The sequence below is a fragment of the Cupressus sempervirens genome, chromosome 9 (genome assembly GCF_028749045.1).
Source record: "Cupressus sempervirens isolate cs-2001-9-10 chromosome 9, ASM2874904v1, whole genome shotgun sequence".
Taxonomy (NCBI): Eukaryota; Viridiplantae; Streptophyta; class Pinopsida; order Cupressales; family Cupressaceae; genus Cupressus; species Cupressus sempervirens.
In genome coordinates this window covers 543,317,589-543,461,767 of record NC_143126.1, presented here as the reverse complement: position 1 = coordinate 543,461,767, position 144,179 = coordinate 543,317,589, and the positions used below count along the sequence as shown (strand labels likewise).

General features: G+C 34.3%; 1 protein-coding gene across 3 annotated transcripts; it reads right to left on the bottom strand.

Annotated features, from left to right (window-relative positions):
* Positions 1-59,059: 59,059 nt before the first annotated feature.
* Positions 59,060-140,633, bottom strand: LOC149539784 (cyclin-T1-4-like). Of its 3 annotated transcripts, none has more exons than XM_089800975.1 (8): positions 140,280-140,633; positions 138,048-138,305; positions 134,326-134,694; positions 101,381-101,462; positions 61,933-62,067; positions 61,554-61,729; positions 61,279-61,430; positions 59,060-61,140 (listed from the first exon to the last, which is right to left on the bottom strand). In XM_089800975.1, exons 3-8 carry the CDS (start codon positions 134,562-134,564, stop codon positions 59,789-59,791), a joined length of 2,136 nt encoding a protein of 711 aa, XP_089657101.1. In that variant the 5' UTR covers positions 134,565-134,694; positions 138,048-138,305; positions 140,280-140,633; the 3' UTR covers positions 59,060-59,788. The 3 variants fall into 3 exon arrangements, with proteins under 3 accessions (XP_089657101.1, XP_089657102.1, XP_089657103.1); XM_089800976.1 differs by having other exon boundaries at positions 138,096-138,305; positions 140,280-140,550; XM_089800977.1 differs by having other exon boundaries at positions 138,052-138,305; positions 140,280-140,415.
* Between the last annotated feature and the right edge of the window lie 3,546 nt (positions 140,634-144,179).

Here is a 144,179-nt window from a genome sequence, read left to right as displayed (position 1 = left end):
TTTGTGTAAACCATTTTGGAGCCAACTTAATGATCTTTTTGCAATCTTAGATGATGAGAATGAATCTTTATTGTGAATCCCTATGCAGTATATGCATCTAATCAAAAAAAGGGAAGAGTTAAGTGGCTAGATGGATGAATCATAATCATTGATTCATACCTAACCCTAAGTCACCTAGGTCTTCTTAAGGAGGACAAACCCTAAAAGATTATGTGTGTGTGGAAGGAGAAAATAGAGAAGGTTTGCATGCACAAATAGATCTTTCATGGTGACTAAGGAGTTGTGAATTGAGATACATTACAAAATCAATTAGAGGAGAATAGAGGAAATAAATTAGAAGGTAGTAGAGATACATCTAATTAGAAAGGATCAAGTAAAAATTAGGAAAGAGGTGATTTTTCATCAAGAAACATAGTGCTAACCAAAGGATCATTGCTAAGACATTCTAACAAGTGAATTAGTTAAATCTCTTAATAGAGTATTCTTAATAGGATATTGTAAATCCTCTAATAGGGTGCTTACTTCATTGTAAGTTAAAGTCCTTTTACTAGGCACACTTTTAACAAGGTGTTAAAAATCCTTTATCAAGGTAAGACCTAATAGTCTTTGTAAGCCTTTAACAAGGCAGACCTTTCATAGGGTAGATCATGTCTCATGATCAAAACATTGTAACCTTCATTGGATACACTTTATTACTGTAGTAGTGAAGATTTGTGGGTGTCATCTTCACCCCAATTTTACCTTCTCCTTGGAGGGTTTCTAGGTAACCAAATATCTTGTGTCATATGTGTGATTGAATGTTTTTACTTTCATGTTATGGATGTATATGCTTAATTTGGTATTTCAATTTATATGCATAAATTGTGAGATGGATGTGTGGTAAATGTTTTGAGGTTGAAAGTTTTAAAAGCCAATTCACCCCCCCCCCCCCCCCAAACCCTTTGAGAGTTTACTTTCCTATTCTATTTCCAATAATTGGTATCAAAGTCAGGTTCTTTGGAAAGTAAAGCTTTGTAGCTTTGAGGAAAGATTTTGGAGATGGAAGTCTACAAGTTGGGAAGACTATTGAGAATCAGAAGATTGAAATACAACTTGCCCTACATCAGCTAAAAGAAGCGAGAGATAACTTAAAATCATCATTGAAAAGAAGGAAGGAAATAGCTATTGAAGAGAATGACACACATTATCAAGATATTGACACTACTAAATTGTTTGCAGATAGAAACATAAGTGAATTTGATGTAGTAGTTGCAAATATGATGGAAAAGAATGGAACCCTAACTGAAGAGGTCAAAAATATCAAGATAGAACAAGAAGTCCAATTAGTATTGCTTTGTGAAGTGACCAAATCAAAAAAGAAAGCCATAGAAGAAAAAGTCATGATTGAAGATGAGAAAAGGATTTTGACTAATAGACTGGAAGACAAAAAATCAAAGGTAAATAGCATTACTAACATGTGATTGGAAACTTTGAGTCAAATGATGATTGTCAATCATGAACTGAATGCAAAGGATATTGAGATCTCAAGACTAAAGTTGTAGAATGAATGACTAAGAAATGATTAGGAACTTGAGAAAAAGAGTTTCCTAAAAATTTCAATAAACCTAGTGAAGCTATCAAGTACTTTTAGCAATTTATGAGATCCCCTAGATCCAATAGTGATACTTCTAGATTAGGTTACACTAGTAGTGAAGAAGGAGAATCATCCAAAAGTGGTGAAAAAAGAAGTTTAAAAGGTAAGAACTCCAAACCTACTTATCATAATTGTGGTAAGATAGGTCATATTGCTAATGTTTATAGGAGCAAGACTACAAATCAAAATTCTAAGCAGAAGCTCTTGGGTCACTACCACAAATGGAACAAACAAGGACATCAAGAACATGAATGCAAAACCAAGACCATAAGCACACAGAGATTTGAAGGATACTTCTATAACTGTTATAAGTATGAACATAGAGCATATGAGTGTAGATCCAAGCCTAAATGGTCATTAAACAAGTAGACAAAGGTAAAGCACAATGGTAACTCTTATAATTGGGATTACAGTTGTCACTATTATCAAGAGTATGGACATGTTGTTGAAAATTTCATAAGAACACATTTCAAAAGTGACTACAAAAGATGGTTGAGTCAAACCACATGTTTTAGTTGTTTGAAGACTGGTCACATAAGCAGGTAGTGTCCAACAAGGTCAAGCACCTAGCAGTGAGTTCAACAAAAGAAAAGGAAAGACATGTGTTGAGAATGTCAGAGATGAGATTTCATGACATGGAAGAGAAAGGAAGATTGTAATACATCAAGCTTAGATAAGGTCACTTCACCCAATGGGTCAGGTAATCAAACCACTTCTAATTAAGCAATCAAGAGGTATGTTGGGACTAATATTTAAAAGGCATACTATACATTAGTTCCAAATATTTAATTCTAAAAATATTATATATGCATGAAGTAAGATGCAAAGTGTTGGTTACAACCTAGAAGAAATACTTAAGTTATGATAGTTTTCATGTTACTGACACACATGAAAAGTTTCACCTTAGTTACTAAGTAAAATGTTAATTGATGTTGAGCTATCATCTGGTAATAGTGTTGGCCAAGCTCATAGTGGTTTTCAAGAGTAAAGGGAACTTCATGGAAGCTGAGTGAGTTAAAATATCTATTGAAGGTGAGCTTACAATTGTGTAAGAACTTAGCATTAAATGCAAGGATTTAAGGTCTATATGATCAATTTCTACTCATTTGAAATCATTTGAATTTTAAGAGAAGCATGAAGAGTGAAAGGAAATTTGAAGAGATCATTCCAAGTGTCTACAAATAGGATTCAATAGTTTCTTGACATCATCTTAGCAGATTTACAAAGGTATTTATTTTGTGTCAAGCTACGTAGTTTGAATTTTTGCAAACCCTAGGTTTTCATAATGGCATCTAGTTCTTCAGCTCCTAAGGTTAAAGAAGGTAAATAATTTTTGAATGTACAGTTAATAAGAAATGAGATAAGAAAAAACAAATTTTAGAGTAATTCCTAATATTGCTTACAACCAAGATCCATCTGGTGTCTTAGCGATGATACCACCTAGATTTTTTATGATTCAGGATGTGAGATGTTACTACATGTGCAATGTGGGTAGCATAGGTGACATGGAGATTAGGGAAACCTATGGAAAATTGTGTGAAAATGGAGCATTGAGAGATGAATTTAAAATTGTAGAAACAAAAGGGTTAACCCATGCTCTAGATTTTCCCAATGTTTTCAAAATTGAATAGATAAAGATAGTCCTAAGAAGAATTCATGATAACTATATATGGTTGGATAATGGATTGGTGAAAATTACTAAGAATATTGTTCACACAATGATAGGGTATCCAACCCTAGACCAGCCTAAAACTATGAGGAGTGAAGCTAAGGAAGTTGTTAAGAAAAAAAAAGGGGTTGTGTGGAACAAACGAGGCATGACAATTGACACTATCATAGATCCCCTAATTTCTTTGCAGTGAGAACTATAGCACATAAATTTTATCAATCTATTAGGATCAATAATATACTGTGTATTGTTGTTGACATGGGCTACAAAATAGGTAAGAAGGATCATACCTATGACCTTCCTGAGTTGTAGTTGCAACAATTGATAGAAAACTTGGGAGCAATAAGGAAGACCAAGAGTGCACAATGTAAATTTGGATAAATTCTTGTGTGTATGTTCTTTTATGTATAGAATGCATTCTCTACTTTTGGTAAAGTTGTACAGAAAAAAAATAGATCTATTGCAATGCAAATAGGTGAATTTATTGAGCAACTTGAGAGAATTTTGATTTAGTAATGACTAGCTACTTTGAAGATTTCAAGTGGTCAATGAAGAAAAGACTAAGGATACCAATTTCACTAGTTAAGAAACATTTCAATGATGTTTTCTTTCTAGTTGAAATTGATTTTACATATTTTCAAGTTGCAGCTCCAAGGGAAAGGTGGCTAAGGCCACTAGGTTATGAAATCAATGTGGATGAGGCCTCTACAGCAATCACAATGTTACTTGAAAAAGATGTAGATGTTGTTGACAATTGGCTAATTGTGATATGTAATTATTGTCATTAACGGCAACACATGATGTATATGTTGATAGGAAACCTCAAAAACAAAGATACTTAGTAATTGGTTATCAAAAAATTGTCTAAGTATAGAATTTGGTTTATAGTAGTGTATTGTTTTGTTTATAACACATTGTAGACATCATATTATGAAAAGAGAAGTTACATGGAGATACTATACATGTTGGTGATGACATGTATAACCTCAAAAGTTTGTACAGATAGTATGGAATAGAGTTAATCATATTTTGATAAATTAGGACAGTGGAATTGAAGGAGAATTATTTTGGTTGCAAAACAATTACTTGTCCAATTAGGACCAACATCCTAGATGTTTACTCTAACTTGGAAAATTGAATTGTCATCTTAGTCAACCCAACAGTATTTTATGTAAAAGCATGGTACTTATGCAAAGGACTTCTTGCAATAAGAAGTGTGAAGTGCTATTGTGTGTACTTATGATTATGCTATTGTGCAAACTTGTAAGTGAACTTTTGTGAAGGTGATATATGTGAAGTTTTGTATGAACTATCTGGTGATCCAAGATTGAGCTGAAGATTAGAGATTAGTGAAGGAAGGAAAATAACAATAGATTACTTTCTTGAGAAATGAGATCTTCGTGTAGTTGAAATTGCATGTTTTGGTGATGGCTCATCTTGCATACATTATTCCACAACTCCTAATAGGGTTGGAATCTCCTAACATGGATTCAAAGTCTCCTGACAAGGACTATTATACTAAATTTTCTCATTGACTCCTAATAGGGTCCATCCTCTAAAAAGGAACATATATATCAATATATTATCTAGTGGGTATCATCTCCACCAGGGTTTTCCCATGGCCAAGGTTTCCCTAGTTAACAAAATATGGTGTCATGAGTTATCTTTGTGTATTCTTACAATTACTATTCAGAATTACTTTATTATTTTGTTATGCATGGTTTAAAGTAAGTAATAATATCCAATTGGTGACTAAAGTTTGCAGATTACTAATTCACCACCCCTCGCCCCTCGCCCAAGTAATCCCTATTTCTAACAATTGGTATCAAAGCATAGTTACTTTAAAGAGGCTTAACAGCTTAAGTAAGATCCCTATAGATATGGAATAGTTGATGAAGAACCTCAAAGAATCTCTTGAACAAACTGGTCTCCTTGCTGAAGAAAGAGATAAGCTAAAAGATAGATATGAAGACTCCAAAGTATATATTGGTTAGTTGAAAGAAAAGATTGAACGTCTAAATTCAAAGCTTGAATCTGGAACTACTAATGATGACTATTCAAAGTTGAAAGTAGATTACAAAATCTTGAAACATGAATTGAAGATTACAAATCTAAAGTTGACTTTGAGAAATGAGCCTAGCAAAATTGAATTTGATTTGAAGATTGAAAATGCAAATCTAAGAGCAAGATTGGCAAAGAAAACATCTGAGCTTGAAACATTGGAAGATGATCATGAATAACTCCTTAAGTACAATATAATTGTGAAAGGTGAATTAACATAATGCAAACAGTAGATTGAGAATCTCTATTCTAGTAGAGAAAATCTTGATGATTCTATCTCTATAAAAAGACCTTCTTATGAAAATATTGGTCTTGGTTATTTAATTAACATGTCTATGAAGAAACCTAAGATTAGATTGGATCCAAAAGAAAAAGAAAATTTTGATGATAAGATTGAGTCAAGTCAATATTTTGAGAAACCTAAAGAAGTCAAGAAAAACAAGGAAGTTGAAATCTTGGATGAACCAAAGCAAGTGGAGATTCCCAAGGAAACCAGGTATGAATTTAGAGGTAAGTGCTTTTTATGTAATGAAATAGGTCATATGAAAAAGGATTGTACTAATAAGTCATTTAATCATGTTAAGGACTTTTATTGTCATAATTGTCATGGTATGGGTCATAATTCATTTGATTGTAGGAAACCTAAGTATGATAATGATAGAAGAAATAATAGAATGTCTAGAAATACTAACTTTGTAGATACAAGAATATCCAATGAAAGGACATCAAGAGATAGAAGATCTTATGATGATAGAAGATAGATTGTGTTTTATAAGTGTAGCAACTTAGGACACATTGTTTAGAACTGTCATGCACCTGATGATCAGTAGAATCCTAGAAGTAGAGTACATGTATGTCAGTTATGTAATAACTTTGGACACACGAAAAAGTACTGCAAAATGGATAAAAAAAATTGGAGAAAGAAGCAACAATAGAAGAAACTTTAGGAACAAAATAAATGATGGAAGAAACTATGGAAATGATAGAAGCAACTAGGAAAGGAACTTTGGAACTAGTAGATGCAATGAAGAACAAAGAAACATTGTTGTGAACTTTGGGAAGAACTTAATGAAGCATTTGTGAAAGGAATAGATATCTCAAAGGAAAAGTTAGATGCTGATGATACAAAAAGATCGAAGTCAGTTGTTGAGTTTGATTCAATTAAGTTGAATTAAGCTTGTTCATAGCATCAAAATTTGAGAACTTCATGTAGAGACCAAATTAGAGGTAGAAAAGTTGGGAAATGGTGTATCCAATTGTGTTTAGATGGTACCTAAACTCACTTGTGATTTGGAACTTATCTAAATAAGTTATTATGAAATTTAGAGTTACTAGTATTACAGTAAGAGTTGATTCTATAATAGAAGATGAAAAGTACATTTTTGCAGAGAATTTCATGATATGAAGTTTTGAGGATGATTTTCATGGTGGAAGAAGGCTATAGTAAATCTTGGATGGCATTTGAAGATCAGAAAGATGATTTTGGATAGTTATCTAATTACATAACACAAATAGAAGCTTTTTCATATTTGCAAAGTATGCAATTAATGCAGTTTCAAGTTGATGCATAAATGGAGTACAGAATTGATTTTACTTCATTACAAAGACATTAGAAGTGAAAAGCATTCTAAAGTGACTTTTCAGAGTAATTTTCAAGCAAACCCTATTTTCAAATAGAGGTATTTTATCATTTTTCCGCAAAATTGTTCGGTAAAAGATATTGTTGATAAGAATTATGGATATGTTAGTTGTTCACAGTGTTGAGAATGAGGATAGACCTAAGTTTAAGGTAGTTTATGTAAAACCTAGTCAAGAAAACCCTAATTCTGCATTGTCTATCACCCCAAACAATGTAGTCTATTTGGAAGATGTAGAAAACTATTTGAACTACAAGTTTGAGTCAATTAGTAGTGAATACATGAATAAGGATATGGAATTGGTCTTTAACCATAACATGATAGTAAAGTATAGATTTGGACATTTGAGTGAATTGGACTTGTTTAGGTATCATTTCTACCATGAACTAGATACAAATGAATGGACTCAAATTATACTAAGTAGGATACATGATGGAAAGTTAAGGATGCAACATAATGTAGTAGACATTTCTACTGACCTTATACATGAGGTAACTAGTCTTAGAAAACAAGGTAGTGTACCCATAGGAGAGAAACAGGTTAAAAAGAAAGTAGAAAACTACACTAAGGTAGTTTACAAGGGAAGGCTATGGTAATCAGCTCCATCAAGAAGGATGATGTGAGATTTCTTAGTAGAATAATAGCTTATTCAGTTTGTGCAAGTTCTAAGATAGATGAACTTTTAGTAGGGTTTATGAATGTAGCCTACAAGATTTTTTTTGAGAAAGAACAAGTGAATTTGAGTGAAATTCTGAGAATGCGACTCTTGGAGAACCTTAAAAAAATTAAGAGGATAAAGAATGGAGTATTTAGATTCCAATCACTGATAAATCACATATTCTTACATGTACTAAAGAGATTTCCCTACTTGTTAGTAATAGATATAATGAGTAGTGATAGATGCACTATGGAGAAGATATCAGAGGTATGCAGAAGACACCCTGTAGATAAGGTATTGGACAGTGGAAATTTGATTATGAGAACATTCCAAAATGAGATGAAACAGAGATTTAGGATCTCACCTACAATTGTGGATAGGTTCAAGGAAGACATATTTATTTTATTTGATACTAACTATAAATACATTCAAGTAGTAGAATATCAGGAAACATTTTTGGATCCTTTGATATATGAGTTAAGTGATGATGTTGCAGTTGGCTACATAGATTTATTGTTGAATTTTGAGAAAGATAATTCTAAGTATAGATTTGGTACATTTGATGAAATCACACAACATGCTCATCAAGAAAACTTGGAGAAGGAATCTCACAAGAAGGTTGGGTCAATTATGAAGAAAATATTATATGAGGTCAGAATGACCAAAAGTGAATATGAGGCAATGAGAAAGACTATGAAACAAAGTTCATTGAATATAAAAACTTTGTCAATTTTAGTTATTGAGACAAATTCAAGATAGAGTATACCATTTGCAACAACATCTTATTTTTAGCCCAGTGAACATAAGAGAAAATTAGAAAGATTGGATAAAGCAGTGCCAATAAAGACTAAGAGAGTTAAACAGATGGCTTTAGGGCTTGGCAAGAGGTAGAAAGCATTGTTGACAATTGAATCTAGCAGTGATGAAGAAGTTGAGGAACATAAAACTAAGCAAGTTGAAAAGGTGATTCCACCTAAACAAGTAGTAGGAAAAGCTCCATATCCATGGAAGTCAAAGATTGAAAATATTAACACAGTGATTGCCAATAAGGGAAACTTTATTCAAATAAACAAATTTTATGATCTTTATAATAATTTTGAGAAGGATCAAATTGATATATCTACTATATGACATATCATTGCAAATGATTTAAGTATGAAAGATATCAAAGGAGTAGTGAACAAAAAGGTCTATGAGAGACTCATAGAGAAGAAGACTCCAACAAGGGAAGAAGACCTTGAACCTCAAAAGTCTATGCTAAGGAAAATTTGCAAGACTAATGATGAAGAGGAGATAAAGAGATTGTTGAATAACCTTGCACCATAATTGAGGAACAAGTTAAGGCCATTCTTATTTATGGTTGGTGAGAAGGACAAGTTGAGGAAGGAAATAGTAGTAGCCATTACTTAGATGTTGTTAAAATCTAGGACAACAACTCCTCTAATCCCTAGAACCATGGAAGTATTAGTTAGTGGTGATAGTATGAAGATTGATCAAACCAATGTTACAATCAACATTGATGATACCAATCCATTTGGTGGTTATGAACCAAATGTACCTAATATCAAAGATGTTGAAGAAAGGATAAAACAAATTGAGGAATAAAAGAGGCTAATAGAAATTGAGAAGTAGAAGATAGAGGAAGCCAAGTAGAAATTGCTTGAGGATGAAAGGAAAAGAAAGGAAGAAGAAGATAATAGGAGAATTATCAAAGAAGAAAGGAAAAAGAAAATAGAGGAAGAAGAGAGGAAAATATTAGAAGAGAAGAAAAAAAGAGAGGAAAAGGAAAGGAAAGAAGAAGAAGAGAGGAAAGCTAAGGAAGCAACAAAGAAATAGAGGGAAGATGAAACTAAACCATCTAGTTCATTCACTCCACTCTCTCTTGCTAGTTTGGCCATTGATGATGATGATAAAATTGATCCAAATTAATCCTTATCCAAACTCCTATAGAAAAACAAGATAGTGAAGAGTTTGCAAAAATCATTGATGGAAGTGACTAATAGATTGCACAGTACCTTGACAATACAGCATATTGAGTCAAACCCTGAATAGAGAGCACAAGTAGTTCTAATGTCTTTTGATGAAGAATTCACAAATTTTTTGAGTGTTGCAGAGGCAAAAGTTCATATTTCCCATGATGCTAATTTATTTAGCACCATCTGCCAGAATATCAAGAATAACTTAGTCAACCTTAATACATGCATCAAAGAACTTTAGAAGTGTTAGCTAGAAGGGAAATCCTTGCATGTTAAGTGTACCTTATCATACAAACTAGTTAAGGATTGGACAATCAAATAGAGTCTAAGATAAATGAACTTGAAGCTTTATCCAACCTAATCCAGCACCCATCAAGTAAAGTTGATGATATTGAGATTCAAGTTGCTAGTGTTCATAGCAAGATCAGGAAACTAGAACTTTGGAAAGAGTAGATATTGAAGAGAACATCTAATTTTAGAGAATCTATTGCTCTAAAGTTATCATTTCTTGAGAAACAGCTAGAAGAATTTGTCAAGGCTAAAGACACATATACAAACTTTTTGTATTCAAATTTAAATACAATTGAGACTACATCATATGCATTATGTGCAATTCTCATATCAGCAGAGTCTACCAAAGAAATATGGAACAAAGGTACAGATAGTTTGAAGGCTATTTTTGATGATTGTATGAAGACTATTTTAGCATAAAGGCAAGGATAGTAGTTTTGATAGTTTTGGACAGAATCTTGACATTTTGAGACCTTTGTCATTGATGTCAAAGGGGGAGAGATTCATGTGAATATTGTATACATTGTATAGTATGAAGTATGTTGTAAGGGAGAGCATATATATGTAAAGTTGTAATAGATGTAAGGTGTTTTTTAGATTGTTTTTGTCACTTAGCCAATTTTCCCTATTTTGTTGTCATCAATGCCAAAGGGGGAGATTGTTGACAATTGGCTAATTGTGATATGTAATTGTTTTCATTCATGATAACACATGATGTACATGTTGACTATTAGAAATGCTTTAGAATAACTAAGAGGGGAGTGAATCAGTTATTCAAGGTTCGAATGTCTTAATAAAAAAATTTCACCAAGTAAAGTGACCCCATTAAACTATTCATGCATCCAAGCTATACATTCATCCTAGCAAGTTACTAAAAATAAATATGTAGGAATAAAACATGAAATTTTAACACATAACATAGTGATTTATGTGGAAACACAATTTGGGAAAAACCACTGGTAACATGCTACTCAATTCTCACTCTTCTGAAGTGATGCCTTGTTCAAGGCTACAACACATGATCAAATGTGACCTAGTTAAAGGATTTAACCACCCTGTTAGAAGTGGGCCTAGTTAGAAGGCTTTAGAACACTCATTTGGAATGTCACCATGTTAAAGGATTGATAAATCATTGTTAAAACAACCTAAGTCCATAGGATTTTACCCTAACTGATACAATTGTTAGAGAGTAACAACAAGGACTTTCGATCTAATACAACTCACAACATAACTTGCAAATTTTAGATCTCAATTTAGCTCACCAATTTTGCCCGGCATTTAGTCTATGTAGCTCTACCAACTTGTTCTCCTTTCAAGCTTCGTCCCCTTGAGTCTCCATGCTTGATATACCAATGCAATCTCCTCTGTGGTCACCTATTGAAGCAAAGTCTCTGTACTCTATTCCTTCCTCTCTCTCAATGTCTTCACCTTAACATCCTACCAACCACTTCAACAACTCTTACTTCTTGACCTATAACTTTGTAAATAGAAGTCTAGAATACTTTTCTTGATTTTAATTTTAGTTCAAATGGATTAGGTAAGATTCAATAAATCTACCCATAATCTTTTTTCTTCCAAAAACATCATTTTATCATTGTCTTAACTAATCCTTGTACTTCACTACAAAACCATAACTCAACCTTTCCCTTAGGTTCTTTTGTTACATCTTATTGATTAAATCTTCTTCATCAATCAACTAAGTGATAACACTTGGATCGTATAAGGAGTTGTCATTCCAACAAATAGTAGGGTTGACATCAGTGATGAAACAATGATTGAAAACATTCTTTATCAACAATTGTCCTCTTTGCAAACAATCTCTCTTCTTCAATAATGATCTTTTCAATCATATCTCAACAATCTCCCTCTTTGGAATTGATGGCAAACCAAACTGATCAACCAAGTTATCAAAATGCTAACTAGGTTAAAACAGTAAATCAAATGCCAAAAAGAAAACTTTATCAAGAAATGTTAATTCTATCAACAACATAAACTAGCTTGTGACTCCCTTTGAATTCTATAAGTAACTCCCTCTTTTAAAAGTATTGAGAATATCTCTTTTGTTGATACACTATCTTCTCCTCTTTTGTTCTACTCTCTCTCTGATTGATTCTTGTCTACACTATTTTCTCCCTCTGAGCTACTATTTTCTTTTCTTATTTTCTACTATTTTCTTTTTACACATTTCTCCCTCTACATGTCTAATTAGTTTCTATATGACTCCCTCTTTTATATAGCTTACCACTTTGATCAATTTTGCTCTACCTCTTAGCTATTATTTCTCCCTTTACAAATTTGATTCTTCTCCCTCTAAGCTACTTTTTTTTTTCATGTTTTCTACTATTTTCCTTTTACACATTTCTCCCTCTACATGTCTGATTAGTTTTTGTATGACTCCCTCTTTTCTGTAGCTTACCACTTTGATCAATTTTTCTCTACCTCTTAGCTACTATTTCTCCCTTTACACATCTGATTCTTCTCCCTCTAAGTTGCTATTTTCTTTTCTTGTTTTCTATTATTTTTCTTTTACACATTTCTCCCTCTACATGTCTAATCAGTTTTTGTATTACTCCCTCTTTTATGTAGCTTACTACTTTGATCAGTTTTGCTTTACCTCTTAGCTATTATTTCTCCTTTTACACATTTGATTCTTTAGATTTGATTAGTTTCTACTATTTTTCCCTCTTTGAAAACAATGCCAAAGACATACTATTTCAATATCTTGTCATGCAAGTGTAGCATTTGCATGAACTCTAATGTCTGCCTCTATCACTTTGCTTGTGATTTGTTTGGAATTTTAGTACTTTGATTACTTCAAGGAAAAGCCTAAAGTGTCCTTTGCATCAACTTATAACATTTCAACAATCAACTCATTTGATGTATGGCAGTCTTGTTGTTGCTTAAATAGCCTTGGATAGGGGTATCACCCCTAACTTACCTCTAAGATATTCAAATGCATCTATAGGTAATGCTTTTGTGAAGATGTCAACAATTTCTTTCTTTGAGTTGACATATTCCATCTTCACTTGCTTGTCTTCCACCAATTCTCTTACATAGTGATACTTGATTGCAATATGCTTTATTTTGGCATGCATCACAAGATTCTTTGATATGTTGATGGCACTTGTGTTATCACAATAAAGTATCACAGGTTTAGTTACCTTTTCTTTCATACCTTTCAACAAGTGTTTGATCCATAAAATATTGGTGCAGTTAATACCAGTAGCAACATACTCAGCTTCTTTTGTGGACTGTGAGGTCAAAAAATTCTTTTTGCTAGTCCAAGTGACTGATCTTTTGCCTAAGAAAAGTGCTCCTCCACTGATGCTTTTTCTATCATCAATATTGCCCACCCATTCTGCATCAGTATAGGTTTTCAATTCAAAATTTTCAGTCCTCTTGTAATATAATCTAAATTCATCAATTCCTTTTAGATACCACGATATTCTTTTTACTACCATAAGGTGATTTTCTCTTGGGTTTGCAAAAAATATTGCCACTATTCCAATAGCTAATGCAATGTCTGGTCTACTATACACAACATATTGTAACTTTCCAATCATTGATCTATACATTGTCTAATTTACTTCAGCTGACTCATCATTCTTGGATAACTTATGTCATGTTACCATTGGTGTACTGACTGGTTTTGAATGTTCTAAACCAAATGTGTTGAGTATCTCCTTGGTATATTTTGATTGGGTCACAAATATGCCATGTTTCAATTGATGTACTTGCAATCCAACAAAGAATTTGATTTCTCCAAACATTGACATCTCAAACTCATGTTTCATTTGATCAAAAAAATCTTTGCATAGGGCATCTTTTCTACAAATATTATATCATCAACAAAGATTTTAGTTATTAAAATGTCTTTAACTTTTTCTGCCTTGATATACAAGTTGTTTTTGTCATCTGTTCTTTCAAATCCTATCTTCAAAAGATATTTGTGTAGTCTCTCATACCATGCTCAATGTGCTTGTTTCAAACCATAGAGTGCTTTATGCAATTTTCAAGCCATGTCTTTGTTGTTGTCATCAACAAATCCCTCTGGTTGTTCTATGTAGACTTCCTCTTACAATATACCATTTAGAAAAGAAAACTTTACATCCATTTGGTAGACTTTAAAACCTTTGTAAGTAGCATATGCAAGTTGTGTTCTTACTCCTTCCATCCTTGCAATAGGGGTGAATGTTTCCCCATAGTCCAGTCCTTCTTGTGCATATCATTTGCAAACTAGTCTGGCCTTATTTCTTGTGATCTCACCATTCTCATCTAGCTTGTTCCTAAATACCCACTTGGTACCAATCACATTCTTATGAACTAGTCTTGGAACTAAAGTCCAAGTTTTGTTCTTCTCTATTTGATTTATCTCGTCTTCCATAGCTTTATGCCAATTATCATCTTGCAGTGCATCTTTCTCTATTTTGGGTTCAATCTTGCTCAGCAGACATGATTCATTCCTTAGTCTATTCCTTGTCATTGGTCTAGCTTCCTTGTTACCAATGATTTTTTCTGCTGGGTGATATCTTCTCACGTACTTGGATAACCTTGGTTCTTTCGTCATTTCCAAGTTTGGTTTTTAAGCTTCAAAGTCAATGTGCACATCTCTTTCTGGTATTTCACCATCTCTTTTATGTGTACTAATTTTAGAATTAGAATGTGCATTATCTTCATTCTGCAACTTGGCTTCTAAATGTAGCTTAGCATTCACTGGTGTTGACTCGATTAATACTAAAACTTGTTGTTGATTCCCAACTTGACTGGCAACTTCTTCTTCAGCAAGCATTCTTTCATAAAAGTATACAAAGGATCTATACTCTTCTGATTTCTTGTTTTCATCAACTTGAACTTCTACATGCTCATCAAAGTTTACATTTACACTTTCCACTATTTTGTTAGGGTTAGTATTCAAACACTTATATGTTTTACTTCTAGTGGAGTATCCAAAGAATATGCCTTCATCACTCTTTGAATCAAACTTTCTATTTCTAGTATCTTTAAGAATATAGCATCTACAACCAAATACTTTGAAACGTTTTACATTGGATGAGTGACCATACCATAATTCAAAAGGTGTTGCATTTGTACCTTTCTTGACTTGTACTCAATTCAGGGTGTAGACAGTTGTACTTATAGCTTCTCTCTTATACTTTAGAGAAACATTTTTCTCCATCATTAATGTTTTGGAATAGTATATCACTAATCTATTCCTTCTCTTTGCAATGACATTTTGTGGGGTAGTTCTTGGTGCTATTGTTTGTCTTTTAATTCTTTTTTCATTGCAAAATGTCTCAAACTCTTTTGATGTGAACTCTCCTCCTCTATCTGATCTTAGGCACTTCATACTCTTTCCTATTTCCTTCTCAACCCTGGCAAAATACCACTTAAACATTTGAAATGCATCAAATTTTTTCTTTAAGAACATGGCAGTCATCATCTTAGAGTAGTGATTAACAAAAAGCATTATATATCTGTCTCCTTTGTAGCTTTGCACTTCTATTGGGTCACATAAATCTATATGGACTAACTCTAATACTTCTTTAGAAGTGTAGGTTTTGCTTTTGAAACTTGACTTGGTCATCTTTCCTAGCTAACATTGTTTGCATATTGTGTTGTCAGGCTCCTTCAATTTTGGTAGACCTTTGACATTCTTCATTTTGCTGATGTTAATCGGATTATCAAAGTTGACATGACCTAGCCTTTTGTCCCATAGCCACACATCATCAAATCTAACAACAAGACATGATGCATCTTCCATATCTAGGTAAAACAAATTACTCCTAGTTTATTCTCCTTTTCCTATCAGATTTCCATTAGTATCATAGATTTTGGTAGTTTTGTTTCCAAATTCTACTTTGCATCCTACATTTCCTAACTATGACACACTCAAAAGATTGTAATTCAATCCTTCAACATAGTATTCATTATCATATGAAATTTTCTCTATAAGTTTAATAGAACCTTTTTCTTTGATTAGACATGGAGCATCATTTCCAAATCTAGCACTATTTTCATCATACTAAGTAAAGGTAACAAACTTACTTTTGTCTCCTGTCATGTGATGTTAGCATCCACTATCTACGATCCACCTATCATTCTTGTTCACACAGGTTACCAGTGTTGTTGCTTCATCTTCATTTGATTCATCCTTCATGGCTATATAGACTACCTCATCATCATTTTAATTAGAATTATCTTCTTCAACAATATAGCACTTTTTTCCTTTGTCTTTGTAATCTCTATTATCATCTTCTCTTATGTTCTTGTTCTTATTGCCTTCTTTGTAGTTCTTCTTCTATGTGCATCTTGCAGCAATATGTCCTACTTCATTGCAATTAAAAAAAATGATAGGCAAATTACCTTTAAATTTACCTTTGCCTCTATGAAATCTTCTAGCTAGCAATGCTTCCAATTGTTTCACATCTTCATCTGTGCTGCTCTCACTAGTATTAGTCTAAAAATGGTTTTGACATTTGAGTGCCAACACACTTAACCACCTTTCACATTGAAGCTGAGTACACTATGTATGTCAAGCCTCAGCATGTGTCGAGTCAAGAAATTCAACAAGTGCCGAGTGATCTTTAGGTGTTGAGCAGTCTTTAGGTACCAAGTGAAGATCAGGTGCCATGTGAGTACAAGTGCCAAACATGATCTAAGTATTGAGCATTATTTAGGTGCTAAGTCTTAAAGGATGTTGAGCAAGATAGGAGCATATATAGAAGTTGAGTTACAGTAGGTGTCGAGCATCAGGAAGCAGTAAGTGTCGAGTAACTCAGAATCAGCATATGAGTTTGAAACTTCACAAACTCAGATGTAAATCATTTTCATAGCTGACATAAGACAAATCTTGAAATATTTAAATGATAAGATCAAATCATTTATATTTCCTATGCAATCTACATGCAGCCAATAAGAAAAATGGAGAAGGCATGCAACCAATAAGAGATGTGCAAGGAATAAGCAAAAATTAGAGATTAAATATGGATCATAGATCCATACCTAACCCTAAGTCTTTGAGTGTCTTTATAAGGAAGACAAAATCAGAGTTTAAAAAAAGGAGCATGAAAAAGTGTAAAAAGGAAGTCTAATATTAGAGAGAAAAGAATCAGATCATAGAGGATCAAGATTAGAGAGAGCAGATCAAATACCTATATTCAGCAATTGAAGGATTGTAAGCAATCAAGTTTATCATACCTAATGCTCTTTAGCCATTGTATTAGAAAGGAAATCCTATGATGATAGGTTAGCTTAGAAGCTATTTTATAGATCCTTTAACTAGGTGACCAAATCCTTTGATAGGGTGACACTTCATGTAAAGTATTTGTAAATCCTTTAACTAGGTCACTATTGATATAGTGTAAAGCCTTTGACAGGGCAAGCCTTTAACAAGGCAGACCATCAGAAGTGGTTAAACATTATTACTGTAGTGATTTTGTGGGTATCATCCCCACCCCATTTTTACCTTCTTATTTCTAGAGGGTTTCTAGGTTACCAAATCTTAAGTATTATGTGGTGATGCATATTTGTTTCTTATGATTGCTTAATATTTATATGCATGCATGTTCATTTCAAAAATATGTTATTAAGGATTTGAAATAGTAAAAGGCTAGTACTTTTGATTCACCCCCCCCCCACCTCTCATAAGCATTCTTTCCAATAATTTATTCCAAAAATTGGTAGCAGAGCCTAGTTTCTCTCAAAGAGAAGCCTAACAGCTTGGAGGAAAAGATCTAAGGATGGAAGTTTTCAAACATGGAAAGATCATTGAAAACTAGGTGAAAGATGTGCATCTCACTCTACAAAATGTAGAGGAAGCTAGAGTGGAATTAAGAAAATCTTTGAAAAGAAGAAAGGAGATAGCCATAGCTGAAAATGACATACACTACAAGAAGATTGATACCACACAAGTGTTTTCCAATGGAGACACTAAAGAATTTGATGCAGCAATAGCAGAACTGATGGAGAAAAAAAAAAGCTCGAGAAAATGAGATAAGATCTCTCAAGATGGAACATGAATCACAAGCCATAATGTTATGTGAAATCACTGAACAAAAGAAAAGAATAGTTGAGGACAAATTCATGATGGAAGATGACAAAAGAAATCTTGCAAACAAACTGGAAGAAAAGAGTACTGAATTAACAAGGATCTCAAACATGCAGATGGATACACTTGCTCAAATGATGAACCTTCATCATGAACTTAATATGAAAGATATCGAGATCTCTACTCTGAGGATGTAGAATGAACAATTACAGAATGAATTGAACAAAGAAAAGGAGATAGCAAAAAATCTCAACAAGTCAAGCGAAGCCATAAAGTACTTTGAACAATTGTTGAAATTCTCAAGATCAACCCATGATACATCAGGACTTGGATACAATAGTACTAAAGTTGGAGAATCATCAAAGAGTGTTGAGAAAAGAAGTGACAAAGGTAAGGATTCTAAACCCACTTGTCATTACTATAATAAAAAGGGACATACTGCTAATATTTTCAGGAGTAGAAGAATCAATCAGCCAAACACACATAAAAGCAAGAGTTGATATCACAAGTGCAAAATGCAAGGACATATGACACAATATTGTAGATCCAAAATCCCAAGAACACAAAGATTTAATGGACATTGTCATAATTATAAGAAATATGGACATAGGGCATTTAAATGTAGATCAAAGCCCATGTGGACATCAAATCAACCAGCAAAAGGGAATGAAAGCCACTACCATTGGAATTATAACACCAAGTAAAGTTGTCACTATTGTTAGGAATATGGACATACACCCCAAAATTGCATAAGAACACATTTCAAGCGAAACTGTAAAAGATGGTTGAGCTAAACTACATGTTTCAGTTGCTTGAAAACTAGTCGTACCAGCAAGAACTGTCCTACAAGGTTCAAAGCACCAAATACTGAAACCAACAAAGAAAAAGAAAAGATTGATGTCATAAGAGGACAAATGAATAAGACTTGGAAGAAGAAAGATGAGTGCAGTACATCAAGCAAAGGGATCACTTCACCTAACGGGTCAAGTGATCACACTTCATCAAACTAAGCATAAGGGAAATATATGGGACTAATATAGAAAGTTATATCATACATCAGTCCCAAGACAAAGAAGCATTGAAAAAAAGAATTAAGCATAAGATAAGATGCTAAGACTAAAATTCAAACAATGATGCCGAGTCATCTTTGAATGCTGAGTAAAACTACTTTGGATGCCGAGTTATCAAAAAAGTTAGTAGATATCGAGTAAGCATAGCTGCCGAGTGGATGCCTAGTTGAAAAACATTTGGAAGCCGAGTGACAGGTGGAGGTACTAAAATACATTAAATGCAAAAGTTTCTTTTGTCATTTAAAAGTAAAATTCGATTCATTCTTGAGCCATTCAAACAAAGAGTGATTATTTTGAGCATGTCTAAGAGATTTTCAAGCTTTCAACCAATGATTTGCAACAATTTAGCATCTACCCAAGCGATCAAAGTATCTATCCAAGTATTTCCTTCGAGTGCCAGGTTTTACAGTTTGAAAAGTTTTTCTTTAAATTGTTAAAACCCTAGTTTGGATATAAATGGCAACAAGCTCAAAAATGACTCAAGAGAAAATGAGTCATGAAATTCAACTTGTCAGCAATGAAGTTAAGCAACCTGAGTTTAGACCAATACCAAAGGTTGCATACAAAAATGATCCCGTTGGTGCCCTATCTGCCATCCCTGAAAAAGTTGTTATGGTTCAGGATGTGCAAAAATTCTATAATTTTAAAATAGGAGCCATAGGAGATTTGGAAATCTTTAATGCCTATGAAAAAATTTGTGATAACGGTATTCTAAAAGAAGAGCTTTCTATCATAGAAAAGAAGGGTTTAACCAAAGCCCTAGTTTTTCCAATCGTATTAAAAAGTGAGTGGATACACATTATACTCAGCAGAATCCATGATGGGTCATTCTACTTAGAACAAGGGCAAGTCAAGATTACCAAGAAGATGGTTCATAGGGTTACTGGCTTTCCAACCCTAGATCGGCCAAAAACCTTGAGAAGCAAAAAGAAGGAAACAATTGAGAAGAACACAGGAGAAAAGTGGAACAATAGAGGCATGAATATAGACACAATAACTAATCCCTTTTAGATTTTTCTGTAAGGATCATATCACATAAGTTTTACCAATCCAACAGGTTAAATAGTGTAGCACATAAAATTTTAAAGAAAGATCAAACTTATGATCTTGCAAAGCTCTTGTTGCAACAGATTAATGAAAATCTTGGAGCTATTGGAAAATCCAAGGGAGCACAATGCAAATTTGGTTCAGTGTTGGTTTGTATGTTCTTCTATGTAATAAAGGAATTCCCTTCATTTGGAAAAGTCGACTAGAGTCAAAATAAAACCATTGTTGATCAAATTAATGATTTCATTGCACAAATGGGAGACAGCTTTGATGATCAAATGTCTTATCTATTTTGAGGATTTCAAAAATGCAATGAAGAACAGAATGAGGATACCAGGCTCACTAGTAGAAAAGCATATAAATGACATATGTTTTCTTGTTGATATTGATTACACCTACATTCAAGCAGTCCTTCCAAGGACAAGATGGCTTAGACCATTAGGATATGAGCTTGATGTTGACCAAGCTTCTACAGCCATCACAGCTTTACTTGTAGAGGAAATGGACAAATCTACCAAGGCATTTGGGACATATGAAACTATAAAATCAAGAGTTGCTACAGAACTCAAGACAGCCTCAGCAGTAAAGAAAAAGGACAAGCTGGTAAAGCAGATAAAGAAGAAATTTGGTGTTGGAGAATCTAGTGCAGTAGGTGAAGAAGAAGAGATTAGTGGAGGAGAAGAAGAAGGTGAGCCAGAAAAAGAGCCACTTGAACTACCTCAAAGACAAGGAGAAGAAAAAGATGAGAGTGTCAAGGAAACAAAAACCAAGGAAGCACCCATCAGAGGCAGAGTCATTAAAAGGAAAAAAAAGACCTCTCCTACTTCTTAGCCCCCACCAAAGAAAGCTGCCATGCAAACACCAAAGAAGCCAACAACTAGAGCTACAACAAGGGCCTCAACCCAAAAGGCTAAAGAGGAAGCCACAAAGAAGAAAAACACAAAGGCACAAGAAGAGCCAAAGAAAAGGAAAAGATATGTGGCCCAACCTGATACTGATGAAGAAGATCAGACTGAAGAGGTAAGTCCTCCTAAATCTTCAATTGATATATTATGTAAGAAGATTAGGAATGGAGACTTAAATGAAATGAAAAATATTGATTTCAATAAGTTCAATAAAGAGGAACAAAATAGCATAGAAGAGTCAGTCTGTGCATTTATGGCACAGTTCAAGTATACACCTCTTGAACTAGATGGACAATTGCCAAAGGAATTGTCTAAAATTATAGAAGACAGATGGCATTTCTGCCTAATGATGGAGAAAGAGATGAGGGAATAAACCCTAGCAAACTTACTGCCTAATTTGACAAAAGAATAGGTAACTCAAGCAGTCAAAAGGCATAACAAAAGAATTACACCTAAATATAGGGCATTCTCCATCCTGCAAAACAAAATTGAAGAAGTTGTGCAGAGAACAACAAGAGTATGGAAAAACTTGTAGAAAATGTTTGAAGATGTTCTTGAAGAAATATACAAAGAAGAAGTTTCTACCAGACCTAAAGAAAGAAGGAAGAGGAGAGAAGAGAAAATAGAAGAAGAGAAAAAGGTTGAAGAAGAGGAAAATAAGAAAGAAAGAGAGGAGGAAAGAAAAGATGAAGACAAAGGAACTGATGAACAGCAAAATGTGCAAGGCACACATCTTTCACCTCCTAGCTCTCCTCACTCACCTACCACACCTGCAAAAATTATAAATATTAAGGATTTTGTTGATACTACATGTCAAAACATCAATCCATTAACTGCAACGAATCTTACTAAGATCCTTGACCAAACAAATCTACAAGCACAATTGTGTACAAATCCAATATTGGTCAGTGTGGATAATCTTCAAAATTCAGTAGATAAACTCAAAGAGGTCAAGGTGCCATCACAACAACCACCTCAAATCATTCAAACTACTGGGCTTACATTTCTACCACCTCCGTCACCACCAAGATTAGTCACTCAAACTCATCAAGAGCCGAGTGCAACAACAGAGGTAATCATAGGGACAATAGCTCAGACAGTGAATACACCTCCAGCAGTAGTAACACAACAAGAAGAAGACAAGCAAGAAGAAGAGGAGAAGGAAGAAACCCAAAATAAAGAGGAGTCTGCAATACAAACTTTGGTTGAATTACCAAAAACAGCAACTCCCACCAAACCCAGTCATGAGCAGAGTACTAAAAAGATTACATGTTAGTACACCAAGTTCAAGTTCTACAAGGGTAGCCAAGACCATACATTATGGTATTCATGAGCTTGATGAAGAAATCAAAATACCTTATTATGATTCAAGCACTCTAAATGAGGAAAAGATGAATGAAATATAGAGTGCATTGGATAAGAGGAGGAGAAATAAGGAAATGAGAAAAGACTACAAATACAAGTAGGCAATGAATGAAATAAAAGATATATTCATGGATGCTTTTAGTCTTCAACCTCCAAATGCAAACAGGCCAATACTTGAGCAATTATCTGATATAGTTGACCAAGTAAATAATGAAGACCATGATACTAATGTAAAACTAATGGAATGGTCAGAAAAGAAGTTTATAGGAAAATTCAACTAGAAGATAGCTAATAACATAATTTTGGGACAGGTTGACCTAGCCAAGAAATTGGAAAATGTAAAAAGTGTATTAGGGAACATATTTTCCCTTTACAGCAAATTGTGTGATTTTTCTAGGTTCACACATGAAATAAATTAAAAAATTTTGAACCTTGAGAGTAAATTAAAACTCTCCAGCATGCAAGTACCCTTAGATCGTGCACAAAGTGAAAAGAAATTTTCTCATACATTACACACTCAGAGGGAATTAGCTGCATTATCAGCAGAAGAGGCCACTATCAAAGAAAAGCTGATGCAAATTCAAGCCTCCATTACTCCTCACTTAGAAGTATTGCACAAGGAGTAAATGTATGCAGAAACAGTCCTGAAGAAGGATCTTAATATTTCTACACATGAAGGACTAGTTGATCTTGCAGTAGAGCTTGCAATCCAACAAAAGTCATTGGATATTGCTTTAAATAATTGGGATGTAGCTCTCCAAATACTCCTTGAGGTAAACAAGACATTTTTGGCCAAACATGGCATTACTATTTAGGACCCTTTGACATAAGTATCAAAAAGGGGGAGATAATACTCTAAGGGGGAGATAATATGTTGAAGACATATTAAAGAGAACATTAAGCATAACGGCACAAGACATTGGCATGATCAACTCAAGGGAAGTTATAAGAGTTATAATAACTTTGAGGTATATATATTGTAAGTTACACATTTTTGATAAAGCTCTGTATACATACCAAGTAGATCAGAAAGCGTACTCAAAACATCAGATAAATATTGCTTAGTTAAGTGTTTTTGACACTCATGTCAAAGGGGGAGATTGTTAGTCTAAAAATGGTTTTGACATTTGAGTGCCAACACACTTAACCAGCTTTCACATTGAAGCTGAGTACACTGTGTATGTCGAGCCTCAGCATGTGCCAAGTTAGGAAATTCAACAAGTGTCGAGTGATCTTCAGGTGTCGAGCAGTCTTTAGGTGTCGAGTGAAGATCAGGTGTCGAGTGAGTACAGATGTCGAGCATGATCTAAGTACCAAGAATTATTCAGGTGTCGAGTCTTAAAGGATGTCGAGCAAGATAGGAGCATATATAGAAGCTGAGTTACTGTAGGTGCCAAGCATCAAGAAGCAGTAAATGCTGAGTAACTCAGAATCGACATATGAGTTTGAAACTTCACAAACTCATATGTAAACCATTTTCATAGCCGACATAAGACAAACCTCAAAAGATTTAAGTGATAAGATCAAATCATTTATATTTCCTATGCAATCTACATGTAGCCAATAAGAAAAATGGAGAAGGCATGCAACCAATAAGAGATGTGCAAGGAATAAGCAAAAATTAGAGATTAACTATGGATCATAGATTCATACCTAACCCTAAGTCTTTGAGTTTCTTTATAAAGAAGACAAAATCAGAGTGAAAAAAAAGGAGCATGAAAAAGTGTAAAAAGGAAGCCTAATATCAGAGAGAAAAGAATCAGATCATAAAGGATCAAGTTTAGAGAGAGCAAATCAAGTGCCTATATTCAAAAATCGAAGGATTGTAAGCCATCAGGTTTATCATACCTAATACTTTTTAGCCATTGTATTAGAAAGGAAATCCTATGATGATAGGTTAGCTTAGCAGTTATTTTATAGATCATTTAACTAGGTGACCAAATCCTTTGACAGGGTGACACTTCATGTAAAGTGTTTGTAAATCCTTTAACCAGGTCACTATTGATACATTGTAAAGCCTTTGACAAGGCAGGCCTTTAACAAGGCAAACCATCAAGAGTGGTTAAACATTATTACTGCAATGATTTTGTGGGTATCATCCTCACCCCAGTTTTACCTTCTTATTTCTAGAGGGTTTCTGGGTTACCAAATCTTAAGTGTTATGTGGTGATCCATATTTGTTTCTTATGATTGCTTAATATTTATATGCATGCATGTTCATTTCAAAAATATGTTATTAAGGATTTGAAATAGTAAAAGGCTAGTACTTCTGATTCAACCCCCCCCCCCCCCCCCTCTCAGAAGCATTCTTTCCAATAGTTTATTCCAACAACTAGATGCATATTTTACCTTTTTCTTCTTCTTCTTTGGTTTCACTCCTCAGTATCTTTCAATGATAGCTTGGCTTTAAAAGAAAATTCAGGATTCTCAAGTTTGTAGTTATCAAAGTTGGACAACTCAAATGCAATGAGTCTTCCCACTATACCTTCAAGGGTTAGTGTGTTTCTTGATACACATCTCAATTCTTGTATGGCTGAAACTCTAATAGCATAGATGGGGAGAAATGCTCTTAATAATTTTTTATTAACAATGTCATCATCTAAATGACCACCCAAACTTCTTATTGTACTTAATACTTATTTCATTCTAGAGGCATATATTGAGCACTGTTCTCACCTTCCTCCATTCTCATGTGATCAAACTTTCCTCTGAGGCTTTCTCTTTTTGCTCTTTGAACATTTTGATCTCTTCCATAAATATTGGTCAAGGCTTTCCACATCTTGAATGCAGAGTCACATCCCTTGATGTCATCAAATTTAGCATAGTTGAGGGCAGAGGCAATCTCTAGCATTTCCTAATTGTGCTCTTTCTTTTTCTTCATATCTTCTATAGTGGGTATAGCTAGATCAACATGTTCTACTTCAATTGAGGTTTTTGCATGGTCACTTATTGATCCAAGGTGCAGTTTCATTAAACTTTTCCATTCAGTGAAGTTATCTCTATTGAGCTTGGGAACTTCTCTCTTGGACATCTTGATCTTCCTACTTATAGTACCTTTAAACCAAATCAGAAAATGGCTCTAATACCAATTGTTATAAATTCCTTAGAATAACTGAGAGTGGGGGTGAATTAGTTATTCAAGGTCCAAATGTCCTAATAAAACTTTTTCACCAAGTGACCCCATTAAACTATTCATGCATCCAAGCTATACATTCATCCTACCAAGTTACTAAAAATCAATATGTAGGAATAAAACATGAAAGATCAACACATAACACAGTGATTTACATGGAAACCCAATTTGGGAAAAACCACCAGTAACATGCTACTCAATTCTCACTCTTCTGAAGTGATGCCCTGTGAAAGGCCTGCCCTGTTAAAGGCTACAACACATTGTCAAATGTGACCTAGTTAAAGGATTTAACCACCCTATTAGAAGTGGGCCTAGTTAGAAGACTTTATAACACTCGCTTGGAATGTCACCATGTTAAAGGATTTAAAAATGGCTATTAAACCAACCTAAGTCCATATAATTTTACACTAAGTGATACAATTGTTAAAAAGTAACAACAAGGGCTTTCGATCTAATACAACTCACAACATAACTTGCAGATTTTAGATCTCGATTTAGCTCACAAATTTTGTATGGCATTCAATCTCTATAGCTTTGATAGCTTATTCTCCTTTCAAGCTTCATCTCCTTGAGTCTCCATGGTCAATATACCAGTGCAATCTCCTTTGTGGTCACCTATCGAAGCAAAGTCTCTATACTCTATTCCTTCCTCTCTCTTGATGCCTTCATCTTGACATCCTACCAACCACTTCAACAACAACTCTTGCTTCTTGACCTATAACTCCTCAAATAGAAGTCTGGAATACTTCTCCTACTCTTAATTTTAGTTTGAATGGATTAGGTAAGATTCAATGAATCTACCCATAATCTTGTTTCTTCTATAAATATCATGAAGAATCCACATGTATTCACCCAAAAAATGGTTTACCTAAAATTCTGTGCCACCAGCTCATCATCCTTATCCTACATCTAGTTCACAAAATTCAAAGTAACAAAATTGTTGGCTTAGATCTAGCGAATCTTTGACTTTTTAAATAATGCACCAGCTCAGCACTACTAAAATTATGATGCTTGACACACACTATGTTACTTGGCACCTACTATTTTTTTACTGATGCTCGGCACCTATTGTGGATTCACTCAACATCAACTAAGTTTTTACTGATGCTTGGCACCTATTACTTTCTCAACACTTGAAGTTGCTTAGCTCCTTCTATTTCACTTGGCACACACTAGATTTTTCAATTTGCTCGACACTTACTAATAATCTACTCAGCATGAACTGGCTTGCTCGGCACCCACTAATGAACTTAGTCAAGCTTTGCAGACAACTTTGTTACAAATTATTCTTCCAGAATTTCTAAGTATAGTCAACATCTATATCTTTAAATATATTATCAATACATCATTTTATCATTTTCTTAATTAATCCTTGTACTTCATTACAAAACCATAAGCCAACTTTTCCCTTAGTTGCTTTTGTTACATTTTATTGATTAAATCCTCTTCATCAATCAACTAAGTGATAGAACTTGAATCTTATAAGCAATTGTCATTCTAGCAAATAGCAAGTTTGACATCATTGATAAAACAATGATGGAAAATATTCTTTATCAATAATCTCCCTCTTTGCAAACAATCTATCTTCTTCAATAATGATCTTTTCAATTAGCTCTCAATAGTTGATAAGAAACCTCAGAAATAAAGATACTTAATGTTTGGTTATCAGAAAATTGTCTAAGTATAAAATTTGGTTTACAATAGTGTATTGTGAAATTTTGTATGAACTATCTGATGATCCAAGATTGAGTGGAAGATCAGAGATCGGTGAAGGAAGGAAAATAATAGTAGATTACTTGTTTGAGCAGTGAGCTCTTCATGTAGTTGAAATTGCATGTTTGGGCAATGGGCTCATCTTGCATACATTATTCCACAACTCCTAATAGGGTTGGAATCTCCTAACAAGGATTCAAAGTCTCCTAATAGGGACTGTTTTACTAAATATTCTCATTGACACCTAATAGGGTCCTTCCTCTAACAAGGAACATATATATCAGTATTATCTAGTGAGTATCATCCCCACCGGCGTTTTCCCTTGGCCATGGTTTCCCTACTTAACAAAATATGGTATCATGAGTTATCTTTGTGCATTGTTATTGTTATTGTTCAGCATTACTTTATTGCTTTTTTATGCATGGTCTAAAGTAAGTAATAATATCTAGTTGTGAGTAAAGTTTGTAGATTACTAATTCACCGCCCGCCACCCCCCCCCCCCCCCCCCCCTCTCTATAATCCCTATTTCTAATATATGCTAAGGCTACCACCTTTGGAAACTATGATGTGGAAAGATCTAAGATCAAAATGGATTTGAAGATTGCTTCAATCATGAGAAGTATAAGATTGTCAAGAAACTTAAGAAGAAATTTGGTAATGGATTAGGTGATGATGAAGAAGAAGAATATATTCCTATTCAAGCACCACTAGCCTTAACTCAAGGTCACAGGGAAGACCAAGTAGAAGAGGTTGAAATTAAAAAAGGTGCCAAGGGAGAAGAAGTCAGTGAAGCACCTAAGACAAAGAAGAGGAAATCAAAAACCCTAGTAGTTAGAAAACCAAGAAAGGTTGTAAAACCTAAGCCTATAGTTCAATCTACTCAAACTAGCACAAGAGCTACTACCAAGAAGGCTCAATAAGCATATAAGCTAAAAGAAAAGAGGGCCAGATAAGCCACCAAAGAAGAAGAGTTTGAGAAGAGACTGAGGAGAAAGTATATAGCTCCATCTGAATCTGATGAAGAAAGGATAGAGTCCTAAGATAATAGCCAATTTAAATTTGTAAGTCACAATTCTTCCTTAGACCTAGAAAATATGTGTGAAAATATAAGGAATAATGTTGATTTATCTGGTCTCACACATATTGAGTTTGGTAAACTTGGAAAAGTTGAGATGAACCAAGTAGAGGAGTTGATATATGTCATGATGGTAACATTCAAGCAGACTCCAATTGAGATTGCCAACTCATTAAAAAAACATCTATATGATAGAGCTGAGAAAAAATGGCAATATAGTCTCACAATAGAAAGACAAATTAGAGAGACTACACTTGCCCAAGTGATGCCGAAATTGGATAGGGTAACAATGAAAAAGGTAATAAAGAAGCATGTAGGGAAATTTATACCAAAATACAGAGCATTTAGCATACTGCAAAATGATATTGAGGATGTTTTACAGAAGATCACTCAGATTTAGATTTCATTATATGGTTTGACAGCACCCAAGGCAATAGAGAAGATGCCTATTGAGGTGGGTGAGGACAAAGATGAACAACAACAAGTAACTGAGGTTACTAAAGTTGACACTAAGACAATTGCACATGAGGAAGGCACTAAGACACATGAAGATACATAGGCTATAGCTGAGGATGAGCAGCAGATAGAACATAGTGTACAAGATACTGAGTGCCAATCCTCAACATGAGTTAAATATAGATATTGATACTATAAAGATTAAGGATGTTTCTCATATTATCACTCAGAACATCAACCCCCTTATAGAGGAAGACTTGAAGAAGATACTGGTAGAATCAACTACCCAGGCCAAACTTTGTGAAAATCCTATACTAGTATGATTGAAGAGTCATGTTTTTGCAAAACTTTGAAGTTTTTAAATTTTGTATATAAGTCAAATAGAGATATTGAATATATGAGTTATTCTTATAAGTGAAGGTTATTCATGCATGACCAAGTGTTTTTGTTACTCATGTCAAAGGGGGAGATTGTTAATCTCATATTGGTTTTGACAAATGAGTCCCTATACACTTTAGTCATTTATTAGTTATGTACTTAGTTCATGCTTAACAAGTAATGAATGCCAAGCATAACATGTCAAATAGTGCATGTTGAGTCACTCAAGTGTTAAGCAATAGAATATGTCGAGTGGTTCAAGTGTCAAGTCACCCAAGTGCCAAGTAGATAATATGTGACAAGTTATTCTAATGTCAAGTGACCAATAGATTTTGAGTCATTCAAAGGTCGAGTTACAAAATTGAAGTTATAGTTTATGTCAAGCATCAAGGACATCAAGTGTTGACTTATATTATTTTGACATAGTTGTTTGTAATGGTACAAACTTCTATGTAAACCATTTTGGAGTTGACTTAAGGATTGTTTTGTAATCTTAGATGATAAGAACAAATCTTTATTATGAATCCTTATGCAGTACATGCATCCAATCAGAAAAAGGAAAGAGTTAAGTGGCTCAATGGATGAATCAAAGTCATTGATTCATATCTAACCCTAAGTCACCTTGGTCTTCTTAAGGAGGACAAACACTAAACTTTTTATGTGTGTGTGGAAGGAGAAAATAGAGAAGGTTTGCATGCACAAATAGAGCTTTCATGGTGACTAAGGAATTGTGAATTGAGATACATTGCAAAATTAGTTAGATGATAATAGAGGAAAGAAATTAGAAGAAAATAGAGATACATCTAATCAGAAAGGATCAAGTATACATCAGGGAAGAGGTGATATTTAATCAAGCAACACATTACTAACCGAAGAATCATTATTGAGACATTCTAATAGGTAAATTAGTTAAATCTCTTAACAGAGTAGTCTTAATAGGCTATTGTAAATCCTTTAATAGGGTTCTTACTTCATTGTAAGTTAAATTCCTTTTACCAAGCACACTTTTAATAGGGTATTGAAATCCTTTAAAAAGTTAAGACCTAAAAAAATTTCTAAGCCTTTAACAGGGGAGACCTTCATTAGATACACTTAATGATGGAAGTATGAATATTGATAATACTTATATGGGGGAGTATTCTATAAAAATTATTAGATCATTATTATGATGATATGTTACATTCATGACTTTGTTTGTCATTGATATCAACGTAGTAGTTTTCTGTGGTATCTAACAGAAGAACGGTGATAAAGATTAAGTTGGTATGGATAAATAATTGAGTACTTTCACTAAGAGAGGTTAAAGGATGATAATACTAGGTGTCTAGCATATGCAGCTAACCTTGGAAGCATAAGATATTAAGTCTGGAAGAAGTTATGCAAGTTTCAATGAAGACTGTTTTGAGATAGAGTTTACAAAAGCATGTTATGGTAAACTTGTTATATCTCCTAGCAAATTTGTTATTCTAAGAAGCAAAATTTAAAGATGTCAAGAAGGCATTCTAGGGATAGTGTAGCTAAGCTTGATTTTCATAATGTTACACATATGAAAAGTTATTCAAGTTACAAGGTGAAAGATTAATGTTATCGCTAAGTGTAAAGTTTTCTTAATGAGGTTCTATTATAACTAATTGAGAAGGTGTAATAGTCAACTCAAAGAATTTTTTTATGGATTTGATATAGAGGGACCGAAATTTTCCTTTGTTATGTATGGAATGTATATGGGATATGTGAATTATTGCAAGAAGCACGAAGAGTGAAATGTGAAAATAAGCATAGCAGAGAGAAGTTGGAGAAAACTTCATTGCTGAGTTTTTATTATGAGATCTAAAGTTTGACATTTGGATCTAAGGTTTATGACCTAGTGTACAAGGTCTGACAATGATTGTTCTAGTTGATAGGACAGAGGAAAGAAGTTTCAATATAGTACAGATAATTATTCTACAAGGAATAGTTGAAAGATTAGTTGGACAGTGAGTTCAATGGTCTTTCCCTAGAAATTGTTTAGATAGTGGGTCCTTCTATCTTCCACAACTCCTAACAATATTGGCACAACTACTAACAAGGTTGACACAACTCCTAATAGGGTTGAAATCTCCTAATAAGGATCCAAAGTCTCCTAACATGGACTCATATAGACTAAATGTTGTAATAGAATCCTAATAGCATCCATCCTCTAACAAGGAATATTTATATTAGTACATCATCTTGTGGGCATCATTCCCACCAATGTTTTCTCTCTGATCAAGGGTTTCCCTAGTTAACATATCTAGTGTAATTGTGTATGTGCATCTTAGTATGGTTTTTTTTTTTTTTTTACTTTGATTGAATGGTTAAGATTATTTAAGATTGACAAATGTTTTAATTATTGGATAACTAATTCACCCCCACCCTTCCTAGTTATCTTGGTGGATTGGTGTTTCTAACAATTGGTATCAGAGCTTCAGGTCCTTGAAGATAAAGTTTAACAACTTTGCGAGATCCATGGAAAATATATTCAGAAAGCATAATCTAAAGTTTGATGGAACAAATTATGACAACTAGAGGGAAAAGATGAAGACACATTTATTTTGTATGGGTCGAAGATATTGGATCTTGACAAAATTAGAAAAGAAAATTATTGTTCAAAGTTCATTGGATACTTGTATCGAGGATGACACAAAACTTTTCATGTGCGACATGAGAGTTAAAGAAGCACTATTGTCTGCACTTCCTAAAATTGAGTACAACCAGGTAAAATCACTTGACGCTTCTCATAAGATTTGGAAAGCTTTGGAAAATAGTTTTCAAGGTGATGAATATTCTAAGAAATTTAGGTTACAAAGTTGGATTTGTGCTTTTTCAAGATGCTAAAATGATGGAAGATTGATCTATAAGAACATATGTAGGTAGGATATCAAAAATTACTGTAGGTATCAGATCTCAAGGAGGAACCAAGGAAGGTAATGAGGTGATCTAGAAGATATTGAAGAGGATAACACCACCATTTAAGCAAGCAATTCAAATGATACAGTTGTTGATCTCTTGTACGAAATATTTCATAAAGGATATGCTACATGGGAGACTTGAAGTAGTTGAGAATGAGCTTAGATAGTCTAGAGAATTGACCAGAATAGAAACAACTTTCAGTGCGCTAAATTTTTGACCTAGTTTTATCAAGGAGCACAAGTGCTAGAGGAGGCTTTGCTAATTGTAGCAGATCTGATGAGGACAAAAAGATGGAAGGAGTAGCTCTTCTAGTAAGAAGAAAAAAGGATGGTAAGAAAAAAATTTAATGTTGGACTTGTAATGAGTTTGGTCATTATGCATCTAAGTGTCCTAAAAGAGAAAAAAAAAAGTATAAAGGAAAGTTCAAACCTAGAAGATATAGAGAGTATTTGTATTCAAATGAAGAAGATGATTCTGATGAACAAGCAATAAGTGCTAGTGATGATGAAATAGGATTTGTAGCTATTAAAGAAGAAATCTTGGAGAAAATGGCTTTGGTATCATAGGTTGAAAACAAATCTGATTGGATAATTGATAGTGGTTGTTCACATCATATGACTAGTGATATGAACAATTTTTTTGACTTCAAAAGTCATGATGGAAGCATTGTCAGAGTTGGAAACAATGCAGCATGTCATGTTAAAGGTGTTAGATCTACAACTCTTGATGGTAAGACTAACACTAAGCATGTATATTTTGTTGGTGGTTTGAAACGAAATCTTCTCAATGTTGGAGAACTAGTGGATAAAGGTTATCAATTGCAATTCATAGAAAAGACATGCATGATCAAAGACAAAGATGGAAAGGTAACTGGAATAGGAAGTAAATCTAGAGGTAATGTATTTTAGTTGAATCCAACTAAAATGACATGTTTGGTTGCTAGGTAGATGATAGTTGGTTATGGCATAAGAGATTTTGTCATATAAACTTTGACAGCATTGTGAAAACTAATAGTATGTTTGCAGTTAGATATTTTCCTAAGATTGCTAAGCCTACTAACATAATTTGCTAGGAGTGTGTATTAGCAAAGCATACCAGAACTTCTTTTCCCAGCAAGAAGTTCATTACTATAGCAAAGTTGGAGATTGTATGTATAGATCTTAGTGGTCCTACGAAGACTAAAGGATTCTATGGTGAAAGGTATTTCATGATTTTAATTGATGGATTTTCTAAGATCATGTGGGTTGCATTTCTTAAAGAAAAGTCTAAGGTATTTGATAAGTTCAAGGTATTGTGATATTGCTATTAGGATTTTACTGTGTGATTTTGAGTCAAACTCATTGACCAATGTTTCATGAGTAGTGATTCAACATGAATCCATCTCTCATGAGAATAAACAGAACACTTAGCACTCATTGGATCTAGGTGATGCTCACAGGGGTGAAGCACCGGGACTTCTCGAGAGGTCACCCATCCTAGTACTGGGATGGGTGACCTCTCAGGAAGTCTCGATGCTTCACCCCTGTGAGCATCACCTAGATCCAATGAGTGCTAAGTGTTCTGTTTATTCTCATGAGAGATGGATTCATGTTGAATCACTACTCATGAAACATGGGTCAATGAGTTTGACTCAAAATCACACAGTAAAATCCTGATAGCAATATCACAATTTGACTTGTTGTGGAAATTATCTCCTACTTATCAAGTTCAAGGTATTCAAGAATAGAGTTGAGAATGAAGCAGGAATGAAGATTAAATTTTTAAGATCAAATAGAGGAGGAGATTTTACTTCAAATGAATTTAACGTATTTTGTGAAGCTAATGGAATCAAAAGATAGTTATCAGCTCCAAGAACCCCTAAACAAAATGGCATTACAAAGAGAAGAAATTGGTCAACAAAAGAAGTAACAAGAGCTATGTTAGCTGAGAATGATGTATCCAAGATGTTTTGGAGAGAAGATGTGAATATTATAGTCTACACTATGAATAGAGTACAATTCAAGAAAGAAACAAATAAGACCCCTTACGAACTATGGTTTGGTTACTCACCTACATTAAGCATTTCATAATTTTTGGTAGCAAGTGTTATATCAAAAGAGATGATGATATTGGTAAGTTTGATGCTAGAAGTGATGAAGGTATGTTTCTTGGTTATTCATTGAAAACCAGAGCCAATAGATGTTATAATCTGAGAACAAAGACTAATGTTGAGAGTGAAAATGTAGGAGTTAATGAGAAATTTAGGATACAAGAAAGAATAGTTGACTACAATTTTGATGATGAGAATGTTGTTACTAAACCAGGGAATGATGAAGTATTCTTTGACACTAACAATGATTTGTAGAATGAAGGATAGCAAAGGAATGAACAAAGCTTGGAACCTTCAACAAAGCTAAGAGTTGAGCTAAAAACTCCTACTTTTGGTAAGAATATGACAAAGAATCATCCACCAGAATAGATCATTGGAAGTAGAGATAAAGGGGTGATGACAAGAAGCAACATCAATGAAGAACTATGTTTGATATCTCAAGTTGAACCAAAGAATGTAGATGAAGCATGTAAAGATGACTATTGGAAGCAAGCTATGAAAGAAAAATTGGATCAAATAGTGAAGAATGAGACATGGGAATTAGTCCCCATACCAACAAACAAGAATGTGATAAGAACAAAATGGTATTTAGGAACAAGATCAATGAACAAGGTAAAGTTATAAGGAACAAAGCAAGATTGGCATGTAAAGGTTACTCATAGAAAGAAGGAATAGATTATGACAAAACATATGCTCCTGTGGAAAGAATAGAAGTGGTAAGGTTATTCTTAGACTGCACAACACATAACAAATTCAAATTATATCAAATGGATGTCAAGTCAACATTTTTGAATGGAGAACTTGAAGAAGAGGTATACATAGAATAGTCTAAAGGTTTTCCCTTAATAGATGATAGGACTTAGTATGTAGATTGAAGAAACCATTGTATGGCTTGAAGCAAGCACCTAGAACTTGGTATGCAAGGTTGGATAAGCATTTGACAAAGCTTGCATTTAGCAAAGCTCTGGCAGACAGTAATTTGTATTAGAAATAAATAGATGATGGATTGATGATTTTGGTAATATTTGTTGATGATGTCATACTTGGAGAAAATAAAGATGAAAGTGACAAGTTTTTAGATGAAATGAAGAAAGAATTTGAAATGAGTATGATAGGAGAGATGAAATACTTCCTAGGATTATAAATTGTGTAGGACAAAGAAGGAATCTTTATTTCTTAGACTAAATATTTGAAAGATCTTCTAAAAAGGTTTGGTTTGGAAACATGTAAACCAGTTGGAACACCTATAGTAATTGGACACAAGTTATCTACAAAGGATGAGATGCCTACTATTGAGCAAAAGAAGTATAGATCTATGACTGGAGGATTGCAATATTTGACTCGCACAAGGCCAAATATAGAAAATGCATTTGAAATTGTTGCAAGATTTCAAGCTAACCCCAGAGAAGCACATTATGTAGCAATCAAAAGGATATTTAGATACCTAAAGCAACACTAGAGTTTGGATTGTGGTATGACAGATCTAATGATTTCACTTTATATACCTATACTAACGTTGATTGTGCAGGCAATATTAATGACAGAAAGAGCACCAATGGTGAAGCCTTCTTTCTTGGAGGAAGATTAGTTTCTTGGTTAAGCAAGAAGAAGGATTGTATCTCATAGAGTATAGTAGAGGCAGAATGTGTTGCAGTAGCAAACAATTGTAATCAAGTTGTTTGGATGAAGCAGATGCTAAAGAATATAAGGATAGAATATAGTGAACCTATTGTCATACATTGTGATAACACAAGTAAAGTAAATATGTCTAAGAATCCAGTGTTGCATTCTAAGACTAAACACATTTCTATCGAGTATCACATGTTGAGAGAGAAAGTTACAGAAAAGGAAATTAGATTGAAATATGTAAGCCCCAAAGAGAAGATTTTAGATATTTTCACCAAGCCTCTTTCCAAAGAGACTTTTGAGTATTTGTAGGTATGCTATGGGTTATGGCCCTTCCTACACCAGAGTAGATGATGCAAGAGTGCATCAGTCTACTATAACAGAGCACTATTATTTTTTTGGATTGAATGTTGATACTTCCTGTATGGGGGAGTATCTGGGATGGACAAAGTCATCTAGGACACATGTTGGATATTATTTTGAATAGTGTCTTTGGACACTTGAGCAAGTCAGAGACATTTGTTGTAGAGATTGATGGTTGTTGAAACCTTTGACATTGATGTCAATGGGGGAGAAGTTATAATATAAAAAACAATTTGATACAAAAAATATTGAGATTCATCAATGGGGGAGAATGATTGATGAAGAGGATTTAAAAATTATTGATGAAGAGGATTTGAAAACAAAGATTAACAATCTTTTACAGTTGGTATTTCTCGAACTAGATGTTTTTCATCTATGTTTCCATCAACACCAAAGGGGGAGATTGTTGGAAGTATGAATAATGATGATACTTCTATGGGGGAGTATTGTAGAAACATGATTAGATCATTGTCATGATGATATGTTACATTCATGATTGTGTTTGTCATTGATGTCAACCTAGCAATTTTCTATGGTATTTGACATAAGAAAAATAGTAAAGATTAAGTTGGTAAGGATAGATAGTTGAGTACTTTCACTAATAAAGGTTAGAGGGAGATAATACTAAGTGTCTAGTATATACAGCTAACCTTAGAAGAATAAGATATTAAGCTCAAAAGAAGTTATGCAAGTTTCAGTGAAGAATGTTCTAAGATAGAGTTTACAAAAGCATGTTCTGGTAAACTTGTTATATCTCTTAGAAAAGTTGTTATTCTAAGAAGGAAAAGTTAAAGATGTGAAGAAGACATTCTAGAGATGACATAGCTAAAATCACTCATCATAATGTTATACGTACAAATTGTTATTCAAGTTACAAGGAGAAAGATTAATGTTATTGCTAAGTGTAACGTGTTGTTAATGAGGTCCTAAAAATAACTAATTGAGAAGGTGTAATAGCCAACTTAGGAAATTTTTCTATGGAATTTGGTATAAAGGAAGGAAAGTTTCTTTTTTTATGTATGGAATGTATATGGGATATGTGAATGATTGCAAGAAGTACGAAGAGTGGAATGTGAAGATAAGCAGAGCAGAGGGAAGTTGGAAAAAACTTCATTGCTAAGGTTTTATTATGAGATCTGATGTTTGATATTTGGATTTGAAGTTCATGACCTGGTCTACAAGGTCTGACAGTGATTGGTCTAGTTGACAAGATGGAGGAAAGAAGTTAAAGTATAGTATAGACAATTACTCTGCAAGGAATAGTTGAAAGATCAATTAGATAGTGAGTTGAGTGGTCTTGCCCAAGAAGTTGTTTGGGCTATGGGTTCTTCTATATCAATTGGACAGTGAGTTGAGTGGTCTTTCCCAAGAATTTTTTTGGGCAGTGGGTTCTTCTGTCTTCCACAACTCCTAATAGGGTTGGCACAATTCCTAATAGGGTTGGAATCTCTTAACAGAGATTCAAAGTCTCCTAACAGGAACTTATATGTACTAAATGTTGTATTAGACTCCTAATATGGTCCATCCTCTAACAACGAATATTTATATTAGTACATCATCTTGTGGGCATCATTCCCACAAGGGTTTTCCATTTGATCAAGGGTTTCCCTAGTTAACATATCTAGTTTAATTTTGTGTGTGCATATTAGTATGGTTGTTGTTTACTTGGATTGGATGGTTAAGATTATTTAAGGTTGAAAAATGTTTTAATTACTAGATAACCGATTCACCCCTTGCCCCCTCTCAATTATCTTGGTGGACTATTGTTTATAACACGTTATTACTACAATAGCGAAGATTTATGGGTGTCATCCCCACCTCAGTTTTACCTTCTCCTTGGAGGGTTTCTAGGTAACCAAATATCTTGTGTCATATGTGTGATTGAATGTTTTTACTTTCATGTTATAGATGTATATGCTTAATTTGGTATTTCAATTTATATGCATAAATTGCAAGATGGATGTGTGGTGAATATATTGAGGTTGAAAGTTTGAAGAGTCGATTCACAACCCCCGCCCCCAGATTTTACTTTCCTATTGTATTTCCAACACCTAGTTCAATGGTGTCTAATAGTGAAATGGTAAAGGATATCAGTGCACAAATCATTAGGAATGATCAGGAACCTCCACCAAATTTTAGAAATTTAGTTACATTGAAATCCCTATTGATGATATTGGAGCATTGTCATCAATTCCACCTAGAGTCTTGATTGTTCAAGATATCAGATCATGTTATCAATGTAAAATTGGAGAGATTGGAGATAATGAAATGAGAGCAACATATAACAAGCTATGTGTTGGTCGAATTTTGAAAGATGAATTCAAGATCGTTATTGACAAAGGGCTTTCTTGTGCCCTAGGTTTTCCTAATTTTTTCAAAATTGAATGGAGTAAGATTGTGCTTAGTCAAGTGCATAACATGGAAATATAGTTGGAAGGAGGACTATAAAGATAAATAAGGTAATCATTCAAATGGTAATTGGGTACCCCACATTAGATCGATCGAAGATCATAAGGAGCAAAACCAAGAATGAGATTGAAAACTTGACTAAGGTGAAGTGGAATGGTCATGGAATGTCAGTACACAGTATTGAGGATCCACTAATTGAATTTTTTATTCATGTGATTGTACACAAGCTCTATCAATCAAGCAGATTGAATAGCATACCTTATGTGGCAGTTGATTTGGGCTACAAAATTGTAAAGAAAAATCATTTATACAACCTTGAAGACCTATAGTTGCATCAACCTGTAGAGAATCTAGAAGCAATAAGGAAAGCAAAGAACACATCTTGTAAGTTTGCCTCCCTATTTTGTATATTTTTCTATGTATAGAATTACTTTCCTACCATTGGAAGGATTGGATGGGATAGAAATAGAACTATTGTGGAACAATTAAATGACTTAACAAATAGGTTCAGAGAAAATTTTGAGGTAGTGATTGACAACTATTTTGAAAAGCTTAAAGCTAAAATGAAGAATACAATGAGGATTTCAAAGTTTATTGTAGAAAAATATTATGATGCAATATATTTCATGGTAAACATAGATTTTGTGTATGCATAGGTAGTATTACTGAGGGTATCAAGGCTGAGGATAATGCGCTATGAGGTGAGTGTAGATGATGTTACAGCTATAGTTACTACACTATTGGCAGAAGATATTGATGCTATTGTTGAATAGTTTGGTACATACGAGATTTTTATTGCCAAGCTAACTGTAGACGTCGGCACACCTAAGGCAAGTAAGAAAAGGAAAATAAAATTTTCCTAGGCTAGTAGGATGGAACAAAGAGAAGGGTCTAGATAACCCTAAGATGTTGAGGAAGGAAAAGGAAAAAATATTGTAATTGTGAATCCTAAGGCCACTAGAAAGAAAAATGTTGTAATAATTGAACCTAAGGTGAAGGAAGACCTTCAGAAAAATATGCAAGAAACAGTGACACCAGCAAGACCAAAAGGCAAGATGATCATCACTAGAAGAAGGTCACTACAACCTCCTATCAAAATATTACTAGGAAGTCCATCAAAGAAAAGGAAGCAGATAGATGTGCAAGTCAAACCAACACAAAAACTGATCATTGCACAAGAGGAAGAGGAAATTCAAAGGTTGATGAAGGACTCAAGAAAAGTCTGTAAAAACCCAATTTTTTATAAATAACTGAATATCCAATGCTTGAAGTCAAGAAGACTGATGACACTATAGTCACACCAGTTATTGAGGTTATAAGTGACAAGCAACTTGGTAAGGCATTAATTGTATATATGCCACCAATCTATGTGAAAACTTTAAACAAGGATATAAATTTTGTGAAAGATTCATGCACCCAAATGATAGAGGATAAAGTCACACTAAAAGAGCAAGAGTCCATTCAAGCTCTTATTAAATTCTTGAGTGCAAAGGTTGTTGAACCTACACATGTGATGTCTATGCAACATGTGATATCTACACCAATGCAGCAGCTAAAGGAGAGATCAAGTAAGAAGGGGAAACAATTGCAACTATCAATGTCTAGTGATACACCCTTCAGATCTCAAGATGTGACTCATGTCGAGGAGAATGATGATGAGATAGTGAATCTTGATGAGGTAATTACATTACCTAAATATGATTTGAATAATCTTACACTAGATAAAATGCAAGAATTAGAAGTCTTGTTGAGTTGTAAGGAAAAACAAGAATAGTTGAAAATAGAACAGAAGAGAAGATGGGTATCACATATTTTCAAAGTCATTTTTGAAGATGAATTTGGAATTACAGATATAAATAATCAGCATCTAATTTTGGACCAACTAGTATATGTGGTTGAAAAAATTCAAACAGATGATACAGAGACAAATGAGAAGTTGTTACAATGGTCTAAAAGGAGAATGGAGTATAAAGTGTTACAGAAAGTCTCTCATGAACTAAAAAAAAGACAAGACAAGCTTTTTGCATCTATTACATAGTTGGAAATAATTTTGAACACTATCAATTCTTTATATGTAAAATTGTGTAATATTGATTTCTTTACAATGGATACTACATGCTCATTGGAGCTATTGCATGCAAGCATGAAGGATTTGTTGGGAAAGAACATGAATTCAAGATCTTCTTACAATGAACTTACATTCAATTAGACAAGCTTAGCTGAGCTCACAGCTAAAGATGCAATGATAAGGCATAAGTTGGCATTAATTCAACTTCAACTATTACCACATATAGAGATAATTTAGAAGGTAATTTTTGTAGTTGGAGATGTTTTGAAGAGAGCCAAGAAATTTAGACATTGCAATATTTTTTGGCCTAGCTTCGGAGCTAGAGATTCAATCTCATATTTTGGATCAGGTAAAAGAAAGATGGAATATTGGCTATACCAATTGTGGCAAGTCATAAACAATTTTTTGAGAAATATCTACTCAACCTAAGAGCCCCAAGTTCCATCAGTGACAAAAATGAGGTAGAATGAGAAATGAGGAATGATGAGAAAGGATGAAAGAACAAAGGGGGAGATATTCAATAATGCAAAAGGGAGAGATATGAAAAAATCTTTTGGGTCTCAAAGAGGAGAATATATTTTGAACAAAGTAAATTCATAAAAAAGTATTTTTGCCACTAATGTCAAAGGGGGAGATTGTTGATCTCTAAGCTTATGTTGTCAATTAGTGTTCCACCACTTAGTCATTTTCAAGTCATTTACTAGGCAAGATTACAAGATCATCATTGCAATGAAGTTATCTAGTAACAGTTGAGCATACAACACTTATACCAAGTGAGATAGTGATTGCCAAGCATTCAGTAGAGACTAAGTAGATATGTGAGCAGAGGAATATAGTATGAGCCAAGAAATATAATGAAGACTGAGCATATTGAAATATTATTAAGAGCCAAGACAATAGAAATATAGAAGCTGAGTAATAGCACGAAGGTTTGTGCATGACTGAGCATCAGAACATTCAAGTACCGAGTAATTCAGTTTTGATATATGAGTTTGTAATGTCATAAACTCATATATAAACCATTTTGACCGACATTTCTATGACATTTAATATTTGTAGAGATAGAATAGATGTTGATTACGTGTCATTACAAAAGGTAATGATACCTAGGCATATAATTCAACCAATAAGAAAAAGGGATGTAAACAGAAAAAGATGATGAAGTTTAAGCCATCGCTCAAGTTCTAGAAAATTCACATGGTGTCTATTTAAGGAGGATTCTAACACTAGAATCACACATTAGGAAATACAATGACAATGTGTAAGGGATATATGCAAGTGAAGGAGTGAAGAGAAGTTTCAGAAGGTGAATCTAGTAGAGATAAATTAGAGCAATGAAGTACTAAATAGACTTGTCAAATTAAGAGAATCAAATCAGAGATAAAGGAAAGAGGAGACCCAAGATCAGCTTGTAGAGAAAAATGAGGGTCAGGTACTGAATCAGTTATTTTTTAATTGAGACAGGGTAAATCTCTTTAAAAAGTGGTCCTAACAGGCCTATGTAAATATCCTAATGGAGCCCTAACAGAGTCCTTATTTTATTGTGAGTGTAAAATAATTTAGCAAGGTGAGACCTAATAATCTTTTTACCTTTTAATAGGGTAGAACCGTCATAGGGTGGATCATATCTTATGGTCAAACATTGTAACCTTAATTGGTTAACTTTATTGTTGCAATAGTGAAGATTTGTGAGTTTCATCCCCACCCAAGTTTTACCTTCATCTTGAAGTGTTTCTGGGTAACCAAATCATAGTGTTATGTTTTGAACTATTATGGATGTGTTGTAATACATTTATATTTCAGTATTACAATTTTAATGATAGATCTGTGAAATGATTTGATATAAACTAAAGGAATTTTTATGACAAAAGTTTAAGATATTGACTCCCCCCCTCTCAGTATCTTTTTTCCCATATACTTATTCCAACATTACCATGGAGGGTAGTATAAAATTACAATCCAATGATGATTCAAATTAAACTATTTAATCACTTTCTTGGACTCTATTGAATAAACTGATATCTAGAATTGTTAGCCATCCAAAGAGTCACATTGGAAGGTCTTTTCTTTATATTATGACATCTAAAGTTTGATTCACCCCTCTAATTTGGCCATTAGTTCCCAATGGTAGGTCATACCAAACTTGATTTGAACCAATAATCGATAATATAGTGATCAAGAATCTAGATGTTGACAACTTGTCCCTATGAAAAAAATATTATTATAGGTGTGCCACAAAATCTATATCTTTTATAAACTGTCTTGGAGTGTAATATCTTTATTAATTTCTCTACAACCACTACAATGTTTCCATGATAATCGTAATCTTTGGGAAAACTTGTAACAAAATCCATAGAAATGATTGACCATTTGTATCATAACATATTATTTAAGTACAATAATGTTTGCATGATTATTATAATCTTTGGAAAAACTTGTGACAAAATCCATAGATATGGTTGACCATTTGTATCATAGCATATTATTTGGGTACAATATTATTGGTGGATAGCAATGCCTAGCATTGACTTTCTAACACTCTCCACAGTAGGAAATAGATATAGTTACATTATTCATGTCAGATGAAATACAATTAATGGATCTACATAGCTTGGATACATCAAGAAATGTTTGATAACAAAATGTATGGCTTTCTTCAAGAATTCTTACCCTCAAATCTTATCCACTTGAAATAAACTCATACTTGAATATAATGTAGAATACAATCACCTCATAGGTAATATTCTATAAGTCCTTTGGTGGATACTTGTCCTTCATGGTATAGAATACTATCATTTATAACCTAGTTTTTTATGTCCCCTTCCCTTAAATATAGGATTTTAGGTTGATTTAATTAGTTACAGTGAATGCATAGAAGGTATTTCAAGAAAACGTATTGCTTTTATTACACCATCAATACCCATTTTTAATACTGATAAATATGAATTGCTCATAAAAAATCTGCAATTATAAAATGCACATGAACAAATCTAAATTTGAATACAAGTCAATAATACTTGAATTGTTTTACAAAATAGGGTCTATTTACAAATTGTGAAGAACAAAATAGGATATGATGTAGTTTGATGCAAAAAATAGCACGCCCAAATCACCTATCTAAATAGTTATAATATCCTAAACTCTAAAAAAAAAAAATGGGTATTGAGTTTTGTCTTATTTTAAAAATATTCTTTGATAAGTAGGAGATATTTTCCACAAGTCAAACTATGATATGGTTATCAGGATTTAACTAGGTAGTTTTGGATTCATGTTGACCCATGTTTCATGAGTAGTGATTCACATGAATCCATGTCTCATGAGAATAAATAGAACACTTAGCACTCATTGGATATAGGTAATGCTCATAAAGGTGAAGCACCAAGAATACTAGGATGGGTGACCTCTCGGGAAGTCCTGGAGCTTCACCTTTGTGAGCATCACCTAGATCCAATAAGTGTTAAGTGTTTTGTTTATTCTCATGAGAGATGGACTGATGTGAATCACCACTAATGAAACATGGGTCAATGAATTTGACTTAAAAACTACACAGTTAAATCCTAATAGCAATATCGCAAAATATGCTTTGTTTTCCTTGCACAATACCTAAACAAGGCTTGTATGACCTAGGAGTAATAAAATGTGGAAAAATAAATGTTTTCCAAGGTTCATAGTTGGATCCTAAGGGTTCATTTCACTCTTCAAAAGACCTGTTACATCCTATAGAATTGTTGAGGCCCAAAAGCCATAGGCACTTTCCCAATAAGTTTCTAGAACAAGATATCATTATTCATGAACAAATAAGGGATCTGTATAGATAATAATACACTCATGATTTTGATGTTATTTCTTGAAGATAAATAATGAAATGGTGTTTCTTGAGGCAAGAGCCTACAACACAATGGTAATTTGTGAGCCTCTCATGTACAAGGTCTTGGATTCGAGTCTACTTGAACTTAACATATGAAAAAATTAAATGAATACACATTGTTATGGAAAATAGAGCTTCTCAAGTTGTGATGGGAATAGATCATTATAATACAAAATTAACTATATGTATCATTGAGCAGATAATGAATCCAATGATTGAGAAAAAATCATAAAATAGTACTAGGAAAGTAGTGACAATAGTGATCATAAAGTATAGATCACCATTATTAATAGATATAGAGCATATAGCATGTGAATGAAAGATGGAATTCATAACAAAACCAGACTTTGAAGATCCATTTACTCACAAGCCACTAAAGTTTTACAAAAATCATAGAGGTCTGTCTAAGAGTATGACTAAGATAGAATCAAGCTTTTTAAACATTAAATACACCAAATATAATGAAATGCAACCAAGAGAACTCTAACCCAAGTGATATCATTTATGGGAGTGCATTATGATAGAAATGCATAGAATAATAAAACTATAATTTACAACCACATTACACCCAAAAAAAACATTTTCATTCATCTTTGTGCTCATAAAGAAGCTTAGGTAGAGCATCAGTATATGAAATAGATAGAGGAAAAACACATAAAATCACCAATAAATCCTTTGTTAGCACAAGGAGCTTCTAAAATCTTGATTAAAAGCTCCATTGAAACCTACAAAAGTGGGAAAGCATCAATGATACAAAGTGACAATGAGATTTGCATGGGTGTTTTTAGGATTTTAGCTTAGACTTGACCGATTAAGGATTATTTTTCCTTTATTATTTCAAATTAATTTCACTCAACTAATACCCCCTTGGGTATATTTTCCTATTCTATCTTGTTACATTTTACATTTAAATATAAAAAATATTTATTAAGTAATATGATATTTTATCAACGGCTCAATGGATTTAATTTTTTTATGAAAAATACTTGTATCAAATTTTAAGATTAGTTAAATTTATGTAAATAATGGGCTGAAAGTGATTGTAAATATTATTGAGGAGGAATACAAGAGTTAACAAGAATGATATCAACAATCAATCTAAACTCTTATTTGTACGATTGATACAATTACATATGGCACTAAATATTACAAAAATGATATCAATAAATCCTTAGATAATTAAATAGATCTTTAGAATACGATGAAAAATCTTATATTTTGAACAAAGATCTCTAAAATGAAAATGAAGAATCTCTAAACTTCAAGTGATGAACATAAGTGAATAACTAGTTCATATCACTCTAAAAAGAAGGGCATTGTAATAACTTGCATGGACAACTTTTTGCTTTCAAATTGAGAGAACAAAACATAAAAAATGAAAGGGTTTCTAAGGTAATTCATTGATGATAATGGGATCTTGCATTTATTTTTTAATAAAATCTTCTCCTTGTAAGGTATCAGGAATGTATATTGACTTTATTTTTCATATTGACCTAATATATGGTGATTATTAAGACTTGATTTATAAACTATTAAAAATGTCAATTGAAAGGTAAAAAAATGAGAGAGGGAATTTTATTGAGTCAATATCTAAAAATGGTTCAAGGGAAATTAAGTGCCATTCATTTTTATTATTCTTTTGCATGAACTTTAATGTAAAATATTTAATAAATGATATTTCATAGATTATTTGATTAAATATTATCTTTGAATGTAAAAATTAAAAAAAATATTTGGTCATAAGTCCACTAATGTAATTGAATATGTAAATGAGTTGAATTGTAGTAATATGAAGCCCGATTTCATGTAAACATGACATAGACCTCTCAATCTTACAGGGTGTCAGAAAGTAAAGGTTGTCTTTGAAAATGATTTTGTCTTGTGAGCACTAGAAACTTTATTGTATGATTAGTAATTAATAAATTAATAAGATTTATTTGAACTTTTAATTATTATTTTTTAATTTTTACTAATTAATTTCATTTTTATTAATTAATCATTATGATAAATTATATATTTAAATGATCTATACTATATAGACATAATTGGCGCTAGATTTATTTTGTCTTAATTTTTTTTCATTTATAAAGGTAATTAAAATATTTTAGCAAAGAGTTTATAAAGGTTCAAGAGGTAACTATTCTAAGTATAGTATTATTTATAATGATTTTATAATTCAATAAAGGAGACTTTTTAATGTATCTTTTTTAAACTATGAGTGTCTCTATAAATTGAAATTATACACCTAGGAATGAGTCATTGTCATTGATTATAACTTGATCACTTCTAAGGTTAAAAATGTGTCTATTAAATGCTTTGTATGGACATGTATTTTTCTATGATTGATCTGGCCAAATATTATTATACAATCTCATATAACAACCTCTTTTGTGCTTATAAGAATTTATCTTAGTTATGCAGATGCATAGCTCAGCCTTTGTTGCTCTCATTTTTATGTTTCATCTTTAGATCACATACTCATTGCTTAGATCCTATTTGAGATTCAACTCTATAGACCAATAGGATGAAGTCACCAATTTCTTGTTTGAGCTCTCATCATACTATTAATAATGGAGTTCACAATTTTTTGTTTGAATATTTCTAGTCCTTTATAGTGTTATCACATTAGTGAACAAACATATAATTCTATGATATTATCAAATGTCTTCTATTAAGGGACAAAAGGTTTTGAAGGAGCCTTGAAACCCAACACAAGGTAGGTTTCAAGCAATGGATATGAAACCTAAAGTGAAAGATATAGAATGAGCTCCACAAAGAGAAATGGAACAAAGATAGATTTGGACAAAGACAAAGAAAGGGGTGCCAAGCAATACCCAACCACCAAAAATACCAACTAGTGGTCAAGAAAGAAGTAGTCAAACAACAGACCACCCAAGAAAGAAAGACAAACAACATAATTATGATTTCCTCTTAGGTCCCTTCTTGTAGGATCTAAGGGTCATGTCAAAAGAGGGAGAGAAATTATTTGAATGTTTTCATATAATTGCAATTCAACCTTGGATACAAAAACATGTCAAGCCAATGAATACATAGAACTATTAGAACTATCAATGATAGGCTTACCCAAAGAAGTAGAGCCAACACCATCAGTGATAAGCTTACCCAAATAAGAAAAGTCAGCACCAAAAGAGATAGTGAGCTCTCCAGGAGGGGTGGAACCAATATCAACAAAGGACACAACATTACTTTTTATTGCAAGGACAATAGGCACCTTAGAGGTAGCAGAAGTAGAGACAACCACAATAGTAGGATCAACTTAGTCTTTTAGTAGGGGAAACAATCACAAATTTAGTTTTGCCATTAGACAGAGCAACTGCAACAACTAAAGAGTTAGTAATTATGGTGGATTCAAGAGGAGAATCGCCATCTATATGAGGAGGGTCTTCAAGAACTATGTAATGAACATCAGAAGCACCCTCCTACCACGAGGAAAAAAAATTTGATTTATCTTTCATTATCCCATAATTAGTTACAACATGCCCATTTTTGAAATAGTTTTTATGTCTAAAAGGAAACCCTCATTGTCTAGAGGTTGGACCTAAGTACCCTTTGGAGACTTTAACTCAATCTTTGTGGGTAAACCCTTAGAAGCATCAATGTCAACAAGAATGTGAGAAAAAGTAGAGTGGAGTATATCAAAGGAATTCCCACCAATCATCAAGAAACCTCTAAGAGTATCACCTACTTCTTCTAGTACCTGATCCACCCAAAGATGAAGAGGGAGAAAAGGGAGTTAGACCCAGATAGGCACCTTACAGAAAGCTTCTGAAGAAGGGTTGAAATATGTGTGCCATGGCTCCGTCATCAAAGGGAAGTAATTCTCTCGTGTGAAAAATGCTTGCAAAGAACAATCTATCTACTAGAAGATTTCTCAAACTTAGCAAAAAATTAAAAATCCTTTGGATAAAGGGAAAATGTGAACTACATATGATATAAGAGGCTTCTAGTGATTGGAAATCTATTGGTGAAGTAGATGAAGAGAAGGTCATAAATTCCTAAATTTGCAAATGATAACCTATGTAAACAAATTAGAAGCCATAGTATTGGTCTCCTCCACATACTCCTTATTCAAAGTGATAGAAACAGAGCGGCAAATAAGGAAAGAAGAAGCCATAGATCTACCAATGTCATTCACAACTTTCTCAACATAAGAGGTACCATTTGGGGGACCACCTCCAGCAACAAATCTCTCATCTATAGGGAGGCCAACAATAGTATCTTCAACATCACATATCCTCAAAATTAGAGCCTTGGCCACCTCATCATTAACAGCAGATAAAGGGGTCGTAGAAAACTTAGCAAGAACCCCAACTGGAAAAGGTTGATACATAGAAGCATCTACATTGGAAAATGGTAACATAACATGCATGGTATTGTTGACGAGGATAATGCATAGGCATCCTTAGACCTCCACAAAGAAGCCCCACCCCTAGTACGAACATTAATAGATGAGGACATAAACATTGCAAAAGACCCATTAGTAGAGACCCATGAAACATTCCTAACAATGAGGGAAGAAGGTTGAATAGGGACTTCCCTAGCAACAGGGTTTGAAGAAGCATTCAGACTAGCCTCCGATAAAATTGAAAATGAAGGGAAACCCTATGAACAAGCGGGAATCAAAAGGTTTGAACTGAGAGGATTGGCGAGAGAACGGATAACAATAGACATAATATCTCGAATCAATCATTATGATATTATCAAATGTTATTGTAAAAGAGTAATAATAATTCATTAATTTAGTCGTCTTTGTTTAAGTGGCTAGTTATTTAGTCATTTATTTGGTCACTTGTTTAGTAACTTTTTTTGGGGTGACTAATAATCTAGTTATTTAATTAGTCATTTGTTTTGTCATTCTTATTTGTTTAACCTTGTAATTTTACCCAGTGACCCAATCAATCAAGAAAACATCTCCATTGTTGCTCAGCTTTGCATCACGAACATTCATCTAATTTATAACAATCTATTAAATGAGGCCTCTACCTTAGTTCAAAGGATCATAACTTTTGCATAAAATTATCCTATCAGTTTATCTTCAATCATTTAGCAATCATTTTCATATAACTTAATATCATCTTAATTACTTTTCTTCATTTGCATGCATTTAGCTTAATTTTTAACTTAATCTATCTCATTGCAGCATTACTTGTATTGCATTCAATAGAAAGATCTTATATGTCTATTGCAATCTATCTCTTGATTTTTTCATTCTAGATTGCCCTTTATGAGATATCATTGTTGCAATCTAGCATAGAACATACATGCTTTATTTAGGAAGCCATAAACCAACTTTTGTGTTTATCTTAATATTCTTCTTAGATTCATTTTAATCACGGAAATAATGGTTTGTGTAAATGATTAGCTTAACATTCACATTTTCACAGACACACATACACCCTTTCTATCACCAACACCCAACTTGTGTAGTCATTCCTCTACTTTATTAATGTTCATCCAAAATAAAGTAGGGAGTAATGGGAAAACCTAATTGTCCCTAATGTCACTTCTAAATATTCTGATAATCTTTGTTTTGGTCAACTTTTGGCTCAAACTTATTTTGTAACCTATGGACAATGACTCTAGGATGTTCAGTAACTTCCAATTCTTGCATTATACTCCATAAATTTCTTCTTGGTGCCATGTCAAAAACTTTCTTGATGTCAATGAAGCTGTAAAATCTCTCCTCATTTATCCCAAATCTACTTAATCAAGTACCTAATTGTATATTAAAGAGTTGTTTTTAAAAGGGTTTTGCCTAAAGATTGATTTCCCTTTTTCCTTGTTTCCCTCCTTTGGATTCTAAACATTGAGTTTTCTTTCTCTCATCTCCTAAAAAAAATTCCAAAAATAGGATTTCATCATTACAGTGAAGTAATTTGAATGATAGTTGATATTGCTAATTTTGAGCAAGGAGATGAAAAAACTAGTGATCCAATTTCGTGGGATCTCATTCTAAATGAATCAATTAAATATCATATTCATGTGAAATATGATGATTTCCAAGCACCTTTTAAAGTTTTATACTTGTTCGCCATCTATGACTTGAGCCTTACCCACCACAAGCTTTATAATTCCTTCTTTAAATTATTTATTTAGAGGAGTTTAAATATTGAAATGATTGTTGAAGGGATGTGTTTATATTTTCCTCTCATATAATTTATTTTCATACTCTATCCAATCAATATATATAATATCTCTTTGTATGTGTCTTTTGATTGCAATTTGTTTCAAAAGCCTCTTGGGCTAAACCTCCCAAGGAAAATCAATTCTTCCCTTATAGCGTGCATTTATCTTTCACTAGTAAAAGCTTTGTATATTCCCTGTTATTCCCCCATGTTTTGACCATTTTTTCTGTTGCCTTAGATTCTTCATCATGCCACAATATTGTTCAAAAGTTGTTTTTGTTTCTTTTACGTCTAGATCGTTTGTATGAACTAAGAGCCTTTAAGATTATGGAGGTCGATTTGATATTGCCTATTACTTTCTTGTTTGAATTGCCATCCCATTGTCTCCTACTTCTTGCAGCTACATTATGAGGGATGGCTCAAAAGGATTGTACCCTGAGTAGCCTCTTTCTTTTGATTTTGTTCAATCTTCTCCTAGTATCGATTACCTTTTTTGTAGTTTGATCTCTGCATATATTGGATTTTGGTTTGATTTCATTTTTGTGGGGGAGTCCTTTGCCTCTAAGATTATTACGCTTATTATAAGTTTCTTTGAGCTTATATTATAATCCACCATACTTTTACCATTGTATGTGTAGCACCCAATGTTCCTTGAGCTTGGTCAAGCTTTCAAGTTGTAACACATAATCAAATCACACAAGTCGTAAATTGTAAAGTGTTTATTATTTTTCATCTTGAGATACTATTTCCCAACTTTGATATGCTTCCTCTTCCAAACATAAAGAGTAGTCTCATATTCCCTCTTTTCTACTGAGACAAAGAACCAAGCTATATTTTGTTTAAGCATTAATTTCTCCAATTAAGATAATTTATCCTTTGTGAATGTATGCATATATATCCATTTTCACAACTACATAAGGTCATTTTTGTCTAGTTTCCTCTTATTATGTAATTTTAAACCATAAGGGAAAAAATAAAATGCTACACGATAAATCATGAGCTCTTTATCCTTTATTTTCATCCATGCTTATTACTTATTTGGGTCTTCCTTTTCAATTTGGTGATTTTTCTTGAAGATTCTCTTATTAAATTTGTTAATCCTCCACTAACCCTTTCCACTTTCAATTATCTCATTTCATTATTATATCATCATGTATCCTTTGAAGTTTGAAACCTCACAACCTTCATGCTTGTGTGTCTCAACAAGGACAATTGTGTCCTTCCCCTCTGATATGGGCCTTAAAACAAGATCTCTCTTTCAAGAGTAATCCTCTACAATTACATATTGTTGTTGAGATGTGCATTGGGAGCGGGGAACCTTCCTATTTTCCATGTGTTATTTTATTATTGATATGCATTTCTCATCTATATATTCATGCTTTGGTACCCTTCATTTCTTGTTGCTACCATCATTTTCTTATGTCTTCTAATTTTAAGGGGAATAAATATCCATGTAGAATTGTGTACCTTTAGAAACCTTTTGTTCATATACTCTATGCTTTTCAATTTTACCTTACATTTCTAGTTATGGCATCTTGTAACTCTATCGGACCATTTTTCTTGATGACTATCCTATACGTTTAATCTTTTCTACTAAAATGTCTTTTATTAATTTATCATTGTGCTTACTTTCTTTGTGGTCTTGCAATCCTTTTATTATTATATTTGTTGCCCTATCATTTGCATGCATTTCTTCTCCTCTCTGCACTCTAATTCTCTTCTCTATGAGTTTATCTTTGACTCTTTTTAATGTCTACCTCTAGTTGACTTTTCATATTTGTTTTGCCAGATTCTATTAAGTATATTCTAAAATTATTAATACTTGGTTACCGAATTTGATTAAATATTATTTCATACTCAGTTGATTTATGTGTTGAGTTAGTTATTTCATGTGTTTAGGATTATTTCTATGATGATATATGTATGTTCATACATCGAGTTCAGTTATTTAATTATGTTAGTTAGATGAATGATTTATATGCAGTTCTATGGTTACTAAACCATACTTGCATGTGTGTGGTGTACGTGTATGTTTTATTTTATGATTGACGTTTCTAATGTGGTTGACAGAGGGAATCCTAGTCACCTGCTAGTCAGGATCTACACGATGCACCGCGTCCTATCATTGCCTATTTAGTTTAGAATATGAGTATGTACATGTGTGGATTTTATGCAGATTGCAGGTACCAGGTATCAATTTTCCTAAATTTCCAAGATAAGTGTACCCTATCGTAGTATATTAATGGTATAAGTGGGGAGATAACTCTTGAGTCCAAATCCTAACCTAAGCCTATTGTCCTAGAAAATAGACAAGTATCTAAGTTAGTTTCACCTTTCCAAATTCGTCAAGTGACGTGAATTCATCATTTTGACCCTAGAGTTTGATTGTGTTCTTTATCTTCAATTGAGTTGTTGTATTTAGTTTTGTGGGTCTAGTGTAATTTTCAGTTGTAATTAAATCATATTAAAAGATAATTTAATAAAAAAAATTATAAATAAAATTCAATATCTAATTAATTGAAAATTTAATTAAATAAAAGAATTAAATTTAAAGATATATCTAAATTTCTAATTTTGGCATAGTTATATTTATTTACTTTAATAATTATTATTTAGGAATTTCATTTCTTAAATAAACTCTAAATAATATTATTAGTTGAATTAATAAATATTAATTAAAATGTCTTGTGCTTTAATAAGGGAGAAAGGAATTAATTTAATAAAGATATTTTAATTAATGGCAAAAAGGTTGTGCATGAAATTAAAATATAATAATAGTTAAAGATCAACGAGTCTTCTTGTGTGATTGCACAATCAAAGCCCTAAATTTAGGGGAGAACTCTTTATTAGAGATTTAGAGTTCATTTTTCAATAACCAGGATTTGGAGGAGCAATTTTCGAGAAAGAGGTTTTCAGAGGAAAGGGGATTGCTTGTGTGCTCTGTGCGGTTGTCGTATTAGCATCAGATTCAAGTAGAATATTGTGGGTTATTTGCACAGTAGTTTTTCGTTCTTCAAATTCCTATCTTCTCTGTGTCTGTTGTGTTTTTGTTTTCAGAATTCCTCTGGGTTGAAAAGCTTGTTTGTATATTTATTGTTCTTCATTTTTAGAAACCTCTGTAAGCAATTTGATGATTTGAAAACCTTTTCGTGAATTTGGTTGTTAATCATTTTCAGAAATATCTGTATATGAAGTGGAATTTAGAAACCCTCGTTTGTGTTTTATTGCTCTTCATCCTCAAAAGCATCTATAATTAAATGGAAGGATTGAAACCCTTGTTTGGTAGATTTTACAATTTCGTAATTTGATAAATTTCAACCAGGAAAGTTTTGGAAAAGAAATCAAAATTTAATATACAACGTTTGATTGGTTGTTCGTATTTGTCCTATTTTGATCTATATTAGAATTTTATTAAAAAAATATGATAACAAAAATTACCACAGTAAAAATTTGTTGTGATAATTTTATCACATATCATAATATTGAAAATTGTGAAATTGCTTTTGATTAGGGAGGGAGGTGTTGGGGAGGAGCAATGTTTATATTTTTTTATAGAAAGCGCGTGCGCGCGCGCGCACACACACACACACACATACATATAATTAAAATGGGAGATCAGGGGCCATGACTTCACCCATCCCCCTTTCTCCTACGTTGTGGCCGCTAACTACAAAGGCAGCCAGAGCTACCGACAACAGTGTAGCTATTGTCGACAATCAAGTCTGCCTAAGTAATCCATGCTATCATGAGCAGCAAGCCGGCAAACCTTTATAAACACTTTTTTTTTATTTTTTAAAGTTGTTTAATAGTTTTTTAATAATATTTTAAATATTAGTTTTTTATTAATATTTAATAAATATTATATAATATCTTTTATTATTAATTATTAAGTGTTATAAGTATTTTGATTATTAATAATGATAATTCTTTTGTTAATAGATAAGAAATGTGTTTGATTAATAATTTAATTTAATTTACGTTATTAATAAATAAATTATTATCATTAGAAATTAATTGATTATTGTGAATTTTCATAATATTCTTTTAAAACATTTTGGAAAGTGAATCTGATAATTTAATATGTTATCATTTTAATGGTTTAATAATTATTATTAAAAGATTGGCTATAAGGTTATCCAATAAATTTTAGAAAATATAATGATATTTTGATTAAAATATTTTGAATAAATATTGGAGTTATTGAACTGATAAGTTCATCGTTTTTATATTGGAATGGGGTTTTAGTTTTTAAACAATTTCTTTTATGAATTGTTGAATCGTTTGAGATTTCAATGAACTCGAAAACCTTAGTGAATCTGGCAACTAGAGAAATGGAAATTGATACCATGTTTAAAATTGAAAACTCTATCAACTATAATACTTGGAGACGGAAACTAAAACCCTACTTTTATATCGAATTTTGTGTTTTGATAATGAATTGAACTATGAAACAATGTTTAAACAACTTTACATAATTGTTGAATGGCCTAGGACTCTAATGAACTTGAAAACTTTAGTGAATCTATAATACCTGAAAAACGAAAATGTAAACTTGAAACCTTTAGTGAAAATTGAACTATTGTGTTTTCAAAACCTAATGAATTATGAAAGTTACTTTTGTATGTACTCTTTATGATATGTGGTTTACTGTTATGGATTTTGAGATTTGACTTAGTACTTTGACCAGTTAGGATGTTTACTAGAGGCTTAGGATTTGTTTTGTGATGTCTTGATGACGTTTTGATTACGATCTTTTATACTCGACCATGGTGATGTGTCGTGTGTGTACTATGATAATTTTAATCAAATATTTTGATGTGCTTTTCAGTTCTTGTGTAGAACTGAGGTGGATGATGTCTTTCCTGATATAACCTTTGAGTCTTCAATCTGCTATCTTTGGATTGCTTCTCAGTTGCTTGTATAGGACTAAGGTGATTATGTGATTTGTTTTTGGTGATGTCATGTTATGTGATGGTTTGGTGTATGTTTATTTGACTTTGGATCAATCCTATTATGGTGAAATCTATGGTCATGATCATTAATGTTTTCAATATTTTTTTAGTTGTTTGTTTAAGAACTAATGATTAATTTATGGTTGTATGTGACCTACTTCTTTTACTAAGCTTAGGGTAGGTTATATGTATGTCATGTTGGGAAGTGGCTTGCAATGGAGGCCAAGGCCCTAAAGAGGTTGTTGGGTAACCCATTGTAGGATATTTTAATAAGTGACAATATTTCATTAAATGGGTTAAAATAAATTAATAAGATAAGGTGTCATATAAAGTCACTAGGGGATCTGGAGTCCTAAGGGACTATCAGGGTAACCTTAGAGTTGACTTGTTAGCATGTCTTGTTTGTACGAAAGGATATTGATGCTGCATAGAGACACTAGGGGGTCTGGAGTCCATAGTGGTTGTCAAGGTAACATTAGAGTTGGCTCATGCGATGACACTTGCCCACTTGCATAATAGATTTCCTATGTCTCTTTGTTGCCTCTAGGATTAGTTGATACTTGTGTCTTCGTACCCTTTGAGATAGTTTGCTTTTAGGTGATTCTTTGAACCTAAATGTTGGTTTTGACTTGTGTTTTGTTATCCTGTTTGGGACTTGTGCAGATGTTCCTTTCTATCTGATCTTGTATTTCTATGATGGATGGTTACACTATATTTTTATTTTATTTTATTTCACAGATCTTACAAGATGATGTAATTTATTTTATGATGTATATTCTTTTAGCCTTTCATACCATGTGACACGTATAGTGGATGATTGTGCATTGTGATTATTGCCAAGTGGCATTTGGGATAATTATATATTATTTAAGTGAATTTATAGTTATTCTTTAATGTGGATGTGTTATATATTGGTTTTAATATTAATTAAACTTAAATGTGATTCAACATCATAGAACCCTAAAAGATGTAATATGTTTATGATGGTTTTTATGTATGTGAGTTAATGCTTCTGCTACTATTTTATCTCTTATTGTTATTGCTTCCGCTATATTATATATGTTGTTGATTAATTGCTATCTTTTTAAAAAAAATGTTTGACAAACTTAATGAAACTTTAGGTTAATTTATTTTGGGTTCCCTAGTAGATGGTTACACACTATCAACCATTTCATTACTTGTGCTCTTGATTTCACCTCTTCTATTTCCTTTAGCTTAGCCTCCATCTCAAAAATTTCTATTGTTAATTGAAACTCATGTAAATGTGAAGTGTCTCTTTCTTCCATCACCTTTAAAATAATCCATTTCTAATATGATATAATATGTGCTTCATTGATGAGATTTCTCATTTTCATGTTAAAGTTTGAGCATTTCCTCTTTGATAAATATGTTTTCTTGGGTAAGTTTTAAAGTTGTGTCCATGATCTCTTACCATTTGATATATTTCATTTGTTTCAATGTTTATAAACCTTCAAGTCTCCTCTTGAGCACTATTAGCTCATGACATACACATCTAAAGACCAAGTTAAAGGGGTTGTGTTAAGGCTATATTGTGCAACTTGCCTCCACCATCGAGCTCCCCTTCCATCTCCACCTCTTGTTGCTTCATTCCCTTAGTGCATTTAAGTTGGTGATTTTGTAAACATATCTTTTAAACTCACTTTTCAAGGTTTTCATGGTCTTCTTGCAACTCTATTGATGACCTCGCTTGCTCTTGTTATACCTCATAAATGATTGGTGTTCTAGGTTCAAAATCTTATAAAAAAGAAATATCATATTTTGATGTTTGTACCCATATATTCTAGGTTCAATGATACTAGGGAGCTACCAATGTAAGTAGTGTATTATGTCCTAAAGAGTTGAAAGAGAGTAGATTTTGTGTGGTGTTTAAACCTTGTAACAAGCTTTATCCTTGAATTTGCATGAGCTTTGAATTGTACCTTAAAATATCAATTTATTTTAGCTAAGTAAGAAAAATCAAGTATGGGCTTTGAATTGTACCTTATAATATTAATTTATTTTATCCAACTCTACATAAAGTATTACATCATTGATTTTCTTCAACAAGCCACCTCTTTTCGATCACAATCCTAAAACATTGCTCTTGGAAAACAGGGGCACGATTTACTATAAATAATTATCTTTCTTAAATACAGTTCAAGTTTATTGTTGCATATTTAAAATTTAATTGAAAAAATAAATAAATAGTCATAAAATTTATGGGTCAAATATCAAATCAATGATCAAATTCAAGTTTTGTTGACCTACTTTCAATTATTAACTCATCCCCTTCAAAATTTATCAAAACTTTATTTTATCAGACCATCCTTATTTAATTTCAATATTAATATTTTATTTAATTGTTTTACATAAAAATCCAATTTAATCCTCTAATCAAATTATATCATTTCAGCAAATCTTATTCCCTCAATTTTCACCGTCTCCATAAAGAACAATATCAACCTACAAAATAATTAATAGACATTTACCTTAATTAGGATGCCCGATCCATCATCTAATATCTAATATCAAATATCAATTTTCAGTCTCCTTGTTTGAAAGATTTTACTAATATAGACAGAGATATGGCCATTGCTTCTGAATAATAGAATTCAGTCAATCTAATTGGCTTTCAATACATACATGCATAATGCGGTCTCTGTATGAGACAAATAGGTCCACTTGTTTATAAAAATGATTGTTCTCTTCCAATTTCATATGTAATAACTTAATACAATTTAAACCTATGAAATAGATCCTTCACGACAGAAATATAAATAAATTACTTTGGTTCTTAAATTTGCATATTTACTTTGAGACACTTAATTTTCAACTCGTTGGTTTAAATTATACTACTTTTTTTTTGATATTTTAGATTTATTTATTTATTTATAGACTTACAATTTTAAATCAATTATATTAACCAGACAATCAGTGTCAATCAAATTGCATGGTAGATGCCACTACTCTTTCCCAAGATTGTAGTTTGCATCAACAAATGCTAAATAGTGTTTGATTTGACGCATCCTTCCTAGATGAACTTGCAGTTCAACACTCTTTTTCGAGTCAGATTTGACTTTGTGATATAGAAACACTTGAATCCACTCTCTTATCCAAATCAGATTTAACTTACAAATATAGATTCGTGTAAAAATATTGGACACTCTTTTTCAACTCATATTTCAGTTTTCCACCATTCAGAGGAGAAGAAACTTTCATATCCAATCATAACAAGAGAGTTCGATAAATAATATTGAAGGTTTGGAGTTCAAGAAATAAAACTCAAGGTATGATGCCAAACGGCTGCCTCGAGAAAATGGAAATAGCCTCCAGAAATATAAATTATGCTGCTCATATTGATAGGCAATGCATATGGCAGAATATATCAGCACAAGGCATTACTCTTGAATGACTTGACGATCCATCAAAAGTCAAATACTCAAATTGACAGATGAAGCATGATACCGGGACTGCCTCAACACCCTCAGAAGGTCAATGATACCAATCAAATGCATTATATATTCAATTTGCTAAATAAAAGTGGCAGTACATGGGGTTTGAACAATGGCAACATAAAAATAGGAACTTGAAGACCTTGCATTGATCGTTCATGGTGTACAAAAAGGCTGCCAACACTAAACCACGGATAGATCATGCTCTTTTCGACCCTTAAAAGTACTGAACATGATGAGAGACAGATGTGATCAAACCTGTACATCATTCAAGATTTGAATAGTATTCAGCCTTCTAAAGAGCAGAATTCTCAAAAGAGAGATGAAAATGTACAAGTTTCTAGTTTGCTTCTAATATTCCCCAAAAACCATATGATATATGCTTCACGATTCAAATATTTCTCCATCTTCACGGCCATAGCTGCTGACCGAAAGAAGCGCAGAAATTTACAAGAATATATCATTCTTCCATCATCCAACAGATAAGGTGTATAGTTCAACCCTTAATCTGATGTATTTCTTTATAGGCAGTTACTGCCAAAATCTCTACAATATCAAGAATGCACTTAATAAATCTGCAAATAGGAGATTTATCAGCACTATACATCCATACTTCCGCGTTTCCTTCTTTGCACAAGCATGGAAACCCTCCCCAAAACTTCCTTAAGATAAGCCCATACAATAGAATACTCACCCATAGGCTACTTCTAAATGAATGGATATTTATCTTTCATTTTGCAAGTGGTTCTGAAAAAAACAGAGATATTTAGCTATTATTTTGCATGGTCATGCCTAACTCGTTTGTAGTCTCGTTCTTTGTAATGTTGACGGTCCTTGTCAGAATCAGTTCTGTGTTGGTGCTGTTGGTGATAAGAATGTTGATGATGATGATAATTATGCCTTTGTTTCTCACTGAATCCATCTTTGTATCCATGTTGATCACGAACTTCATAATCACGCCGATCAGCAGGGCTCCCTACTTTTTCAAGCTGAGCAGATAATGAAGATCGTCTGTCTGTGTATTTAGCAGAGTGCACCTGTTCATGTATAGTCATCACTGGAAGCTCACCATCTTCTGCTCGGTCATATGTAAATTCTGCCTGATCCCACTCGTGATCTCGACTAGCAGGATCTGTTGCATCAAATAGCGCTGCCCTTTTTCTCTCACTTATGTTTTCTTCGTTTGGTCTTTTCCGTTTTCCTCCATTATCCCCTCCATCTAAACGTTCTTTTCTAGTTCCACTAACTTCATGCTCCAATTTGGAAGAAGAATTAAAAGAGACATCCCTTCTCTCCTGTTTAGCCTTCTCTGCTTCAGCAGCTTCCATAACGCCAATTTCAAGTTCTCTTTCAATCAAATCATCTTCATCCATGTCATCAGCTTTTAAAATTGTAGGCTTTGAGTCTGTTAACTCTCCACGAGACCTTTTTCTTTTCTCCCTGATCGCCTTGAAATGCTCTAATTTGATCTCATAAGGCTTCTTCAGTTCTGTATCGTTGGAACCTGGGAAACCTCTAGTTTCATCCCCCAATTTGGTCTCTTGTAGTTCGTTAGCCTGCTCTTGTTTCACATCCCTTCTTGAATCTTCTGTTTCCTTGCTTTCATAATCATCAACAGAGTGCTTCAACTTATTCAGCTTAAAAATGTTATCAGCTTCATCAGCTTTATCCCTGCCCCTGTTGCTAGACGATGGATCTAAGTCATGTTTTCTACCGTCTTGAAGACTGTATTTTGTTACAGTGCTTCCACTAGCTTGATTGGCATTTACATTTTCCTGAGAAAATCTTTGGTTCTCACTGTAAGCCTGTTCAAATACTAAGTTTTGTTTTGCATTGGAGAAATTAGCAATATTTTTCTCTGTATTTTGAAAATCGCTACTGGCATCTCTTTTGTAGGCATGAATTGCACCCTCTACCTGAGGTGGTCCACTAGTAGCTTGAACTGCAGCTGAAGTAAAAACAGTTTGGGCATGACCATTTGCAGATGGAAATTCATCACTATTTAACTGGGTGTTGCCTGGCTTCTGATGACTACTGGCACCTATACTTCCATCCAGTTCACTCCCTCGAGATGGCGGAACAGTTCTGTTTTGTTCATAAAGTTCTAGCATTTGGTTGCTAACTTCTGCATTCATAGACAGTATTAAAAATCTGTATCAGAAAAAAAAAAGTTTCATGTCCATAACATCCAACTTGCAAATAAGACTTTTCAACTGTTATTTGAAGCAAATTAGTATTTCATTATTACTTAAGAGCTCTCAACCTTCTAACTGTCGTGGAGTCACATCAAATTCTTGCCACCACACCTTCTCCCCATCAGAGGGCAGCTTAACTTTGAGGAACTTAGCAGCAAGGAATATAGCCCCAGCAGCAATGTGGTGAGGCTTAAATTGCAGGCAAAGAGATGTACGCAGCCTGCATAGCCCTTCCACTGCTTCATTTTAATAGGCTCAAAACCAAGTGACTGGGAAGAAAGAATACTATCACAAACTTGAAATGCTAACTGGAAACATATTAAGTACAAGGAGAAAAGCCTACCCATCATTAACGAAATTCCAAGCCACCTGAGCAAGTGCATTTTGAGCAACCTTGAATTTCTTTATTGCCGCCACAAGAGGCTTGTAAGGATGATGCACATTGAGGTCAAAGCCCAACGTTGCAAGTACCACCCTTTCCCCAAGAAGTATTAACTCTTTTTGTTGTTCATATATGTCCTGTGTCACATATAAAAGCCAAATTGAAAGAGAGATCATTGCGTGAAACTGAAGAGCATTAAACAATTTCTGCACTGCAAAAATATGGAAAAGACCATAAAGAAACAATCTATTAGAACTTAGATCACTTGACAAGGAAGAAGTGAGTTAAGTAAATGCATACTCAAAAAGAATATATTACAAAATCAGTCAATTGAATCCACCTTTTGCTTAATTCTCTGTACAGCTGCTGGATCCTTTTTATTACAGATCTCATATGAAAGAAGAATCACATCCTTCAAGGGACGGGGAGTCTCCTCAACCTTTCCAGCAAGGAACATGCAAACCGTTGCTATTGTCTGGCATTCAAAGATAATTAATTAAGTGGTTTTGTAGTTTTATTTCAAAGTGCATTGCTCAGATGAGTAAAATGCATAACAGAATGACAAGAAGATCGATAAATATGGAAAAAACAATTTTTGCTTAGATAAGCGATAAAAATGATTAATTCTACATATAATCTTTCAGCCTACTGGTCTAAATGTGTATCCAACCAGAAATTTACGTTCTATCATTGTACTCTAAACTAATATGCATATACAAGAAATAAAACTGGTACTCCACAAACTGAGCCAACTCAATTTTCTAACTGTAAAGAATTTCAGGAAATTGAGAATAGCCATTCAGTCCATTATCCACAAAACGCTATTATCCAAGAATCCTTGAAGACAAAGAAATAAGACGGTATTTTTTATGGCAGTTGCAAGCAAATTGGAGACCAATATCATAGATTCGTAATATATATTACATCTACAAAAAATTGAAAAAAGAGCAGAGCGTAAATTTACAATTTAGGGATTTCAATGCAGTGCTTAACAAGTCAAACCAATTTTATACACAGCTAACTAATCAAGTCCAGTTTTGGGTGAGTTTAAGTTACAAGAAAAACTATACTAGATTTTACATCTGCAAAAAGTTGAAAGATAACAGAAACATAGAACACACAGCAATTCCATACACACCTAACTCATCAAGTTCAAATTTGGGTAAAAATTTTAGGCATACAAAATCCATACCAAATAATACATCTAAGGCGTAGATGTATAATTTTTATCCTTTCTAAACTGCAATAAAGATGTATAATTATATTGAAATTCAACATTCACAATGATTCATCAAAACGAAAAAAGCAAGATCATATCAGATTATGATCAACTTAGTCATTTGTTCTCTGATATAGAAAGTGTGATTGCAAGGGGTACACTTTAGAATCACATTTTATTATCAAAATTCATCCAAAAATCAGAAAATTGTTCTCTGATGCAGCATTGATACTGAAATTGATTTTGCTATGAATAATATGCCTATACTCCTACTTTAAATGGATTGTTCGGAGGAGTTTTCAGGGGTCATATGCTTGTTTGGCATACAAAATGATTATGCTTAGGTGTGGAAGATCCTTTCTTTATTAAAGAAATCAAACGAACCTCAGAGCAATTTTGGGGCCCTGATAACCTGGAACCAAAATGACTGGTAACTCAAAATTTGAGTTAAAGGGCATAATAACAAACCCAGAAATTGACTAACAAATCTCTACAGGCTACTAACATTTGGAAAGTAATAAATGACCAATTAGCAGTTATGAAAGAAACAAGTCTGTCAAATGAAGCTTCTGAAAAGAAAACAATTTCAGATGAAAGTTCCACTGGGGAATTTTTCATCGAACAGTTATAAAATAGCAAAGAAGGTTATAAAGCCTCTATAATCAAGGAAGAAGCCCAACTCAATCACATTCTGATCCTTTTCATCCATATATTGTTGTAAGAATCCAAATTACTTCACTTATTATAGCCCTCATATTGCTTTGGACTGGCCTTGTTTACAAAAAAAACCTCCTTCACCTCAGTCAAGACACACTTTTCACAATTCTTAATGTAACAGAACTTTTGAATTGTTTTGAAGAGAATAGCTTGAAAAACCTTATAAATTAGTTTCTTTTTAGAAATATCACATAGCAGACAGCAACACTACATACTTCAGCTAAAAGAATATCAAGTTTATTATTATTATAAAGAGCAGCACAACATATCCAAGGGAAATAAACAAGCAAAACTTACTTGGATCCTATAGTGCTAGTAGACATTTTCTTCTACCAAATAACTAATATTCCTCTTGGCTAACTTAAACCTCATCATTAGATAAAATCACATCATCTTTTCTTAAAACTGAATATTTTAAAAGAGAAACAGCAAATAACCAAAGATGATATCAAGAGAATTTGGATAGTCTACAATAAGCTTGCTAAAATTCAAAATGATATTGAAGAAGTAAAAACATAAAAACATAATTGAGTTAAAATGTGAAGATTACCAAAGATTTCATTTCTTTTGATAGGTAAATCAAAAAAGGATCATCCAAACCCAAGAGTAATCATTTTCTGCAAAAGTTTTTTAAAAACCAAGCATACAACCACTAAAAACTCCTTCAAACAACCCATTGAAGTAGGAGTATAGGCATATTATTTAAGGAAAAATCAATTTAATTATCAATGCTACATCTTACTATCCAAAATTTTATCTATGACCAGAAAGGAGCCATCTTCCATTCACACAACATGCAAATATATCACAAGAATACAACCAAAGAGAACTATACTGATATATATACATCAAAGCAGACTACGAGGCACGTCACATTGAGCTTTCAGCCAATCAGAGCGTCATGCCCCTACCTTAGTCTGCAGGAGGCTCATTCATCAAAAAAATTCTTCAACACCCAGAACTTGCACATTATATTTGGATCATATCACAAGCATTGGAACAAAAGACTGCAACTAACCACTTTTCTCACATTCCATCCTCTTCATGTTAACTGCTTTGAGACACCGTCAATATCACTCTCAGCTGCAGCATCTGTTGTGAGATTCTAGTTCTGCAGTGATGAGCCAAGTTAAAAAGAGAGCCCATCCCCTGCTTCCAGCCCATCCCCTACTTCCTAGTTAGAATCAGATATCATCCATCCCTCCTCTTGGGCTCAACTTCCTCCAGCTTCAAAAGTTTCAAAACTTCTTTAGGACTAATTACCTCCTTATTAAGGTAATCAAATTAGATAGTCTCAATATGCAAAGAGTAATTTTTTCGCAGATGGCATTTAGTTTGACACCTTGACATACAACCTCATAATTCTCCCTTCTACCATTTCAACATTTTTTCCAGCAGCATTGTGATTAAGAATTTGAAATGTTGAATATCTTCATGGATTCCAGGAGTACTGCTTGTCCTAAACAGCAGTGACTAAAATGTAAAACTAATTATATATGCAACCTTGAAACATTCGGCCAAGGTGTAGGCTACTCTGTTTCTTTTTTCCTGCATACATTGTGCACTGGAGAACCCTCCATGGATCTTGTGGATAATCTGACCTCTATGCATATTTGAGGCTACCCACTTGAGCAGCTTAGGGTTCTTGATCCCCTATGACAAAGCCTTTGTCCAATCTTCCATGGCCTACTTGGTTTTCTAGTCTAGTATTATAATCAACTAGCACATTCTCATACAATTACTGCTTGAATTTCAAATAATCAACAAGCCTTGCCAATACCATCATAGTTGAAAGAAGTGCAGAAAACATGGTGAGTTGTTATTAGCCTGTGAGTTTTTCTGCTTGGCGAGTTCTTGTCCCAACTACTCATTTTAGAAAAAGTTACTGAGTTTTTGGCATGTTTTTCAAAAAATCTTGGCAACTCCACACAAAAAAAGACTCATCTGCAATTGCTTAATAGTTAATACACCCGGGATGCCAAAAAGATAAATCTACTTTTTAATTCCATGTTAACAGATTTATTTTGCTCCTCCACTGGAAAAACACCGTCCCAGTCTTCTATGAGGTCATTTGCAGCAATTTTGTGCCAAGAAAAATTTATGAAATGAATTTTGAATGGATTTCCAACCAAAATTGGATTCCCTTTGTATTTTCTTTTTTAAGAAATCTTATGAAAATATCAACAATGGCCTTATGTAACTGCTAAATTGGTTTAAAGTCCAAAGAGCAAGATTTATCACCATTTTTTGAAAAAAAAAATTGTTTCATTGCTTTCTCAAATTTTTACATTTTTTTCAAACCCTATCGTGTTTTTCAAAATTGAATTCTTTTTTATTTCTTTGAAGAACATTTTTACAATCATAAATTATATTAAATTTATAACAATTTCAACTGGTCAAAATTTATTTAAACTAATATAGTTTGTTTGCTAAGTTTTTATTAAGATATTAACTTGTGCTTCCCCTTTGTATTTGTTGGTTGATTAATAATGACAAATAGAGAAGATTATTTCAACTTAAAGTCTGCCACATTAGTGTCAATGTCGCCATCATCATTTGTATGCACTTGTCCTAGAGGAGGTAGAGTCGTTGCTTGGAAATGACTATGGAGGCTATGAACCTGAGTCAACTTTTTGCATTAAATATGAAAAAGCATTTCATGGAGGCATAAATTGCCTCACATACCACCTTGCAGGCATCCTTAAGCATGATGTTATGGGTTGTCCTGAACCCACGAGGAAATAAAAAAAGAAATGAATGTCATACTTGCACCCATCTAAGGGAAAACATTGCTAAGGGAAAGAGCAAAGCTAGCCATAGCAAACAGTCCCCACTTTAGGTACTTCTATCAGAGCACCAGCATGAGTAACACTATCCATCAATAATTATTGTATTGGAGGCAACTAGGTTGACCGGGCGCATAAGCATGCAAACATTGCATGTGCTGATTTTTGGTACTTTAACATCCTTTAACATCCCTCTCAATGTGACAAATAGTCCTTATTGGCACAGTTTGGCTACTGCATCAGTGACTTTGGAAAAGGCTACAAGGCACCTTCTCGCATAAACTTGAGTGGGAGGTTAATTCAATTTATTTAACTTATTATGTTGAGTTTTTAAGTTTAGACTAAATTTATGTTCTTTAATTTATATTAATTTATGTTGAATTTAAGATAAAAGTTTAAAAACGAAAATTGTGTACTTAATTTCATTTCATACTTGTAGGTTGCTCATAAATGCATTTAAAAGGGTAAGAAAAGTAGTGGGAAAACAAAGAAAGGACAAGAAAACGTATGGCCACACTATTTTTTCTCATCGACGTGCAGATGGAAAAACCACACTATCAATAATTTTTTTGTTGCTTGCAAAACTAATATGATTTTCTTGAAATCATTGGAAGTCGCCATTGTCAAAGTGAGAAATGCGAAAAACTTCAGTTCTAATGTTAAGAGCAACTTGTCATAGAGGTGAGAATTGAGAATGTAGTGCAACTAATAACTAAAAAATGCAGCACCAAATATGGTGTCTAGTAAAATCTTTCAAGAGAAAAACAAGACATTTTTCCGAACACCTAGTACAACACGTCCTTGACCTTCTTTTGAAGAGCATGGGCAAACTAGATTGAGTGAAGCCAATTATCACTTGATGAGATAATATGCATCCAAAGGAAAGAGTTGGCAAGATTAGGTGTCACAAGGTTCACAACAATTTCCTTAACATTGCGAAGCATTCTTGGTTCATTGATGGCATTGAAACAAGTGTTTTGAGTCAAGCATGGTTGAACTCAATTTATCCCAACAAGCATGAAGAAGATGGTGTTGCATGCATAGTCTTTGTCAACCTAGTTACACAAAGAACTAGGAAAATTATGAAGATAACTTTACAACAAGATTCAAACCAAATTTTATTTTTTTCAATTCAACTATTTCATTAAAATTTTGTAACTTCAATCTTCAAATTTAAATTAAAACTGAAAATATATTTCTTTATCTAAAGACTTTCCTTAAGTGTTTCTAGCTTCAATGACAAATCTTTTCATATTTTTGAATTGTAGATGTTTGGACACTTGGTTAGAGTTTTTTAGATGGTAGATAAGGAACAAAACCCCAGTGGGGTATCTTTATCAAGCCAGTGATCGGACCTAGAAGTCTATTAAAAATTATTACAAGGGACCACCTGAATTTGATTCCATGTGGGAGATTATTGATAGGAGATGGAGCAATCAGCTCCATCAACCCTCAACCCTTGTTTTTGCTTCAAGGATTCCTTCTTAGATCCTAACGGACAGGTCATGGCGAGTCTCATTGCATGTTTTTGAATTATGGTACCCAAGGATGAGGTGAGAGACCGCATTGTGGCTGAGTTGGCAAACTATATGAAATCAAGTAGTAGGCTATACTCTTTAGAGCTAGCTATGGGAGGAAAACCAAACAAACACCTAGTATAATATTTGGAGTCTTTCACATTCATTATACGAGTTATAAATTTCAAACTTACATGTTTACAACTATTAATAATTTGATAAAACTTGTTGACTTCTCTTTCTAACTCTTCAATATTTATTTTGTGCAATCTGGGTGACGAGGCAAAAATACCCCAAATCTCTTAAGATTTGCCCTTTGCAACTTATGCTAACTTTTTAGTTAATTTAGTTGTGAGCTTGATTGGGACTTACTCAAGGTTGTCCACATGAGGAAGAGTAATAAGTCAACTCAGAAACACCTTAATGACATTGTATTTGGGCAATATAATATTTGGTTGCACATGAGGTAAAGGAAATCTCAAGTGGTTTAATTGATTTGGATGTTGTAGATTCGTAGAAGGATTGGACAATATTGGAACAACCTCCATTGTTTATTGAGGACAACATCCAAGATTTGTAGAGGCAAGCAATAGAGGGGTGGATTTGGATTCAAGTTGGATGACATTGAAGACCATAGTTGAAATAATAGACTTGAAAAAAAAAATTGACAATGCCCCAAAATGTGACTCAACAAAAACTAGAGTGTGAATCTAAATTCACAACCCCTCCAATTTCTACCTCTCAAAATCGTTGATTGTAATCCTTGAAGAACAATGGATGTTGGTCTTGTGTTGTCCTATCACTACAATAATCTATATCAATCATATAAATTGGACAACCTTTTATTTTCTTTATAACCGAAAATTACATTGCACAAAGACAAGGCCATCGAGGCATTTCTAAACTATAAAATTATTGTTCTTCATATGGATGGCCTCAAACAAGCTCCAATTGGACTGACAGATGGATGTACAAGGTTGGCATAAGATGCGAAGGGCTTTGAGTATTGACATATTTTCACCTCAAATATTGCATTAACATTCTGCAATATAAAATATTGAAGAGTTAGAAAGCAAAGTCAAAACATATTTATCAAATTATCAATAGTTGTGAACTTGTAAATTTGAAAATTTATAGCTTGTAACATGCAAGTCAAAGACTTGAGGCATTAGGGGTTGATTTGGTGCTAATAAGGTAATCCTTTACAACCTCTCCAACTGATTTGTGCTTATTATCTGGCTTAAGAAGAAAATTTCATAAGTAATAATTTTGTAATTCATTATGTTAGGAAGTTGTTTGTTTCTTGATGGTGTTTGTTACAAGAATGGAAGAAAATAGGAATACAAGTTAAGAGATAAAGAAGCTCTTATAGAAGAAACATTTATTATATTGTTTATTATGATGTAACACCTAGCCTGATATTTATAATAATGGCTAAGTGAGTAGCTTCTATAGGACAAACTTAAATTTCAATCCTCATGCATGTAAAAACATCTTGTTCTTACCTTTACCTATATGTCAGATGTGGAATTTGTAATTCAATGATAGTGCCTGAGGAAATTTCAAGCAAAACTGGACAGTTTCTTTTCTTTGTTCTTTCCTACCAGCGCCAGCACAAACGCAGATGTACCTTTTAATTAATTATTAGTAAAAAAAAATCAGCTACAACCCATTATCCATCGAAAAAAAAAGACAGACTTGAGGCATTGTACCTAGTGTTTGAATGGTTTTTCTTTTCTTAGCCACCTCTGAAGTGAAACGTATCGCTTGATTCCCTACAATTTTCCACTTCAACCACAACAAAGTCTCTCACCTCAACCTCGAGCGTCATTTTATAAATGCATGGAGTGAGGTCATCCATAACCTCTCCATTGGGCTACAAGAAAAAAATTGGGAAGAAAAAACAAGGGTTGACAAAGTATCCTTCAGCATGAATGGATTGGAGTTGATTGCTCCACCTTATATCAATAATCTCCTGCATTGGATCAAATATAAGGTGGTACCCCTTGTAATAAAGTTTTCTTAACTTCTTAGCCCTATCCATGGCCTCATAACGATTCCCCATCTACCAAGCAGAGAAATCTAACCAAAGGCCCCAACACCTAAAATTTAAAATACAAATGGGTCAATCATTAACATTACAAATTTATAATGGAAGACTTGTATTAAAAACAAAATACTAAATTTGTAGTTACCTTTACAATCTTCGTAACTCTTTGTGCAAATAGGTTGTCAGAGACTATGCATGCAACACCATCTCCTTTACATTTCTTCGAGTAAGTTGAGTCTAGCATGCTTGACTAGAAAAAATGGTTTCAAAACCATTGATGAACCAAGATAGTTTCAACTTTAAGAAAATTGTTGCAAACCTCATAACACACAATCTTGCCAACTCTTTCCTTTGGGTGTGTTAGCAATTGACAAACCCAAAGGTGATTGTAGCTTATATCCTTGCATATGCTACAATTCATGTCACCTAATGTATTTTATCAATGTCATTCAAAATAAAGCCTTGGATAAAGTACTCCAAGAAATTGTCTTGTGTTTAACTTGAAGAGTTCTACGAACAACCACATATGTTATTGTATTATCAATTATTATTTGTACCACACTTCCAATCCACATCTCCATGGCTGCTTGCTTCACCATTAGGGCTAAAATTTTGCATCTTTCCCTTTGTCGGGAACATCCACCAATTTTCAAAAAAACCACATTTGTACAATAAAAAAATAACGATGTGGTTTTTATCAACCACCCATCAAAAAAAATAGTGCAGCCATATTTTTCCATTCCTTTCTTTATTCTTCCACCACTTCTCTTGCCGTGTTAGTTGCATTCACGAGCAACCTACAAGTACAAAGTGAAATTAAGTACACAATTTTATTTTTTAAACAAAAAGTTGCTTAAATTCAACAGAAATTACTATAAATAAACGAACATAAATTTAGTCTAAATTATCAAATTCATAAATCAACGAGACTAACCTTTCACTCAAATCTACGAGGGAAGGATCCTTGTAGTCTTGTCTCAAAACTCTCAATATTGTAACCAAATTATGCCAATTAGGATTATGTGCCAGATTGAAATGGATTTTAGATTACCAAAAATTAGCACATGCAATATCTACATGTTCATCAGCAACCGCACTCCACCTACTTGCTTCCAGCAATGGTTGTGCTCTAGGTGTGTTCTAGGCACAAAATTTTTACCGATAGATGGTAGAACTAGCAATAGTGCTCTACTAAAAGTAGTATAAGAGGTAACCAAGCTGGCGGTGGATTTGCAGATACATAGGCCATGAAGAAAGAGCCCATTGCTCTCTTAAGTGTTGCTTCATTTGATTCAAGATTAACAAGAGCACCTTGAGAAGCAACTATGGACACTTTTGTCGCTAGCTTTGCACTCTACCTTTGCACATATTTCTCTTGTGTGGTTGCAAGTATGGTAGTTATTTCTCTTTTTATTTCCTCATTGGTCTCACAACTACGCTAAGAATCATGCTTAGTGATGTCTGCAAGGTGTTATTTGAGGTAATTTATGCCTATATGAAATGATTTTTCACATCTAATGCACAAAACCAACCATATTCCATTCCTTCCTAAGCACACTTCCAAGCAGTGTGTCTAGCTCCTTAGGGCAAGTGTCTAAAAATGATGATGGCAGCACAGTGATTGATAGGGCACACCCTCAACTTGAACCAGATGTAGAATTTTCTCTATTTGTCATTACAAATTAACCTATGCATACAAAGTGAAAACACAAATCAATATTTTAATTAAAAAAATTAGCAAACAAACTAAATTAGTTAGTTTAAATAAATTTAGATCAGTTCAATTTGCTGAATATTTAATCTAGTCTATGATTTTAAACATTTTCTTAAAGAAAATAGATTCAAAAAAAAATTCAATGGTAGGTCTTGAAACAAATGAGAAGAGTTGAGAAATCAAGGAAAAAATCAAAAAATTGCTTAAAAGAAGAAAATACTTGTTCTTTGGACTTGAAATTAATTTATAATAATTAGGTAAGGCCATCGTTGATTTTTTATAAAACTAAATGCAGCAACAAAGAAATGAAATGTTTTAGAGAAACAAAGATAAAAATAAAATTAAAAATCTACCTAGGAATCCAATTTTACTTTCAAGTGCACTCAAAATCTGCTTCAAATCTTCAGTCCTTCCTGCAAAGTTGTTGCAAACATCATCGTAGAAGGTTGGGAGGGTGTTTTTTCACTAGAGGAGCAAAAGAAATCACTCAAGATTCAAAATAAATATAGAATGACCTTCTTGGCACCTCAAGATGTATTAAGCACCTGTGGCCGAGTTTTTGCATGAACTGCTCGTTTTTGGCAAAAAGTTGACAAGTTTTTCCTGCAAGAATTTGGTGCAGAAAACTCGCCAAGCAGAAAGTCTCAAGAGTTTACAGAAACTCATTGGATTTTCTGTTAGTCTTTCAACTACGTTTAATACCACTAATAGTAGTTCATCACAGTTTTCTCATTGCTCATGAATTGCTCTTTCAATTTCCTCTCCCTTGAGATAGGCAAGGTCACAAAACCACAGTAAAACCCCAACTGACAACATAAAACTGGGAGCTGAGGAAAGCACAGCGCAAAGGAAGTAACCAAAAGAAAAAGGAGCAAACATCAAACCAAAGTTTCTTTTTAAAAAAAACACAGGAAATAGAGTGGGGAATAAACATTTACACAGTACATATTCAACAGAAAAACGGAGGCAGGAATGAAGAATACAAACCATATCATTACGACAACACTGCTGCAAAATGAATATATGAGATTAAGAGGAGTGGGAGGGAGTTCCTTCAGAAAGGCTGTCTACGAGAGGAACAGAGAAATGAAGACCTAGGATGAATATTTTGGAGTGCCCCATTCATCAGCAACCCAACAAAAAAAATTGCCAAATAATATGCTCTCCTGTTTCCATCTTTTACTATACAAAGACAGGAGATAATGGGAAGCTCTATCCAAATAATATCTTCTTTCTTGTTTTGTTTCTTCTTAGCCACCATTTGGTGCTTCTGTTTTGGCCGGCTCTTCTGTTTGTATGCTCAGCCCCAAAAACCTTGTTGGTTTTCGTGGACATTAATATTATTATCTTATCTTATCTTATCTATCCCCGGTTGTCTAATTTCAACCATTGCTTTTTCCAGCTGATGATGCTTATAAACATCCATTTTTACTGCATTAATTGTCAAATTTGAGTCCCTTTCACTGTAACCCTTTTCCAAAATTTTGTTTCACAAGGAGCAGTCCTTACCATGCTTTGGCCTCAGAGAAGTTGTTTGAAAAGTTTCTCAGAAGGTTCATAATAGAAATAGATTAGGAATGGTCTAGGCCTATGATCTATGGAAATGGTCCCCACAGCAAGTAATCCTACATTCCATAGTTACCAAGAAATTCAACTATAATGAGGATTGTAAATGTTCAAATTTGCACCCACTTGTAAATCTGCATCAGCATGAGAGATCTCCTATTTGCATATGACGCTCTTGCACAGAATCCAGAAACACAAAATAAAATGAATATAAACGCAAAAATGAGACAATCATTAATTTGGAAGAGAACAATTGATTAAGATTTCTGAATCAAGGCTGCGAAAGCAAGATAAAAGAGCGGAAATGATTTCACTAAGAAAATGAGATGAAGCCCAATTAAACAGAACATTATATTTCATTTGTTTAAACAATTTAACAAGCAATGCAGAAGGCCAAATGCACAGTTGCAAACTTGTTACTAACAAGTTCCAATGATTACAAAATGTTTTTCCTTAAAGGCTTGGTTGCCAAAGCAGCAGCACTTCAGTAGTGAAAAAATCTTTATTTTCTATATTGTTTTCAAATGAACTACATATATAGAAGAAAAATAAGAATTGTCTTATGAATATTCAAGAAAAAATGGAAAACTAATACTTCAATCTGCTTTATCATTTTCATGTTGGCTACCTCAGTAGTTGTGTATAGTCTTTTCACTTCAATTCCACTTTTATCTCGTCTTATTAATAATTAATAATTATTAATGCACAATCTTTTATTTTCCTGCATGGCAATCACTTTCCTCTCCTCTGCTTCTCTTTCACTTATATTCAAGGCATATCATAATATATAGTTCGCTTCATTTTTATTACAATATTCCATAGTTCCATTCTTCCCTTTTAAAACAGCCTATGTTACCTCATGGCTCCACTTATTCATTGAAGGGTTTAATGGAAAACCTTAAAGAGATTAAAATGTACTGTGAAAGTTTTTACACGAAGTAAAAATATTCTTTCAGGCTGACATACCAACTTCACCAAGAGTAACCCGCGGAATTCTCATTGAAACATGGTTCCACTGGGATGTATCTCCCCCCCACCCCCCCCACAAAAAAAAAGAGCAAAGCCCTACGTCCCCAATACAGGGCCGTTTCCCAGGCTTGAGGACTTGGAGTAAATGTCCCTCCGTAACATCACCATTTCCACTGAGCCAATTGCTATAGAATACGTGCAATTACATACTAATTGTAACCTATAACTTCATGAAGGCTAGACTGCGTTTCACAGGGTACTCACAGAGTTGTTATATTGCAGATTTTGCCTTGAAGATCTCAATTCATCTCAATTAGTATATCAACGCCCCCCCCACCACTACTCTATTGTTCTCCCCATGCCCATGCCAAATTTAGGCCCTTGGTCCACCCTCCTGGAAACCTAAGTTACTGATCCGCCCCTGGAGGCTTGGATGCACAGGGGATGTGCCCCAAGGCTATGGATGTCCTGGGATGCATGTCCTGGGCGCATCAGAAAGCCTCAGGGTACAAAAATGTCGATATTGACATTAAAAAGTAAAATACACAACTTGCTTGCACAATTTTTTTATGAGATAATGGTTGAGGTTGAAGCCATATCAAAGCAAAAGAATGAGAATTTAGCTTGCAGCCTTCAGTACTACACAATCTCCTCATCTTTGCTAAGCCACATTTACTCTTAGTTATTCAAGCTGATAAGCCTATATTCATGCCATCCCTATCCAAGAGACATCATCTTGATAATAATTCTGTTATCCTGGAGAAGCAGCATATGTGCAAGCTTTCTCAGTGCAACCAATCTTACTTCTGGCAAGACTGATCAATTGATTGGGTGTCATATATAAATGCTTCCAGTTGAACAAAACATGCATTCCCTATAACCAAAGATTCAATCAGTAATCTATAGCATTGCGTATACATCGAAATTATGACAATTTGAGGGTTTGTTATTTTAAAAGTTAGATTTGATTCAGATTTGATTCCTGTTGAATTTCTACTTCTGTTGGTTGTTAAGATACTTCTCAAGCTAGTTGATTTTTTACATAGGAAGGTGATCCATATCTAGAAATTAGGCAGAAAATTTGATCTTTCAACATACTGATGCCCTCTGATAACCACCTTTATATGGTAAATGCTTTCATCTCTATTTGATGTTTATCAATGATGAAGTGCCATACTATCAAATGATTTAATTTTGTATATTTCTTGCATTTCTTTGCATGTGTGTGTGTGTGTGTGTTTGTGTGTTTGTGTGTGTGTTTATATGTATATGTATATGTACATGTATATGTATATGTATATATATATAAACGTATCCAAAACCGCCAAAATAAATTTAGCACATCTGCGCACTCAATTCTTGCACCCGCATCAACAACTTTGCTGGAAACCCATCTCCACACTCCCTCTTGTCAGGAAACTCCGTGGAATTGCTTTGAAGGCAAGTGCTTTTGACAAAATATGAATGGTGTGCCATTTGTTTCATTGATGGTGAGATGATACAGAAACCAATGATGCTTCATTCATGCTGTACTAACTCTGAGAATATCAACAACTCCCACAACCGTTGATTGGGTTTTTTGAGCTACAATTGTTATTTAAAATGTTGGGCATTTAAAAAACTGCATTGGTTTTGGTATTTAAAGTTCTGCACCATGTTTGTTTAGCTGTGTGTCAATTTCACTTGGCTGTACACCATGTATTTAGAGATGATGCATTGGATTGGAGATGCACTGGTATTTGTGGTCAACTGATTACAGGATACATGTCTTCTCCAGATTTCCCAGCAGTTCATCCTACTTTGCTGCATCACGGGTTGCTCTGAACTCTTCTTTTCTCCTATTGCTGTAAATCACACTGCCAGTAGTTCATCCTACTTTGCTGCATCACTGGTTGCTATCAACTCTTGTTTCCTAATATTGCTATAAATCACACGGCCAGCAGTTCATCCTACTTTGTTGCATCACTGGTTGCTCTGAACTCTTGTTTCCTCCTATTGCTGTAAATCACACAGCTGATAGTGGAAGAATCAAACCACAATCACCATGACACACCCTTGTCCCTGTACCATAAATTCTGGAAACTACATGTATGTATAATATCCAGTCATGAAATTCGATCTGATTGCATCAAGATCTTGTTATATCCAGCTGGAACGAGATGTTTGGAACAGCCAGATTTATCTGATTTGATAGGTACTTTTCAGGTCCTGCAAAAATGTTACCAATCATTTCAATAAACTCTGGACTCCCATATTTGTTTGCAATCCCAAACGAATCAAATTTTCATACCCAGTAACAACAAGCAGAACCCTTGTTCCTAATTGAATGCCCGCCCTCCATCAATGTGCCTGTATCTCCACTTCTCCAAGTAAACATGCTAAGTTCCCTTTGGAAGTGTAATCCAAGTTCAGCTTTAGGGAATCTCTTGTTGGCAATTACTAGCTTTTTGTTAATTCGCATACCTTTGTTAAAGGACGACCCCATATGGCCTCCTTCCAATTTTCACATAATTTATAATCTTGTGATCTGATTGCTCCTTCAGGGGACACATACCTTTGAAAACAATTTCACAAAACCTATAATTCATGATGAAGCCCCTTCCCAAGAAAAATCAGTTCTTTTGTCAGCCAATACATTTTAGCCATAGTTACACCCATAGTAACAAGAATCGTGGTGATTCACACGATTTGGCTGTCTGAGTCAAGCTAGGCAAATTTTTCTGAATCAGTGAATCAAATCAATGATTTCTTGGCATGAATCACCATGAATCAGGCAGCCCAATTGGGCAACTTAAAAACATAAAAAAATACAACATTCTTAACGATTTTTATTTTTTTTCACATTTCTCTTTCTTATGACTCTAAAAGGCCTTCTATTTGTTGAGTATGACAAAAAGAGAGGAAAAGTGAGAGATGAACTTGGGCAAGCAACTTTTCTTTCCATTTTGTTTACAAATAGACATATGTTTCATGGATCTTCATCTTACATACATTAATGATTTTATGTCACTGGTTTTGTGGATCTTCATCATACATCATATATTATTTGACAACATTTATAATTCTATATATCTATGTCATGACTCATTATGGTCCTATGATTTCTATTTTACTTAAAACTAAAATTTATATTTTACATATGTGATAGATTTATCATTTATGTTCCTTGTTTACGTATGTTAGAATCTATTTGATGATGTTATAGTGTGTTTAAGTTATATTCAATAAAGGGTGCATGAAATAAGTTTTAAATTGTTAAAATCTCTAAATTTCAAGGGTTTTTTTAATCTGTTGATTCATAGCCGATTCAATTTTCATGGCCGACTCGTGATTCAATTTGGCCTTGCCAATTTCGATTCTCATCACTTTGGTTACACCGTCCTAGGAATGAGAGACAAACAAAGAGGCCTCAATTTGGGGACGGTGGCGACAAGGCCAGCAGGGCGGAATATAAAAATATAAGACATAAAATGATAAATATGAAGTATAAGTTCATCATGCCCACTATTGCTAGTCTAGTTTTGCATTGCATTCAACATTGACCAATAAAAGAGATCTAACTTCTAACTTCTAACTTCTACCAAATAAATTAAATAATCAATGATTGAATATTGACAATTAAAATTCAAAAGCCATAGATATCAATTTATCAAAAGTATGAGTATCACCATCTCATCAATGTCATCATAAAGATCAATCATAATTGCATCAAGCGTGATATGATCACAATGTTCAATGGTTCATATATCCGAGTCTCAAAATAAAAAACAAGTACAAAATCAAATTGTCAAGGCCCAAGGGGCTGACAAAATGTACTAGAGCCTAGAGGCCTCTAATCATCACTATCAAGCCCAAGCTCAGCAAACTTATCATTCAAACTCTCAAATGGTAAGAGTCGTAAGAGGAACATCCACCAACCCTACATTAGAAGTACCCTCATCCTCATCAACTTGCGATGGATCCACTAGCTCTACATCCCATCATGCTACAAGGCTCTCCTTGTACATGAGTCTTGTGATCATTGATACACAAGGCATAATGTACAGCCACTAGCTTCTTTACATTCTTTGAGGTAAGCCTATTCCTCTTAAGAGAGTAGATGAAGCTATAAGTAGACCAATTCCTCGTAGAAGTTGAAGAACTAGATACCTAAGATACCAATCAAATGACTAATCAGAAAATTGAAATTCATAACTAAATGTGAAATTGAAAGTGAAAACATATAATTTTAATAATTAAAATTTAGGTTCTAAAGTTGAAGAACAACAAACTTGAGATAGGAGATGAGTGGCTAGTTTGGTAGTTGTTGATCTGAGTCCATGACATTCCCACCACAAAATTGGATCCTCTTGTGCCATTGTTTTTAGGTCGTCCTTTTCTCTAGATTTATAACCCAAGAGTAGCAAATTTGGTCCACTCAAGGCGAACCTCCATAACAATCTAAGAGTCATATATCCTATCAATGCATGGGAAACCTTCCTTCACCTGAAATTCAAGTTTTAAAATCAATAAATTAAAAAAATTAACTGGGCTGACACTACCATTGGTCGGTCACCTGCTCTATCACCTGCCACCGAGCACCACATGGCACCCTCTGATTGGTCCACCGGTTCGCCACTTGGCAATATTTCATTGGACCTTCTCCTGCTTAGTCACTGCCACATCATTTCCTGTCGAGCATCGGCCACATCACAACTACGTGGTACCTTGTGATTCACTAGAAGTCTTCCCCTGCCACATCATCGCCGACCAAGGCCCACTGCCATGTGTCAATTAGGCACTTCCCTACTTTCCTTAACCTCCACACATCTTCACAATGCAGGGAAGCGCCTGTCGTCCGATCTCACCACGTGGCGCGATCTTAAACATTGATTTTGGAACCACCATATCATCTAGGATCTCAAACTTGGCACCAAGTGTTGCCTCATGATCTGCCCAGCTGGTTGCCACTTGTCATCATTTCGTTGGTCATCAAATTCACGCATACGCCACATCATCATCCCCAACTTGGGTTCCATGTCAAAAGTTCTTTACTGTCGCCATCAAGGCAAGGCCCACCACACAATCATGCCTTACATCTCAAAAGGCATGAGCCTTTTAGACAAGTTCACCATGTCAGTTATGGTATTTAAAAAGGTTGAAAACCCGCTATGGGAGCAATGTGGGATATTTGTTCTTTGCGGTTTTTTCTACTTGCTCTTCTACATTGTTTTGCAGGTCTTCAACTCCAAATCTACCAATTAACTCATAAAATTTGTGTAGCCTTTGCACTTCCACGTCCATGCTTGAAGTCAGTGCAACATCTCATTGCAACACAACTTCATGAAGCATATCCTCTACGATTTTTTGGTTACTAACAGGTTTGTATGAACTTGCCTCAAGCTTCCATTCTTTGCAATTTTTGGATAATTGTTCATGCCCTATTTTGCAGATTCCCTCCTTTCTCTGGCATGCGATTTTTTCTATTTCACATGCCTTCGATGTTGAACTCTACTCTAGCTCCCGTAGTGGATGCCTTGCTCTTGCCCAATCGCAATCTCCTCCTTCCTTCACCGCAGTCCCTAAAAAGAAGACTGCATCATTAGTCGTTTTATACTCTGACCTGTGAGAACCCCTCCAAGCATGGGAAACTTTATCTCCCTACCATGTACCACCCATGATAGTAATGTTTCTCTTATTAATCGAACCTCTTATGATATGACTGGGCAACTTGACACAATCGAATTTTCCTCTGCCCTACGGTTTGGAAATGGGTCATTCTCCTCCATTGATGACATCAATTTTTCATTCCATCAGTTGAAAAGTCTTCCCATCAATGTGAAAATGCATTGGGAATGCATGTCAATGTCATGGCTGAAGAAATTTGTTTTAGTTATTTCCCAGGCGTACATCCCCATCTTTGTCCTTGACCTACAACTACTTGCATATGGACTTAGTAATTGCCCAAAGACCTCTTGATTTATCTATAGTGAAGACAAGTTGCAGATAGAGAAACTTCTTCTAATCTGGGCTCTCCATTTTCAGTGCTCAAAAGCTTCTTTAAAATTCTCATTTGCACAATGATTTGTGGCGGCACCTGGGAAGAAAATCAATAGTGCAGCTTAAACTTTGACTTGTAAAATCGAGAAGAGATTCCTTATGACGTGCACATCAAAGTTGTTTTTTTAAAGAAAAAGCTCAATACAAATTGTGTAGAATCAAACATTCCATGTCCAAATTGCGTAGATTTCCATTTAGCAATCAAATATATTGTGGTCTACACCCTTTTCATACTTATGGAGAAAAAAAATCAATGTAATATCTTTATACCATCGCAATACTCCATATTTGAACAACATGTAGGCGACAAACAAATTTGGCTTCGTGGGCTAATACTAAACATGTCACCTTGCCATGTACCCATCACAATAATCTTTTAAGGTTTTTCATCTCTTTTCATGGAGGGTAATGCGGTTACACATTCATTAGGCCTCCTTCGTGTACATGAAAGTTGAAATCATTTGATTTAATTTTTTATGGTAATTCAAGCCATTTGGGATAGAATTTCAAAGATAATTCTTAACGGTGGTAATTGGGCTTCAATCACAACAACATTATACCTCTCAAAAATTATGATGATTGGCACATAACCTCCTTCCTGAGGCCGAATTCCATCTCATGAACAAAACATATGGCCTTTTCGATATACTCAGATTCCTCCTTTACATTTATCTTTTACCTTTTCAACTTTGAATGATGTGCGCCCATATTAAAATTCATAATGATTACAATCATTATAACCCTTCCATTTAGAAAAATTTTAATCCCCACTATACCTTATCAGTCTGATACCGCTTAGTCAGGCCCCAAAGCGGGTCCAACTAAAAAAATGTTCATTTTCAAACAACTAACCCTTTGAACTACTCCGACAAATCACCTGACCCTGATTAGAATAATTTTGACCACTGAAACAACTTTAAATCTCATTTTACCCTTTTTTTGCAACTTATCAAATTCGCGCCAAGTGGTCCTTTGACTAGCCTTAAAAACTGACTGAAACACCTAATTGGGCTGTGTAATCTGGCATGATGATTCTTTACTCCATGTTCTCTTACCCTGTCAGATCTCGCCTTATGACGATCACTCAATCAAAAGATATTTACTGCCAAAATTGCCTTCTCAGAATTGCCTGCAAGTGTGATAACCCCAGCTGGCTATATCCTTACCAATCATCAATTTACCTTTGCTAATCAACACTCTAACATTTTGTCAAACATTTTGCAGTCTTTACTATTCTTGTTACCGATTTGATAATCTAATTTTTGCTAGAGAATGCAATTGGGCACTTACAATTTCAGATCAATTTAATACTAAGAAGTTTGTATGAATGCCAACATTAATTCATAATTCTACCCTATGAACTGTGCAATTATATAATTCTGAAAGACAAAGGATTTGCTCCAGCTTTAAATCATTACCAACAATGTTTCAAACATACAGTAGCAGCAATAATATATTAAAATGCAAAGAACCTAGAAATATATATTGGCTTTGACTTCTAATTTGCAGTCCAATGTGAATCTACAGCAGCCCCTATAATATATATCACAGGCCTTCCAAGGATAAATGCAGCCCTCAAAATATCAAACCGCTGCCTTGAAGATTATCAACAGCACTTTAGCATGCACAATGACTCACCAAAATTAATCATAGGTCTTCCAACATTTCCAGCAGTCAATGAATTCTCTTCCAAATCAAACAAATCCCTTAGCATAAAACGGCTTCTCAAATACAATATAAGACAGTAGAGAAGCTTCAACCAATGCAACATATAACAATCACTATAGTTCAGCAATGATTCGAAATAACTCTTACGAACTAATTCATAACACCTCAGCTATGAATTACCAAGCAACTTGGAACAAAATCTCAAATTTGAATCTACAATACTTCAGTTGTAGATCCAATGGAACAACTCAAAATTCATACCCTTATACTTCGGCAAGGGCACAAAAATCAAAACTCAAAAAAAGCCACAAAGGCAACAAAAGCAAATAAATATTCAAGTGTATCTTTCCAAATGAAATGAGCTCTCATTTATAAGCGTCTGTTGGCAAAAGTTTTCACAAAACTCCACTTCAGAAAACGTAGAAGTTTCCCAAAAGAACTCGAACTAGAAACTTTCCAACTTGCTTTTTAGAAATATCTCTAAAAGTCATTATTATAATAATGCAACTCAATGAATAATAAATAAATAAGAGCTCGTGCAATTATTAACCTGATTAACTACAGGTGACGACCAACTACCAAGCCACTGTACTACCGAAAATAGCAACTGCTCAAAATAAACTTACTAAAAAAAGTAAGTAATCAACTAAGACCCCCCAAAACACCCTGTCAGCTCACGAGGGTCGCTATGATGAGCTAACTCTATCAACTACATAGACTGGCAAAAAATGGGGACATTACAAGAAGCAAACATGTCAAAAAACAATAAATCACATTCGGTTTTGCTTTGGAAACAGGTCAAACGAACACCTAGGAGAACGAAAATTGGGGCATTAGTTCACTGGCACGAGAAAAATATAAAAAATGTGATTAGGGCCCATGACGAATAACTAGGTGAATTTGGCGAGTGGTCAAAGTGGGCTACTCAAAATTGCAAAACTAGGAATAATGGCATAATATCAATTTTTGCAAACGGAATCGACCTGGGAAAGTGTGCAAACAGATTCATCAAGACTTGCAAATTGACACACTTAAGGAATTTTCTGAATAGAACACAACGATATAATCCATTTGATCTCACCTATCACGGATTCAGAGTTATAACATCCCAAACAGGGGTACCGATCAATCTACACTTCTTGACACCAGTAAAACTTTAAAAATTGCATTCTGAATCACGTCCGAAAACTAATCGAACGGATTCATCATAAGCTCAAAATTAAAACATAACAAGTATCTAACCTCTAGAATGAAATGTAAAAGGAATTTTCTCATTTTGGTCAACTGAGTCAAAGTTATAACTGGTCAAACAAGGCCTCCCAGAATTCTGGACAATTTACATCAGCATGACAACAGTAAACAACCGACTTTGAGGGATTCAAAACCAAATCAAAACATGTCAAAATGACTTGAAATCTGAAAAATAGATTCTTTGATATGCGTACTAAACACTCCCAAAGCGGTGAGTCGTGAAACATTACTGGGTGCAAAATATGCAAATGCAAACTTGGTCTCCTGCCGCTGTTTGACACTTGGACAAAAATGCAGATTTGAACATTGCTTAAAACAGAATCTTCACAGAATGACTTGGAATGGCAATTTATCTTCATAGGACGAGTGGATATACTGAATGCAAGGTGTTAGAAACATTAAACACCTCTTAGGCCTCAAATTGACAGTCGGGTACACATGCATAAAATGTGCTCATAGGGCTCAAAAGCTTGGGAATGGTACTCAAATCGGGAAGGCGATTTTGAGTCCCAACAGAAGCTTTGGATGAAAGTCCATGTAATTAGAGAAGGTTAAATCTCTCTGAAACCCATGGAGGAAGTGCATTATATTCATCATATATGTCAAGTGTTTTTGTCCTTTTATCAGGTTGTGAATTCTGGGCTAACTATTGTTGTATCTTAGCAAGATCTTTCCAGATTTTTTCCAGACGTATCTTTCCCATAGCTAGATATTACTATCCTATCAAGTGAATGTTAAAACTCCTATTTACAGAATGAGTTTTTGTTCACACAATAAGATGAAACATTTACAGAAGTATCTATAATATCCTTGCTCGAATCTAACTGTAACTTTTTCCTCAGAAATTGGAACTTAACTATTGACAGTTAATTGCATTCAGTTTGCTAATTGCCCTCTCTCTGGAATTACTGAAATTTCTCTGAGTTCTCGTTTGAAATATATCACAAAACTATTAGAGCAAGTTCCAGAACTGAACATGGTTTCTTTAACTCTATGTTACTAAGTTTAATGCTGAGCAAACTTGACAACAAGAAAACTAAATTCTTGTTCTTACCAATTCCTTACAAAAGATAATAATATTTTAGAGCAATTCAAACTGTAAGCAACCTGTTTTAATGACCAGCAGCAATTTCTTCTTAAAATGCAATGTGTCTATCACCATGACATAGATTACATTTGTTTAAAGAGTAAGAACTTCCAATTAAGATATATTTCTAACCTGTGTTATGCACCACTGCAAAAGATATTTTATTGTGTCTCGGGGACCTTGCACGTTTTACAGTACTAGCCTAAGAGGAAAAATTTCCAGACCCGCCAGTCTATTTTCGTGAAACACGACACTCCTACTGTTTGTATCGAAGTAGTCACCTAAGGAGTTGTTTCCCAATTTGACTTTCATAAAAACTCACTTGTAAGACTTCTTTCTTGTTCAAATCCAATACATCTGCAACCTGTAACCACTCAGCAACATGAAAAGCTTCTTCAGTACCATTACTTCCAGAAATACTATTTAGTGTAGTTATTTCTCAAATAAAAACTCTCGTATCCACCCACGAGATCACTTCACAGTCTTGTCTCACAAAACAAAGGGAGTTTCCAAATTATTCTGCCATAATTTCCAAAGGTTTAGTAATAAAAGCAAGCAATATATCATGCAAAACTTCAATGATTCATTGGATAAATTTGTGCCATCATAGATTGGACTTTAATATCCTCAGTAAATCATTCACAAAAACCTTAGAAAATTTCAGTTTCTACAGCTCAAAAGAAACTCCCATATGTGCCCTTGCGCCAAGGATAAAGACTATTGCCTCTCATATTTGATTGGATTAATGCCAAGAAGAATTCCATCTCCATCAAGAACTCCCATATGAATCAAAGAATTTGCATTTGTTCCCCAGATGGTTGTATGTTATTCACACTCCAATGTTTATTCACCATTCACAGCAATACAATCCACCTTCAGTAGCACGTTTTATTGATTTTTTTATTCAAACCAATTTGCACCAATAAGAGGCCATGATTATTGAAGTATTTGGCAGGAACAATAATCAACTCTAGTAATATTTCCCACGGCACAACAAATATTAACCTCCAACACTAAGGTTTTAGGCATTGATAATTATAGTATCCAGCTTTGCAATAGATCGCCAGCAATATTGTATTAATCAAAGAATTCCATCTCCATCAAGAACTCCCATATCAATCAAAGAATCTGCATTCATTTACTAGACAGTTGTCTGTTTTTACGAAGTAATTGGAAAATATTTGCTTGATATTAATAGAGACCGAGAGGTCAATTTATACAAGAGACTGCACAATGTTTCCTTAGGAAACAATCATAAAGAATAGAAACATTCTATTCTAGAAACAAAAAACTAATTATTAGAAACATTGTAATATTTAACGGAGATTACAATAGATAACCATTTGATACTAAATAGAGATAATAGAAACTATCTATTATCGTAATACCCTCCCTTAATGGTTAATTTATCGAGAGCACAAAGCTGTCAAAAAGCGTAGAAAGCAAATTCTGTCTTCTTAGAGTGCTCCGCATGCCATAATTGCAACCGTTAAACTTCTGATTTCCCTCAAGCAAAATATTAGTCAGAGATGCCATAGCACATTTTACAGTGAAAAAGCGTGAAAATCTGAGAAGGCACATACTTTGTGGTAAAACAACGAAAGACCAAAAAAATTTGAAAGGATACCTAGAATAGAGCTCGAAAAACCAAAAAAAAAATGTGTTGGATTTTGAATACGCTGGCTCAAAAAGTGGGGCACGAATATCAGAGCACCCAGAGAAAATTGACAACATCCCAGTTGAGCTCTCGAAAAACCCACTAAGAATATGTAAGAACATTTTGGATTTGGTACAGAAAATTAGTGTTTCAAGCAAAAATGGCCCTGGCTGCAAAAAAGTTTCAAAAAAGCTTTAAAAAATAACGGATTTGCAAAGAAAATTGAAAAATCTGGGTGTGAAAAACAACAAAGGTTTGTAAAAAACCTGCATGTCTCCAAAAAAGCAAAAAAATGACCACCATTTTTAAATTATGGGAAAAACATGCCACAAAACAAATGCGCGATTTTCGAAGAAATTTGGACCTGAGTGGCAAAAAAAATATGGGCGTGAGTTGCAAAGAAATGGCGCCCAACAGACCTCCACGTGAACAGTAGAGAGTAACCTCAATTTCAAAGGATTTAGTTGCACTATTTGCAGATAAAAGGGAATGAGTTTGCAAACCGGAAAAAATCGCGAGAGTTACAGACAAAATGGAGTGATTTTTTATTTTGGGTAGAAAACCTAGTCGAACCAGAGGTTTTGGAAGCAAATATGCATGGAAATAATTTCGAAAATAAAAGGTAGATAATTTCAACCAAGAAATTATAATTATTTTTGAAAAAATTTAGAATATTGGCTCTAATACCATATTATGAAGTAATTGGAAAATATTTGCTTAATATTAACAGTGACCGAGAGGTCAATTTATATAAGAGACTGAATGATGCTTCCTTTGGAAACAATCGTAAAGAATAGAAGCATTCTATTCTAGAAACAGAAAACTACATTCTAATATTTACAGGAGATTACAATAGATAACCATTAGATATTAAACAGAGATAATAGAAACTATCTATTATCATAATATATGGTATTCATGCTACAATGTTTTTTCACCATTCGTGGCAAGATAATCTACCTTAGGTCACAAATTTTATTGATTTTTTTATTCAAACCAAGTTGCACCAATAGGAAGCCACGATTCTTGAAGTATTTGGCAGGAACAACAATCACGAGCAATGTTGTATTATATATTCACCCAAGAGGCCAAAACAATCTCTCAGTAAATAAATGGCGAGGTAACTTTTAACTTTGAAATATAATTTCTAGCCATATATTTTTGTTTTAACTTTTGCCGACAATACATAATTCTTCATAGCAAAGACACCCCAATAGAAATGCTCTTCTTCAAATGTTCACCTAGAAAATAATCTTTGTAATGTATAATATAGTTGTTGTGATCACATAAAGCCCAGTATGTGTCTTTCAAACTTAGGATAAGCAATTAAACATTAAAATAGAGCCTCAACATGCTATTATTCGGCATTTAATATTCAAATGTGATCCTTCTCTACAATTGGATAGAGAACCATCATATTTTATCAACTTCACTCCAATGTCAAAATACAAAGGCCCAAAGTAATGGATTCCCAAATAGCAACAAGAGCAGATTTGTTTATTTCTCAATTGATTTTCAAGCTATATAAATTTGTCTTCAAAGAGATTCACAAATCTAGCTCTAAGAGTCAATTTTGCTCTATCATTTTTCCCTGCAAACAACCTTCTATTGCAAATTTATATTTGCAATTTTAGGCAAGCAAATTGCCTTCTCTATTGCTCATAAATTCTCACAGGCTGGCAGGAAAACCAGCTCTAATACCACTGTAATATCACCAATTGAAATTTTACCCAATTTTCTAAACAAATAATATCATGCAATAGATTTCAAATTATGCAACAAATTAACCAAAATGCCCAAATGAAAATATGTTTTCAGGAATGAATATTGCAATTCATTCTTCAGTCAGAAATAACAAATTCTGATCCTAGCTACAGAAATTACAGCAAGATCGGATGATATGGAATAAAGATTTTAAGCAAAGTGAGATACCTTTATGACATCCAACTGACAATGGGTTTCTGTCCACTGCCTCCAAGCTCAAGGGTTTCCGTCCTTAAATCGGCTTCCAAATTCTCCAAGATAATAGTAATCAACTCATAACCAAGTGTGTTGCAAATGAGCTTCACTTTGATCTGTTAAAGACAACTCTGAGACTCTTTGCTTCCCCTTGTGCATGTCACTTGATATTCTTTATTCTGACTCTTTATTTTCACTTTTAAAAATATCCTTCCCCACTTAAGAGAATAAAATGCTCTTTTAATAATAAAGTGACAAATTAATATTACTTTAATGTAATAGACTAATAGTCACTTAATTAATAAAATGTTTAATCTTTAGGCATTCAAATACTCCCAAAACCATGTGTAATAGCTCGTTGGAAAGGTCTCAGCAAGACACTCCAAGTCCAATACTGAAATGCAAAAAATACTGAACCCTGTTGATTTACTATAAATAGTAACTGCCTAGAAATCTACTAAATCACCTCTGAATGGCCTGAAGCCAGAATTGCCAAGGCCAAAACTCCCTCTAATCCATGTCAAATCCTAGTTAGCCCACGAAACCAAGGCAAAATGGGCTAACAACACATCATGAACTAATGGGGTAGAAAAGGGGACATTAATTAGCAAGATGTTGTCACTTGTAGATGTCTCTTTCAACTTGCAGAATTTGGAAATAAGGTTTGACCATGAGGAAAAAGATTATGCTCAAAGGGATATCATATGGATGACCTAGAGTGCCATTACTCAGGAGGATGGAGCAGCTGATTAGAGCAGATCAAGGTGCTATTACTCAAGAGGATGGAGCAGCTGATTAAAGCTAATCAGGTGGAGTGAGCAGCTAAGTGTCTCATCATGATTGCAATTCCTAATGTTTCAGATCAGCAGAATAGTAGTTACCATCCTAATATTCAGAGGTTAGTATCCAAGTATAATAAGATATTTAGGAGCGTTCCTCGTGGAGTTACAGCGAGGATTGGAATAAAGCGTGTAATGTCCCCTTTTAGGTTCCATTATTATAGATGACTATTTAATCAACCGAAATGTTCATACTAGTTTATCTTTGTTATCAAATAATATTATTATTTGGATTTAGGATCAACGAATATAGATGTCATCTAATTTTGCCTAAATACCATCTCAAGACACCCTCAAAGTTTACAAGTTGAAGCCCGTTTCACAAAGATTTATAGGATGTTGACCCCTACCTTCTATTGGGACACAATCCAGAGATTGGATTTATACAAGCTCCTCCTCGATAACAAAATTATACCTTTGATCAAAAAAGACAAATAACAATAATATTAAGAAGGATATACTTTTGATAGTTCAGAATTTTATGATTCAATTCTACTCTTTATATCATCCTCCGATATATATATACCTTCTATTGGGACACAATCCAGAGATTGGATTTATACAAGTTCCTCCTCGATAACAAAATTATACCTTCGATCAAAAAGACAAATAACAATAATATTAAGAAGGATATACTTTTGATAGTTCAGAATTTTATGATCAATTCTACTCTTTATATCATCCTCCGAGATATATATATATATCTTTGATCAAAAAGACAAATAACAATAATATTAAGGAATATACTTTTGATAGTTCATAATTTTATAATTTAATTCTACTCTTTATATCATCCTCCAATATAATACACACACACACACATATATTGTGATTAATAACAAGTAATAATGGTAAGATTATATTCCCTATTAAAAAAATAATGAAGTCATTCTTATTTATTTATTTGTACATTATTCACTTAAGTATGGCCATATGTAATTATAATCATGAAAATGTCACCTTATAAACATGGACATAATTGTAGTTGTTCCTATCTCCACGCGGGGTGCCTTACAGGGAATGTAAAATCTTTATACGTTGTTCGAGACCCATGATATAAAGGCATGTTACCTAGTATTACAGGTTGAAACAATAGAAAAAGTCGCCCTCTTTCCTTTTTATAAAATGATCTAGCATAGATATTTTTAGGGGGTTTATTTGATTGGCTCATTGATGGCCTACATTGGCACCTCATTAGTTTGTATGATAGTGGGGTCAACCAATGTGTAGTTGTTTTCAAACATAACTTATATACACTTTTTGGGTTGTTTTCCCTGTCAGTGATATTCTATTTTATGTGTTGGTCTAATAGTTTCCTTCTCTGTAAATTGTATCCTCATCGCTCCGTACTCCATGTCATACTTTTCTCCTTATCTCTCTATGTTATCTTCGATGGGGTATCTAGTACCTATAGCTTTACCACACCCATTTGACAGGTTGTGCCCTATCTGTCATCCAACGTGCGAGGATGGCCAATAACTCAATAGGGTGTGTTATTGTCATTCTTATTTAAGTGCACTTTAATTATTCTATTAGAAATGGGGTTGGTTCATTCATTTAGTACTGCTCACCTTTATTTAAAGTGATAACGTAATGTATTTGACTTTAATACTTATTTCATTTAGCCATTTGCCTGATGTCTATATGTTGAGTAATTGATTTATTTATTGACCTAATAATCAATTTATATATGATTAGTTATAAATAAGGATATCATTTATGACAAGCAAGAACCTACAACACAATGGTCAATTGTAAGCCTCTTATCTGGGAAGTCTTGGATTTGAATCTACTCAAATTAAAATAAATAAATAATTGAAACACATTATAATTAATCTTGGCTTCGGCCTCTTGCTGATCCAACAAAAAAAGAATATCATTTATGATTTAATATTAGACTCGATTATTTAGGGGAATATTACAAAGCATGTCGTAGAACTGGAGGAGGGTGTCAAACTAGTGATTACTACACCATGTAGACATCGTAAGGGGCATAGGAATGAGATAGAAAAAGCAATTAAGAAAATATTAAAGACGGGGAACTTTAGATCTAGCAATAGTCTATTTGCATCAACAATGGTTTAGTAAGAAAAAAGATGGGACAATGCCCATGTGTATTGATGACAAGAGATTTGAGTAAAAAGAAAATTAAAAACAAGCATCCTTTTCCTTGAATGAATGAGTTAATCGATGAGTTGCATGGTACTCGTTACTTTTTAAAGATACATTTGAGATCAGGGTACTAGATATAGATGAGTTGGAAGATATAGAGAAGAATTGTTTCAAGTGTCACTTAAAAAAATTTAGATTTTTGGTATACCCTTATCGTCAATGAATGCTTGTAATATCTACAATGGATCTTTTACCCAAATTTTTGAACAAAAAATTAAACAGATAATTTCATTTAATAGATTTCAAATTATTCAACAAAAAGACCGATATACCTAGATGAAAATATATTTTCAGCTATGAATGTTGCAATTCAATCTTCAATCAGAAATAAAATAAGAAAAATCAATTGTAGTACAAAAATTACAGCAAGATTGGATAATAAGCAATTAAGATTTTAAAAGCACGTGAGACACATGTATGACATTTGCAACTGACAATGAGTTTTTGTCTGCTGCCTCCAAGCTCGAGGATTTCCATCTTTAAACCAGCTGAAAGTTGAAGCTTCTAAAATTGTCCAAGAGAATATTAATCCTATGTTCCCCCGAGTTTTTGGGACGGGGACGGCAGGGGACAGCAGGACGGGTTTCCGGGATGGCATTTTTTTTGGCCGATTTTGGGGACAGCGGGGGACGGCAAAAGTGACATTTTTTTTAGTTTTTTTAATTTTTTGTGTGTTAAAAAATTGGGGACGGATGCAAGTCCCCAATGAAGTTTCCGGGACGGGGACGTCCCTGTCCCTGAAACGCTGGTTTTTTTGGGGGGGACGCGTCCTCGGGGAACATAGTATTAATCAAATCATATAACCAAGCATGCTGAAAATGAGCTTCACTAGGTTCCTTTAAGGACAAGCCCTGTGACTCTTCACTTCCTCTTCTAACTATCTCTTCATATTCTTTATTCTAACTCTTTATATTCTCACTTTTAAAAATATCCTTCCCCACTTAGGAAAATAAAATGGCCTTTTAGTTATAAAGTGACAAATTAATATGTAATTTAATTTAATAGTCACTTTATTAATAAAATGTTTAATCTTTAGGCATTAAAATAAATAACCAAACAAACTCAAAAAACCATGAGTAATAGCTCGTTGGAAAGATCTCGACGAGACGCTCCAAGTTCGATACTGAAATGCCAAAAATGATGAACCCTATTGACTTGCTATAAATAGCAAGTACTTGGAAACACTACTAAACCAACTCTAATTGGGTTCAAACCAGCATTTGCCTATGCCAAAACTCAAATTTAGTCCTTGTCAAGTCCTGGTTAGCAAACGGAACCAATACAAAATGAGCTAACACAGCATGAATTAATGGGCTAGAAAAGGGGATATTATGGTCCTCCCTTCCCAAAGATTGCTTGCCCTCAAGCAATCTACACCACCATGCAAAAACCAAATACTAGGATCCCATATACGTCTCAAGAATAAAGCGCATCATAGAGCTGGAGGAGGGTGTCAAATTAGTGATTACTACTCTATACAAACATCCTAGGAGACATAAGAATGAGATACAAAAAGCAATTAAGAAATTATTGAAGATGGGGCACATTAGACCAAGCAAGAGTCCATTCACATCAACAATGGTTTAGTGAAGGAAAAAGATGGGGCAATGCCCATGTGTATTGATTACAAGAGATTGAACAAATATTGATTTAAAACAAGCATCATTCTCCTTAGATGGATGAGTTGATAGATGAGTTGCATAGCACTCGTTACTTTTCAAAGATAGATTTGAGGTCAAGGTACTAGATACAGATGAGTAAAAAGATGTAGGGAAGAATTATCTCACGTGCTACTTCAGACATTTTACATCCATGGTGATGCCCTTTGGGTTGATGAATGCTCCAGCTATTTTCTAGGGTTGCATGATTTGGGTACTCGAGCAATAGTTGTGAAAATTTCTGCTGAGAATTTTCCTTGATATCCTAATTTCCATAGGACATGGAAGGTGCATATGAGGCATCTTGAGGAATTTCTGAGCATTTTGGAGAACGACATTGTATATGCTAAGGAATCCAAATGTGACTTTGGTATAATAGAGCCTCGTTACCTTGGTCACATCATCCACATAGAGGGGATGAGAGTTGATCCTACGAAAATCAAGACTACTATAGAGTGGCTTATTCCTATAAATCTCTTAGCCTAAGAGATTCTTTGCTCTATGTGAATTCTACAGAAGATTTGTTAGGATTTTTTCACAGACTAGCTCCTCTTAGAGAATTGACAAAGGAACTTTTCACTGGTCTAATTTAAGTTATTTAACAAATAAGTATTTTAAGCACTTCAAGCAATTCATGTCTAGACGCCCAGTATTGGGCATACCAGATTTCTCCAATCTTTTTGAGTTAAGAGCGTGAGGCTTCAAGACAGATGTTTGGCACACTGATATGTTGGCCATCATGCATTCCTTGGCCAAATTCAAATTGTGCCTGGTAGAGGGAAGATTTGTCATCAAAACAGACTATAAGAGCATTCAGAATTTTATTGACTATAAAGATCCTAAAGATAGGTATAGAAAAGTGAATTGGCAAACTAAATGGAAATGATTTTGACATTATATGTCAAGGGAAAAGGGAATGTAGTTGACGCATTTTCTGGAAGGTCATGTTTATGTTCTCTAGTGGATATTACTGCGGATTAGAGAGTTGATTTGAGCAAAGTATGCTGAGGACTCATGAGCAGTAGGAAGTCATAGAAGGCACAATTTATGATGACAATCATGCTTTCACTAATGAGTTTATCATTTATAACAAGAGAATTTATTTGGGACTTTTTGTGATGCACCTCTGACCGGTTGTGCAGATTTTTCCAAGACATACATTCAGCCAGAACCAGGAGAGATTCACAAGGAAAGAATGAAGAATGAAGTCGTTAAGTATGTTAGAGACTGTCCCACTTCCTAATAGAATAAGAATGAGCACAATTATATAGCCAGTCTACTTCAGCCCCTACCCGTTCCTAATCCAAAATGGGGATGTATCTCCATGGACTTCATTACTGAGTTACCTGAGAACCAGGGAAAAGATTGCATCTATGTTGTGGTTGATAGGTTGACCAAATTTGTGCATTTCTTTGCTATCTCAGCAACTTCCACTGCAGCTCCAGCAGCTGATTTGTTCGTCAAGGAGATACAACTTGCATGGGATTCCCAAGAGCATATTAAGTGATAGGGACAGGAAGTTCCATAAATATTTTTTGGCAGGAGATTTTCCGATTGAATGGTATTGAGGTTACTCCTAGTACAAGCCACCACCTACAAACAGATGGATAGAAAGAGAGTGAAGAAATGGGTGGAAGAGTATCCATAAAACTATGTTCATGGCAACAGAGCTTAAACTAAATGTCCATCAAGATGTCACCATTTGCGGCTTTGTATGGATATGAGGCACCCAACTTTGTGGATTTATTGGTTGAGGATAGTAGTGTGATTAAGGTAAGGGATTTGTTGAGAGTCAAGATATCATGAAATCATTGGATGAGAAATTGCAATAAGCATAGAATCATCAAAAATTATATGCTGATAAGGATCAAGTTGAGAAAAGTTCTGAGATTGGCAATATAGTATTTGTGAGGCTTCATCCATTAAGACAATCTATTCTCAAGAAGAGTAGATCAGACAATCTTAAGCCTGGGCTTTTGCAGTCCAGTCAAAGTTTCCAAGCAGATTAGAGAGGTTGCTTACAAGCTTAGCTACCAGCCAGCAATTATGTATTTCATGTATCGAGGTTCAAGAAGGCCCTCGTGCAAAACATTGTTCCCTCATCTAAGTTGCCACCATTGGATGAGGACAAGAGTTTAATACTGGTTACAAAGGTCATTTATATGCTCCAACAAGCATCCTCTTCGAGAAAGGGTCGTTAAGAAATTTTTGGTCAAATGTAAGAGCTTGCCAACAGAGGATGCAACGTGAGAAAATTAGCAATTTCCAGCATCCAAAGTTGAGATTGCTTAAAGAAAAACAATTTTAGGAAGGGCAGTTGCAATGTCCCCTTTCTAACTAGTTCAATAGCGTAGACCATTATGATATCCAATGGATTCCCACAGGTTAATAACTATGTTGTCTGTTCAGGTTCGGGTTGAGGTTCAGCTCAAGCTCAAGTTCGAAAAATCAATTCATCAATAGGGCAAAATTTTGATATAGGGTTTGGGTTTTTTTGGGTTCATTATACAAAAACATGTAATGATTATATGCACACGCACACATATATATGCAACCTAGAAGCATGAATTAAGATTGGAATGTCACATAATATCATAAAAACAACAAAAATAATATAAAACATCAAAATATTAAAATAATAATATTGAGTTCAAGCATTGTTGTTTTGACTTTCAACAATTGGAACTTTATACTAAGTTTCAATCGTCTAATGTATTATCACATTCTTCATCTTCTTCATCAAAGGCACTAGTGTATTCACAAACAGTGCCAATGCGAATTTGATCAGCTGCACCAACAACATTCTCTCTTTCCAAGTTCTTAATTGCTTATTACCTTTTCATTGTACAGAAAGCTTGTTTGATTGAAATTAACATCCTAGTTGAAAAATGATATTAAAGTAGCTTGCAACTCTCTTCACCTAAAGAAGATATTGTTTGATGTTTAAAATATGATTTATCAGTATAGAGAGGTTCCAATTAAATAGACATGGGACATTATCACCAATTGGATATACAAATTTCACTAGAAGAAAACTTGAGGGCTACTTAAATTTGATGTAATAAATATTTGAACTTCAAAATGTTTGGTTTTGTAATGTTAAAGGTCTTATAGAATGATTCTCAGTGGTACTGTACCTGGTTTGCACTTGGTCTACCTAGGCCTACCGTGGTTTGATCTAGTCTTAGCTTGGATGAATCAACTTGACTAGGTTTGAACACTAGTTGAAATCACAAGCAAATTGAACCAAGGCCACGAACTAGTTCGAACTTTGCCTAGTGGAGAGGGCTAGGGAGGCAACGAGATAACTTAGGTTAATAAGTTAAGGTTAAGGAGCATTGGAGTTTTTCAAGCACGATGGTAGTATCAAATGTTTATTTGAGCTCCAACGATTGAGATCTAAGTAATGCCCTCTTGTAGAATGATTTTGGCCAAGTTCTCCTTAACATCTTAGTAATTCAAATCTGGGCACAATAGACCCAGTGATCGATATTTCTATTTTTAGATGTGTGAGTGAAAAAAGAGTGTATCATTGTCTCAATATTTGGTATAGTCTATTAATTTTCATTAAATAACAATAAGATAGTATTTTATAAAGTTAAATTAACTTTATCATTATTTAAATATATTTTGGTAAAAGAATGAATGTGCACTAATATTAAAGCTTACATGATAAAATTTAACAAAGGGCCCCTTTAGAGACTAAGGGACAATCTTGGTGAGATAAGTGACTTTAACTAAATGTTAAAAAAGGTAAAAGAGAAAGGGGAGGTAGCCTTTTGAAGGCAATAAAAGAGAGGTTTGAGACTTTGTTTTCTTCATGTTGGGTTTGATATTTGATATTACTCTTGTTTTGGAAAAGTTTGTGTTGATGTTGGAGGATCGCTGCAAATGTATTGTCATTGCTTGTACAGTCTGTTTTCAAAAGCAGCAATCTCTCTAATATTTAGTTTGTGGATAAGGCATAGAGAGACATGTCTCTTCATTAACACATACTCATTTAATTGATATAATGACATTTATGACTATATATATATATATATATATATATATATATATATAGTCTCATAGTTTTATTCAACTGAAGCTACCAAACATCAACACTCCCAGTTAGCTAGGGAGGAGAAATGCAAGATATAATATTTCCTCAATGTAAAATAAGGAATGACAAGTTTTAAGGATATCTTTGATCAGAAGATATCCACCATTTAGATATCATCTCATTATATCAAGGGTAATGGCTTCAGAATATCAAGTCACGTGATATTCACCAGGTACTCAAAAAACATCCATAGATAATGTATCCTCAATAATACTCACCATAGAAACATTCATAATCTGTTTAAGGATCTTGATCCACCATGCAAGATATAATCTATCATGATCTGTCTCAGAAATCATAAGTTGTCCATCACAATAGACAACCATGCTCTATTTAAGGAACATAATACACCATGCGAGTTATCATCTATCATGATCTGCTTAGACATCGTAAGATGTCCATCACAATAGAAGGCCATGGTCTATTTAAGGAACCTACTCCACCATGCAAGTTATCATCTATAATGATATGTTTAGACATTGTAAGATGTCCATCATAATAGAAGGTCATGGTCTATTTAATGAACTTAATCCACCATGCAAGTTATAATCTATCATGGCCTATTTAAGGAACCTACTCCACCATGCAAGTTATCATCTATAATGATATGTTTAGACATCGTAAGATGTCCATCATAATAGAAGGTCGTGGTCTATTTAATGAACTTAATCCACCATGCAAGTTATAATCTATCATGATCTACTTAGACATCATAAGATGTCCATCATCATAGAAGATGAAGTTATTGATCATAGTAAAAGACTAAGTTATTGATATAATGACATATATATATATATATGGTCTCATAGTTTTATCCGACTGAAGCTACCAAAAATCAACACTCCCTATTAGCTAGGGAGGATAAACACAAGATATAATATTACCTCAATGTAAAATCAGGAATGACAAGTTTTAAGGATATCTTTGATCAAAGATATCCACGATTTAGATATCATCTCTTGATATCAAGAGTAATGACCTCGGAATATCAAGTCACGTGATATTCACCAAGTACTCAAAAACATCCATAGCTAATGTATCCTCGATAATACTTACCATAGAAACATTCATGGTCTATTTAAGAATCTTAATCCACCAGGCAAAAAATAATCTATCATGATCTATCTCAAACATCATAAGATGTCCATCACAATAGACAAACATGGTTTGTTTAAGGAACATAATCCACCATGCAAGCTATCATCTATCATAATCTGCTTAGACATCATAAGATGTCCATCACAATAGAAGGCCATGGCCCATTAAAATCACACAGTCCCACACATGACATCAGAAGTTTACATGAAGTCAAACTCCCTCTGAACTTGACCATCTCATAAAAGGTTGCCTCTGATGAAGTATCAAATTCCCTCTAAATCTGATATCAATCTTCTTCTTCCTACATGAGCATCCCTAGACAAAAAGAAAATATCAAGAGAAATCGCTCTTAGTACGTACAAAAATACAAATAAGAGAGAGACTACAATGAAAAGATAAATGAAATACTTAAGAATAATAAACACTTAACTGCACATCAACATCCTTGATTGTCCTCGCCATCACTAATGTGTTCATTTTAAGACTATCTAAATTTAGATGTATTCTTAGATTGGTTGAAAAGACTCCTTATTAATGTGCCCATTCACTTTATTTATTTTCTCCTCTAAAAAAATTCATTTCCTTAATATTCAAGAAAATTCAAAATATATAAACAAACTTATATATATGTGGTTGTAAATCCTTCACCACTTAAAATTGACCTCACCAGTCTTGTCTTTAGGCCTTGTAATCATGTTGAAATCCCTCATTCACCTTTGTCGATGCTCTAAGCCAATATTTATGTATAAGGTGCATGTGTATTGACCCGCTGGTTTGAACAGACCATGTGTGATTCCCATTAGCGGTACATGGGTGTAGAACTATGAATAACCCTCTATTTGTTGGGTTGGTGGGTCCTATATATTATACTAACTCCCCATCTTTTGTATTATACTTCTTTAAAAACTCAGCGAAGCTATTGATTTGGTAATGGGAGAGATTTTGTAACTAAACCAACTTTCTCAAATACTTCAGATGGTTCAGTATTTTACATGTGTGTCTATCCGAACATTTCTGAGATCTCATTCCACAAGACCGCAGTTCTCTGATAGATGTTTAAATCCCTCATTTGTTCTTCACGCACGGGCTGTGTGCACACACTTTAATCATGCTCTATATCTTTGTAGTATTTTGTCAAGCTGGGCAATAACATTGCAAGATACTACGTTTCTCTGAGATAACATTTTCCATTTAGTTCTGTTGACAGCATTCACAACAAAACTGTAATATAAACAATAATTTTACCACTCATATTTGCAGTGTTCATTCAAAAATTATTCACTCTGCTTTCTGAAGCAGTTCTTGAGCCATTTTCCATTTGGCTTCTTTTCGGAGAGCACAATCGACCAGTCAACAGTGTAAATTTGAAGAGAAAACCCTCTTTCTAACATTTTACAAACTTTCTGATAAGCTGCCTCACATTTGCCATAGTATCCTTGTGTATGCAGAGGCCCTTCATTTTCTGCCACAGTTTATCGGCCAAGTCGTACTTCTCTGTTTTCTTTAGAAGGCGGCCAGCAAGTTCAACAGCCGGATTAGTTTCTTCTCCATCACAAAAATGTAGCAGTCTGCAATCTTCGAGTGCCTAGCCTTATTTATGGTTCCAATTTGCATAGAAGCATAATCATTACAAAAGCTTATCTTTCAGATTATTTCAATTAGCATATCCAATATTTTCTGTCACATAATTTTCTTGACTATCTATATATTCTGTTCTGCGTATGATTTCACATTCGTATATGTTGACTTTAGGACTCTCTTTACCGTCTTCATTTGCAGCCTGGCCCTGATACCATGTTAACTTTGGAGGATCGCTCCAAATTTATTGCCACTGCCAGTACGGTCTATGTTTCTCAAAGGCAGCAATCTCTCTAATATTTATATTGTGAAGGAGGCATAGAGAGGTGTGTCCCTTCATGGGACATGTCTCTTCATTTACACATACTCATTTAATTAATATAATCTCACACACACACACACACATATTGTTTCATAGGTTTATCTGACTGAAGCTACCAAACATCAACAGTTTGCTCTTCCTAGTGTTTGTGAGGATGCAACCTCTTGCAGGCAACATCTTCCACATTGCTGAAAGATCCAATCTAGAGGATACCCTAGTGATTTTATACAACCACACTTGAACTGACTGAAGAGTTAATTATTTCAGTAGTTTTTGGATTTCATTGCATATTTTATTGAGAAAGATCGATCTGGGGGACGTTTTAAGTGTCTCCTTGGTCATACATTCTCAAGAAGTGGACAGGTTTCCAGAAATTTGGTTCACTTTGTTTTTGAAGTTCTATATTGATAAATTCTAGAGTGCAGAATCCATTTATGTGGGTGCTAAGTTGCAGATTTGTAGACAGATCAGAATTCTTCTTTGCTGGATCTTGTTGGTAAGTTGGAAATACACTAGTAATGTAATTCATAAACTAGGTTGTTCATACTTTTGAGAACTATTGTATCTTCAGTTCAGAAATAAAATCTTGAATATTTCAGCATTGTGGATTTCCTCAATATTAGAATTTTCCGAGTTGCTTAACTGCTACAAATATTCATATTATATACACTTTCCATTATTCTATTAAACAATTGCAAAAAATAAAACCAAAACAAAAAACAGAACTGTATATTTAAACTCCCCATTTTCTGGTTCTCTGGTACAGCAACTGTTGTTGGCTTTCTGGCTTGTTTTGAGCAGGATCAAAGTTGTATTTCAGTGTCACCACTGTTCAATCAAATTAATGGAAAACCACAACACTTTATAGCGTCATTCAGACTTGTCAGGGACCTACTTTTTAGTAAGTTACCATTTTAGCAAGTTGGTTTGGACAATAGTTGGTCAGTTAGTTTTGATTCTTTTGAATGACTGACTATTTTTTGCAGTTGCTATTTTTAGCAGTTACCTTAGTTTTGATTCTTTTGAATGACTGACTATTTTTTGCAGTTGCTATTTTTAGCAGTTACAACGAATGCTGCTATAATTGCTTTCTCATTTTATTTGTATGCTGGCAACTGGAATTTGTACAATTATTTTCATGTATTTGATAAATCCTTGTTCACCAATGAGACATATCCTAACCAACCAATATTAGATTCATTTAGCACACCATCTACATCTTATATAGGTGGAGTTTGTCAACTACTTTCTCGTTAATAATGTAATGAGTACTAAGGGATAAGGGCAACCACCTATTGTGTCTCATTTTTCTTATCAAACAATGTACCAAGTTGGGTCTAGTAATTTTTTTTATGCTCTGGTGGCATTTTGTGTTCGATTAATAGGTACAGTAACTAATGTATTTTTAAATATTTTATGTAAACAGAAAATTTTAAGATAGGGTCTGTGCTTTTCCTTCCTGATTAATGGACGAGCTTATTTGTGACTTTCTAACATTCATTACAAAAGGCAACTTTGCCACCATACCAGATCTGCAAGAATCTGCTTCTGCGGAAGTGCCATCAATTAGTTTGACAAAGAGAATTTAAAGGCATTGAAAACATCAATCTTCTCCAGATTTATCTATCGCTTGTCTTTCCCAACCAATAGCTCAAGTTCTTAAAATTCTTACACATCAATTTTTCACCACAAAACTAGATCAAAATTCTATTTTAAAATATTTCCTTATTGAAAAGAGAATAGAAATGGAAAATTGCACTTTCAAAGTTCCTAAAATTGCATTTCTGCCACCTCAAAGAATGTGACCATTTTGTACTCACCCTTCTATCATTCTTTGCATGAGATTGGCGAAGGAAAAAGCGGTGACAGAAGATTATAGCTGTAGCAATTGTCACCTGAGGCCTGCAGAAATAACAAATCAGAGATCTTTCTCTTTCACCAATGCTAGATATTTTATGTATGTAGAAGATAAAACCTCACAGAAACGTTCTATAAACAGAAAAAGGAATTAAAAATGTCCAATAAGGCAAGTGAATAATATTTTTAAAATAATGAGAAATAAAATCAAAATGACATTATTTACATGTATTGTGAATCAGAGAGTAACATTTGGAGAGAAAGGAAAAATGAGATTTTATTAACTCTTCACCATCTTATAAATTACACAGTTCTGTGTCCTATGTCGTAAGGATGTCCTTAGAATACATAAATGTAGATGTTCTTTATAGTCACAAAATTACAATTAATTATTCCCAATAAATCAAAAATAATTAACAAATCAAAGAGGTTGCACTCAACATACTCCAACATACAATGGAAATATATCTTTATAAATCACTCCCAAAATCCTGCTTCAGTAACAAAATCAAAAAATCTTCCGGAGACAACTCTCATTTTCATCTCTAGGAGAAAACTTCCTTCTCAACTAAAGACAACTCTGTTTTACAATAGCAGAATACCAACTCTCATTGACATGACTATTACAGGACATGATAAAAACTCTTAATACACATTTCATCACCTCTGCATACTTCAACTAAGAGCTACATGTATTCACTAGAAATTAATTGAATATCATTTTGTAGTTCAATCCCTGTGCATGTAAACCTGACATCACCATATTCAACTCTGCATGGATGATTCTGCAAGTCAATCACTGACTCATACTATAATCTACTATACATGATTGAAATGGAATGAAGCTCAAAAATAGGATTGAAAAAATGACCAGCTACTCCACCCATGCAAAATCTTACACCAGATATCTGGCAAAGAAAAACATGGGTCACATCTGCACATGGTGATGTCAAGTTGAACATCAACACCAATGTGACAATTATCACGTTTTCATTCTCCAAATCACTCTTGCATTATTCATATTCTATAAATTAACATTCATCAATATTGCTATCGAGAGTAATATCATTCTTTGCAATCTTTAAATCTCGTCCAGCATTTGCTTTATAGCAAGTAATCACTACCTAGAGTTGTACCAATTCCAACAGAGAAGAAACTATTACTAGTGCACAACCTTCATTGGAAGGTATCAGTGAGCATTATAATTTGTACCCTGCAATGAACCACAAAATGAAATGGTGTATGGTAAAATATTTTTTCAAACTAGAAGGCCAAGCTCCTTGTAGAAAAAATAACCCGATAACCCTAATCTGTATGCAATACATACTTGCTGTATGCAATTTGTTTAGGTGTATTTGATGGAGTGGTTCACATATGCAGTATGCAATAAAAACTTACGACAATCAACAAATCCAGAAATGCATACAAGTCACAATTAATCGTAATGAATCTGGTTTGAACATTGTAAGTTTTCAAATCATGGTCAACCAGTTTTAACCTTTTTTGCAGATTTAAACCCATATACATTGCTTTGAAATCACCATAAATGTTTTCACATATTTTAAATTTTTGCATGTATTTTGACCCTTTTTTAGGCAAAAAGACCCATAATTTTGTTGATCCCAGTAGGATTTTAACATGATTCTCAATCAACAGAAATATATTGCGGTAGGCCCTTCTGAAAAATGATTTAATAATAAACAATAATAATAAAATTAAAATATAAAAGAATAAATATTAGATAATAGCATAATTAACATTTAACTTTAATGAATGGTCAAAAGGAATGAAATGAAAAGTTATAACTCCTTACACATGAGATATGAAAGAGAGAAGAGAACTTCATTTGAAGGAGGATATGGAGTGAGCAAGAGAAAAGAGAGCGTATGAATTAAGAAATTCAACTTATTGTTCAAATTTAGCTTTTCTCTGATTTTTATGTATTAATTGGTTCATCATTGTAGAACAAGGTAACCAAGTGGTCAGAAAGGCATGAGTTCTACAAGAAAAAATTACATTTGCTTTATCATTCATAATCAGACAAACTGTCAGTTTTTTCATCGCAATTTTCACTACAAACATATGGTTGAAAATTGCCCTTTGACCCCATGTCACAAAGCATTATTTGAAAGAGGTCCACCAACCCACCATCCGGTAAAACTTCACAATTGAAATAATTAATAGTCATCATGATTTATCTGTTGGCAGCTCTGGCTAAAAAGAATTCCAGAACTTTCCATTTGAAGTAATAGCCAGTCAAAAACTTATAACCAGTATAAAATTTAACTTGAGAATTGTAAACTCCTCCTTTTATCCAATATGGTAAGCCTCAACCAACAGTTTTGAGTTCTACAGAGTTACATATCTTTTTCTTCTTAGTGCATTAACTGCCAACTCACCTCTGAAGATCATGCCAGAAAAAATGAACCTTCCTATTTCAAAAAATTTATAAGTTGTATTTTAATAATGTGAGTACTCCAAATCCTGGTAAACCTGCAACTGGTGGAACCAGGAGACATGCAGACATTTCCATGTTACTTGCATGGCTAATCCCAGTGTGGAATACAATGACCTAGTTGAGAAGCTTGCCATGCTCCAAGGGCTATACCTAAGCATGCATATGGTAAAAAAATGGAGTACAAAGAGGACCATTCATCTATTCATATTGTGGTAAATTCCTTCATTTAGTCCACACATGACACAAATATGTAGTGCATAGAGGATGACTTGTCTATTAGTGGATCCCTTCATTTAGTTAACAATAATTACATGTCAGCATTTTAAGGTGAGATACATTATGAAATTAATCATTAACCTTGGCAGTGGCTAAAAAATGTGACTTCAGATAGATGTTTAAATAAGATCAGACAATTCCCTGACATTGATGAAGGAGATTAAGCTGAATTAAGTGAAGCTTCCATTTGTTCTCACCTGGTAGGATAAATCTATTTAGTCAGTACAGAAACTAGAGCAAGAACTTCACAGAAGCTACAATCTATTGCTCAAAGCCTATAAATATTACAAATCAGTGACAGGATGGATGTACAATGGAATAAGCTATAAATATCAAACTCTGTCAATGTACAATGGAACTTTGTAATGTCCCAGATTAGGGGAACCCAAATTTTGCCCAAGATTATAGTGTCTATGTAAAAACAAGTAAGACTTTCAGGGCACATTTTTGCTTTTATTGAGATCCTGCAAGTTAGAAAACATTATAATCATAATTCATAATTAGAACTTCTTGAGTTAGAAATAAACATATATCAGATTAGTAGATTACTTGAATAAGTTTCAAGGTAGGGTAGTTAGAAATAAACATATATCAGAATATTAGATTACTTGAATAAGTTTCAAGGTAGGGTGGTTTCATGAGGTGCCCAAAAGACCCCTACCCTAGGCACAAAAGCAGATATACCATCCCTCTTGGCCTCATGTGACCCCTGCCATACAAATGGAGTGGTGTGCCTGAGAATGATGTCCTATCACTATTCTCCTCATCCTTGTCACTTCTACCTCACCTCCAGTTGTTGAACATCCATATGCACTGATTCACCATGATAGATCTCATGAGGATCATTCACTGTAAGTTGCCTAGAAAGCCTCTCTTTCCTAAGCCCAAAGGAAGTTCCATTTCCCCCTTTGGCCCCTTACTCAAATAGCATGAGGTAGCATTAGAAAGTGACCTTGTCACCATTCTCCCTCTTGTGATCTTATTCCCTAATCATTGGTAATTGCGGCAGACAAAAAAAAACATACGTGATATTTCACACATAAATTCTACATTACAGCATTCGTGAGTTATCGGAAAAATGCATAGTCAAGCAATGGTGTACAGATGTATATATAAATATGGATATCTACACAATATCTTATCACTGTAATGCATATAAAATCTACATAGATAACAGTCAGTAAACACTTATTATACAATACTCCTAACTGCGATACCAATACCAATGAATCATTGTTCTGAAATCATTACTAAAATCTGTTCTCAGTGTCTTATTTTCTTCTATGCTGAGGATTGAGCCAATGAATGTGGGTATGATAGGGTGACAATGTTTTGCTTTTACTCTTTGGCATTCCAAAGATCCTGCCACAAATTATGTTATTTCCCTTTTCATTACTCTCCAAAAATATAGCGGTTTTATATCTGACAACATTTTAGTTACTCCAAGGTAGAGTAACGGGACTCACCGCGAGTCAGGCGAGTCTCTCGAGTCGGCAAGTCACGGAAGGCTTGTCGGGGCAAAATGACCTGTGACCCAAGCTCGACGGGTCAGGGAGTGTGACTCGCATGACTCACGAGTCGAGGCATGACTCACGGGTCACAATAGTCGTGACCCGGCTGCGGAAGTAGAAGTCCGGGCAAGTAAAAAAATAAAAAAATGCTTAGTTTTTTAATATTTTTTTTTGTTCTTTTTTATGCTTAAAACCCTAAAAGGGCTTTCATAACATTATTGTGTGTGTGTGTGTGTGTGAGAGAGAGAGAGAGAGGGAGAGGAAGAAGAGAAATAGAATGTCATTGTTTTGCAACCAGCTGAAAGGAAGAGGAGAAAAGCTTGCATTTGTGACATTGGAGCACTATACGCTTGCATTTAGATCATCAAGGAGCTTCTAGGAGCTCTTCTCAACACTTCCCAACGCATTTCAAAGAGGTAAAATTTGATTTTGATGATTTTTTTTCTCTATGCTTATGGGTTTTTTGGATGATTTTTTTTTGAATGTTTATGGGGTTTGTTTTACTTTAGATCTTCATAAAATACAATGCTTAAATGGTAATATTTGGTCTAAAATGTCTTATTGCAGCAACCTTAAAAAATTTCCTTACTCATAATGGCTCCTAGAGGTAAAAAACCCAAGCTCACTAAAGGCAATAAAAAAGATAAGTGCTGGAAGTACACCATAGACTTTCTGGGTAGAGGCAGAACTCAAACAAAATGCCTATTTTGTAAGGTCGTTAATTGTGGGGGGATAAATAGATTGAAATACCATATTGCTGGCATACATGGTCATGATGCTAAACCTTGTAAAGTTACAACTCCTGAGGCTCAACGTTTTTGTAATGTTTGTCTTAGAAAAATATGAACAAGAAAAGGAATTAAAACAAAAACAATTAGCAGAGTTGGCTCAGATTGGTTCCAATTCCCTTCCACGCTCATATGGAAATGTTTTTGTATCTAGTTTTACACCCCTAGGTTCAATAGGTTGTGTTGGAGAAGGTTTTTCCCTTCCCCCGTATCGTCCTAGTGCTTCTGCTAGTTGTACTCCTTCTACATCTATTCCTTGCATTGCAAGTGGTGTTGCCCCTGCTAGTAGTATTGGTGTTACCTTTCGTCCTAGAGTCAGAAAATCTAGGTTAGACAATTTTTCTATACCACATTCCACTCCTGATGCACAACCCTCACTTGAGAGCTTGCCCTAGAATAGGGAGATTCATGAAGCTAGAATAAAAGCAATTTGTAAGTTTTGGGTTTCTGCAACATTCCATTTATAGCAGCCAAGTACTTCAACTTCATTTATATTTGATTGTTTTACGTTTTAAACTTTTAAGTTTTAAATTCAATTTTATAATTTTAACTTGATGTTGAAATATGCTAATTAAAATATTTTTATAAATGTAACAGGACTCCTTATTGGCAAGGAATGATTGATGTAGTTTCCATCTGCGGTGCAGGGTTTAAAGCCTCCACTGAAGATGAGTTGAGTAGCCCCCTCTTACTAGAAATGGTTGAGGAGATGAAACTTGAGTTGGAGGACCATAAAAAGATTTGGAGCCAAAGGGGGTGTACCATTATGACGGATGGATAGACAAATAGGAGGAATAGGACCCTCCTAAATTTTCTTGTTTCTAGTGGAGGTAATTCATCATCCTCTACTTCTCGGAGTCTAAAATTTAATGTATTATTGAATAACTAAAATTTTGTTTTATTGACTATTCAATGATAATTATTTTGTTTAATTTTCACTTCAGGATCCACCATTTTTTGAAGTCCATAGATGCTTCCTCACATGTCAAAAATGCAAAATTCTTATATGAGGCTATTGAGGAGATCACAAGAGAGGAAGGGGAAGAGAATGTTGTCCAAGTGGTGACTGATAATGCAAATAATTGTGTTGTTGCAGGTAAAATTTTAACTTCTAAGTTCTAAAAAAATTATTTTAGTTTTTCATTAAATTTTGAAAATTAAAAGTTTTTTAATACATCAAAAAATTTCATTGTTTACTAACTAATTTAAAATTGCTGCAGGAAAACTTTTGATGTAGAGACACCCAAGAATCTTTTGGACTCCATGTGTGCCCCATTGCCTCAACCTCATGTTAAAGGATATTGGCAAGCTAAATGGGTGAAATCATGTGTTGCTAAGGCCAAAAATCTTTGCAAGTTCATCTATAATCATGTCTTGGTCCTCAGCATTATGAGAGAATACATGAAGGGAAAGGAGTTGGCTCATCTTGGTATCACAAGATTTGCCTCTAATTTTATCACACTAAAATCCTTGTTGAGTTCAAGGTTAGCTTTGAGGTGCATGTTTGTTGGTCCACAATGGAGTTCCTCCTCCTTTGCCACCACCCCTACAAGGATAGATGCAACAAAATGCATTTATGATGAAGGTGGTTTTTGGGAACCATGTACGGAGATTGTGGAGGTAATTTAAATTTTAAAAGTTTAAGTCTTAAAATTTTATAAATTAATTTATCTCATACATATTTTTGTTTTATTTTCATTGTGCAACTTTGCAAAGTTTCATCATTCACTAAATTGGTTTTTTGTTTAATTGTTTTTTAGATCACTGAGCCCCTTGTAGCCCTCCTACGAATTGCCGATGGGGAGAAGCCCGCTATTGGCTACATATATGAAGACATGGATAGGGCCAAGGAAGCTATTAAGGCCAAATATGTAAGAGTTGAGGACAAGTATGGCCCTATTTGGCAGATAATTGATATGAGATGGCAAAATCAGCTTCATAAGCCCATCCACGCAGCAGAGTATTACCTCAATCCAACATACTGATTCTGTGAAGATTTCACGGCAGATAAGGAGGTTCTTAGTTGCCTATACACTATGATATCGAAGATGGCCACTAATGCCATAGATATATTGCTTGAGATGGATGCCTATAATAATGCATCAGGGCTCATTTTTTCAAGTCAAATTTGCAAAGAAGGTCGTACAAAATTGCAGCCAAGTAAAAATTGCAGCTTAAGCATTATACAATCTAGTTTCTAAATTTCTAGCTTTAAAGTTCAAATTTTGAAATGAGACTAGTATTTTTTTCTTTTCCTTTTTTCACAATTCTAATAAATGGTGGCAAATGTTTGGGCCTTCAACCAAAAACCTTTAACAAATCGCCATCTGGATAATGAGCCAGCCAAGTAGCGCTTCTAAATGTGAGCCCAACTAAAGCATGTTTGAGTACATCCACTCGAAGAGGTGTAACAGGTTGTATGTGGAGAAAATGAATAAGCTAGTCTTTGTGCATTACAATCTGCACATTAGGACCAGGGAGATTTTGGATAGTGACACCTCTCCGATTACTCTAGAGGAGGTTGATCCAGAGTCTGAGTGGATCACTAAGGCTATTGATCCTGTATTTGATGATGAGGACCTAGAGTGGGTTGATGAGGCAGACATAGACGCTGAGGTCGTGCTATGGCAGCAGAGGACTAGAGAGCTCCAATTGTTCCTAGTGGCACCTCACAAGCATTGGCAGAGCCAGAGACTACAATTGATCCTAGAGGCACCTCATAGGCTGATGCTATGGCTAATCAGTCATCCAGGACCTACCTTAGACGCCTTACTAAGAGGCATTTTATAGATTACACTAAACCTGAGGTTGAGGTTGGGGATGAGGATGACGATGACGATGACATTGAGGACTAGGAGCCATAGCTATAGTCTTGTTTTAAATTTTTGTTTAATTTAACATATGATCAGAATTTGGAACATTTGATGATGACTATTGATGTGTTGGATTCATATACATTTTGATGGGTTTCATGGATTTATCATTTTATATATCTATGTTTTACTTTTCTAATATTTCCTTCAGCTACTGTTTAAACTTTAATATTTAGCAATTTACCTTTGTAGTATTGTACTTATGTAATCGATGTATGTTTAACTTTTAAGTATGTCCATTATGATCAAATACCTTCTATTTAATGATGTTATTGTGTCTTTAAGCTTTATTCAATAATGGGTGCATGGAATGTTCTTTAAATCCTAAAAAATCTTTAAATTTTGAAGTTTTTTCACTTTGCCGAGTCACTGCCAAGTTTGAGTCAGGTTACGAGTCAAGTTACCCTTCCCGAGTCTGAGCTAGGTAAGAGTCATGTAAATTTGCTCCAAGGTGTCCTGAATATGGAGCTAAATGAGATTCTTCCAGAATCATTCTCCGAAGTTTAGTTTTGTTGGGTATATAAATCCTATTATGATATCTTAACAATCCATCCTCTTCTATCCTAAATTTTGAATACCTAGGATCCTGTGGATCTCTAATGAGAGCTTGGCTGATCTTAGCATAAAATTCATTATGCTCTAGATGTTGTATAATCTGATCTTTTACTCTAAAATTTATAATAGTCATTGTGAAAATGTGTCTCCTTCTGCTTAAGGCATATGCCACTTTGTTTCTCTTGCTGTTGATGTAATTAATGTCAAACTCATAATCTACTAGAAATTCCAACCATCTCCTTTGTCTAGCATTAAGGTTGGGTTGGGTAAAAATGTATTTTAGGCCGTGGTGGTCAAATCGAAGATCAAAAGGTTTTCCAAACAAGTAATTTCTCCACATTTGAAGAGCATGTACAATAGCTGCTAATTCCAGATCATGAGGGGCCTAATTCTACTTGTAATTCTTCAATTTCCTAGACTCATATGCAATCACCTGCTCATCCTGCATTAGCACACCTCCTACTCCTAATGCATCTGTTATGACGACGAATTTCTTTTGTGGGTCAAGTACTCTTAATATGGGTGTTGTAGTTAACTTTTCTTTTAAACATTCAAAAGCTAATTGACATTTTCCAATCCATACAAGCTTCCTTCCCTTTCTCTGAAGTGATGTGATCGGATAAGCTATCTTGGAGAAATTTCTGACAAACCTCCTATAGGACCTTGCCAATTCCATGAAACTTCTCCCTTTTGTCACATTTTTAGGTATAGGCCATTCCTTAATTGCCTTGATTTTTGACAGATCTACAGCTATTCCCTAAGCTGACATAATGCGCCCTAAATATTGGATTTCCTTTTGATAGAAAGCGCATTTAGACAATTTTTTGTAAATTTATGTTATCTCAACCTTTGTAACATTTTTTTCCAAATGTTCTTGATGTTCTTTCTCATTCTTCAAATAGATTAGGATATCATCTATAAAGACTAGGACAAACTTATCTAGACAATCTTGGAATATGTTATTCATTAAGTTCATAAAAGTTGTTGGAGCATTGGTTTACCCAAAAGGTAACACTGTGAAGCATAATGCCCATACCTAGTTTTGAATGCAGTTTTGTGAATATCTTCGTCCTTAATATGAAGCTAGTGATATCCTGAGCTTAAATCAATCTTTGAAAATACTATAGCACCTTTTATTTGATCAAAAAGGTCGTCAATTCGAAGTGGGTACCGGTTCTTGATAGTAAAATTATTGAGCATTCTGTAATCTATGCATAATTTCATAGTTCCACCATTTTTTCTAACAAACAATACTAGGGCTCCTCGTGGTGAAACACTGGGCCAAGTCAATTTCTTATTTAACATATCTTACAGTTGTATTTGCAACTCCATTAATTCTGTGGTGGTCATTCGATAAGGTGCTCGAGAGATGGGTTCTGCTCTTAGTAACAAATCTATGGTAAAATCAAAGACTCGAGATGGAGGTAAACCCGGGAGTTCTTTGGGAAACACATCTTGATAACTCTTTAGATGGAGCTACTTTTCTTCAAAAGATTCCTTTAAATTTTCTTTGATTTCCCCATCTTCAAAAATGTAGTTATCTCCATATGTGGTCTTTATAGGATCTTTCATATCTTCAACTCTTAGAGCAAAAATCTCGCAGCTTTTTCTTCTACATTTCTTGAGTTGCATGGCGAATATCTGTTTTGATTTACTTTCATGTTTAATCCTTTTAATGATTGTAGGTTTGTCTTGGTCATCCAAACAATCTACAATTTTAGCAAGACAATCAACCTTGGCCTTATGATCACTGAGCCAATTAATGCCTATAATAATATCGTAAAACCAAAGAGGTGCTACATATAGATTCAATTCAGTGGAGAAATTTGGAAAATCAACCCGAGCCTCAAACAAAGACTGCTCCACCTTAGCCCTTGATTGGTTTGCATACTCGATTGTCCATAGTTTTGCCATAAAACTAGATCTCTTTGAAAATCTACTTTATAGTTTAGGCGATATAAAACATTCAGAAGCTTCAATATCAATTAAAATAGAACAGGGTTCTCATAGATCTTACCCGGAGTTTCGATCAAGCCTATCTATTGTTCTGCTTGTATGTTGTCAAGGGTTGCATGAATCCTTTATTGATAAACACATTGCTATTGTGGAAGGGTGGTGGTGCGGCTAATTGGTGTTGGTCTTGACAAGGCATTTGTTACCATAATGATCTCCTCCACAATTTAAATATCCTGAAGGTGGCCCCTTCTTTTCACTGCCCTTATTATTCTTACTTGTACTGAAATTACTTTTAAAATCCTTGATTTCATTCCCTTTTGATTCTGGTTTGCCAAATTTATAATCCTTAAGCTGTTTCTACTAAGATCCAGTATCTATACTTTTTGTATTCCAGTTTGTTTGTTTTTTATTATCCCGAATGGAGTCATCTCTCTTGATTTTATATGCTTGTCGAACAGCCTTCTCTAAAGCTTCTTCCATGGTTCAAGAAGTGAGAACATCAACTGCTCCTCCTATTATATTATTCAGACCCATGATGAATTTTCTCACTTTTAGATTCCTATCTTGTTGGTATGGTTTTACATACTTTAGTCTTCGGGTAAATTTCTCCCAGTACTTGTGTACAGTCATATCTCCTTGCTTAAGATTTTGGAAATCCAACAACTTTTGGTCGTAAAAGGTCTGGGGTAACCAACGGTTCCTAAAAATGGTTACAAATTTCTCCCAGGTAATCTCAGTGGTTTTAATGTTTAGCTCAACCTTGGTGTTTCCCCACCATGTTGCAACTTCTCCGGTAAAGTGGTATATTTCCCAAACTACTTTTGAGGTTTCTAAAAAGTTCCTAATTTCAAAGTACTGTTCCATTTCGGTTAACCAAGCCTATGCATCCTCACTGGATTTAGAACCAGCAAATTCGGGTGGTCTGATTTTCCTAATATTTGCGGATAGATCACTCACTTTTTCTTGTTTCATTTGTTTTTCGGTTTGAGTGGATGAGGCTTGTGAGGCTTTCTTGTTGTGTTCAAACACTTCTGTCTTCGTTCTAGACGGAGGCGAGGATTGCATTTCCTCTTGAATCCACCCCATCTAGGTTGCCACCTCATTCATTCTTTTTTCCATATTATCCAACTTCAGTTGCATTTCTTGCAAAATCTAAAGTAATAGATCAGTGGATGAGTCTGTGTTATTTTCATGAACCATGTCATGACTTGCAACATTCTCATTGTTGCTCATTTTGTTTGTTTACTAGTTTAACCTGGAAATTACAAAATTCTAATGTCAATTTATTGTGTGTGTATATATATATATATATTTTTTAGTATGCCTACAACAAATTTAAAGAGTTTGCGAGAGGATATAACACGTGAATTAACCAATTTATTTAATCAAATTTAATACTTGTGTTGCTACATTTATAGCAGCCTTTATTTACAAAACTTTCCTCCTCTGAGGATGTTTACATTATGGAATCTAAATTTTGCTTCTCGCCATTCAGTTCTGATTCAGATTTGTACATATCTTGCACCATTCAAGATCTATGGAAGTGCATAAGAGAATTGCCCTGACGAGCATTGTAGTTTTGGAATAGTTTGTTTCTATATGTTGTTTTACTAGCAAGAGTCCACCTAACTCTTTCCTTCTTCATTTGTTGCAAAGCTTGTTTCAGGGTTTCATTGTCTTGAGGCATGTTCTTAATTAAGTACAAGAAAATGGGATGTTGTGCCTTCTTGCGAGGTGTTTTACACACTTGCATCCTTCACATTTATTCTAGGAATTTTCAGGTTTACTAGAAAGTAGTGTGCCCCAGGTTCAGTGTCGAACCCAACACTCTAATACCATATATAACAAACGGATTTTCATAACAAAATAAAGGTGATCTAGAAAGAGTTTTCCTCAACTATTTATTGAACAAATATATTGAATCCCTTTTCATGAGACATTAACTGCTTTTAACTACCAGCGATTAACTGATATAACAAAGCTCAACTAAAATAACTATAACAATGATCAACTAAAATAACAGTAACAATGATCAACTGTAATAACTGTAATAACGATTAACTGAAATAACTATGATAACGTTCAATTGAAATAAAAACAATGATCAGCTATAATAACTAAAATAACAATTTACTATATTTCCATGCATATAAGTAAAGTAAATGCATAACATGAAAAAGAAAGAACATCTGAAAAGTATCTAGTGAGTCTTTAATTGGTTGTGCAAGCCTTGGCTTTCGGCAAGAGGAGAGACTTAGGCTTAACCTCCCAACCTCAGACCATACTTATCCCAACACAATCTATGATTAGAAAGCCCCCCCCTACCCCGAGATTAGGCTTGGGATACTTTTAGTCCAGCCACCTGAGCATTTTGATGTTTAGAATGTCCTCACAATTATGAACGGACATGTCTGAATAACTGGCTCCACTGACAACAAGTGATCATAGATGGTAAACATGCCTTTAACAACCTTGGCCAAGGTTTTCTAATGGGTTCAATGACCCAATCACTACTGCTCGACTTGACAACAAGGGAACAATAGTATAAACAAGCATGAGCTATTAAATGAAATTAATTTAAAATTGTTATGTCATGTCTGACTTTTATTTCCATGTTATCACAAATTCATCTCACCTCTTCACCTTTTCCATGGCTATGCAGTCAATGAGTCTCAGGTGCTTGAATCTCAAAGCAAACGGCTCTGTTTGTTGATCCTCAACTGATATAAGAATATTATATGTTTCCAGCTCATCACAATCTGTGATTCCGAGAAATGTAATCTTTAAGACATACAAAATAAATATCATTTGATTCTGACTTTCAATGGTATAAATAAAATATGATATCATGTCATGGATACTTGGCTTTTATTCATCATAAATAGCTCTGTCCTAGAGAGGGTCTAATCGATGATATTTAAGCAAAGATGATTTGCAACATAATCTGAAATTGTATCTTACTGCTATAATAATCGAAATGCAATAATATTTGATAATAGAACACATTGCAATACTTGAAATATGGGCAACCACATAAACTGGTAAAATCTGGAAATAAAATGGAGTCTTGTTGGATGCTATCAATCAGCCCACTCTCCACGGAAGAAATCTTTAAGCTTAAACCCAATGTGATTATCAATCACGTCTTCAACAAATTATCAATATAAAAGGCAAATCGTGGAAGGACTATGCACTAATTATCAAGTGGTAAATTACAGAGATATCATGTGATATCTGCAAAGGTATCGGGTGTTATGAAACCAAGGTCGGGTGATATGAAAGAATTCAGGTGATATGTTCTTATGCTCATGATCTCTCTCGGCTCAAAATAAAAAGGTATTCGAAATCTCTTTGGCTTCCAAGAAGCTGTAACTTACCAAGAAAAGACTTGGCTCTTGATTGCCAAATGTGCATTTTGGATTTTAGCAAGAAATTGAATAAATATTGAAAAAGATTTGAAGGTTATAAATCAAGATTAATTATAATATATATCTATATACTTGCACATAGATGTACTTATGAGGTGGCACCATATTATTTATTAAAATAATATTATGGTGTCACCTTTATTCCTATATCTATGTGCACGTACATAAGTATACATTATAATGATGTGGTGGAAAAATTAATCAAAAACCATTTGAGTTCGTATTATTTTTAATTAATAATTAATGTTTTAAATGTTTATTTAATAGCTCATGCAAGTTCATCGATTGTATCTTGTTGTTCAAGTCACTAGGTCATTACCAAGGCAATTAAAGGTCATACTTGTCAACCTAATAATTGGACTAAGCTAGTATCCCATTCCATTGATCCCATTTAGCAATGCTTCTCCCCTTCATCTTCTCCTGCAATCACCTGTGCAATATTTCTATGATAATAACAAGTTCCATAATAATTCCAATATAACATTTAATATAGATAAAGAATTGAATTATTAACCATAATTCCAAATTCAAGCAACTCCTAATCATCACATGACAATTAATGGATAATGACCATCTTCAATAAGCAGTTAACATAATGAATACAACGGATATATTTAACCATCCTCTTCACATGATTATGAAAGAAAATCCATTCAATCAAACGACTATAAATAAAATTAAAATTAGGTCAAAATTTGGGATGTAACAACTTGTGGTAACCCGTCTGCTCGAGTCATCAAGTTTTGCCTTATGACTCGTCTAACTCGGTGAGTTGACAAAACTTGCCAAACTCGCTGAGATATGTGAGTAGTTACTTGACTGCGTGGCTAGGATATTTGTCAAGCAAAAATCATAAAAAATACACTCATTTTTCTTATAACCCTAAAAGGCCTTCTAATTGTTGCATATGGGAAGAAGAGAGGAAAAGTGAAAGATGAAGAGAAAAGAGAAATCATAAGTTTGCAACCAATAAGGAAGAAAAGCATCAACGAAACCACAAATCAATTTGGGGAGACCATCAGTTTGCATTGGGAGCATTAAAGAGTTTATAGCGACACTTCTCAACTCATTTGCAAGAGGTAAGTGTTAAACTTTCCAGATTGTGTTGAAATTATTTTGTATGTTAATGTATTGTTCATTGCTTGTTAAATTTTTTAAGTTTTCATTTGTAAATCTTGAATTTTTTTATTAAGTTGCATAAGAGAAGTAGAATAATTGCAAATTGCAAAGTTGACCCTACAATATTTTTAGAACAAATTTGCAAACACGTGCTTACAAATTCGATCTAAGCAGCTGATATTCACCTGGGTTCGAATTCTTGGAGTGTGGGTTCAAACCAGCCCCAAGAAAATTGAACCTAGGCCGAACCGGACAAGTATTTCAAACTGGTTCAAACCCAGGTAGGGTTCTGGGGGCAAAACCACGAACCCTAGTAACTAAGGTTTATAACTTTGTCAAGTTTTGAAGTTACTTATTGCAACAACCTTAACTTTCATTTTCCACAATACCTCCAAAGGATCCAGTGTGGAAATATACCAAGGGTTTTCCAAGCAAAAATAATTATCAAACAAAAAGGTTCTTTTTGTAAAGATATAAATTATGGTGGCATCAATAGATTCAAAAACCTTGTTGTTGGCATACTTGGGCATGGTATTACTATGTGCACTAAACAAATTGTCAAGGATAAATGTTTTTGTTATACCCTCTTAGAGCAAGTGAACAACAAAAATTAACTAGGAAGAGACAATTTGATGAGTTAAATGCTATTGCATCTCATGCTCCTGCATCCACATTCGCAAGTTGTATTGGAGAGGATACTACTGGACCTCCTGTAACATGTTGAAAATCTGAAATCTATTTAACTGATGTACTAAAGGAAAAAGCATCACAATCTTAACCGAATGAAACGAGATACAGTTAAATTAGTTATTCCATTCTTTCACATAAAGGGGAAATACAAGACAACTACAATTTTACATTTCCAAATTACTAGGAACTAGCAACCATTTCAACCACTAGATTCACATGACATTCAGTTAATAACTACCATTCCATTTGCATTTCATAGACTAATTTCTTAACTCTGGGAAATATTCAAAATACATGATAGCAACACATTCATCAAATGAAATACGAAAAACGTGAAAGAAAGACCAGAGAATAAGCGAAAGATGTCCCTATGTTGCGCAGGCCTTGGCATCTAGAAGAGAGGAGAAGCATTGCCATGGGCTTAACCTCCCAACTGCAGACCTTAAGTATCCTCACACAATCTCCATTGAGAAAGACCCTCCCAACTATGGACACTTTCCAATCAACTTATCTCACACCTGCTAGCCCTCTAGCCTATAGTGATCAGAGTGGCAATCATGCCATTAACTACCTTGGCCAAGGATTTCGAATGGTCAACTTAGATGCCTAACCCATCGCTCGACTTGCCAACAAGAATTTATACAAAGGATTTTCCATGAGCTATCTTAGTTACTGAATTTGAATTCTATTACTGATTATATTTTCCTTTCATTGCAAGATTATTTCCACTCTCTCCCTCCATCTCGACCATGCAAGTCCTTGTGGACGATTACTAGGGAGGTTTCTTATATGATGTTTGGTTCAAAGAGTGCTAATACATTTCCCATCTTTCATGCCAATTCTGGCCTATGGCATTTAACTTTGTTAAGCCTTCATTTTGATTATTACTTTAGCATATAGAGCAGCACCCCATCTCAGAGATATATTAACCATATCTTTGTATGCGTCAGCACTCATGACAGAAAACATATGTGCTTTCGAATTTAAGTTTTATCACAGGTAAAGCCTTTCAACAATCAAATAATTCCTTTCCTATAACAACTTTGTAATAGAAAAAGAATAGTTCAAAATAACACATCCTAATTCTGGACTTCCAATGGAAACAAATGCAAGTGAACGCTCTAAAAGGCAATGCGGCAAGTTCAAAGTGCATGATTTAAACATGACAGATAGTATATGAATGTAATGCATGACTTGATTCTACCTGCCCGACTTACAAAATATGGTTAGTGTTGGCATCAGGTAGATGCCACCCACCTTTGCTATCAAAGCTTCCAAATTCTATAAGAGAAAGGTGTACTGGATTGCCTCACAATCTCGACAAAATCAAAGGCAGTCGCTGATTACAATCACAACTGTACTTGATTTGAGTGGAGAGAAATATAGCATGAACAAGTAAGAAGATCTATGGAAGCAAATTTGTATGGAAGAACCCCCTACAAGGGTGAGAGCAATGTAAATAAAAACATCCATAAAGAGGCGAGCAAGATAAGCAGTACACACCCACATACATGCAAAGATATGCAAGAATGATTGAGGTGGCAAAAACATTCACACAAGTCTTCCAATTCATATTTGAATAAAAGAAAAAAGATATAGCCCGATGACATAAAAGGAGACATGGAAAAAGGTTTCCGTCAAAGCAATTAAGTAAATAATAAGTAAATCATAGCCAAGGTTAGAAATAAAAGAATAAGGGTGGCAACAACATCTTCTTTCATGCCTTAGTATATTAATGTCGCCCCTTTATAATCATGCTTGCTTGAATAGCCTTAATATGTAGGTAGATATATGCATGTATATATATATATAAGTTAAATTTGAGATTCGCATACATACATATATATGTATATATGTATGTGTGTCTGTGTGTATACATATGTACATATTTTATACCCACACAAGTATGAGTATAGACACGATATTATTATACTAAGACATGGTAGAATTGTAAGATATACCGAGATCATCCACATAATGAAGGTACTACCTCTTATTTGAGTTTTATAGTGTTCTAATTTCATTGGATAGCTCATGGTCATCCTTTGTACTTTCTTGCTTGTCTAATTGTTTTGTCCTTGGTCCAGGTGGTTAGATTTCATACCTCATAGCTCATGGTCATCCTTTGTATTTTCTTGCTTGTCTAGTTGTTTTGTCCTTGATCCAGGTGGTTAGATTTCACACCTGATGGTTTGATAGTGGATTTGGTTGTCCCCTTCCTAACTCCCATTTTGGCAACAATTTTGCCCTTCATCGTGCTCCTGCAAAATGTAAATGGTTCTGAGTAATAACATATTTCCCTAATTTGAAATAATAATAAAATATCACATAATCATTTTCAATATCTAAGATATTCTTTTTTCAACTCCCATCATAATAGCTAACTAACATGTCACATGAAGCAATAACTAATAACCGAAATTCCAACACCTAGAATATTATATTTAATGTAGCAAAATTTGGGATGTAACATACCCTCCTCCCCCTTGTGTTCCATCGTCCTCAATGAACTTTGCAACATAACAAAATACTATAACTAAAACATAAATCCAAACATATATAATTCAAAGTTATTTTATAGTTCGAGTTCTTGGAAAAAGATGAGGAAACTTCTGGAAGATCTCATCATAATCTTCCCAAGTGGCATTTCCTTAGAAAACTAGTCCCACTAGACCTTGCATTGAGTTATGTCTCGATTTCACAAGCGACGCTTATGCACCTCGAGTATTTTGAATGGTTCTATTTCCACCACCCCTGAGTCTTGCACCTACAAGAGATTCCAATCAATGACATGCTCACGATGGGTTATGTATTTCTTAAGGGATGATACATGAAACACATTATGCATTCTAGCAAGGGCTCAAGGTAGAGCAATTTCGTAGGTTACCGGGTTTATGACCTCTACCACTTCAAATAGCCCACATATCTTGGGGCTAGTTGCGAGTTTCTCCCAAACTTGACAATGCTAATCTACGGCTTAACCTTTAGGACCTTTTCCCCCACTGAGAACTCTCTAGGGATCCTTTTTGCATCTACATAGCTCTTTTGTCAGACGTTTGCCCCTTCAGCCTCTAACAAATCTAAATTACCTGTTCCTCCATCTTTTGAAGCATCTCAAGCCCGACAATGATTCAGTCCTCAATTCTATTCTAGCTCACAGGGTTTCTGCACTTACGCCTGTATAGAGCCTCAAAGGGCACAACTTTAATTGCAGATTGGTAAGGATTGTTATATGTAAATTTCACTAATTAAAGATATATTTCCCACTAGTTATGTCAATCCATACAATATACCCTTAGAAGGTCCTCCAATACTTTGTTTGCCCTTTCAGTCTAACCATCACACTCAAGGTGATAAATAAAGCTAATATTCAATTTGGTTCCCAAGGCCGAGAACGGGTTGCCAAAATATGAATGTTATCCTAGCATCTCTGTCGGATATAATCTTCTCTGGGATTCTACGGAGTCCAAAAATTTCTCTTACAAACTTGTGACCAATCTCTGATGCTCCATCTATTAGGTTACCTAGTACAAAGTGAGCCACCTTGGACAACCTATCCACAACCACTAGAATGGTATTACGTCTGTTCCAGGTCATGGGTAACCCTTCAATAAAATCCATAATGATTATATGCCATTTTCATTTTGGAACAGTCATTTGCAATAGCTCAACTAGATAACAGTGCTCTGCCCTGACCTTCTGACATTCAAGGCATCCTACCACGTATTCTACAATTTCTCTCTTCATCCCTCTCTAGAAGTACAAAGGTTTTACATCTACCAACATTTTGGTCACGTCAAGGTGTCCTTAATAAGGAGCAATATGAATTTCTCCTAAGATCATCCTCTGAATTCACGAATTCTTGGATATATACATCCTACCCTTATCTCAAGATTTCATCCTCCTCTAGGTGGTATCCTTCATATTTAGGATCTTGAGGATCCCTCTGAGGCACTTGATTGACCTCGCTATAGAAGTTGTCACCAGGTAAATATTGTAGCACTTGCTCCTTGAACCCAATCTTTATTGCTACTATTGCTGACATATACCTTCGTATGCTCAAAGCGCCTGCAACCTTATCTTCTTTACCCTTGATAAAAATGAACTCAAAGTCATAATCTGCTACAAACTCTAACCATCTTCTTTGTCGTGCATTAAGTTAAGGCTGGGTAATGTGTATTTCAGCACATCATGATCTGACTGAAGTTCAAAGGGCTTCCCAATTAGATAGTGCCTCCAAATTTGTAAAGCATGAACAATGGCTACTAACTCCAAGTCATGCAGTGCATGATTTTGTTCGTAATTTTGCAATTTCTTGGACTCATAGGCAACAACACGGTCTTCTTGCATTAAAACACCTCCTATCCCTTCCCCTGATGCATTTGTTATAACTACAAACTAAACTTTTGGATTAGGTATTCTGAGTATTGGAACGTAGTTAACTTTTCCTTCAAGTATTCGAAGGTTGTCTGGCATTTCTTGATCCAAATAAACTTCTTTCCTTTTCTCTGAAGTGAGGTGATGGGATATGTAATCCTGGAGAAATCTCTTACAAACTTCCTATAAAATCTGGCTAAACCCATAAAGCTCCCGAGTTCTGACACATTCTTAGGCACTAGTTAATCTCTGATTACCTTGATCTAGGTGGGATCTACGGTTATTCCTTGAGCCGATATAATATGCCCTAGATATTGAATTTTCTTTCGATAAAAAGAGCACTTTGATAGATTCCCATATATTTTAAGATCTCATAGCCTATAAAGGACTATCTCTACATGCCTTTGGTGTTCCTCCTCATTTCGAGAGTAGATGAGAATAACATCAATTAATACTAACACAAATTTGTCCAAACAATCCTGGAATACACTATTCATGAGGTTCATGAAGGCTATTGAAGCGTTGGTTAGCCCAAAAGGTAATACCATGAACTCTTAGTGACCATAAGGAGTTCTAAAGGCATTTTTGTGAATGTCAACCTCCTTGACTTGAAGTTGATGACAGCCCGATCTTAAGTCAACTTTAGAAAACATTGTTGCTCCCCTCATTTGATCAAATAGACCGTCAATCCTGGGAAGTGGGTACCTAGTCTTGATGGTGACCTGATTAAGCATCTTGTAATCTATGCACAGTGTCATACTTCCATCCTTCTTGACAAATAGTATTGGAGCTCCCCAAGGCGAAACACTAGGTCGAATGAGTTTCTTACCCAATAGGTCTTGCAACCGCAATTGTAATTCCATCAATTAGTTCCATCCTTCTTGACAAACAGTATTGGAGCTCCCCAAGGCGAAGCACTGGGTCGAATGAGTTTCTTATCCAATAGGTCTTGCAACCGCGCTTGTAATTCCATCAATTCAGTAGTGGTCATTCGATAGGGCGCTCTTGATATGGGTTTTGCCTGGCACCAAATCTATAGCAAAATCAAATAGTATGGATGCAGGTTGGCCAAGAAGTTCTTCTAGAAATACATCTTGAAAAAATTTAAAGATATGGATACTTTTCTTCAAAGGATTCCATCAATTTTTCTCTGATTTCCTTGTCTTCAAAGATGATGTCATCTTGATAAGCGGTTCCTAGGGGTTCCCTCAAGTCTTCTATCTTTACCATGAAGATTTCACACCCCTTTCTTCTACATCTTTTAAGTTGCATGGCTGAGATTTGGCCAAGTTTTACCTCATGCATTATCCCTTAAATACTTATAGAATTTCCCCAGTCATCTAAATAGTCTATTGTCTTGGCAAGACACTCTATTTTAGCCTTGTGCTCACTGAGCTAATTCATTCCCATGATGATATAATAAGACCCTAAGGGTGCTACATGCAAATTTACTTTAGTAGAGAAGTTAGGAAAATCTACTCCAGCCTCAAACAGACATTGCTCTACCCTAGCCCTTGTCTTGTTTGCATACTCAAAAGTCCAAGGTTTTGCCATAAATCCAGTTCTCTTCGGAGACCTACTCAACAATTTTGGGGAAATAAAACATTTTGTTGCTCTTGTATCAATCAAAATAGAGATGGGATTACCATAAATCTTACTTTAAGTTTCTATAGGGCGCAATTGATGTTTAGCTTGCCAATGGTCCAATGTTGCATGAATCCTCTTTTGATAAACAACTTGTTGAGGAGGTAGTGGGGGTCATGCTTGCTGGTTGATGTTGAACTTGTTGGGACATTCATAGGAGTAGTGGTCCCCGCCGCATGTAAAACGTCCTTTGGGTGGCCTCTTCTTTTCATTCCCTTTATTGTTGCCACTGCTACTAGAATTACCTTTAACCTCCTTTCCACTAGTTCCCTTCAATTTTGGTTTGTTGGGCCTGAAGTTCCTAAATCTCCTTTTATGGGATCCTGAATATGAACTATCAACATTCTAGTTGGTCTTCCTCTTATTATCTCGGATGGAGTCGTCCCTTTTGATTTTGTGCTCCTATCGAATGACTCTCAAGAGAGCGCTTCCTCCATAGTTTGTGAAGCGAGGACATCTACGGCTCCCCTAATCCTATTGTTTAAGCCCATAATAAACTTCCTAACTTTAAAAATTTTGTCTTGTTGATAAGTGGTATCATGTTTTAATAAATGGGTGAACTTCTCCCAACACTTATGCACAGTCAAATCTCCCTGCTTGAGGTTCAGGAAATTTAAAAATTTCTAGTCATCGATGGTTTGGGAAAGCCATTGGTTTTTATAAAATGGAGACAAACCTGTCCCATGTGATTTCGGTGGTCTTAATGCTGAGCCCTATTTTGGTGTTTCCCCACCAAGTTGTTGCTTCTTCGGAGAGATGGTATATTCCCCATACTACTTTAGATGTTTAAGAAAAACTCTTGATTTCGAAGTATTGCTCAATTTCAGTTAGCCATACCTCGATATCTTCTTCAGACTCGGAGCTTGAGAACCTAGGAGGTTTGATCTTCTTTATATCACTGGATAGATCACTAAATATTTCTTATTTCTTTTGTTTTTCATAGGGTGTTATTGAAGTTTGTTTTTCTTTTTTGTTGCGGCCAGAGTTCTCAGGTTCTAACCTTGGAAGAAGCTAGGAGTGGGTCTCCTCCTGACCTCACCCAATCTGGGCCACCATTTCATTCATTCTCTTTTCCATATTTTCTAGTTTTGTTTGTGTATCTTGCTAAATTTGGATCAACAAGTGTTTCCATTGCTAGCCAAGTTTTTAAGTTTGAGTTTTCCTAAGAGATACAAATGTTTCTTTAATCAATATCATGCTTGCATTTGTTATAAGTATATGATTGCTTAAAGAGATTAAGTACAACAAAAGAGAAGAATTGCCAATTGCTTATTTTATTGCTTTAACTGAATGCGATCGATGCAACTGCAACTACATTATTTACAAAAAATTCCTCTCCTGAGGACACATCAAAAAAGAATACCTTAACAATAAACTAGACACCTTATTCCCAAGTATTCTGTCCATTTTCATCTCTTGGCTTGTCCTGCCCCTTACATGGTTTATGATAAAGCATAAGAAGATTAGTTTGCCTAGCATTCCATGCCTTAATAAGTTTGTTTCTCATTATCGCCTTCCTAGTTGGAGTCCACCTAACTCTCTCTTTCTTGATTCGCCCCAATGCTAGCACTAAGGTATCATTATCCTTGGGTATGAAATAGTAGGAATTGTCATATTTTGGCATGTTCTTAATCAACTAGAAAAACATGGGGTGACAGGGTTTCTTGCAAGGTGTCATACAAGTATACATCTTGTTTAACATCCAAATTTCTTGCAAGGTGTCATACAGGTATACATCTTGTTTAACATCCAAATTTCTTGCAAGGTGTCATACAAGTATACATCTTGTTTAACATCCAAATTTCTTGCGAGGTGTCATACAGGTATACATCTTGTTTAACATCCAAATTTCTTGCAAGGTGTCATACAGGTATACATCTTGTTTAACATCCAAATTTCTTGCAAGGTGTCATACAGGTATACGTCCTGTTTAACATCCAAATCTACATTTCAGTTTTTTTAATTTGGCTAAAAAGTGTGATGAGCCCAAGGTTCAAAGTTGAACCTAGTGCTCTAATACCATTAGTTACATACTAAAAATCTAAAATCTATTTAACCAATTTGCTAAAGGAAAAAGCATCACAATCTTAATCAAATGAAAGGAGATACAGTTGAATCAGTTATTCTATCCTTTCACATAAAATTTAAAATACAAGACAACTGCAATTTACATTTCCAAATAACTAGAAAGGAGCAACCATTTCAACTACTAGATTCAAGATGACATTTAGTTAAAAATTACCATTCCATTTGCATCTCATAAACTATTTTCTTGACTTTAGGAAATATTCAAAATATAAGTGATAGCAACATATTTATCACATGAAATGTGAAAAACATGAAAGAAATACCAGTGAATAAGCAGATGATGTCCCTGTGTTGTGCAAGCCTTGGCATCTTGAAGAGAGAAGAAGCATTGCCATGGGCTTAACCTCCCAACTGTGGACCTTAAGTATCCCCACACAATCTCAATTGAGAAAGGTGCTCCCTACCCTAGGAGTTGGCTTTGGACACCCCTGTCCAGCCACAGAGCATCCTGGTGTTAGAGTGTCGACAAGTCAGTTGACTAGGCAGTGGACACTTTCCAATCAACCTATCTCACAACTGCTAGCATTCTGACCTCTGGTGATCACAGTGGCAATCATGCCATTAACTACCTTGGCCAAGGATTTTGAATAGGCAACTTAGATGCCCAATCACCCACCGCTTGACTTGGCAACAAGAATTTTTACAAAGGATTTTCCATGAGCTATCTTAGTTACTAAATTTGAATGTTATTACTGATTATATTTTCCTTTCATCGCAAGGTTATTCCCACTCCCCCTTCATCTCAATCATCTTGGTCCTCAAGGATGATTACTAACAAGGATCATTATATGATGTTTGGTTCAAAGAGTACTTATACATTTGCCATCTTTCATGCCAATTCTGACCTATGGCATCATAAGTGAGTTAAGCCTTCATTCTGATTATTACTTTATCATATAGAGCAGCACCCCATCTCAGAGATATATTAACCATATCTTTGTATGCGTCAGCAGTCATGACCAAAAACATTTTTACTTTCGAATTTAAGCACTATCACAGGGAAAGCCTTTTGGCAATCAGATAATTCCTTTTCCTATAACAAGTTTTAATTAGAAAAAAAATACTTCAAAATAACACATCTCGATTCTGGACTTACAATGGAAACAAATGCAGATGCATGCTCTATTAAACAAGGCGACAAGTTCAGAATGCATGATTTAAACATGATAAATAGTATATGAATGTAATGCATGACCTGATTCTATAGGCGCGACTTGAAAACTGTGGTTGGTGTTGGCGTCAAGTAGATGTCACCTGGCTTTACTATAAAGCTTTCAAATTCGATCAAAGAAAGGTGTCCTGGATTGCCTCACTGGCTCGACAAAATCAAAGTAGTCGTCGATTACAATCACAAACATACTTGATATGACCAGAGAGAAATATAGCATGAACAAGAACGAAGTTCTGTGGAAGCAAATTTGTATGGAAAAACTGCCCGAGAGGGTGAGAGCAATGTAAATAAAAACATCCATAAAGAGGTGAGCAAGATGAGCAATACATATCCGCATGCATGCTCAGTTACGCAAGACTGATTGCAGTTGCAAAAACGATCACATGGGTCTTCCAATTCATATTTGAATAAAAGAAAAGACATATAGCCTGATACCAAGGTCCGAAATAAAAGAATAAGTGTAGCAACAACATCTTCTTTCATGCCTTAGTATATTAATGTCGCCCCTTTATAATCATGCTTGCTTGAATAGCCTTAATATGTAGGTAGATATATGTGTGCTTGTCTGTATACGCTAAATTTGAGATTTGCATACATATATATGTGTATACATGCGTACATATTTTATGCCCCCACAAGTATGAGTATAGACACAATATTATTATACTAAGACATGGTAGTACTGCAAGATATACTAAGATCATCCACATAATGAAGGTAATATTTCTTATTTGAGTTTTAGTGTTTTAATTTAATTGGATAGCTCATGTTCATCCTTTGTACTTTCTTGCTCGTCTAGTTGTTTCGTCCTTGGTCAAGATGGTTAGATTTCATACATGATGGTTTGACAATGGATTTGGGTGTCCCCTCCAAACTCCCATTTTGGCAACACTTCCCCCTTCATCGTGCCCTTGCAAAATGGAAATGGTTCCAGATAATAACATATTTCCAAAATTGAAATATTAATAAAATATCACAAAATCATTTTCAATTTCTAAGATTTTCAATTCCCATCATGACGGCTAACTAACATGTCACATGAAGCAATAACTAAAAACCGAAATTCCATTTCACAAGAATCAAAATATCTCAACAACTTTACTGATATATCAATTTCACATGAAAAATTATTTCAACAAATTTACCGAACAACTAACTCAACATGAACTTCCAAAGGCTAGAAAATTATTTTTTAAATGTAGCAAAATTTGGAATGCAACACCTTCGTTTCTTCCTAGCGCTAGTGCTCCTGATAATAGCACTACTACATTTCATCCTAGAGTGCGCAAGTCGAGATTGAATACTTATTCTATGTTGTGCACTATTCCTGGCTCACAACCCTCACTAGAGAGCATAGGTTAGAACAAGGAGATTCATGATGCTGCCAAACAATAAATTTGCAAATTTTGGTACTTTTGCAACATCCCTTTTATTGCAGTTCAGTAATTCTTTTTAATTTGCTTTCTACATTCAAAGTTAAATTTTTTTATTTATAATTTGAATTTGAGAATTTGAAGTTGAAGTTTATTTTGTCTTATCACAGATTCGTAATGATTTATCATCTAATTATAATCTATTTGTGGCAAGTCTCCTTATTAGAAAGGCATGATAGATCTCATAGCTATTTGTGGTGCAAGGTTTAAAGCCCCTACTGATGCAAAGTTGAGTGGCCCATTCTTAGATGAAATGATTGAGGATATGAAACTTGAGCTAGACGACCACTTAAAGTCATGGACTCGAAAGGGTTGCACCATCATGACAGATGGTTGGACAAATAGGAGGAATTGAACACTTCAATAATTTTCTTGTTTCCTATGAACCTGATTGACCGTTCTACTTCCCCTACATGCATTGTGATTGAATAATTTAAATTTTGATTTGTTGATTGATCTATGATAATTAATTATTAGCTCTATTTAAATTTTGTAGGACCCACTATATTCCTGAAATCTATTGATGCTTCCTCGCATGTTGAAAATGCCACATACTTATGTGACGTTATTGAAGTCATAGAAGTAGTGGGCAAAGAAAATGTGGTGCAAGTGGTGATAGACAATGCAACAAGTTTGTCTACAATCATGCATTTGTCTTTACCATGATGAGGCAATGTCAGGGGGAAAAGGAGTTAGCTCATCCTGGTATCACAAGGTTTGCCTCAATTTTCCTCACACTAATTTCCTTCTTGACATCAAGGGGAGATTTGGGGTGCATGTTTGTTGGGGTGGAGTGGACTTCCTCTTTCTAGCTGCAACCATTGCAGGTATAGATGTAGCAAAATGCATTTTTTATGAGGCTAGTTTTTGGACGCCTTCTCAAGAAATTTTTGAGGTAAATTTATTACATTTTTTTACATTATATGCATGTCACTAAGCCCCTCATAGTTCTCCTACAAGTTGTTGATGGGGAGAAGCCCTCTATGGGCTTCATATATGAGGGCATGGATAGGTCCAGGGAGACCATTAGATCCAAGTATGTAGAAGTGGAGAAGTATGGCCCAATTTGGGAGATCATGGATATGAGATGGCAAAACCAGCTTTACAGAACCATCCATGTAGTAGCTTATTACTTTATTCCAACATTTCACTTAACTCCTGACTTTAAGGCAGATGAGGAGTTTCTTACCGGCCTATGTATAGTTCTCCTACAAGTTGTTGATAGGAAGAAGCCCTCTATGAGCTTCATATATGAAGGCATGGATAGGTCCAGGGAGACCATTAGATCCAAGTATATAGAAGTGGAGAAGTATGGCCCAATTTGGGAGATCATGGATATGAGATGGCAAAACCAGCTTTACAGAACCATCCATGTAGTAGCTTATTACCTTATTCCAGCATTTCACTTAACTCCTGACTTTAAGGTAGATGAGGAGTTTCTTACCGGCCTATGTATAGTGATGCAAAAGATGTGTAGTGATGGCTCAGCCTCAGATACAACCATTGAGTTGGATAAATATAATAATCAAGAAGGGGTGATTTTCCCTAACAAGATGTGCATAAATGCTTGGACAGAATTACAGCGAGGTGAAAATATGTTCTTAAGTTTATTGCTTATAGGTTATACATTTTAATTTTTGATTTTGTAATTTAGCCTTAAGGTTGTACCTTGTAAATGAGACTAATTTGCTTTCTTTTCCTTATTTCAGATAGATGGTGGCATATGTGTGGGCCCTCAACCGCAAATCTTCAAAAAATTGCCATATATATTTAAAGTCAACTAGGTTATGCTTCTGGATGTAAGTGCAATTGGTCCATGTTTGAGCACATCCACTCAAAGAGGCGAAATAGGTTGTCTTTGGAGAGGTTGAATGATCTTGTCTTTGTTCATTACAACCTCCATCTTAGGACCAGACAGATTTTGGACTCTAACTCCTCTCTAATCACTGTAGACGAGATCGATCCAGAGCTAGAGTAGCTCACTGAGGCTACTGATATAGTCTTCACTGAGGTGGACATTGACTAACAAGCAAATATAGAGGTTGTGGTTGTGGCTATGGAAGAGGAGGATAGAGCACGTTCCAGCGCACACACACGCACTATTGATGTTGATCATGAGCCCACCCCACATATGAAGGCTATGGCTCCTCAGTCCTATAGGACCTACCTTAGATGCCTTTGTAGAAGGCAGACAGGATACTTAACGGCTAAGGTTGGGGCTGAGGTTGGGGCTGAGGTTGAGGTCGAGGATGAGGATGAGATTTGAGCTCAAGCTTGAGCATGTTGTGATGTGGAGCCTAATCGAACTTGGAGGTTAATTTTTCCCACTTTATTCAGCGTTGTTTCCCCCAGATTTTACCATGCAGGTTTGGGTGAAGCGCCCTCAAGATGGGGTCAAGGGACAGCACCCCTTGTGAGGTCCTAAGGCAAAGCCCCAAGTGCACTCCCTATCGCAGTACAGGGTGGTGTCGAGGGGCAACACCCACGCAGGGGTTTACAAGGGCAGCACCCCCAAAAGCTCAACCGACTTTATTATTGTAAAAGTCGTCTGCTGCTATTTTTCCTATTGGGCGACAAATTCTAGCCCTAATTTTGTAAGCAGCAAAAAGCTTGTATAAAATGGCTTAGGGTTAGGGATTTCATAATGTATGATGTCCTTGTAGCTTCTTGCAGCATTATTATGCTATAAAGGATTACAAATTGTAATCAGGCTATAATCACTAGATAATAAGAATATTGGACTTGGACATAGCCCAGGGATTGGGTGAAGCACATTAAATCTGTGTCTTGTGTTCTCTTCTATGCAATTTATTATCTTTTGATATTGGTTATATTTGCATGTAGTTGTTTTTTTTTGTCTCGTTAATCCTAACAGAGCAGATACTTGTTTTTTGTTTATAATTAGTGTTTACACTTAACAGTTACACATACGTGTTTCATGAAACATTTGATGTCATTGATTTCATGGATCTTACATAAACTTTTAATTTGACAACATTTACAAATCTATATATCTATATCATATGATCCTATGTTTTCTATTTACTTCAGCTACAATTTACATTTTACGTGAGGGATTTATCATTATGTTTCTTGTGTATATGTTAGCTCCCGTTTGATGATGTTATAGTGTTTTTAACTTATAGTCAATAAAGGGTGCATGAAAAAAGTTTTCAATCATTAAAATCTTTAAATTTCAAGGGTTTTTTCATTTTGACGAGTTGGCCTTGCTGAGTCCGAGTTTGGGGACTATGATATATATAGACACACACACACACATAGGTTCATTCTTATGCTTATATCCATATGATTAAGCTAAATGAACAAAAATAAAATATATACTCAATTGTCTCTAAATACTTGTTATATATACAAAAAGGTTATTTATATAGGTATTAATTCATGGGCTACAGGAATTAGATGATCTCATTGTTATTGTAATGACATTTGGGGGTGCTATTTTAATTTATTTATCTACTTGTATTATTGAGGGATAGTATGCAACAAAGGTTGAAGGGTTGTTTTTAGATGCCTTGTTCTTTGGCTCTATGGATGTTTTGCATAGTTTACTTATGTTTTTATGTATGACGCATTTATAAGATCACTTGTGCCTCCTTATTACGATAGGAAAATGTATTGCATGGGGATCAAGTAGATTATAGTTATTGCATGCAGAGATTATGAATGTATGTATAGTTTTTGGAAGTAACCATTAGATGCATATAATGTTAATTTAGGGGACTAACTTCTTATGGTGTGGGACTCATTTGCACCTTTTATTAGGCAATAGTTACCTAGCTTCTTTGGCAGGTCATTCTATGAGGGTGGTATCATGCTTACAGCTTATTTTGGCTACTAAAGCTATACGACACCTTGACCAAGATTATGGGTCAAATGTGTTAAGCTCAACTCAGAGTTGTCCTTAGTTTAGTTGCATTCCTATCTTCAATCTCAATGTATTAGCATTCTGAACATGTAAAGGAGAACCAATGATTTTCATTTAATTACCACTAATCCAGTGTAATATCCCTTGCCCAAACTAATTAATTTTAGCTCAAGGAATATTGTCAAACACTTGTATGCTGCATTTTAATGCTAAGAAATTTACAAATGATATTACAATGCCTCTTACAGTGAACGAATATGCAAGTGCAATTCTTTTTGGTACTTTCAATGCGTATACATGGAAACTAAATATTAAATGCATATCTACAACCAACTGACATTTTGACAAACAATTGACATACAACTACTATGCTGATCATACATGCTATTAGATGGACATTTCATCAAACAAATGGTACGCAACGTGTATCTCCTTTATTGAATTCATTCTCATGTACAACATTGCTATGAGTTTGCCAAGACAAATGGGCTTACAATAATGACTATAGTAATGCCAAAATCTGATTCTGAATTCACAGCAAAATCATATGCCTAAAAATTACAATGCTAACTACTAATAGTTGCAAGAGGAACCTGATAATAGTGATGCCCAGGGATGGAGATGAATCAAGCATAAGTATCGTAGCTAGCATATTGTTCTTGCGTACTGTAATAGCCAACAATAATTGTATTCTCCAATTTAAGCACAAACAGAACTCCTGAATTGAAGCTCTTCTGAATACCAAATTCAGTGCATATTTCACCACCTCAAATGGTTGAAACACTGAAGAGTTGACGTTCTCCAATGGCTGACTGAAATCAGAAACCTTAGTTTCTTCTCCCAAGTCTATCAAATGCAATTCACAATAATCGAATGATTAACAATGAAGCTCTCACCTTTATTTATTTTTTTCCTTCACCCTTCTAGAAGGAAATAAAATATTATTTAATTGCATTCTCTAGAAGCTTCCCCCTTTCCAATACAATAATTAGTTGTATTTCTAAAAAATGCACTCTCTAGAAGCTTCTCCCTTGCAATACAATAATTAATTGTGCTTCTAGAAAATTAAATTAATTAAATATAAAGTCACCCTTTAATTTTAAATTTTTTGAATGACTTTAAAAGAAATTAATTTAAACAATTTCTCCTTATTTATCCACTTAGCCTTCAGAGCATGTAAAGGCTAAGAGCTCCACTGACATGCTTAAATGATGTGGACATTACATCCAAGGTGGATCGTTTTTAAATGTAACCTTTAAGTTTCTAATTATGGACATGTAATTGAGGACTAGGGATTCTCATTAACTAAAGAAGTCTAGGCATAATATTTGTAAGTTGGATTCCGGACTGTACAAGTCTCGAGCGAGATCGGAAGTTTTCTTTGCTTTGTACTTTCCTACTAGTGGCCTCGGCCTTTTTACTAAGCAAATATAAAATAAAATCTATCATATACAATTAAAATCCCCAAGACACCTGAGATACGAACCAATTCCTTTCACCAAACTCAAATAGGGCACCTAGTCATCTTACCATCAAATAGTCATAAAACTAAACCCACGCATAGAACAAACCTAGATTTTGGAGAACCACCCGCTATCATAGCAAGCCAAGATGACTTTTCATCCACAGCCCATTATCATGGTAAAACCAAGACATACTCATCATCTATTATTTATATGGTGTTTATTTCTGCATGTCTACAAAGCACTCCAAAGTGCATTACAAATAGTCAAATATCAATTTCATATGAAGCATAGCTCTAGGATGGTAGGCAAATCAACATTAGTACAATTAACCAATCTTGATCTACCATACTACATATTCATTAGTACTGGCAATGGCATTTGGTAAATAAATATTGGGTTAGGCAGACTGCATGATGAAGAATGATGATACAAGTCATTATAGAATCCCTTGTTTCAAGGAACACAGAAAGCAACTCACAAGATAATATATCTAATCATCCATCCGACCTGAAGTAGAGGGTATTCTTCAAATAATTAGGACCAACTGAAAAATTGCATTAGACATTATCTTCACTATAATTTGGATTATATAAGTGAATAAGAACAGTACAGTGCAACCTGAACTCTATTCCCAAAATTAAAACAATTACCTTTACAGCAACATGTGCAAGCAAACCAACTTGAAGAACAGATCCTACAAATATCAAGTGGATTCAAATGGGACAGAAGCACATTTTTCACTATCATTTCCTAGAATATTTAAATATATTTTAACGAATTGTCTCCAACCATGTACAAGGAGAATAGCAAATCTATAACTAACTTAGTAATCAAACACTACCATCAACATAATTGCATAAAGATCTGAGCTTGACATTAGGATATTGTGCTAGAAATTGTAATTCATCAAATGTCCCAATCAGTGGAAGACCTAAGCTGAAATGGGAATAAAAATATTAAATTATGAGAAAACAAATGCTAACCAAATTTATATGGAATAGTTAAATAAAAATCTACATGCTAAACTAGCTTCTTGCCTATGCTGAATATGGCGTAAGAACCTATCCAAAATCATACAAGTCAATTACAAGCAGAGTTCGTAATATAAAATATAACTCAACAAATGTATATTTCAAATAAAAAATTACTTTAAGTCAATATTGCATATATTGATTGAAATATGGCTTACACTTTAAGTCTCATGCCCAGGTCCTGAAGAAATGTGCAATATGACTTTCTGAAATATGTTTCCTTTTTCAAATCAATACCATCCTTCCTTGATGGAGAGTTTTCTTCAATTTCTTGTCTGCCAAAATACCAGTTAGAGCTAGAATGATCTGGCTCCTCCAATTTCGCATGGGTTAAGGCATATGTTCCACCTTCTGTAATTCCAACTTGAGAAGGATCACCTGGCAAGAACCCGTCCATTACCTTGATACTTCCTTGTTTGTTTAACAAATGAGAAACTTCAGTAGCTGCTAGCAATTTTTTAAGCAGATTGGCTTAATTTTATTAGAGCTTATATGCTCAACCACAATTGCACTGCAGCCATACAGTCCTGGTGAATAAATATAAAATGTTAAAGAGATCAGAACCATGTCACAAAATTCTTTCATGCTAAAAATGAAAGCAGGGGCTCATAATTACGCATTGGGGTTACCTAGGTGATAAAATCAAATATTACAAACTACACACACAAACCAATATTATAAATCTCAAACCCAGAAAAGGTCACTCCCACAATTCATATATTACAACCAGAATAAGCATGCTAGACATGTTTCTTATTACACCAAATGTCAACAGCTGAGAAGGAATTTTGAGAGAAAACAACATAAATAATCTAAATTTCCCACCTTCAAATCTTTCTTTAAGTTGTTACCAACCAGAAATTTGTGCACCAAAGATGAAATTTACCTAAACCTATTTTTTTGATATATGATTCTTACATCAATGTCAATTTACTAGCAAACAATCAATGGGAAAGAAGAAAAATTGATGAAAACAGATAAGTGGGCCTCTTTAAATTATCTATAATTGTATTGTACATGGTAGACTAGCAACCAGAATGTTCAAACCTTTACAAATAGATCATTACCTTCTCAAACTTTACAAGACAACAAACAAGCATAATGGGAGCAGTTAAAAACAAGAAGATAAAAATTCCACTCGGGCTGGGTTTTCAGGTGGGCTTCAAAATTAATTTTTAAGAGCAGGTGGTCCAATGAAGCAAAAAAAAGTAGGGGCAAAGAAATTGCTCCATCAACTTCGGCTTTTTTTTGCCACCTCTCAATCATCTTAAGTTTCTCAATTTTTAATAATTAATGTTTTCATTATTTTATATTTATTTACTCTCTTGAATTGAATATACTAAACAATAAAACTCATGAGTCCAGCAGCTTCCATAAATTTTGGAGCTTAAACTGCACTACAAAAATCATGGAGCCCCCCACTTTAAAACAATCCTAAAGAATCTCACCAAAACCCACTGATTTTATAAGGCAGGACCCCCCTTCATCGAATCCATGTCTTATGATATTTGCTTAAGAACCACCTACTCAAACTCAATACCAATGAACCCACAAAGGAAATGCTGGTTGTGCCAGTTATACTTGATGTGATCTCAAATGGCATGCCCCGTGTCCTTGAAGTGCATTTTGAGATATTATAACTTTAGCTATAAAGTCTAAGGAACAAATTGTTCAATTAAATGTACGTAGACATTCTTGGCATAGTTTTCAAACTTTGTGAGTACTCTCTATTTTTCTGGCTCAGGGAGTTTTTACCTAAGTTACCGGTTCGGAAACGTGTAAATGTATTAAAGATCATTTTCTGCAAACGTAATATCATTGTCATTTGTATTCGTGTGTTCCAAATGCAGACTTGAAGACTTATAAATATGGGAGGAGGAGACATGTCTCTTCATGAGACATGTTTCTACAGTTAATCATCATTAGATAATAACAAATATATTGACAGTAATATAAATAACCATATATACATATTATACATATTATAATATGTATTATAATATAATTTATATATATATATAAGAATATTTGTCTAAATGATGACTTGCCATACAATGAATCTCATAATCGAATCAATCTGACTTAAGCTACAAACTTAACACTCCCTCTTAGCTAGGGAGAATTGTTATATAACACATTATGCTCTCAAGTATATGAAGAGATATCATCTCAGAATAATATTCCTGGAATGGCATATTTAAGGATATCAACATATATTCATCAACTTAGAAAACAAACAGATGTGCAACTACATTCATGTAATTATTTTAATAAAAATATGTCAGGTAGAGGTTATTACCCAGAGTTGGTTAGGTTGAATAGAATACCTTATTTAATGCCTATTACATAGATGATTCTGGAACAATATAGTTGTCTTAGAGGCGCGGGATTGTCTTTTCAGTTAAGGTAACTTAAGGTTAAATTTCCTCACAATAAAGATGGTTCCAGAATTCTCTTATCGGTTATTTGACATATCTGAATCTATTTATGGAATTTTCTTGAAAATTTGAATCCTCAAGAAGCAACCCAAATAAAGTTATTATAGTGAGAATGGCTGTTGCCAGGAAAGCAATCTCACTATACCAATGGTCCACAGCAGTTTGGGGATGTGGACAAGGGGGCAGCAGGGGATGTATACCAAGAACGAACCTGAGGGCCATTTGTAGGGGATTGCAGGGGACATATATATATATATATATATATATATGAGATTTTTGAAATATATTAATTTATGAGAGAGGGGGGGAAAGAGATGTCAATAACTGCTAACAACAATATCAATATGTAAATAAATCACAAGAGCATTTTCCACAACATTTTTAAATTTTTATGCAGCAGTTGAAACTTAATGATAATCATCTATTTGAAAAACAATTTGACTAATTCTGGGGAAATAACAAAGAAGTGTGTAGGATTAATTAGCTTATCAACAAAATGAATACAAACCTAAGGGAGGCAAGTGAGGAGAACCATGATTTTACCCTTCAACTATTGAATTAGATTAGAAAAGGAATTCAACCAAATCACATTATGCTTCTTATTGACTTGTAAGCAAATTCTGTTCTCTCTCCAAGACTTGAGGAAATCCACAACCTCTTGCAATGCTAAAGGCTATCTTATGAACCTACCACCATGTTTTTAGTGCACCATACCATATGAGCTAAAGAACATAAAACTTCTAATTGAGAAATACAATAACTTCCTTGAGTTCCAAATTATTGTACAACTCTACTGTAGGCGGAAACCCTTACTCAACTTGCGCAAATCAAATTGTATGCAAGCAAATATGAAGTTGCAGCAGTCATAAATCATGTAAAACCTCATTCAAAACATTAGTATGGCAGCTGGTAAAATCATTTTTAGTAGTTCTAATGGCTAAAACCTTTACAAACAACATGATACAAGGCAAATATCTTAAACCTGTGACTATATATAATTGATAACAACAGTCCAAAATCAGATAACTTATAAATCAATAATATAAAAAATGGCACAACTATTACAGTACTCCAAGCCACAGGGACGCATCAAGACAATTAGGTGCCCTTAAACAGCACAGGGACATGTCCCCCATTTCCTGTCAGTTCCCAGTCAATGGGTCAACAAGGTGATGTCCCCTTGACATCCCGCCATCCCTGTAATGATTTGGGGATGGGGATGCCTGCTTCCAGGGCAGGGGACACAACTCCACGTATTGTTTCAATTTTCTTCACTTAAAGACCGTGTTTTACCACAATTATAATAGGTGTCATCAAAATTTGAGTTAACAGAGGATGAAAGTGTCACTTTAATTACCAAGTTGTGCCACAATTATAATAAGTGCCATCAAAGTTTTGAGTCAACAAAGGGTGAAAGTGTCACTTCAGTTAAAATAGCTTACTAACAAAGTTGCAGCCAGTACACCAATCAGCAGCAGCTGAATTCTCACCAGCTAGAGATCAGCAGTTTGAATCCTGTGCACCCGCCATCTCCTCACTCCAGATAAACTTTACCAAGAAGAAGCAAGTTTATAGTGACTGCTAAACAGAATCAGAAACCTAGTAAGCTGAGATGCAGACAGATGGAGCATTAAGCTGTAGGCCGCCAGAGACAAACTCCTGATGTAGGTGAAGATGATGAAGGATTCTATCTGATTTCCCTGTTCATCCAGAAAAAATATAAATATCTTAGCATCTGATTATATAATTTATAAATTTTAGATGGCTTAAGAATTCTCTTATTCACCCAGTGGAACAAATTTCGTGGAATTTTCTAGTAAATATAAGTCTACCAGAAGCAATCCAAATGCATTTATTATATTAAGCAAGGCAACTGCCAGGAAAACAACTCTCAATATGACTTGAAATAAATGTAGCTGACCTGGACTATCATAAATAAGAGTCTAAGAGGTTTGAATCTATAAAATTCCTTCAGTAGAACCCACGTAAATCTATATCAAGGAAACTGTCAACTGCTTTATGCCATACAGTATATGTTCAGATGCAAAGCTCCATAATCAATGTAAAGGTATTGGCATTCAGTTAAAAAAATTGATTATCTGATTTGTTGATTCAGTCTTAAGAGATAGAAATAGTAAGCTATTATCGCAAAACGAAGTCCTCAACAAGGGATATGTCGCTTTGTTTAGAAATTCTTGTGATTTGTTTAGCTCTTACCAAGGTTGCATGGGTACTCGTACCCAAGTACCAGGTACTCGGTAGACAGCATCATAGCTAAGGACCTTGATTAGGATTTCTGATTTTTTTTTCCAGTGTTCTGTTTGCATATCAGCTTGTTGTTTATCAAGCTTAATTAAATACATAATCAGTTTGAAACTTTGATACAATATTGACTTATAATAAACTTTATCACTGTTCAAGTCAGAAGTTTATCATTTGCAATGTGTCATTATCATATGATTAATGATCTTCTTGTTCAAGTTTAAAGTCTGCCTTCTCTGTTAAGCATCTAAACATTTATCATATATTATTATTACAAACATATAGCAAATCTGAAACTGAAAACAACACATTACATTTTCAAACTTTATCACTGTTCTTGTTTTGAAAAACCATTGTCATGACTCGTAATTTCAAATTTTCTATAAATATAAAAGTATAACTATAATAAAGTTTGATATACCCAAGTACCCTCGTCCCCTATTAAGAAAAATAGTCATACCTGTCCCCGTACCCTAAGTACCCCCGTCCCCGTGCAACCTTGGCTTTTACATTGGAAATTATCTTACGACAGGAACACAAAAAGCAGGCATGAAACTCTAAAAAGACCATTGAGGAAGTAAATTCCGTGAATCTAATGCCTTAAAAATTTCAGTCATTTTCCTTGCAGACAAAAATTCTCACAGAAAAGAATAAAAGCATTTCCAATGTGAGGCTATTAAGGAAGTAAATCCAGCAATCGTTTTAGTTGTGAGTAACATTCACAACGAAATACACAAAAGCTATTGCCGTATTTGCAAAATCAATATAGTCCACAGATAAACCCACATCATTGTTTTGTAGGACATCACTCATCAATTTAGTCACAGACATATCGTTATCAGTCATAAAACTTTTCTTCTTCTCTCGATTTTTCCAATATAGAGTATTCACAATACCCCATAAAGTTAACTCCAAATCATTTCAATGTCAAAAAAATAGGTCCCTTTCTCTACAGCTTTGTCTCTATGCTGAGCTTGTACGTAATAGTTGAAATCGGCTGTTTTTACAAACTCCAATTTCGACAGTAGTTACTCTGAAGCAATAAAAATCCTTAACACGACAAAAAGGCGTCCCTGGAGCTCGTTATGGTGTACAGTTTTACTTGACAAAACTCAAACTTATTACTACAAATCACATAACCACAAAATGAATACATAACAGAAACCCTAAAACCCAAACCCTACTATTCTTCGTCGAAAATTCTAATTCGAGCATGGAGAACAGGGGAACAATTATGATTATATTGATATGAATCCAAGTGAACAAAATTCACGTAAAATAACATTCAGACACCCTCAAAATTTTGCAAACAACATCACTGCTCCTAAAACTTCAAAAACCCATGAAATCAAACACAACAAAGATCAGAAGAGACGTCATGAAAAGCCCCATCTTAGCACTCTAACACATACCTTGTTGTCGTCCTCCTTGGAAAACACCTCCTCCAAAGGTCCGGCAGACAGCAGGACAGTAACAATCCAACGCACACCAGGCAGGCATATATCGAACGATACTTAAAAAAGCCCTGCTACTTCCCGTTTACAGTGACGCGTTTGGCTCGTTAATTTTGACGGCCATGTGACGTCAGGGAAGACGGCATTTGAAATCATTTTCACGGCCATCCGAGATTTTCCGCTGTGCTGTCTACGACATTTTTGCGTTCTTTGTGTGCGAAAAAAGCTCATCGACTTTGTGGGTTTTGGGGGTTTTTTTGGTCGTGCCCAGCCACCAACTACCATTTTGTGGCCCTCAGGGAGTCCACGTGTCCATTGCTCAAAAGTCTGACAGGTCTTTGTAGATCATTTGCCCAAAACATTTTGTGGTTTTTATGTTTTTCCTAAATGACTTTTAATTTTATTTTTTTATTTTTAAAAATGAAAATCTGAGTTACATGAGAATCTACCACCACCAAACACGGAGATCTAGCTATCATTTTCATTAGTCTAAGCTTTCATAACATCTATATGGAGGATCTTCATTCTAGAGATATTTGGATGAAATAATGGGACATGATGAAGTTGATTTTGTTTTTAACAATATTGGTTGAAAAGTAAAGAGGAGAAATTATTAATAAGTGTTGTTCTCCTATGAAGATTTATGGTAAATGACACTCAAAGGAAATAGATAACTAGCTTATATATAACTCTATATATATTACGTCGAGAGTAATCGTTCTCGAGGCGCTTATTTTCATTTTCATAAATCCCAATTGTGATTAAAATAACATACAAGCCTCTTTGTTTCTTTGTTCTTTTGGGCCGAGTGAATCATCTCTTGAATGATTAGACTTCCATCCAAAATAGATTTTCCTAGAACAAAACCCGTTTGTTCTTTAGAGATAATCTTTAGAAGAATTAAAAATTAATTAAAATTGAAATCTAAATCAAAGTAGAATATTATAACTAATTTTGAATTTCAATTTACATCTACATTTAAATCTAAATGAAAATGTAAATAAAAAATAGAAATCTCACCTGCAAAAATATTACTCCAAAACTTCAATTTACTCCTATTCAAAAACTCCAATCTAATCTTCTAATAACCTCCACCTCTTCCTTCCTGCAAAAGCATAAAATGAAAATGAAATGAGGAGCCTTGGTTTTATAACTTCTGAGAGGCTCCTCATATCCCCCAACAGACGTCTCTTCACATTCCACGAATTTGTTTCAAATTCCCCCACTCCCCGCAAAAAAAAAGCATGAATGTGCATGCAAAATTATATTTAACAAAAAAAAAAAATCATATTGAAATTATTTCGCCCCTATTTTTTCGGGCCCTATTTTTTCGGGTCCTACTTTTTCGGGCCCTACTTTTTCGGGCCTATTATTTTGGCCTCCATTTGGCTTCCTATTATTTTGGCCAGCTATTATTTCAAGAATTCTTTTTTAATATTTAATTTGGAAGTTTGTAACCGCTCCCAATTCTTTTTTATTGACAAAGAATCTTGGCATATTCCTGTGCTGGCATTTGTGTTGCCATTGTATAGAACGCCTCTCGGCGTAATTATGAAATAAATTAGTCAAAATGTATCGGAGGTGTTAACATGCAACATAGTTTTATTAGTATTGTTACTTTCATCCTTTTTATATTATTCAATTGTTCTATCATTTCTTTTTTTTGTGGAAGTTCAATTTCTTTATGAAGTTTAAAGTAGAGAATGTTTACTTGCTACATTTCTTCTTTTAATATGTTAATTTGTTATTCAATCTCTTTTGTTAATTGTTGTTTACTATTTTTTTTGCATATAATTATCATTATTATAAAGTAACAATTCAATGATCAAGATTCTAATGGCAAGCAAAAGATGACTAGAGAAATGCTAAAAATTTAAGTTATAAAAGCTAGTTTGAGTGTCGTGTTCACATCTATGTCGAATAAAATTATGCTCAAGAAACTCGGCGGTCATACACTAAAGAGATCATTCTAAAATTAAACTTGTAATGGCCTTGATAACATGTTAAGTATACATATGAGGTATATTATTAATTTGTCAATATTTCTAAGTGTCCAAAATTAAATAGGCCAAATTGGCAACTCAATGGTAGCTTCTCAATCCAACCAGCAACTCATAAGGCATAATTTAGACATCCTTTGAGCATTTTCCATCTTGGTAGTAGTTTCCTCATCCCTCTTAGCTCCATATATATCTTGCTTTTATGATTTGGACGAAGTTTTTATTACTTGTGCACCTCTAAATACCTTTTGCAAACCTTCAACTAAAGGTTCTTTCTAGAGAATATATGATCACTTGCATGCCTATCCCTAGTAAAAGGAGCAAGCTTGTCTTTTTTAAATGTGCTCAATTGTTTCTCCATAATTTTTTCCCATAAATAAGAGTTCATTTCAATCTTCATTAAGCTTTACATCCCACTAACATATCCTACACTCCTCTTAACTCTCAATAAACATATCTTCATCAAACCTATAATCATGTCTTAACCTCTTAGAGGAAAAGCCCCAGTAGTTGCCTAGGCTAACTTCATGCACCTAGATCTCCTAAATTGTAAGGTTGATTTTGCCAAAAAATTTGGTGAACCTTCGCAAGTGCTTAAAGAGCTTAAAGCTATGATTTCAACTTTTGGGACTCACGAATCTCTCTATAGGGATTGTGGAGCACAAAGTGGTCTAAAAGAGCCCTTTCAAAACACTCATTCTATACCTATTGTGTTCTACACCAATAGGCACTCACTCAAAAATGTCAGTACTTGTGGCTAAATGTCCTAGAAGTCTTTATAATGTGTCACAATAGTGGCACACAAATGGGCCAATCACCAACCAAAAAAGCTTTAAAATGATTGACTATTAGTACATGAGTGATCAGCTATTAGTACATATGTTCTCATTTTTTACATTGTAATTTGTTGGTATCTATGACAAAAATAATAAGGGTTATCAGACCCCCTATCGATAATGGGATATTTTCCCCTACCCATGATTTTTGAGAATTTCAAGCCTATAAATACTACCCTTACCTTTACCATCTAAGAGGTTGAATTTTCCTTGTATTTTTATGAAGTTCTTGTTGTCAGAGTTGGGTATACAATATTTTGTACTATGCAAGAATGGTTGAGTATTATAGTTACCCAAGATCTAGGCACTTCAAAAAAATGCAAAAAATGTCAATAATTAAAGAAGAATGTTATTTATCAAGGATGCAAATTATACAATGATAATTAGCTATGAATGTTACAAATAGGACCCCTTGGATATACATGCCAAGATGGACATAGGATGACATAAGATAATGACATGTTTCTTAATCATTTGAATTGAGAAAAAATAGTGATAACTTACCATCCTCTCAAGGAAAAGTGATAATGTGATAATTATCACTAAAAGTGGGAAGTATCTTATGTGTTCCCCAAGTAAACTTAAGAAACATGTGCAATTAGGACCAAGATTTCCAACTCCACCCTAGATACCATACCCCTTCTACGCCAACACCACTTTTAAGTGCAACTTAGATAGAATCTACACAAATGCACCTCAAAATATTACACCAACTTATTAGTAATCCCTATGCAAAGATGTATCTATATAATAATGTTGGCAATTTGACTAAGGGGAGAGTATAGATATACTATAATGTTGTCATAAATGGCAACATATAACTTGTATTAATACAACAAGATATTAAGACATTTGTTTAGTGTGGAGACTTAGAAAAATGTCTAAGTGATATGAAGGTTATCTACCAGCAGAAACATCTTTTTATTAGCAGACTTCACTGATAGTATTTTGGCACATGTGCACTTGATAGGAGATAGTATAGAGTATGAGGATTCTATATCTGAGAGTGCAAGTCATTATTA

Bases quoted from the DNA above. Each gene is read 5' to 3' on its own strand.
- LOC149539784 (XM_089800975.1), bottom strand. From the start codon at position 134,564: ATGGACGGGTTCTTGCCAGGTGATCCTTCTCAAGTTGGAATTACAGAA. The intron at 62,068-101,380 runs GTGAGTACAAAA...TTTGAATGCCAG, and splicing joins ATGCAAAGAATGATAGAAGG to ACAATAGCAACGGTTTGCAT. The intron at 61,141-61,278 runs GTTGAGAGCTCT...CTATGAATGCAG, and splicing joins GACTCCACGACAGTTAGAAG to AAGTTAGCAACCAAATGCTA.